The 140,719-nt window shown below is 37.4% G+C and overlaps 5 protein-coding genes and 1 pseudogene across 9 annotated transcripts; 4 read left to right on the top strand and 2 right to left on the bottom strand.

Moving 5' to 3' along the window:
• Positions 1-4,612: 4,612 nt before the first annotated feature.
• LOC145777186 (abl interactor 2-like) lies at positions 4,613-14,808 on the top strand. Of its 3 annotated transcripts, XM_082588503.1 has the most exons (12): positions 4,613-4,769; positions 8,418-8,585; positions 8,933-9,042; positions 9,211-9,360; positions 9,692-9,786; positions 10,435-10,533; positions 11,349-11,387; positions 11,538-11,748; positions 12,321-12,367; positions 12,895-13,017; positions 13,902-14,096; positions 14,613-14,808. In XM_082588503.1, exons 1-12 carry the CDS (start codon positions 4,653-4,655, stop codon positions 14,777-14,779), a joined length of 1,521 nt encoding a protein of 506 aa, XP_082444629.1. In that variant the 5' UTR covers positions 4,613-4,652; the 3' UTR covers positions 14,780-14,808. The 3 variants fall into 3 exon arrangements, with proteins under 3 accessions (XP_082444629.1, XP_082444630.1, XP_082444631.1); XM_082588504.1 differs by lacking the exon at positions 10,435-10,533; XM_082588505.1 differs by lacking the exon at positions 12,895-13,017.
• Positions 14,809-46,624: 31,816 nt separating this feature from the next.
• On the top strand, positions 46,625-48,115 carry LOC145776763 (zinc finger MYM-type protein 1-like). Its single transcript, XM_082587989.1, has one exon. It carries the CDS (start codon positions 46,625-46,627, stop codon positions 48,113-48,115), a length of 1,491 nt encoding a protein of 496 aa, XP_082444115.1.
• A 1,445-nt stretch (positions 48,116-49,560) lies between these two features.
• On the top strand, positions 49,561-58,256 carry LOC145777697 (myosin catalytic light chain, smooth muscle-like). 2 transcript variants are annotated; one of them, XM_082589132.1, is made up of 7 exons: positions 49,561-49,630; positions 50,299-50,326; positions 51,908-52,048; positions 53,354-53,527; positions 53,833-53,910; positions 55,012-55,058; positions 57,693-58,256. In XM_082589132.1, exons 1-6 carry the CDS (start codon positions 49,628-49,630, stop codon positions 55,038-55,040), a joined length of 453 nt encoding a protein of 150 aa, XP_082445258.1. In that variant the 5' UTR covers positions 49,561-49,627; the 3' UTR covers positions 55,041-55,058; positions 57,693-58,256. The 2 variants fall into 2 exon arrangements, with proteins under 2 accessions (XP_082445258.1, XP_082445257.1); XM_082589131.1 differs by lacking the exon at positions 51,908-52,048 and adding an exon at positions 52,549-52,692 and having other exon boundaries at positions 49,612-49,630.
• Positions 58,257-66,072: 7,816 nt separating this feature from the next.
• LOC145777111 (tRNA endonuclease ANKZF1-like) lies at positions 66,073-84,641 on the bottom strand. Of its 2 annotated transcripts, none has more exons than XM_082588404.1 (13): positions 84,341-84,641; positions 73,528-73,704; positions 73,069-73,286; positions 72,263-72,486; positions 71,946-72,081; positions 71,242-71,380; positions 70,907-71,023; positions 70,376-70,566; positions 69,775-70,106; positions 69,181-69,292; positions 68,061-68,240; positions 67,586-67,647; positions 66,073-66,803 (listed from the first exon to the last, which is right to left on the bottom strand). In XM_082588404.1, exons 1-13 carry the CDS (start codon positions 84,471-84,473, stop codon positions 66,692-66,694), a joined length of 2,133 nt encoding a protein of 710 aa, XP_082444530.1. In that variant the 5' UTR covers positions 84,474-84,641; the 3' UTR covers positions 66,073-66,691. The 2 variants fall into 2 exon arrangements, with proteins under 2 accessions (XP_082444530.1, XP_082444531.1); XM_082588405.1 differs by having other exon boundaries at positions 73,528-73,698.
• Positions 79,569-82,061, top strand: LOC145777407 (uncharacterized; annotated as a pseudogene).
• Positions 84,642-88,377: 3,736 nt separating the features above from the next.
• Positions 88,378-137,645, bottom strand: LOC145777599 (uncharacterized). The gene is made up of 5 exons (XM_082589024.1): positions 137,284-137,645; positions 124,912-125,201; positions 104,892-104,990; positions 91,364-91,474; positions 88,378-90,420 (listed from the first exon to the last, which is right to left on the bottom strand). The coding sequence occupies exons 1-5, from the start codon at positions 137,415-137,417 to the stop codon at positions 90,002-90,004; spliced, it is 1,053 nt and encodes a 350-aa protein (XP_082445150.1). The 5' UTR covers positions 137,418-137,645; the 3' UTR covers positions 88,378-90,001.
• Positions 137,646-140,719: the final 3,074 nt, after the last annotated feature.

Here is a 140,719-nt window from a genome sequence, read left to right as displayed (position 1 = left end):
TATTGGTATTGAGCAGGTGTTTTCAAAAACACGGTGCGACGTAGGAAGAGAATGTTTGGTTACAAATGTGCTGATGATTTGAGTCGTATTTCAGCTGAAGAAAAATTCAAATCGCAATTTTCTCTTGTTCTCACTAATCAGGCCATGTCTTCTGTTTCTTTGCGCTTTGACCAACTCGTGGAGTGGTACAAGTTGTTTGAATTTCTGTACAACGCTAGCAGCCTGCGGAAGTGTCTCAGAGAAAATGGTTGGTTGGTTTTGAATCTTTGTCCTCGGACTGACAAAGCCTTGATTGGTTAATGGTTATTCCTGGTAGTTTCGCATACTTGTAGAGACTCTTGACGCAGGGCCGTTTACCGAGATTGGCAGAGTGAAGTTTTCCGATTAATTATTGAAGTGATGTTGCCAGGCAATTATTCCATTCACTAGGTGCCGCTGAATGGAGAGCAGTCCTGAAATGCGTTGCTCAAGCGCACACCTTGAGAGTCGAACTTGCGCCGCGTGGTTTTGAGCGGACACGTAACCACTGAGCTAACAGGGCGACAATGGAACTGGACAATCACTGCAAAAAATTAAAAGAAAAATGGAAGACATTGATGCCAATGAACTAAATAATGGAATTGAATCGTTTTATTTATGTCATCGAGAAAGAGAGAGGACTTGTCACGGCAAGCATTTTTTTAACGTACAAAAACAGCCTTCAGGAGATATATCCAAATCTTTGCATTTGCACCAGAATTCTTCTGACCGACCACACCAGTTAGGCCTACTGTCACCAGTGCTGAAAGGACCATCAGAAGAATGAAACTGATGAAAAATATCATGCGCTTAACCGTGGCAGATGACTGGATTTCTGCTCTTGCAATTACAATCGAAAACAAGATTGCCAAATCCCTGGACAATGACCTATTACAATTTGCGCAGAACAAGGCTCGAAAGAAGAGCTTTGCGTAATTATGGAATGCATGTCCACCAGGGATATCTATCCCTGATGTCCACACTGTCACTGTAGATCTATGTGTAGGCCTACACAGTACACAGTGGTGGGCTCAGCTAATGTAGAAGTTAGCTTTCAACAAAGAAATCAGCGGATTTCCAATAAATTTACTTTCTGCTAAAATTTCTAAATATGAGCGAAAATGCTAATCCGCTAACCAAAGGGTTAGCTTCGCTAATTAGCGGAACTGTGCCCTCTACTGTGTATAGCCTACATAATATGAACCCTGCATGTTGTGTAAAATAAATACCACATTCCAGTTTCTGCGTTGGAAGGGGCCCCGGACTTATGTTCGGAGGGGGCCACGTTCTTCGTTGCTACGGCCCTGAGTAACACCTATTATATCAAGTCATTAAAAAGTATAATCACTACCGTAGCCTACTACGTGTAGCACATACAAAGGTTCAGAATTTGCAGTAGCCTACATATAAACTTTAATAGTTATACAATGGGACCGACACACTCGGTTTATGAGTAACTTTAAACAATCGATAACTCCATTTCAAGCTATTCAGGAAACTCAACAGCCAGCGACAAATGATACATAGCCTACACACTTTCTTCCATTTGGAAACGAGAGGGCTATAATTATATGAGTCAAGTAACATGTTTGTATAGGCCTAGTGATGTTTAAAAGAATTTATAAGCAAGTTTTTTATTGTTTACCGCAGTTAATTTCAGTCCAAATTTTGGTCCCTCGATAAGACAGCAAGTTTTGTGCAAAGGCTTTGTTTACTTGGGGAAGAAAAAACACAGCTTGATCTAACTGGTGTTTTGAGTGTGTACGTTCTGCGTTGGTACAGTTGAGACACTGGAGTGTAAGTAGCCTAATCAAGGTCCACGAGCCAAAACCACTCAGGAAGCAAACATGTTGCCGGATGTAGGCCAAGCCTATAGTAAGGCTTTGGTTTTTAGCCATCGCCACAAATACTCTGAAATGAAGCATATCACTCGTGTAAATTTGTCAAGCCTTTACCGCATCACCATAATTCTGTTTTTGGCTTATTTTAGCTCTATGTATCAAGACCTGCTGTGCTTTGCCATAAAGCAAGGACGCATCTCTAGACGGTTTTTTGATCCGAGGGAAAACCTTTGTCGCTTCTACCTTTTTCTAAACCTCTTCTTTGTTTAACATAGCTATATTGTTTTTCGTTGTGATGGTCAGACATGAAAACAAACTTAACTAAAGTTTTTTTTTTTTTTTTATTATCTTTATCCTGCATTGCGGGAAAGCGGACTTGAGCGCTATGCATCGGTGTACGCCTTCCGACGTACACCTGACCCACGCTGTAGCCGACTGCAATGTCTGTTTCCGGTTGTCTACTCTATTTATGACTTAAATTTGGTACTACCCATTAGCCTACTCGAAATCGATCACTGGGTAGAGGCAATTATCGTAAATTTTCTTGCCCAGAGAAACAACAGCAAGTGCGGGTGGCTGGAGTCGAACACGCAGGCTCTCGACTGCGAACCCAACGCGAGTCACACATTTTTTAAAAATTAAAAAGGGTAACCAGTTTTTGAAGTGGAAAACGAAAGTTGGCGTGATTGATCAGCATCACAGAATTCAATTTATTTTATTTTTTTCTTTGCTGGGGCGAACATTGATTGATTGAATCTTTATCCTCGGACTGGGAAAGCTTCTTGCAGAGCTTAATCCTGGCATATTATTCCATCGGGGAATTATTCCATCCATTAAATGCCGCTGAATGAAGAGCAGTCCTTAACGTACGTTGCTCAAGCGCACACCCCGAGAGTCGAACCAGCGCAGCTTGATCTTGAAGCTTCTTCGTTCCTGAAGTCACGCGCTAACCAACTGAGCTATCTGGGCGGCAAACACGTAGAAAACATCAAAATAAGCACACAAGACACCAACAAAACCAAAAAACGGCAAAACTAAAAAGTTTAATATAGCCTCTGCATAAAACAGCGCTTGAAACTCACTATCTTGAATTTGCACAGAAATCTATAAAAGAGATGGAAAAAATTGAATTGTATTCTGTAATGTTTCCAGAAAACAAAACAAATGTAAAGAAAATCATATTTTTTGAAGTTCATTTGAAAATTAATGAAAAACTACAAAAAAAATAAAGATTTTTTTTTAATGACCCAATTTCATGCGATTGAGAAATTTTTAAAACTGCATTGAAAAAAATGTATTTGGCGGAATCTGGCAACACTAATGATTGATTTTTGCTCACTTTACTGAAATATTTTTTTTGTGGGCGGGCGGCTGGGCGCACCTCCGTCTTGTTGGGTGTGACTGGAAAGCTAAAGCATATCTGATTTTAGGCTATTAGTAGTTCTTTATCGTTTGCTTATAAGGAGAAAAGTTTCTCTCCGTTTTGTGTGTTTTTAAACAAATTATTTGACTGTTTGCTTACCACAAAGGTAAGAATTAAATATATTTATAGAACGATGGTCCACGAGCAAATTATGCCCGTGATGATGATTATACGACAAGCATACGACAGAATTTACTTTGTTGATCAAATCATTCTGAGGCAAATTGAATTTGATAAAATTCTGTAGAATTGTAGATAGTTTCTTCTGTGTCACGTCCAATCCTTTAATCAACCTTACTGCACAAACCGATGCCAGTTGTTTCTGATCTATGTAGTTGCAGAAAAAAAGTTTTTTTTGTCAAAAGCTGTGGTGCTCCTAATAGCCTGCCGTATGAAACCTATGCGGTCATGTAATGCAGTCTAGGCAGAAGCTATGTGTTTTAGGTTGAGCAAGTTAATTTAGTCATCACATAAATGCCCCAGTATAAAAGGCGTTGGCTTGCCAATAATAAAGTTTCGCTTAGAACTTGTTTTCCATTAGCCTATAATGTTAAAACATTGGCAGTGCAAGCGATTGTAGTATATACTGAAAGGTGATTTCATTTGTTTTCAAGGTAGTTTTGACTTTACAAGGTAAGTTGCGTGCTACTTTTTGTTTGAATAGGCCTACCAGTAGTGCATTACATACTTCCCACCAGGGATATCTAAAGAAGGGGATACGAAGGCTTTTATTGCGTCTGACAATAGAAGGGTTTTTGTTTATCGTAAATAATCTGTGATTATCGTAAAATGACAATTGGCACTGATAGTAGTTTAATAAATCTTGTTATGATAACTTGCATTGCGCTATTAGCATCAGGCCTGGATATTCATAGCATGCTCATGGTTAGTTGTTAATTCAACTACCCATATACTTGCTTTACATCTAGCCTACTGCAAAGGCTTTGTTAAAAAAAACAGCTTACTGGTAACTTTTTAGCTGGATTTGTAAACAAGTATTCTTTGAATATGCTCTACGTAACATTTGCTAACTGTTTACTGTAGCTCATTGTACCAGCTGCACTACAAAACTTTCTACGATTTTAAAAAGAACCACATGTTTAAAGCACCACAAACTACCGCCCTGGTAGTGTCACGAGAATAAGGCAATCGCTGCGAGCCTTCATATCCCCTTCTCTAGATATCTCTGCTTCCCACAGACTGGTGGTAGCATTAATGCAACCCTTTGGACATACTGTATCACCAGCGCTCTACTTTTAAAGTAGCAGATGCTCACCTTTGTATAAACAACATTTTATAGAATGTGAATTTTTTGCAGCTTTACTAGCATTGCTAGCTATTTACTTTACCAGTAGTTGCTTCATAATAATATGGCCGAAATGCAAATGTTGCTCAGTGAAGAAATTCCTAATGCTAGGAGAGCATTAATTGACAGTCACAATAACTTGCAAAAGGTTGCATCATATTGTGAGCAAAGATATTTAGATGTAAGTATTTTAAAAAGAAGCTTTGTAACTGTAACAATGTGGAAGTAGAACTAACTTGGCACGTCTTCATTGTGTTAGTTATGTTTGGGTAATGGTTGTTTTAAAGTCTAAATTTAGGCATTTCAGTAAATTTTTCGTTTCCAATTTGAATTATTGTAATGTGTGAACTCTTGTTATTTATTTATTCTTCTATTTTTATTTTTGATATTTTCTAATAAATCAAAACTGCATGGTGCAAACATGTAGACTATTTGAAATGTTAAAATTTGGCAGTGGCTATTTGACCGGCTCCGGTCTTTGAATCTGAAACACTATTTGACCGGTCATGACGTCACTGCATAAGCACTTTTTTCTCTTTCAAAGCAAAAGACGAGAAGCGCCGACATAAGTTCTAAATTCAACACGTATTCTTCAACTCAGTCCGTGGCGCGTAGGGTTCGCATCCGGCTGCCAATCTAGAGTGGATGAGTTCGATACTATCCTGGAGCATTCTATTTATCTTTTTTTTTTTATCTAAATTTTGACCCGAAGCGCATTTATGTGGTCAATTTTTAATTTGAGTAGCCTACAGTCCAAGTTAGTTAATAGTTCTCAAGTATAGTTCTCAAGTTAGTTATATACAATACTACTTCTTTTAAAAGAAATGATAATGGTAAAACCATTTTTTAAAGAAGTATTGTATATACAGGGTGTAAACGCCAAGTGTAGACAAACAAAAATTGTCATAAATAAAAACAAAATTTGTCATAAAAAGAAGGATTCAGTGGTCCCCTGGGTTGATAGGAGTCTAGGAGACAGCGGGGTGACACTACAGCAAGATGGGGCAACCTCTCATACCGCGAAGTTGGTCCAGAGCTTCTGCAAGGACAATTTCAAGGGATTCTGGTCAAAGGAACTCTGGCCTCCATCTTCGCCAGATTTGAATCCTACCGTATGGACTTTGGTGTCTGGTCGCTATTGGAGCAGAAGGCCTGTGTAATCTCCCACAAAAATACTGATGCACTTAAACGAGCTTTGCTCAAATGCTGGGATGAAATAGATGCTAAAACTTTGCGTGCAACATGTGCCCAAGTTCCAAATAGACTCAGACGTTTAATTCATGCCAAAGGTGGATATTTTGAATAAACGGCGATGGATATTAATCAGTGTGTCTTTGTTTTATTATTTAGCCCTCATTTAATGAAATCTATTCGATATTGACTTATTTATGACAATTTTTGTTTGTCTACACTTGGCGTTTACACCCTGTAACTAACTTGAGAGAAAAATGTAGGGTCGTTCGACAACACACGTTCACTTATGACGATCGGAAAATTACCAAGAGAAATTCTCAAATTTCAGCAAATTAAAAAAACTCTAACATTATTACTCACATTTGAAAAGACATAAAAAATGGGCTGTAGGCTACTCAAATTAAAAATTGACCACAAAAATGCGCTTCGGGTCAAACTTTAGATAAAAAAAAATGAAAAAAAGAATGCTTCCCGATAGTATCGAACTCATCCCCTCTAGATTGGCAGCCGGATACGTATCGCACGCGCCACGGTCCGAGTTGACGAATACGTGTTGAAGTTAGAACTTATATCGGCGCTTCTCGTCTGTTGCTTTGAAAGAGAAAAAGAAAAAAGTGCTTATGCAGTGACGTCATGACCGGTCAAATAGTGTTTCAGATTCAAAGACCGGAGCCGGTCAAATAGCCACTGCCAAAAAGAATGCTTCCCGATAGTATCGAACTCATCCCCTCTAGATTGGCAGCCGGATACGTATCGCACGCGCCACGGTCTGAGTTGACGAATACGTGTTGAAGTTAGAACTTATATCGGCGCTTCTCGTCTGTTGCTTTGAAAGAGAAAAAGAAAAAAGCGCTTATGTAGTGATGTCATGACCGGTCAAATAGTGTTTCAGATTCAAAGACCGGAGCCGGTCAAATAGCCACTGCCTTAAAATTTTGTCCAGTTTTGCAATACATTGTCCACTTTTACATAGATGAGAAAGTGTTGAGCTAGTACCACGTGTTTTGTTCTTTATGTTGGGTCTTGTTGTACATTGTACAGGACTCTAAACTTCTTTACTTTTCTGGTGACCAAGCAGGGCATACCATAGCTTCTTCCCGGCCGCCAAGTTTTTGCGCTTGGCTGCCAAAATAAAAAATTTGTTAAAAATTCTTGTTTTAAAAAATTGGTTACCGGTAATTAATATCGTGATTGAGAAGGACCTGAAACATAAATTTTGCAGTCCTTCACTCAGGTAAGAACACAAAAAAGGACCTGAAACATAAATTTTGCAGTTGTATTTAAATACACTACGGTACTTCCCAAGTAGGTGTAGAGCTAGTCTTTGATATTCTACACCTTGACGTTCAGCGTTTTTGTCAAACTTTTATCTGCAATATATCTTGTCGGCATGTAAGAGACTGCCTTGTTTACAAAAAAAGGTTGCAAAGGTGGGTGAAAGGTAAAAAGTTTGACACAAATGTGAATGGCGAAAAAAGTTTCAATGGAGTGGAGGAATGTTGGCTTGTCAAAGCCAGCAACCAAACATGGCCTACCGGCGCAATAGTTTCAGAGGCTGTTTGACAGTTTCCCAGTGGCCATGGCCGCTGGGAGCTTGGATGTCGTTGTATATAGGCTATTGTGTATGGTTTTCTTTGGGTGTCTGTACTTTGGGTCAGCAGTAAGCTGCATGGTCGAGTAGTGAGAACAAAGGTGCAATGCTCGAAAGGAAATTTGTGTGATACCACTCAAGAGCACATGACCATGTCTTGGCCGGAAACTTATGGTAATTGCAAAATAATGGAAGCAGCTTATGACTTTGCTGCATCTTGTTGTCGTGTCGCATTTGTAATTGCAGTGTACTGTAATTAACAGTTGTTGCAATGGGCATAAAATAAATCAAGATATGATTAGCGTTATTGTCTAAAACAGTGTCAAAAACTGTCTTGTTTTAAAGTTACACATTTTGAAAATAGAGTTGAGAATATTGGACTTTTTTGTTGTAAGTGCTGTTCACACTTCTGCTGCTGTATAGAAGTTAAGCCTCTCAAAAAATAGAAAAAAGAGTATATATATAACTTGTATGTACTTGTAATTCATATTGTAGCGCAACTGCAGCAAAATTAATGAAAAAAAATAAATTCACATATTCCCTGCTGTGTTACAAAGTGAATTTCAGTTTGAAACATATCAGTGTGCAGTGTCTGACTGTTGCAAATTAACAAGATATCGTCAATGCCAGCTGAGTAGGCTATGGCTGGCTAATGTTATACAATATAATTTGGTGCTTATAATTAGCAAATAGGCTTTTTTAAATTTGTTTTCAATTTGAAAAACATTTCGAATGCCCCCCTCTCTTGAGAAACCCCTGTATACGCCACTGTCTACAATATTACCATCAAGCACCTAATGAAATAGACATTACATGGAATAGCATCTGAAACGACCAGACACCACAGTGCGACACACCTAAATATCTTGCTTGACGCCACAATGTGCATACCTATTAATATTTGGCAGGCACCTAACTGTCTGCACCTAAAAGACATGCTCCGTTTTTCAGTGTATAGTTGCCTGGTTAATTGGCATTTCAACTTAATGGTGCAAAATTTTGCTCTGTTCATTTTAAAAAGTACGGTAACTTATTTTTCCACAGGAACCTAATAAGAAAGTAGCATTGGAAGAAACAAAGAACTACACCACACAGTCTCTTGCCTCAGTGGCCTACCAGATCAACACGCTGGCAAGTAATATGCTTCAAATGCTTGATATTCAGGCTGCTCAGCTGGCTAACATGGATTCATCTATTAACAACATTGCTCAAGTAAGAATTTATGCAAAACAATCACTCAGTCATGCTAAGATTAACGTAATATGTTTTTTTTTCTGTTTCTATTGAAAGTCATCAACCATTGCTCACATTGTACTTTCATTCCCTATCTGCTTTATTTGGTAGCACACATTAGTTTGCTGAAAAAGGCTTGTTTTCTATTTTAATATTTTTGCATCCATCACAATAAGCGATACTTTTGTGAAATGGACTATATTGACTACCGATGGAGTATAGCACTATAGCAAGCAAAACCATTTTTAGTTTTTCTTCTGCTAAATGCAAGTGGGTTGAATGAAAAAAGGAGCTTACTGTTTTTATATGAAATTTTTTTGTTGCAGACTGTTGATATTCATAAGGAAAAAGTGGCAAGACGTGAAATTGGATTGCTCACAACAAGCAAAGTAGTGGAAAGATCACATCAGATTATTGCACCAACTAATCCAGACAGGTAAGTTGCTTAATGCTTATCTGTGCTGCTTTCATCAAGCTACTTCAGTGGGTTTTACTTTAGTGCTGAATTTTTCACTAGCCTAATGAACATTTGAAAATTAAAACCATAATTAAAACTGAGGATGAAATAAGACATGTGTCACAAATTGTAAACACGTTTTTCAAGATCTGTGAAGTATGTAAGAAAGCCAGTGGATTATACTGAATTGGACGATATTGGCCATGGGGTAAAGGTGAGTGGCCAACCAAACACTGGAACTGCAAGAAGATCTTCTGCTGCCAATGTCAAGAAGTCACCAAACCCCTCGACAGATGGGTATGTTTATCAACGCTTCATTTTTTAACATATGAAATCCAAGCTGACAAAGCTATCCTTTTTTGGTCTGTATATAAATGTTATACTAGTGTGAAAGGCTAGTTTTATGTGCAGGATTTCATTAGCTGAAACCGACGATTTCTTTCAACATCTTCGGTTGTAGTTGCCACTTGACGGTTTGCATATGAGTGGGTGATTTGACCTAAACAGCGCCCGCTATACGAGGCTTTACTTTACTAAAAGAAATGATGACTTGTGGTCGTGTTCTACTAGATGTCTTGTTCATTATCCCTGGGTGTTGCAGTATTGTTTCAATCTTGTTTCTCTGCAGATCTTCAAAACGAGACAGTTTGCAAGGCAACAGCGGTTATGGAACTCTACGTGCAGTCAAAGCACCAACTGTTCCCCAAGACTACACACAGATCAGTATGTAATCAAAGTGTGCATTGCATCTGTGCAATGTGGTGTTAGTGGCGTTTGGTTTTATAATGCAACTGGTGCACTATAATGTGAAGGTGTGCAATAATATAGTGTTAAATTAGATTTTAAAAACTGAATGAGACTATTCGCCAAGCACTTAGTTAAATAACATGATATACGTTGTTCTGATGCAAACTAAGGTGAACAAGATGCATAAGTAACAAAACGTCCGAATAAAAGCAGATTATCACTTTATACATCTTGTGATAGTTCTGCTTAGTTTGCACCAAAAGAACCTATATCATGTTATTTAGATTGGATTTTGTTGTCACTAAAGCAAGCAAATTAAAAATTTAGATTATACTTGTGGATGTTGAATGCATAAACGAGTTGCTTCATAATCGAACTGCTTTCAAACATAAATAAATCAGTTTGACCCTACTGTGATTGTATTGAGATTTTTACAAGTGTGCACGAAACCTTGCGAAATAACAACCCATTTGGTAAATGCTGCTTTTTTTGCATACGATGTGAAAATAAGCAACTTTACTTGCTGGGCGAGCAGCAATTGATTGCAAATGGTGATTCACTAAATTTAATAGGCTACTTTATGATTTGCATGACTTTGCTTTTAGCGTGCAATGTTTGGTTTAGATCGTCGATTGCCCAACATGCACCGTGGCCGTACTAACTCAAATAGTAGCTCTGAGTCAGGCAGCCACTCCTCAAGCTTAGGCTACGGCTATGGAATAGGTAAGCATCAGATTACCTCCCAAAAAAAAGCAATAAATTTGAATCTCCTGCTGATTTGTAGAGAACACTTGTCGAGTCCTTTATTGCCTGTTGGTACGACGCCTTTTTGGGGGTCTGCTACTATTCGGTGAGTCCGTTTCGGTGAGTTCCTAACCTCTAACCCTTAACCTTAAAACGGCAATGATAATTAGGCTACGGTACCCGATAATTTAAAAAAAAAATTAAAAAAATCCCCCTTTAAGGGATCGGACTCACCGAATCCGACTCACCGAATCCGACTCACCGAATCGGACTCACCGAAACGGGCCATTCCGCCTTTTTTGATTGTTTTGAATACTGCTCTTTATCAATCAGTATTATAATCAGTATTCTTGTTTTGTATGACCGCATCTAGTTCATAACACAGTGAGGTTGTGATGCATTAAATTCTTGCTTTATCGACTTCGGACTTTGTACTTGGCTGTTTTTTAACATTTGCAATGATTCTCTTCAGAAAACTAAAGTAATTTTGATATAGATTTTTAAGCTTTTTTTTAACTACAACACGAATTTTTTGTTCAATCTGAGTTGGTGCTATGTGACATCTTTTTTATCAAAAAAAATCTAAATGATTTGCTTAATTCTGAAATCTTAGCACAATTACAACCACACCTCTTAAATTTGCTGTAATTTTGCACGTCGCCTGTCTCTCTGAATCATTGTATCCTGTGCGCTGAACGCTTGATATTTGTGATGACCTTTTGGTTCAATACCTGTGTCGAAGAGCATTCGATTGGTGTTCACTTAAAGTATGACATTTCGACCTTTTGTTACAGGTGGTTTTCCACCAGATCCTGGTATGCCGGCACCATCAAGTAAGAGTTCTTATTGTGGTTAATCAAACATGGCCCTGTAAAATGATGTGTGAATTCTTTTTGTGCATGTAATTATCAAATTATTTACAAGTTTAATATTTTCAAAATTTTTTACTTGCACATCTTCTTTAACCTTTGTTTTATTTCCAGGTGGTTTCCCTCCTTCATCAATACCGACTCCTCCTGTCGGAGCAGAAATGCTTCCTCCTCCTCCAACATTTTCTCCCAAAATGCCAGCTCCTCCACCTCCCATGTTTTCTCCAAAGATGAAAGCACCACCTCCCCCTGTCTTACCGCAAGCTCCGGCATCGTTGGATTCCAGCGGAGGATACAGCACTCCTCGTCTTGGATACGATGGACGGTAAGATGCCAGTGCGGAAATGTAATCTCACAAATTGAGAATACGAATTCCATTTGTTTCAATGTTTTTCAAAACTTTGGTTCTTCAAATTTTCAAGCATAGTGGCACCTGACCTGGCAATTTAGCTCAACCAACAACTTTAAATGGTACACACTTGACAAGAAATGCGAACCCACTCTACTGCATAAACAAGAAACAAACGTTATTTAATCCCATTAATTTGTTCATCTGTCTCTGATATCCCCAGGTTGTTGCTGATTAACGCTCTTGATTGGTTATATTTTTTAAGACTAAGTTTACGAGACCGTGTTATATGATTTCCACATACAGAGCTTGCAATATCTTCAGATGGAGTTTCGCTTTTATCCGAATGATTATTGTTACTTTACCTCATTTATTTATCCTCATCAACTGCCATCTTAGCCCTTCCTGTGGCGACAATGACTTAAAACATATTATAGACAATGCTCTTATCTGACTCCGACTCTGGCGTGACTAGCTATGAAAGAATTTCACAAGTGTAGATACGAAAGATTCAATATCTTTAGTTCTTACACGATGTTCTCTTGCAGACCTCCATCGATGGGTGGATCAGTGGAAACGTATGCCTCCACATCAGGTAAGATTTTATTGGTTGGATGATTTTGTTTGCCTGTGAATGGAATGGGGGTGTTCCATGTATTTTTTATGTGTTCTACGCGGAATGTGTACGGGTATGTTACATATAATATACCACAAATCGTATATATTTTTATCTTATTAAGTTGAGCATGGTGTTGTGAAGTCATGTGTTCGAATCTCAAAGTAATAAACTTCTTTCAAACCATCTGTTGCATTGTGACTGCACATCACCTGAAATCAAGGGAAGCCTGAACGCATGATTTTTATTTTCATGTTTAGAAATCAAGAAGATATAAGCTGTTTTCTATAGTCTCCGTAATATCTACATTATGCTTTAGCAAAAGTAGCAGATATTTGGTCGTTGAATTTCAATTCTGTGATCCGTATGTTAGTCAACCACGCATGTGTTGCACTTTTGACTCATTCATTTTATTTGTATTTGCATCGTTCCCTCCCACTTGTCCTTCTCCTATCATCGCCACTTGTTTTTTTCCAAAACCTCCCAAAATCTGCTTGATCCAACAGTAATGGACCTACCCCCACCTCCTCCATCCAACATCCTATCGTCGTACTCCTCCTCACCAAAGTCATCAGATCATAGGCACTTTGATGATATTGTCAAGACACGGACCTCCGTGCTACTTCATGGTGAGGATTTTACCTTTCGGCTTGATTTTTATTGAAATGCAACTCAGACAGCAAAACCCGTCACATTTATGTTGATTCAACGACTGAAAACGCTTGCTGCATACTTGTGCAAGTGTTTGTCTCTCTCAACCGAGCACGGCACGTTAGAAGACGACTTTTACCAACTTAATTGGAAATTCGGACTCGTTGTAAAAATCGCATGATACTTCAAATGAAGGAATTTTGCAACTAGAGGAAATTTTGCAAAAGAAACACATTGTTTAAACTTCTGCCTTGCTCAGTTGGGCGACTGTTTGAAGGTAAAGACTGTTTTTCACCTTCAAACTAGGTGAAGATTTTTTTTAGTTGTGATTGCAACATCATATGTTTCGTAAAACTTTTTGTTGTTGCATGTTTGTTGTTTTGTTGGGTGGTATTTTAGTTATGCTATTGCCTCATACTTCCTTAAGTTTCTACAGACTGTACGTGGCCAATGGCCATCCTGTGTGTAGTAGTGTCCTTTAGTATTTCTAGTCGCAAACAGGTGAGGTTGCACTTTCACATGTCGATGATGATAGTTATCTCCCTATTTGTGAGACATTGGAGAACAGCATTTCAATCTTCACTTAATTTAATAGTTGGTTTCTGTCCAATGTCGCTATTAAAATTAAAAAAACATTTACAAGAAATGTTTTACTGTTAAACTGAAATCTAATTTCGTTCATGAGAAAGAAAGGCAAATGGTGGATTTTTTGCGAAAAAACAGTCATTTGCAGTGCCATGTCACAATTGGCCAAGCAGTACTTTTCCATGATTTGTAGCCGATGTCTTTCAGCGAAGTGGAAGACTTGCCTGTCAAATGGTTGATCAATCATTCACCTAGACAACCATGTACAATTTTGCAGACGCAAACGCACCGGCTCCTCCGAGCTCTTTTCCCACTGGACTCAATCAGTTCCCTCCTCCTGCTCCAAAAACTCATCCTATGGGACTCAATCTGCTCCCTCCTCCTCCGCCGCCAATGAGCTCCGGAGGAGAGTCCTCCGTGGAGGGATTTTCCATGGAACCGGATTGGGCTCCGAAAACATATTTGGAAAAAAGTATGTAAACTTATCCGGATAAGACTAATCGTAATCATGCTTTCTTGTGCAAGTTTAATATCAGTTTGATGTTAGTTTACATTAAAGGTTAGCCTACTTATCAGCATCTGACTAAGCGGCACCCATAACTCAGTTAGTCGTCACCTCCATATGGACTTTATCGATTTATAAAATGGTTTCGGTTGTTTGAATCCATGCAACTTCATAAATAACAATAGATAGGATTCAGTGCTAGCTGTTGTGGAAGCATAATATCTGAAAACGATTCCGGCAGTTAGTTTACAAACACGGTGATTTTTTATTAGTTTAGCTCTGCTTGCAAATGGTAGTTTTGTTCGTCGTTTAAGAAATTCCCCACCAACATAACCAATAACCATTCTTACATTAGTTTTACGTTTGCTAATCATACTCTCATTCTGAACGAACGGTCAATTTATAGCTCAAACAAATCGGTTTTGATTTGAACAACCGTAGTCGGTTTCAGACCTCAATTCACAAAACTATCATTTTTCACAGTGGTCGTCATATACGACTACTCTGCCGAGAACGCTGACGAGTTGAACCTGAAAGAGGACCAGGTTGTGTACGTGGTAAAGAAGAACGATGATGGATGGTACGAGGGTATGCTTGATGGCGTCACAGGTCTCTTTCCTGGCAACTACGCTGAGCCGATCTCCATTTGAAATGTGAAGTTTCTCTGTCTCTTCGAACTTTGTCTTCATACCCAGACAACCAAATCCGTCAATTTTACATTGATTCAACGTCTGCAGACGTTGAATCAATGTAAGAATGACGAATTTGGTTGTCTGAGCTCTGGGCATAATCACCTTGTTCAACTTATAATATTTTCTGTTTTTTTTTTAGTTAGAGTTTCAGTACATTTTGAAGTCAGAGTGTTGAACGTCGTTGATAGTATTTGTCGTTGTCTTCAAGCAGCTGCTTTATTTGCAACTTTGGTTTGTGTATATACTTTGAATTTTTGCGGAACAACTTTGCGGAAACGTTGAGATTAAAATAAAGAAGCAACTGAAAGTATTGTTTTGCACAAAGAAGCATCTCAGTTGAGTACACTGCACACAGTGAACGTTATCCGCCTCTAGCTGCCATTTGAGTTAAAAAATGTATTTTCAGTTTTTTTGTCATATCTCGTACTTTATAAGTAGTACTCGTACTAATACTGGAACAAATACTGTTTGCGATTGTACTGTCGAATCGAAATTACCTGATTTCTGCCTAACCTGTGTGTTAATTTTTTGACTAACCGAACGAAAAACGACTCTGCAGCAGACATAGCTATATGTTGATGTCACTAACCCCCCCCCCCCCCCCCCCCCATGCCAACATCCTGCTCAAAACTGTTCGGACAGCCATACTTCGGTTTTGTACATGTTGTTATTCTTGAGCGTCAATGATCAACGTTTTTCTTTGTCTTCTATAAAACGAAATCTTGTGACACTTTATTCGCAACGCACCGTAAATATTCGCCATCATTATTGCTGCTTTTACGTTGTACAAGTAACGATCATTTCCGTAGCAAAGGCATATCAATATTAATGCCTTGTGTGAAATATACGATCGCCTCGTGTAAACAATCATCTAAAATTAACGAACTTGTCTTCCTGAAGATAGGGGCCTGTAGTGTACCTTCTCACATTTATAAACTTATAAAATCGTTACCCCATTTGTACATGCCTTCACCCAGGGGTCTGCTACTATTCGGTGAGTCCGATTCGGTGAGTTCCTAACCTCTAACCCTAAAACGGCAATGATAATTAGGCTACGGTACCCAATAATTAAAAAAAAAATTGAAAAAATCCCCCGTTAACGGATCGGACTCACCGAAACGGGCCATGCCTTCACCCAGACAGCAAAATCCGTCATTTTTACATTGATTTAACGTCTGCAGACGTTGAATCAATGTAAAAATGACGGATTTTCCTGTCTGGGAACGTTTATAATCGTGTCTTCTGAACTGATAATATTATTCCCAATGTCTTGTCAATGTAGGCTACAGTAAATATGATGCCATTCTTTGTTATTGTTGCAAAGCCATTACAGATTCGTACATCTTTTTAGTGCGTTGGAGCAGTCGTGATTCTCTTTATTCTCACGTTCGTGCATGTTGTTTTTGCGTTTCATTATGTTATTTCAATCATGAAAACAAACTTTCGAATCTTTTCAGTTGTGTTCGCTTGAATCTGACCTTGATTCAACCGCAGCTGTCGTTATTGTCGGAATTCATTGACATGCAAGTCCAGCCAGGTTATTTTAACTCTGGTAAACTTACTCTTGTCAACACCGGCGTGTGGAATCTAAGGTCGGTTTTGTTTGTCCCTGCCACCAATGAACCAAGTCTGCAAATCAGTCATTCTTAACTTTGATCCAATCTATTTAAAAGACGACTGTGTTGTCAATTGTGAATTTGACCAGTTGTGATTTTTGTAAAAAATGTGATCTACTGAGGCAAGCACAATAGTTCTTTTTTTAATGGTAATCTCGCGACGTTAAAACGATGTTTCGTCATTTGCTAGCAAGGTTGATGGTATAATGCTGCCAATCATTTGAGCCTCTTCATTCGAAAGAATCGTATTGTCTTTGTGTGTGGCTTCAACCTCGTTGCATTCTGTCATCACCCTGTATGTCTTAACAAAAGTGCCGTATTTGCAAAATAAAACACTATTTTTAGACGTACATTGACGCTTCCCGCTCATCTAAAGTATTTTCGGTTAATTGTTTGTGCATTTTGTTGACCATTTTTCAGTGATTAAAAAGTGAATGACTTTATTTTTAAATCGTACAACATCCGAAGAGAAATTGGTTCACCAACTTTTGTCTTTCGTTTCAGTGTTGCCGTGTTTTTTTTATGACATTCAACCTTATGATCACTTGCCGGACAAGAAAGCCAATCTTCGTGGCCACCTTCAAGCGCATCAAGTGTCTTCCAACAACACAATCTCGTCGGTGTCAACCGATGTCCTCTCGAACTTAGCGCGTATGCTGTCACCACTCGTTCGTTGAAACGGTCACACATGAGTAGGCTACTGCGCTTCGTCAGTTGCTTCGCCTGATGGTGATCTGTTGACATACAATCGCATGGTAGAGTCGTTTGGTGTGCACATGTCATATGCAGTATCTTTGGCGCTTCGGCCATTGTTTAATGATATAACCACATGCATGTACTGCTACCTATCCGCCACTGATTTAGGTGCCAGGGCAATCCTTGACCAGGTGATCGACATCCTGAATGCTGGATTTGCATTGTGATCATCCAGTGCTGCTAAAAGTGGTGGCGACCGTCCTCTGAGCATATGATATCAAGAGAAAACAGTCTTAAGTTACCTTCTCATTTTGTTGCACGTTTTGTAATAATTTGAAAGTGAATTTTATTTTTAGAGTCGTCAACGACAAAAGTGGTTTTCAAAATATCATTGTGTTGATTTCAACGTTGTCGTGTGCATCTAACATTTGGTCTTTTGCGTGTAAATAAATCTCGTCGACTGGTCGTACACAGACTGCACTGCGTGACTTTTTTCACTCCTTTATTGGAAATCGTGCGTTGGCATCAATAGACATTGCGTTAGCAACTCGTTCCCTCTCAGCCAAATCTGTTATTTTTACATTGATTTGACGTCTGCATGGGGTTAAATCTGTGGAAATTGGGCAGATTTTGCCGGATGGGACCATGGTCGTGTCCACTGGGCATGCGGTAACCGTAATTTCTTTATTGAAATATGCGACGAAATCAAATAGTTGTAAACAAATCTATAATTGATCATGTTTGGTTGGAATATGGAAGAAAGGTATTCGGGATGATGCATGGAAGATTTTATTTCACTTTGCAACAGTAATCCACCGTTTCAGTTCTGAAAAAAAAGGAGTGAATTTTAAGCAACATGGATAAATCTTTTTAAACTTTCAAAATAATAGATCCAGCTGCTCTGCGGTAGATTTATTACCAGCCACAGCAAGTTCAGTTTATTTTTGTTTCGATGGCGAAAAATAAACAACGGGTTGGCGAAAAAAAGCAAACAACGTGTATCTGCTATAGATGCAGAGCTCCACCTGACTGGGGTAGCCTATTGAAATCACACTTGTATTAGCATATTACCAAAGTAAGTAAAAGAACAAATAAGCTAACACGTTTTAACAACACGGACTTTACGTTTGTAGAAATAGGTGGATGAGCAACTTGCTTTTTCAGTCTTCAGATTTTTCTTCCACAAGGTATTTGCAAAATTCTGCAATAAATAAGTTGCAACAAAAAGTTTTGTAACGCTATCATGGTTTTCTGATGTCTAATTTTCAGCAGCTGTAGGCTAGTGAAGTTACGAAAAAACTATAGCCAAGCACAACCAAAATGTTTCAACCTTTCCAGAAAAACTAAGTTGGTAGATTGGAGGAAATGTTATGTTCTGAAAAAGCGTTTGGACACTAAATCGTGGTTGTTGAGCCACTGGACTTGTCAGTGCGGTTGAGTATGAAGTATCTCTTTGTTGAAAGCCAACTTCCATTTTAAAGTTGGCGCAAAATGGTGAGCTATTTTTGGGGTGGGTTATATACCACCGATGAAGTCACCGCTCTGGTCACTTAGACTGCTTATTTATTACAAAATACTTATTTAAAGGGTCAAGCCAACAACCCCAAGATATACATCGTTTCAAAATTTATAAAGCAGACCTGTAGCCTACCCACCCACGCTATCGCATTGGCTTCGCAGGTTTTAGCCTACTTTTTACGAATATCATAACAAAAAACAAATTCCTTTTTCATTGAAGTTGATTTGCCATTTGAAAACAATTTAAGCTATAGCAATTACAGTATTATAAGAAACACTAAAACTAAATAGGGTTAGCATGACTTACTTTCTATGTTGATGGTACCATTCATGTCTTCCTTTCCATCCATAACGCAATTGATGTCAGAGATTGTCATTTTTTCTCCTACAACAATTTACTTTGTGAAAGATACAAACAGTGGGTAGAGGTAAACGAAGCATTTCCCCCGCTCCCACCCTTTTGGAACACCCCTAGTCAGTTTACGTGCTTAAAGTTTTTATTTTCATTCAGGCTACTCTGCAACAAGAACTTAAAGGCTAAGCTAGTACGACCCTATGCATAGTAGCAGATCCAGAGGAGCCTGTAGCGGACGCGGCAGTTAACACGCGCGCTCATATACAGCCGTCAATGCTGACAAATGCCACCTAAAACCCCCCAAAAAAATCGTTTTTTGTAAAATCTCATGTCCGGGATGCAAACAGCTGAGATGAATAGGCCTACTCATAAAAACCAAGCTGTTTGCTAAAAATTATTTTCGGAGATCCATGTTTTGTAATGTTTCCTAAGACGCCTAATAATTATTATATTAATAATTAAGCCTACTTCTTTTGAAAAATTATAATTTTTCAAAAGAAGCTTTTATTAGTAGTTGTTTACAATACTTTGATTCTTTAAGATCATTTATTAATTGTAAGAATGAATATTAATTAATGTCTTCAGCCTCGAGTTTAACATACCCAAAGTACGAAGGACGTGTCTGACTTCAGCACCCATCACCGTTCCATTGCCTTCCTTATCGAAGACTCTCAATCCCTCCAGAAGATCGTCGTACGTTCCTCCTATGACATCAGTAACCGCTTTGGCATAAAACGGAAGGAATTCGTCGAACTTCATCAATTTAGTTGCCATGTCTGGATGGTAAAGTGCACCCTACGGTTAAATTACAAGACTATTCTCTTCTGGTTATACTGTACTTCAAAGCAAAATTACTTTTTGAAGGGAGATTAAAATCTAACAAACTAGTTGCAACATGTTTTAGTCTGAAATATCTTTTTTCAACATTCAAAATGTTTTCGTTTGCCAAAGCGTAATAGCTACTGTAGGTTGATAACTACATAGCCTACCTTCTTTTGATGGATTTCCTAACAATTTGACCACATCTTCTTCTGCCGGATTGAATTTCAGAGCTCGCAAAATATTTCCAACCTGATCCCAACCGATTTCCAGATCTGCTGTTTTAGCAAAAATCTCAAAAGCCTCTTTAATTTCTGAAAACACATTAGGCTAAAGGTAAGTCATTGAGAACGCAAGATTTTAGTCGTGTCCTACCTCCATGGTTGGACATTTGGCGACACAGCCACCCGTTGATATGGGTAATCGATGTAGGTTTAGGCTACAGTACAATGAGTTATTTAGATTAAAAAGCCATCTCTTATCAGTTATCATTATCACTTTATCATAAAAATCTTAAAGTCTATTATCTCGCATCAACTTCATGTATTTAGAATCGTATTGTTAAGTTAATACAAAAGAAAATTGTATATCTGAATGGCTGAAACTTAAAAAAATTTAAAACTACATTTTCTTACCTTCTTTTTGTTCATCAGCGATGTCTGCCTAAATATAATACAGAATAAAGAAAAGCTGTGTGCAAGTATAGGCTACATTTTTTTATAGGCTACTGTAAGTACTTTACGCCTAGGACAACGTAACTTATTATTAACTACTGTACATAACAACGATTTTTTTTTACTTAGGCCACAGACCACCAACGCTACAACACAGGTTCTTTCAAGCAAACGACTCAATTTCGAAAACCCACTCACCATTTTTCAATTTGTTTTTGCTTATAAAACTGGCTGACTTCTTTGGAGCTAAGCCTCGAGTACAATGGTCGAAAATCGACTGGCTTGTTATATTTCAAAGTCACTTCCACGCCACGTCATCGTGACGTCATCGTCACCTCATCAAAAAGAACTAACTGATGAAATGCAAAGACAGCTGCGAAGATGCCCGCATATACTGTTCAAAGATGCAATTAATTTTACAGTCAATCTGCGATTAAAAAAGTGATCGTCTTTAAAGCTGCAATAATATATGAATAGATTTCGTAAACCTACACAGGATATTTTTCTTGTTTTTTTTTATAGCAGTGTGTCACCTTTTACTTAAACTACGTCTATTTCAAAATATTTACAAGCTACTTTTATCATTGGACTGACAGATTTTTTGTTTTTGCTGTTTAAAATACTCACAGCTCACAGGCTGCCTGATGCAAGATATGCTGTGGAATTAAAAAAGAAACAGAAGTGTAGTGAGGTTTTGGAGTGTGCCAGTTTCATGAATTTCACAAATGCAAGAAGTCTTCCATGCTGCTTACAACTTTTATTGTAGTCGCTGTATTGCCATGTTATAGCTTACTATAATTTGAGACCACTTTTGGTGTACTATTTCAAATGATTTGTATAACCTGTCACGTTATGAATGAGGCATTTTGCCAATGCTGAGAACAGATTATTTCAAATTTAACTTACTGGGCCAATGTTGCAACGCAAGGAGTTGGGCAATTTGCAATACCGCTACGTTTGTTTGTAAAGTTTACAGCAGAAAGTATATGCAAAGCATAGGTTATGGACAAAAGGTGGGAAATCGAAAGAAAAAAAGGCAAAATATAGAATTTGGAAAAATTCCAAAGGATGGAATGTGGAAAACTTACGTTTCATTTCTCTAGTGTTCCATACTTTATGTAATCCAAGAACCGTTGTTAATGCTTCTTCAATTTGGTTTCGATCAATTTGAATTTGTTTTTCCAATATCATTATTTTCCTTTTTAGCGTTTCTTGCCTCCGCATTCTTTTTTTTCTTCTTTTCTCTTCCTTTTTCTTTATTGCTTTATCTTACTATTTGAATAACGCAACATTTATTTTCGTAAGATTACATCTGTTTGAATGAGAGAGTGCAGATTCGACGACCTCCCACGTCTACCCAGGGCTACCGTCTTTCGCACTCTCTCATTGGATGCTCACTGTAGCCTACACTGTCTCATTGGATGCACACTGTTGCCTACACTGTGTCATTGGATGCACACTGTAGCCTACACTGTTTGTTTTGTTTGTTTGTTTGTTTGTTTGTTTATCTTTATCCTGCATTGCGGGAAAGCGGACTTGAGCGCTATGCATCGGTGTACGCCTTCCGACGTACACCTGACCCACGCTGCAGCCGACGGCAATGTCTGTTTCCGGTTGTCTACTTTACTTATGACTTAAATTTGGTACTACCCATTACTCGAAATCGATCACTGGGTAGAGGCAATTCTCGTAAAGTTTCTTGCCCAGAGAAACAACAGCAAGTGCGGGTCTGTAGCCTATACGCACTGTCTCATTCGATGCACACTGTTGCCTACACTGTCTCATTGGGTGCACAGTTGCACACTGCAGCCTATACTGTCTCATTGGGTGCACAGTTGCACACTGCAGCCTACACTGTCTCATTGGGTGCACAGTTGCACACTGCAGCCTATACTGTCTCATTGGATGCACACTGTAGCCTACACCAGTGTTGTACGCGTCATTGAAATAAGTTGACGGCGTCAGCGTCAGCGCGAATTGCCTAAAAACTTTACGGCGTAAAGTACTGCGTAAGCTCTTAAAGAAATTGACGGCGTCAGCGTCAGCGCTAATTTCTAGCGCTATTTTTTGCCAGCGTCTCATAAAACGGAAATATTTCAACCAAGTTTAGGCTAACAATAGCTAAAAATAAAGAGCAGATATTATGTTTTGAGACTGTATTGTAATTAGCTGCTTAGCCTATTAGTTATTTCCTTACAGAAAAAGCAAGCATTTCAAAACGTTTGTCTGACAATTTGCTGCGTTTGGGACGCATAGCCTAGGCTATTGTCCTTTCCAAGTGAAAACATGCGTTCCACAGCAGCGCTGGTTGGTATTGGTGTGTTGTATTTCAAAAATAAATTGAAAACGTTTACTCGGAAAGGTATCATTGTTCCTAACGTGCTGTGATAGTTTAGCATGTATAAATCTTTTAACCAGGTTCACTGCACCAACATCGCTCTTTTCAGAGGCATAAAGCTCTTGAAATAAAGTATCTTCAACGTTCCGCGAAGCCGATCATGGATTTTTCGCTTTCTGTCTCTGATCTCTCGTTCTCAATACATGGGTGATCACTAGGGCCCGCAAAACTCAATAAAGTCAAAAATTTTTAAGGACCTCGTCTATCCACGAATCCAAGAATAAAGTTATTTTTAGCACCTAGGGGACTGTTTCTAAGAAGTTTATAGGTCAAAATAAAGTCAAAATTGACAATAAAGTCAAAATTTGTCAAATTATGGCTTTTGACAAACTTTTTGTGTTTCTTGAAAGTAATTTTTGTCAAAATCCTCGTGGAAACATTGTAAATCAGGAACTGCGACACAATTAAACCATATTAACCCATAAAAGCAGGAAATATGTCACAATGCTGACGGATCAGCAGTACCTTTTATCGCAAATTGCCCATTGTTTATTCATTGTTACGTATTTAAATATTTTTTATAAAAAGCTCCATCTTCACAAGCGTAGTCTTTTCGAAAATCAACAGTTTGGATTTTAGGAATAGCCAAGCTAAATCGTCTTCAGCAAAAGTTAGACAGATTTGTGGAGATTTTCCTATCGCCGAAAAACACGACGCACTTTCTATAATCCATAAAAACCTTGACTTTTCGACAAAATATTACGTTTGGGTCTGAAATCGACAAAACTTTATGTTTGGATAACTAGTATCAATTCAAGGAAGAAATGTGACCTTTACAAATAAGCAATTTCGTTAGGTCAAAATAAAGTCAAAATTTGATAAAAATAAAGTCAAAAAAATTTTTTTTTAGGTCAAAATAAAAATGGCCCTAGACTGATCACCATTTGGCGAACTTCTTCCGCGTGTATTCCAGGGAGCCATTCCAACCAACGCAAAAGCCGGTAATTCGGATGAGTCGCGCTGGCCAGAATACATTGTGAAACCATAGGTGAAACTCTAATTGTGAAACGAGATTTTTCATTTTTTTTCCATAAAAATAAAAAATGACGCATAGCGCTTGACGCTTAAAATCGGCAAAATAGTTGACGGCGCTATCACTTCCGTCAACTGAAAAATAAATTGACGGCGCTAGCCTCAGCGTCAACAAAAAGTTGACGCCGTCAAATGACGCCGTCAAATTGACGGCGTCAACGTACAACACTGGCCTACACTGTCTCATTGAATGCCATGTTTTTGTTTTCTTTATTTACGTCTTATTTTTGTACCCGAGCAGTTCAGTTCAGTTCAATTGTTTTCTATTTCTGACCATCATATCAAAAACAATACACGTCAACATAGCAAAGGTCGAGAAAAAGGTAGAAGCGACAAAACGCGAACGTTTAAAACGTGCTTGTGACCGAAGTAAGTTATTGAGTTGTAAGAAATTTGGCACGGTCGCAACACCGTCAGCAAAAACAAATGGCCGTCTGACTGACAATTCCTTTGCCGGAACCTGCCATCGATGGCCTCAGGTGAATATTTATTTCAAGTGTTCCCCTTATATGAAATATAAATAATATTTTTGACTTGTCATTAAACTGTTTTAGACAAAATTTTCTTTGTTGGCCAGGTTTCCAATTTTCAACAACTTGACCAGAAAGAGATGTTTCAGTTGGTGCTTCTTATTTCATGCTTGAGAAACTGATATTATCAGGCTTTGATAGGCTATATTTTCTTCATAACTTAGAGCTTTTGTTCGATTTACTTGGGGCAAATCTTCTTTACTTGTCTCCCTTGTTTCAAGACTGACAAAAAAACAACAAATAAGCAAGCTGTCAAGAATTGACTTTTGGTATTCGATAAATAAAGAGGTTGTTTATTAACTTGTCCTATTCAAAAAGACTTTTTTCATTGGTTTGGTTTTTGAATCTTTATCCTCGGACTGACAAAGCCTTGATTGGTTATTCCTGGTAGTTTTGCATACTTGTGGAGGCTCTTGACGCAGGGCCGGTTACCGAGATTGGCAGAGTGAAGTTTTACGATTGTTGAAGTATTGATGCCGGGGAATTATTCCATTCACTAGGTGGCGCTGAATGGAGAGCAGTCGTAAAAGTGCGTTGCTCAAGCTCACATCCCGAGAGCCGAACTTGCGCCGCGTGATCTTGAGCCGGGCGCGTAACCACAGAGCTAACGAGGCGGACAACTTTATTAAAGTTGTCTACCTGCCCAAAACTATACTCTGCATTTACGCTACAAAAAACTACCACTTTTACAATCTTGACTATTGCTGCGAAGAACAGCACCACGTTCATTTGTTGTGTCAGGAAATTTGTGTTTACATGTTTCATTACAGTTCGACTACACAGCTCAACAAAAAGAAAAACTTAAATACATCGATGTTTTACACTTTTAAGCAGTGCTGTATTCGAGGGTATACGGCGGTATACGCAGTAGGCTATACTCTCTGCTTTTTTAACTAACTATAGTATTCCCTCTGGTTTTCCAAAGAGAGTGTCTATGTTATCCTTACTAATAAACAATTTTATACTTTTGTCCAATTTTGAGAAGTCATGTTATGGTAGAATAAAGATTAGTATTTGGCAAGTTGTGTATTATTTATCATTTTGGCAAATCTGACAGTATACCCTGCGCTTTTTTTACGAATACAGCGCTGCTTTTAAGGTATAGTAGCCGAATACAAACATTGAAACCTAAGCGACAATAACATTCTCTTTCACTTATGACTGAAAGATCTGTTTAAATATCATATGACACCATTGTTTTTCTGTTCATCAACCCCTTGTAGCCTACTACATTTAATATCTGTCAGAAAACAAAATCATCAATATGTTGCAGCAAATGATGCGGTAGGCCTACGTAGCCTAGCCTATGCCTTAAACCCAGAGAAAATTTTAGTTTAACCTAAAATATTTTTTTGCTTTATTTTTTTTTGAATTTTGACTGTTCAGTGTGGAAAAGATTTTGTTCTGTCATTTACAGTTTCGATGAACACATTTTGGTAAAAACGTTGCAAAAAAAGTAATTTGAACGCGTTCAAAAAATTAACAAATTAATATTAATTATTTTAACTTTACCTTGAAATAATTAATAATAATAATTCCGCGCAGTTCCATAACTTTAAAGTTACTTGCAGTTCTACAACATAGTAGCTCCATTAAAGAATCTCATATTTATGCGCTAAAGTAAAAGTTTTAGACATTTTTGTGACAAGCGCAAATAAAGCGACATGTATCATGTTCAAGTATTGATATTTTTATTGATGTTATACAAGTATTGTCGATACTTCTAAAAACGTCTAAACTTTAAAAACATTCAAATAAAGAAAATAGTGCTTTTGTAACCAAATTTTTATGAGTCAAAATTTTGACTTTATTTTGGCTTATGAAACTTGTTGAAAAGCATTCTGAGCAACCAAAACGGATGTCAGCATACGTTTGGTGACGTCGCACAGTATAAAAAACATTGTTGACTATATTCGCTTTTAAGCAGGCGTTCATAATAATAAATATCTCTTCAAAGGACGTACTAAAAGATGATTTCCTTTCAATTGACGGTACTTTCTGCTTTTTGAGTTTTCCTTCCGGTTTGCTTTAAACTCGCAACGGAACAAAATTGCTTCAATTTCAAAGCGAAACAACGAAAATCTCTTACTGACAAGCATGATTGGGAATAAAACCAAGACAAGAGCTTTCAGCATGCGGCTGTGTCTCTGGCAAGACACTTAAAGGCATGCCTGTAGGTGTACAAGAAGACGGACTTTAATTTCTTGTCTTCCCAAATGTAGGCCTACAGTATTTTGTATTGCTTTTGCTTCCGCGTTGCCCTGTAGAGTGTAGACATCGCCTTCTGTTCTTGTGCTGGTAGATATGGGTTCAATTCCAACTCGGGTCATACCAAATATTGTAAAACCGGTACCGACTGTGTTCTTTCTTGCATAACGCAATGAAGATAAGATGAGTAGGCTAATAATTAATGTGCTGGTAACATAGTAAATCTGACACAAAATTAAAATTGAGTTCTGTCGCTAAGTAAGCCTAGTTTTAAAGCGACAATATAAAAACCATAACATTATCAAAAAAGGTTGTGAGATGGCGCAACGCACAAGGCGTTGACTTTCCAGTTATGCAAACCTAGTTCGACTCCCGGCTTCAGCTGGTTGTTAAAAACACCGCTCACCTCTACCTAGGGTGTAATAAATTGGGTGGGCATAGTTGCTCTGGAGGAAAGGCGGCCGAAAGAAAGGAACTGCTGGCCACCATACTTTCGGTAGTGCCGATGGCTTATTACAATGAGAACCTTATCTTCCTATACCCGACACTTGAATCAAGTATGGGACCACCTTTACCTTTTTATCAAAAAAATATGTCAAATCGAACCTCATCTTCTTCTTTATCATGTGTCACACAGCCGTAGCCCAGAGCATCACGCAAGCTCTTGCTCTATCGTTGAACTTGGCTGAATCGTAGGCAGAGCATCTTGCTTTTAGGACAGGGCATTCGAGTAGATGTTGCATTGTTTGCTCTTGTCCACATTGTTTGCTCCTGTTACAAATCTCCTTAACCACATTAACCTTATTAAACTTCCTTTTAAATTGTCAAAACTTTTAGAAAGAATGAAATTTTTTATGATTTCAGTTTTTCTGCTGAGAGGTGATCTGAAGTCTAAGCCAAACAACAGTCTACGACTCTACGTCATAGTTTTGTATTGTCCATCTGCTGCACCTCGACAGAAATGCATCCCCCTAACTTTGATATTGGAAAGAGAAAAGGAATACTTTAAGATGAACAAACCGTTCATAGTTTGTAGGTTTATGTAATCACAGGTGAATTTTTTTGAAAAACTTAAAATTAGGGCTGTTTTAAAAAAAGTTGTTTTTTTCGAAATGAAATTCTCTAAAAAAAATTAAATTGTAGACAAAACGAAATTGCATCAAAGCAAACAATTTTTACGTCGAATAGAGATATTTTTAGCCCAAATGATGAAATACTTTTTATTTCAAACTGTCCAAATTATTATTTTTTTTCAAAAACACTGATGAATAAAAGACACTATTAAACGTAACATTTTGTAGTTAGTGCTTGACTCTTCTGCCAAACCATTGGTTGTGGTTATTATTTGAAATAAAAGCAATTGCTTCTTCAAATTACCTGAGCTCATACATTGTACTTTAAAAAAAAGAACCTTCTTTGTCAGGTGAAGGGTCAAAGGTCCTTGATCTTTTACCACTTCGAAATGATTTAACACGTTTAGGCTTTAGCCTGCATCAATGGCTTTGCAACTGAATTTAATGTTGAAACCATTATCAAAAGAAAAATGTAGCCTATTTCCAAGAAGTTATTTTTTCATAAAGAAAACTTCAATTAGACTGTATTTTTCAAAAAAAAAAAACATTAATACTTCAAGACAATAATCAATTTTTCATAATTTTTTACCTTCCAGTTGTTCGGCGCCAAATTCCTGAAACATAAAAAGTTCACTCGATTGAGTTTGAAGAATCTGCAATATGAGTTGGCATGGGCTAAAAACGTGATGAGACAAATACATAAAAAGACAGATGAGGTATTTTTGCATAATGTTGTGCTTTATTTGTTTCCTATTAATGCCAAAATATCTAGCGAAAAGAATCATCGAAATTTGAGTTAAATCTAAAACGTTGAACTTTATGGAGTCAAAAACACCACTGTGACATTTCCGGTTATATCCATCTGTCGCCGCAACTGGATTTTTACTTTTACTCAAGCTTCATTAATTTTATGTCTGCTGGCAATTCACCGCAAGGAGCTTAATCAATTAGTGATTGTTCACTTTTTTCCTCGTTGGCACCACCTTGAAAAATGTTGAAATTATCAACCAGTTCTCGCACATCCTCTTAATGGTTTACCTCTCTTAACAGCTAACAACCTCTGGTCTATCTCCTTACCAATCTAAAATATGTTTTTTTTTATGCCCATCGCCGACTCAGCGATTAATCTCCACAATCTTTAGCGCTAAAAAACGTTGGCTACGGAGACATTCATATGCTTCTAGGTATAAAACTATTTTCCGACTGTAGTAAAACTGTCAAACTAATTCAACAATATCTCGAATCAAAACATTTTGCTTCTTTTCCGCATTAACTTTCAGTATTCTCTACAAAGCTACATGTAGGCTAATATGTAAATTGACTTTGTTAGTTAATCAAAATATTTAGGATTAGTGATTGATATTGCCATCATTGGTAAAGCTGACATTAACAGGCAAGCATAAGGTCTCTTTATGTTGTTGCAAATCACTTAAGACCCTAGTTTTCAATTTTGTCCGCTGTAGTTCAAGATGTATTGGGCCTACACCAATTCTATGGTGTGCCTATGTATATGGTTCTCAGACATGCTGGAGGCTGAACGTAAAGGTGCGTCTACACGAGAAAGTGTTCTTGCTTAGAAATTCTTGCTTAAGCTAGTGATTAAGCTCGTTTTGTCTACACTGGCAACCTCGACGAAGATTTTGCTCGCTTGAATCGCGGTCACGTGAGTATCTAATCCCCAATGACGTCACGTTTTAAAAAGTTCGCGCCAAAGCATAGCAGTTCGCGCTAAAGTACAGCAGAGTAGACTAAGCAACTGACTGTTCTTTAACCATTTGAAGTTGTTGCAGTCTTTCAGTCATGGCTTCCCAGAAGTTGTGTAAAAAATGCTGCAAAAAGCGAAGGATGCAAACCCGCAATTTACTGCTTATTGATGCATTCAGACACCTCAGTGAGGTTGAAATGTTGGAAACAGAATTTCGTGTCAGCGTGGGTGACTGGTAACAACCAGCAAGAGCATTCCTCCTCTATTTTTATCACCCAGTGTACAATGGCAATGGTTTTCTGCTGAGATTCTGTTTTGGATTCGAAATTGGAAAATATTGTGCTATCTATGGGCTATTTCGAGTACGGTCACCGCCAGTTCAGCCCGCAACATTAATAAGAACGGGTTGGGATCAAAACTTAACGAAATCCTTTAACGATACCGCCCTGCCCTGTCTGGATACTGAGCTGAGAGGAGACCTGAGATTTTGGCGGGAAAAACATTTCTAAGCAAGAGAACTCACTTAAGCGCCCAGTTTTTCGCTCTGAAGCGTATTTTTTCTCGACGGCTCGCTTACTTGCCCATTTTCTTAAAAGTAAGCGGCACAAACTGCGATTAACTTAAAGAAACAAGAAGTTTGGCTAGCTTAAGCAAGAAAACAGTCGTCGTGTAGACGCACCTTAAGAATTCTGCTTCACGTCGTCTATGTGTTGCACAACCTACCACAACTCTTGTGGAATTATTCACGCTTCATCTCAGGGATGTGACTACGCGAGGGCTTGGGAAGCAATTGATCACCTAAAATTCAATCTTGCTCCGCCAAAACACTGTTGGTTTCAGCATAAAATTTCATTTATTTTTAGAACTTTTCTCCATCTTCGTGACCATGCTACTGAAACTAATTTCCATAATTAGTTTTATTAAAACCCACTTGCCGAAAGGAGTAGATTGTTATTTTTATCGTTTGTGAATCTTTTTCCTGTGTGTATGACGTATTAATTTGCAAATAACTGATGAGGTACCGATGTTCAGGTTTTAGCAAAATGCGTTTGTTAGAGAGTATATAGCATTTTGCATTTTTGCCTAAGTAATTAAAAAAAGTTACCTAAGGCTAAATTTTAATATCTGGTTCACTGTTTGCGCTTTTAGAATGACACCCTCCCCAGTGAAATGAGTCACGCTACGCCACAGGTGTCGAACCCGAGGCCTTTTGAGGAGTCTTCGTTAGGTGTTCTCAGTTCTCTCTGCCTGTCCACGTTGCCCAAAGCAGGCGACAAAAATGGCGTTAAGCCACTCAAAATTACTCAGGCAGACAATAATTCCGTTCAATCAATTTCTCAGAATTCTTGACTCATAAGCCATAACCTAGCCTATTTAGCAGTAGGCTGATAAGAGAAAGCACTCGAAAACCTTTCTAAAGAATTTGGAAGCAATAAAAAGTGCAGTCTAAAATCCAAACACTGAACCAATTTTGTTCATAATTTGAAGTAGGCTACTTTTCCAATTTTTTTTTATTGTTTATCATTGTCTAAAAAAGGAAAGATTCATTGAAAATTTGCTGACAATTCCCAAGCAACCTAAAAAAAATCAATCTTTGGTAAAAAGTAATTTAAAGAAATGTTTCTCCGTTGTGGCTTGATATTTACGCTTTTAAAAACTATAAAATTATGTCCAACAAATAGAGTTTTAAGTGCTGTAAAAATGGATGGCATTTAAAAACAAACTTCCGTTTGCATTTCCGCTTTGCAAAACATTTATTTCTTGTTCTATTTTACGGCTGTCACAATTAAACTTCTTAAAAATACAAAGTCATGCATCAGTTGTCAAGTTGTAAGTCAAAGTTTACAAATTATTTTCATTCATAAAACAAGAAGTTTTAAAACATTAACTCAACCGCAACTCATAATCTAAATTAAGTTATTTTTCGAAATTAAACAGATTTCTTTGATGATCAGTGTAAATTCAAAAACCAAATCAGGTTTGTAAACGACTAATTATTCGCTGATCTTCCGTAATTACAGTGACTTGGCCAAAAAAGAGCAATTTGTCAAATTAAGGTCTATTCGTTTTTTTTTTCCTTTTACCGTGTGTGCACTTAAAAATCATTTGGTTTTTGAAGATTACTTTGGTCTGCAAACGTACATCGCACAGTCAAACTCACCATATTTTAATTTATTGTAGCCATTTGGTCTTAACTGATTGATTCTGTTGTTTCTATTGCATTCGGATGATTCCCTTATAAACGTGTCCATTCCGTATCGTCATTTAGACCTGGCGAGACTCAATTAGCTTTGTAAACAAGCAAGGAAGCAGGCAAGGAAACAGGCAAGAAAATAGGCAAGAAAACAGCCATGAACGCGTTGAAAGAACAAGCCATCCTTGACATGCAGAATCACCAGTGGCATTAATTTATATGTCTTAATCTTCGACTTATGATTTGTGTACATGAGCACTTGCGCAAGTCATGACGCTTTTAGACCCTTTACTCCTTGTCTATCATATGATTAGAATTACACGCCAGACCTCAGGTTGAAGGCAATGGTCATTGGGCAAGTTAGAAGTAGGCCTATTATTTTAATTTTAAAACCCATCTGTTAGAAGCAAACATGTCTAAGACCACTGAACTTAGGATCATATTCGCAAAACACGCATGGACAGTGAATTTCTGCCAGACAATAAAGAAGGCATGCCGTCGATTCCGGAGTGGTGCCCCTTCGACTATAGCGGCATAGCCCCCTGATTTTTCTCATGATCATCAACGGTACGCTGCTCTAGAGTCTATAGAGAAATCTCTACGGCCCTTCTTGGTGCTAGGGTTTACTGAACTGAAAAAGGAACGAGGGCTCACTAACAATTTTAAGCTAACTTTTTTTCTTATTTATGTATTCTTACTATTCTTACTACTGTATTCTTACTACTTATGTATTCTTATGTTTCTTACTATGTTTCTTATGTAACCTACCCAGTTGGCAACACTGACCTTTTGTTAATTTTTTCACGTCGGCCGAAATTAAATCAACTGTAACGGATCGACAAGACACAAGGAAATGACACTAAAATGTGTTGGATAAGTTATATTTTGTGAAAATGTGATGAAAAAATACCTTATATAAAGTAAAATAAATATCGATCAATAAAATTTTATCCCAGCCGGCAAATCAGTTCTTTTTACATTGATTCAACCTCTGCAGACGTTGAATCAATGTAAAGAAGGACTTACCTGGCTGGGTGCAGCATGCGGTTTGACGTTCAATTGCACAAATCATAACGAATGTCAAACATCATTTTCATAATATTTTTTTTGATTATATAAAAAAATTGAAACCAAAATTAAATCTTCATGTTTCTACTATCACAAAATAATTAAAAGGTAATCTCTTTACAAAATGACATGTGCCACATAACATAGAAAATTATTAGCCTACAACATTAACTTTCACAAAAATAAATACACACCAAACAAAACCTTAAAGTTTGCGGAGTTACAATTTTTAAGTAACAACAACAAATACAACATAAAAGATGTTTCGTTTTTTATATTTTTTGTGATTGAAACATGTTGTAGTGTAGTTTTAAAATTACCTTAGATTTTTAATTTTGGGTAATTTTAAATCGTTCCTCTTGAAAATAAATATGAATAAATTGACTCATGCGTAGTTGGGCAGTGAGGTATACGGTTTGAGGCATCTTTCAAAAGTCATTTTAGAAATAAAGCATCTATGTACAATTGCGTGAATTCGTGCAGTTTGTCGCTTTTCAAATGCAGTTTTCCAAGCAGAAACTAGAAACCATTCTCCATCGTCATTGTTCGGTTGAACGCGAAATGATGCAAGTGCATCCAACCGTGACCAGCTCCTTTCGGACTTCAAAACCGCCACTGTGGGTGCGATAGTAGACGTCTATCAATATCGTCAATGGAAGGGATAGTCCTGCAGATGTTTCAGACTTGAGTGTCGAATCAATGCAGTTGCGACACAGGCATGATGACTGATAGATAAATTCAGGAATTCTGAAAAGCAGAAGTATTTACTTATTATTGATAATATGATGATGATGATGATGTTTGCACTTTGTTTCCGAAGATGGCCAACGAGTCTGAATCAAGCTTTGGTGTGTGCTTTGCGTGGATATGTGCGAAGACGGCTGATGAGTCCTATCTGTGGGGTGAAGCTTCTGCTGCAAGACGGACGCCGTTATTAGGCAGGGTCTTGTAAAAATGCTTAGCAGGTAGGGAAGGCATTCCTATCGCATTCAGGAATGTGTGTGACTCAGTTGATGTAGCCTATTCCCTTAGCTATGTCAGCACAAAAATATGATACTATCGATTTACTTAAGACTATTTTTAAAAACTTTCTTAACCGTTGCATCCTTAACCTCAAAGGTTGATACTTTTTTTTTTAATTTTTATCTAACCTGTGTGGATTAGACTCCAGCTTGCTCTCAAATGGTGAGACACTTCTTGAATCTGGATCACGTTTAACAGCGAGGTATTTTTCAGTGAACGTAGGACAGTCAAACGTTGGAGTACTTTTTTCCTCTTCAGAAATCGACCTAAATTGTTCCCTGGAAGAATTCAATTCGTCTTCGTGGGCTTCTTGGACTTGTCGAAAAGATTCAGCAATCATGGGCTGGCTCATCACTCGCTGACACTCGGATCTGTCCAAAAAAGAAGGTATTTTTAGGTGCCAGAATTAATACTTTTAAAAAGCGACCAGTCCATTGGTCCAATCATATTTTAAAATAAAAACATTGCCAAGTTTGACTTTGAAACATGAAAGTAAAATAAGTAAGTATAAAAATTTTAACAAATTTACGCTTTGAGTTCACGGAGTAACCAGCAGCCGGTAGTGGAATTACTTAAAAAATTTAAATGAAGCAAACACTATCGATTAAAATCTCTTGACAAATTCTCACCTGTTTGGCGTTCTTAAGTCTTCGCAGATATATTGCGGTAAAACCTGATCTTTCACTGAAGGTGCGGTAGGAGCCTCGGTGGGAACCTCAGTTGGAGCCCCGTTGGACAAAGTAAAAATAAAAAAAACGGCCATGGTAACAACTAAACACCCTTCGGTTACGTTGAAAGACATTTTGAAGTGATTTTTCTATCTCTCGATCTTTTCCGATATGATTTTCCTTGTCACAGCTTCCTTTATATATAATCTTTTTCACTCCGAGTTTCGCGAGTTCTGAATGCCAACCGGAAACAACAACTAACGTTGCTTCTCGGGAATTTATCGCTTTCCAAAGAAGTCACGCGTCAACGTGGTTGCGATGGCAAAACCTATTATTCAAATTTCAAGCAAAATAATTTTGGTTGTCAAGGCAAATTTTCAAAATTTGTGCACACACAATGAAGCAGCTTTGCAGCTACTTTTAACAGCACATGAACGCAAAGCGCAATCTACACTGCAATTTTAACGTTGTGCGAACAATGTTGTTTATTGGATTTATGTTATAAGTTTGAAAGAAAAATAAATTTAGTTTTCTATAGGCTACTGAAATATAGGATTGAAGTCAAGATACATCTTGCAACAAAATAACTATATTATTCGGACATTGCTTGCTTATCCGGCCCGAAAATCAAGCCTTGTTACATTGGTTTGACGTTTGTATCATCGAAATTCTTGTGAAGGAAACTGATTTGCTGTTGAAGCAAGAAAGTGAAATCCAACGAATTGTATTGTTGTAACTTATACAAATTATGTATGCAGCCATGATGAGGACATGTTGCGAAAGAAATGCAAAATACGATTGCTTTTTAATTTCTGTTAATTTTCAACCAAACTCTGAGAGCAACATCGAAATCAAGTTATATTGGAAAGAGGCAGTCTTGTCGCCAACTGCTTGTTTGGAAGCAGGAATGATAAGAAAATCATGATTTTCGAAACACAGAAACAAGTACAACGGACAATTTTTTTAAAGTGTTTTGTTACGCAAATCTGTTATTTACAAAGCACATCAAAAGTAAGAGTATATTATTAGGCCTAGTAAATGTCTATTCTAAGGTAAGCTGATTTCAAAATATAGCATCGTATTCAGATTTCCCTTTCGTTGATATGATAAAAAAAGACAACTCGGTTTCCAACGCAAGTGGACAGACATTTTTCTGCAGGTGGAATGTAGCTTTAAATAGATTTTGAGAAGCTTATGACAGCACTAATTGTGATCCACCTATGTAAAGTTAGATATTTGCCTTTGACAAATGAGTTTGCCGTTTAAATTCACGTGTGGCTGTGACATCAAGGCCACCTATGGTAACTGCTACAGGACTTCTCCTTGTTAGGGCATACACAATCACAGCAAGAATCAAAAGCATGTTAGCCTTTGCATGCGTATTTGTGCAGCTAAATATAGAATCATATAATTATTTTGGCATGGTTTGCAGTAACATACCTTCTATAGCTGCAAATGAATTTGTGATTTTGTTTTTGCGCCAAAAAAGGTTCACTGCCATTGAACAGTTAGTTATACATGCATCGAAAGTTGATCAACGCTAGTTAGACGTTGTTGTAACTTTCGTCAAGAATCTGATTGCAAAATAAAAGATTATAGTTGAAAATTTTGATGCCTTGATAATTTTAATGACAGTTGATTGTAACAATCAAGACATAAACAATAAGTAAATCTTTAAATTGCTTGTTGATTCACCCATGGTATAGGCCTACTATTTATTGTAGTTACTGCTGGTATAGTAGCTACCATGTAGTTGACTAATCGGTTGACAAACCAAGAAACTCATTTCTTTTGAAATAAAATACGATAGAGATAGAGACCAGCAAAGATTTGCATTAAAGATGAAGTAGGCTACTTCAAATATTCACATTAGTTTTCAACTATGTTTCTTTCCAGCCAGTTTACTTATGCATAAAAAAAACACTAAGCATCTCTGGAATTGACAGTAATTGTCAGATGAAAGTATTAAGCGCAGTGAAAAAAATGAACATCGGGCAGCTCTACCGGTTGTAAATCAAGTAGCTAAATAATACTTTTGATTATTCCATTAACGTTGAAAGCATTTTTAAATTTTCATAACTTTTCTCATCGCATGAAACAAAGTGCTTAAAGAAAATTAATTCAGGAAAACATTTATTGAAGTTATTTCCTGAGTGAATGTGCTAAAAAACCGATATGCTATAATTGCTGAGATTAAACATCCATTTGTTTCTTTACTTTTAATATCAGTCTATAAGAGGCAGGATTTACTAAAGAAAGCCCAATACTTTGTAAACGAAGAAACCGAAAACAATTATTTGATTGGTCTTTAGTCACCGACAAGGCAACGGAAATAAATCAAGTTTGGCGATCATTTGCGTATTTAGTTTGAGAATTTTCTAAAATTGAAGAAATACGAGTTTTCTGAAGAACTTGTATGTTTTTTAATTGTTCAGCGTGGTTCCTTGAAAGATATGGTTGGACCTGGTCCGTATATGTCTTAATCACATTTGTATTTTAAAATATAATAGATTTTTAATGTATATTTATTACGTGTGACTTGACAAACAGAAACCCGTCGAACGTGACAGGTTATGATCGCTAAATGGCCACGCAAGCCAACCCATAACGTCAACGCGTAATCCTTGGCTGCGTCAGATGCTGTGCATGCAAACGTAGCCTATGACGCCATGTGCGTAAATACCTGATTCACAGTCTGAAATAAACAATTTGTTGTGGATATACCAACAAACCTTTAATCAAATCGCATTACCATATCATTTTATTTTCCGCCGGAAATCTGTTCTGGTAGAAAAGTATTGTTTTGTCATGTGGTATTTTTGGCAATTTCAAAGATTGTAGTCGTGGTAATAGGCTTTTTACTATACGATTAAGACCGAAGTTGGTTAACTAACTGTTTTATTGCAATAAATGAAATGGAATGTCATGAGAAATGACACAATTTTGACAAACGTTGATGGGTTTCTATAGAGTGCGGAAAATTGTCACTTTATTGGTCGACAAAGTTGTTATCAAAGGGTTACAGTTTACCCACTTTGGCCCATTTTGCCATTGCGGTAAAATGTGGGGGTTTTGAAGAATGATTTTTATTGTTTGAGGAATCTCAACACATACAAAAATTAAAACAATGTTATAGCAATTTCTTTATTCCCAACTAATGTCAGATCTTCAAATGAAACGCTTTACCAACAACAGGGTAAGAATTCCATGAAGTTTCAGACCAAACAAGTTGGTGTTTTATTCACATCTAAGATGTTGAAACTTGACTTTAATCCGATATTATATTTAAGTGCCAAACGTATCTGCTTTGCAACCTCTGTCTGTACAATATCTTGAAGTAATTAATGACGTTTCATCTGATGATGGACATGGGATGACAATTAGGCTACGATCGTTGTAATAGTCTATTGCTGAGGCATAATGTAAAACCCAAGTTTTTTTGCATGTTCTACTGCCGTTAAAATTGTTATAAATAACTAGAAAATAACAAGAATAAAAGTTAATCATAAAAAGTTTAGATGACACAATGTGGTATTGCAAAATAATCTACGCTTTTAGTGTGGAAAATGAAATTAGATTGGGAAATTTTTGGTCGTGAAATATCAAATGTCGGCCTAGGTGGAGTGCACTACAAAAACGTTATTATAGAGATTGCTACAGTTTTATGTCGACGAAAAAATTGGTTGTGATGGCTCTGTTTTGAAATCAAAGTAGACTAAATCGTTTCACCCTCAGCATAAAACGTAAACGCAACATATAAAACTCTTGAAAGGCGTAGAAAAATTCTAACTACTTGATCTTGCGTAATGTTTTTCCAAAATTTTGTTGCTGTTAAGTTTACGGATGTTGGAAGGAACTATAATTACTGTATTTCGATATGAAACGGAAGTCAGTTTCGTTTCAACGTACAATGTCCTGACGTAATTGCTTCACACATTTTTTGTTGAAGAATTTCGTTTTGTTAAGTGGCAATAAAATTTGTTTCAAATATCCCTAAAAACGCATCAAATTTAGCCTTGGTTCTGACAGAACATTAAAAGAACATGACCTGACCATGATTGATGACACCAGTGGCGTAGCGTAATTATTTTTGAGGGTTCAACTTTGCGGCAAACTTTAAGCATATTGTCTTACTTGTATAGGAAAAAACATAAAAAACAGTTGTTGTTTTGTATGACACTGTAAGTCCAAGCAGCTTTCATTTTGCCAATCTATTACGACGATGTTGCATTGGTGGGCTGTGAGGTATCCTTTTCGAAGCTTGGTTTCCGGGCACTTCAACATGGGATGGTCTGTAAAGTGATTTGGAGCGTTGCATTTTAGGCAGTTTGGTTGAGTTGTCGTCTCCCATCGGTAAAAGTTGTCATTTTTTAGTTTGTCTTGTTATGGAGGTGACTCGGTTGAACTACTCCAAGGGCTTTTTCAATTACAAGTAGACTAAAGCTTGCTGAAAAAAAATAAAAAATAAGCATAAAAAATGATAACGTCAGAGCTCACTAGAAGCACAGAGCATGTTTTGTATTTTTCTAGGTCACGCCACCCACTGGAAGACTCACAAGGTCAATCATGAATTCATGACTTCAGTCCATCGTGTGTGCGCCGACGCCATTTTTGCCGTTTGAAAGATGCAACAAGACATGATTGAAGGTAAGCATAAAAAATAATGGTCTTGTGACTAGGTCGCTTTACTGTCAAATCTTCACTGATGATCAAATGACTGGAAATGTTTTTGGTAAGCAAAACCACCATCTCATTTGTGGTGCAAAAAATAAGTGGGAGATGTTTTTGGGAAAACAGATCTTGCGGAACTTTTTTTGAATCACATGACAGACTGTGAAACAAAACGGTATGAGCTTACTTTTTGTAATCAATAAAATAAACCACATTGTTTTCCAGCGCCTTTTTCCTTATTGCAGGGTATTGTTCATTTTTACACTTAAAGTAGCCTATATCTTTAAAAATGGAGCGAAATAACTTTGCTGAGGTTAAGCTTGTAGCTTACGCAAAGCTAATTCTCCATTCAAACCGTAGCCTATAGCGTGTAAGCTTATCAAACAGAAAAGAAAGAAATATAAAAACTAAGCAATTGAATGAGAATAATTATGTTGCTGAAGTTGTATTATTGCTGCACCTGCTGGAAGAGCCCGGGATGGAGGAACCACGTGGGCCTCGTGGGCCTGGGCCCACCTACTTTATTTTCTGGGTGGGCCTGGCCCACCCACTTTTGAAAGCCAAATATTTTTGAAAAGGTAGCAAAAGATTTGACCAAGATAACCTGCAGTTTTTTGTGATATAGAGAAAGTAATTTTAGCTGCAGCAAGGGTAGAGGATGTAGCAATTTTGTCTCTAAACGAAGGCATTTAAACCAGGCTAGATAGGGATATTGATGTTAATTCTCTCGAAAACGAACTCAAGCTGTTAAAATAGAGAAAACATTTACATAAATCTATTAAAACTGTTACAGTTTTACCTGAAAATCCCTATGTTTAATGCCACTGCAAAAAGGTCTTTTTCGTTCCACAGACTGGTTAAAAATTACTTAAAAAGCAGATTAACCCAAGAGCACTTGAACCATAGAATGAACAATTGAACACATTCACAAAAACTTAATCGATTAGGTTCATCTCATCTCAATTTGCCAATAAATTATTGCTTTCAATGATCGTATTATTAACTTTTTAAGGAAAATTTTCAAGTGTAATACAGTAGCAGTCACCTATATAGTGACAGTAGAAGGAACCTTGTTGTTGTTTGATACCAGTAGCAGTGGCGTAACCAGGATAAAAATTTGGGGAGGGGGCAAATAGAGAACGACAAAGTGTTTGATTTAAGACATCGCCACCTGATGTGCAGTGGCGTATCCTGGTGGCTTGAGCAAAGAGAAGCAATGAAACTGGTGGGGGTTAGAGCGTGCCGATGGCACGCGTATTGTAGGGGGGTCCGGGGGGCATGCTCCCCCGGAAAATTTTTGCAAAATTACACTTAAATAATGGATTAAAGCGCTTTCTGGAAACATTTTTAGGGTAATATTTGTATGAAAATTATTAGCAGATAAACAGCTATTAACTTATTAAAGGTAGCTCTTACACACGAACGGGAAAAATCTGCGGCTAAAATTAGAGAACACCAAAACCTCAGCTACACAAAAACCCAACAGAGTAAGCCATTCTGAAATTGCTTCCACAAATTAGTTAAAAGAAACGTAAATCGTGTAAATTTTGCGCGATTTACGATTTTCAAAAATTTTATGGTATCTTTCTGTGTGTCTAAAACACCAAAAATGGAAACTTTTTGCTTGTTGGTACAAAAGGCAATCATGAAAACTCAATGTATAAATGATATAAAGTATTTAGAATGCAGCAATGCTAAGGGGGTTCTGGGGGGCGAAGCCCCCAAGAAGTTGGATTGACTTTGACTGCTGCGCCTCTGGGCCCACCTACTTTTAAAATGGTTCCTCCATCCCTGGGAAGAGCAGTTCATTTATGCAACAGCCTAATTAAAGGAAACATCTAATATTCTTAACCTTTTGGGAGTTAGTCTCATGCATTAAGCTAACTTTTCAGTTTCTGCGTTTAAGCTTGCAGGTGTCCGATAAGTCATTACATATTTATCATCATCATGCAAAAACAAAGCTATATGTATTATTAGACACTTGTGGTGCGATGCATTAAATATCATGTGAGGGACTTAAAATTCTAAATAACCGGCACGACTTCAATTGGTTCGTGATCATCCTTCATTTTTAGTCAACAATTGAACCATGGTCATTGCGGTTTTATGGGTTCAGAAATTTTCGGTTCACCAAATGCAGGTTTCGAACTTTAGAAAATGCCTATTTCATTTCATCGGCTCCAAGTTCTCACGTGAACCAATAATGAATTAACAAAAATTACCTCGAGATGTGACTTAATGGGATACATTCGCCAGGCTTTTGCAAATTTTGCAATCTGTTGCCAAGAATGTGACAAAAATTTTCTGCAAATGATGTTACTCATCTTTCGCTGGGATTTCAAGTGACGTAACGAGATATAGGATAAATTTAGCATCTTTAAACATTGAAGCACGAATGGTAGGCTATTTTCATAATTTTTGTTTAAATCGTTAGCAATAGTATGCAAATTTGCAAAACCGGGCCATATCTCATGGTACGCATGTTGCGAGCAGTAGCCTACGGAGACCATATTTTGGGTGTTCACATTCCTTAGAAAGTTTCTAACACATGCCTGTTTGCGCGCAGTGACTCTGTATATCATGCCACAGCCCACATCAGCATAGTTCATGTGATCTGAACAACCATTGAGCAAACTGCAAACCTAGCGTGTGTTTAAAGCCTGCTGAAAAAAAATTAATACTCAAAAATGGTCACTGTAGGCTAGCCTACCTCCGTACGCCACTAGTTAAACCCAAAAACTTGCATGTTTAGCAAGCTTATACTTTTGCATTGGCTATAATTTTTGTTATTTTGGAGCTAAAATTTGAAACAGGTTATGTGCAATTAAAAAGTCGTTGGATTGGATGTTGAAATCAGTAGCAGAGCCAGTCCAGAGGGAATGAGAACTTGGCCACGAGCCCCCCCCCCCCCTAAAAAATAAAATACAAAAAAATCTCTGCTTTTGCAATGTTGTCTCGCTCTTTCAATCACATTTCATTGACCTAACCAGCGGCATAGGAGAAACGCGTGTTTTTAGCAGTAAATATTTTGACAAATTTTAAACCAGAGATAAAATAAGCCTTCAATCGTCCGATCCCAAGTTGGGATAATTAAACTAGAACTTGTGATAAAAACGCTTTAAAGTTACGGCAACTGGAGCTTGTGATAAAAAAACTTTGATAACAATGGTATAAAATAGCACCAGCTCAAAGGATTTTTTCAAATTCAAATTGGTCTAAATTAAAACATAAAGTGAAAATGATTTGCCGCTGGAGGTCGCAAAAGAGCAGCAATTTTGTCAATCAATGTCGATCAGTGATTCACTCTTTCATGACATGTGCTTTGAGTTAGACAATGGTCGCTTGGAAAAAATGCTTCGGACCATTATCCCATAAAAATGTTGAATTGAGTTGACTGAAAATGGAACAAACGCCAGTTTTTGATGAATAACCTCAGCAAGCTACAAAGTCTACATTTCGACACAACACAATAGACACATTCGCTTATTTCAATTTAGTTGTTTTTATTTCTGATGACCACAACCAAACACAGTATATATGCCAAACATAGCAGAGATCTAGAAAAAGATAGAAGCGACAAAACTCGAACGTTAGATTACATAGGCGTAGCCAGGGGGGGGCGAAAGGGGCCATGGCCCCCCCCAAATTTTTAAAGTTTGGATCCGAAGTTGAACCCTTTGTTGAAAATATAATAAAATTTGTAGAAATTTATAACTTTTTCCAAGACATCTGGCTATTAACACCCCCAAGGACTTGTTTTAGACACACAGAAAGACACCAATAAATTTTGCAAATCATAAATCGCGCAAAATTTACTCGATTTACGTTTCTTTTAACTAATTTGTGGAAGCAATTTCAGAATGGCTTACTTTGTTGGGTTTTTGTGTAGCTGAGTTTTTGGTGTTCTCTAATTTTAGCCACAGATTTTGCCCGTTCGTGTGTAAGAGCTCCCTTTAAAAAGTTAATAGCTGTTTATCTTCTAATAAATTTCATACAAATATTACCCTAAAAGTGTTCCCAGAAAGCGCTATAATCCATCATTTAAGTGCAATTTTGCAAAAATTTCCGGGGGAGCATGCCCCCGGACCCCCCTAAAATACACGTACCTTCGGCACGCTCTAACCCCCACCAGTTTTATTGCTTCCCTTGCTCAAGCCACCAGGATGCGCCACTGCACATCAGGTGGCGATGTCTTCACTTAAATCAACACACTTTGTCGTTCTCTTCAATTCATCAAATATTTGGCCCCCCCCAAAATTTTTTCCTGGCTACGCCTCTGCGTTAGAACATTATACCGGTACGAAAAACAGGACAATCGTCAATCAGGCACGTTCGCAACACCTTAAAAATTTATTTGATTAACATATTTAGTTAATTTACTTATAGTTTCAAACAAAGCCATCATTTTTTTAATTTCTCCTCAGTTGCCCTCAAAAGACGCTTTTAAAGTAAAATATTGCTCCTTCATTTGTGCACGACTTTTACCACTTGATTTGCTGCCGAGCGAGAGCCTTCTCTCCAGACGCCATGAGAAAAAGGGAAAACTAATTAGTATCAATAACATTTTTGCTTGCATTTTGCCGCTAGTTCCCCAGTGCGCTTTTGTAGTGCAGACTAGAGCGAGAATAGTGAGATGAGACAATAGCTAAGTTTGTTGCCAGCTGTACGAAGTGAAACCAGACCAACCACCGGTATATTTTGCCTGAGAAGTTAAAGCATAAATAAGCTACTGTATAATTTCGTTGAATAGACCAAGTCTGAGGAGGAAACTTTGGCAGAACTATAGTTGTAGTTGCTGCATGTGAAATAACGATTTCACCATTGCTTTTAGATGTTGACACATGTACACTATAGGCTACTACTTATAATGTCGGTACTGTATAGTAGGCTACCTCAAATGTTTGCACAAAAAGCTAGGATATAGCTTATGATGGACAAGTGTGCATTACATTTAATTTGATCATTGAATGCAAAGGCTTGGGAAGACTATTTGATTCCAATGTTGTTGAATATGACATTTATGTAAATTATTTACACTTTGAACTTGTCCACAGCAGAGACCTGTTTTAAAGTGGTAGTGGACAGGATTTTTGGATTGTTGGCTATAGTGGAGTAGTGAGCGTACTGGCGTGAAGTTTAGAAATATGTCTATTCAACATCGTCCAAGAGCACGTCACTGTGTCTTGGCAAGACATTTAGTGTTATCTTAAAATGAGAGAATGTGATTGAATAGACAAGCATTTTAGTGTGTGAACATGTTGTAAATTATTGCTCTGTAATTTGGCAGAGAGGATACTTCGTTGAGCTGCTTGTATGTGAAAGTGGGAGGGGAGCTCTACCGTATACGTTGGCTTCAAAGGACTAATAGTGCAGTTAGAGCTTATGTTTTAAAAGAATGTATATCATCACTATCAATTTGATGCTAATTGGCAGTTGTCATTTTTTTATAAGACAGTTTATTGTGTGTAAAGTTTATGATAGCTGTAAAAATACATTCTAGGTAAAATTGTAAAGCAAAGGAGAAAAAGGACAAGTTTGGTTTGTAACATGATGCTCAATGCTCATGCAAATGATAGAATACATTTATTGCAATCCAGTGATGATCGGTGAGGGAAAGCAAGGAAAGCAGTGCTTACCTGAGCAAAAACTATGCAAAATATAATGAGTGAATTCTAGGTTTATCTTATTATTATTTTTATCACGTCTATTTTAACTTGAAAATTACTGTGTTCGTGACTAGAATTACTCGTAACGCTTGTGAGTAGTCTAAGTCCTCACCAAACCGCATGTCTTGCCTATAAATGCCAACTAACGCAAACGCTCCTGTCAGAAACCACCACTGAGGCTCCAGGGAAATCAACTTTCAAAGTTGCTTTTCCTATACATTCAAAAACGTCAAAAAACGCCTTCGTTTTATCCAATCCTGACTCGTTTTGCAAAACGTCACCAGCTGCTTAGCCAGTCAGATGTGTTATGGTTAGAGTTGCTTTCCCAGTGACGTCAATGCGTACAATCGCTAGACTATCTCGTCATACGTACAGAATGGTCTCTCGTCACGGTACACAGCACAGCATCATAAAGGCGAAAAGATGTCATAGAAATATTTCAGACCGCAGAGAAACTGCATTTCTTGTATAGAATCTCATGTCAGTCTCCGTAACAGTTACCCTGATGGTAGCCGACTGTGTTGCAGTTGGTAATAGAATCAACAGAAAGAATCAGCCTACATAAGCTTATTATTCGTAAGTGCAGATAGTGGCACACCGTTTCGGCCTTCCGGCCTCCTCAGTGCAAAAGGTAGCCTACACTGGATAAAGCTGTAAAGCAGCTGCTTTTAATCATTGCAGTAGAGTTAGCCTAGCCCTAGATAGTAGCTAATAATGTGTTAACCAGTTGGAATTCGGAAATGCAACAGAAGCAATCAGCCTAATTAATATTATGCAAAGAAAGTGCTTATACCATTGAACTAACAGTCGTGGCGTAATTGTTAGTGCGTGGGGTTCGCAGCTGAGAGCTTGAGGGTTCGACTCCAGCCACCGCCTGTTGTTCCTTGGGCAAGAAACTTTACTGTCAAAGGCGAGTAGGCCTAGGCTACTGGGTAGCTCCAAATTTAGTCACATTGTAGCTTATTCGAGTTGGTGGAAAACAGCATAGATTGTACCCTGAAACTTGAATGATTTGGTTGTACTGTAATGGGTTATGCTATGCCTTTGGTTGTTATTGCTACTGAGTGCTATTGCAAATACACAACTATCTAAACTTCAGCGTGAATATAAATTTCACTTGCTTGTAGGCCTACGGAAATTCCAAGTGCGTTTGTATATTTCTGAAGTTAGAAAATATTTTAGGAGATTTGTTAATAACTGATGAGTGCAAGAATTAATTGTTTCAAGAACTGCAAATTTAAAAGTAAAATGAATACTGTGGATCAACTTTTTGATAGGTCATTTTCCTCAAGAACGTTTGAAGAAAAGCGTAACATAGTAGATGCTGGTAGACCTCTGCCTGAACTTACTGAGCTAAGTGAACAAGACAGAAAATGCGTTCGTCGTTTTCACGTCTCGTCTTACCAAAAAATTGATTGGCTTACAGGAAGTGACCAAAAAAATTGTTTATTCTGCTGGACCTGTCTTTTATTCTCTGAAGATCGGTACGGACCTTGGGTAAAAGAAGGTATCCGGAGTCTGCGCAATCTTGTCGTTAAAGCTCACAAGCATAAAAAATCTACGTTACATATCAAGGCTACGCTGAGTGCATCAATCTTCGGAAGCCAGCGTGTTGACATGCAACTAGGAGAGCAGTGCCGGGTGAATATCTCTGCACACAACTGCATGGTGGAGAAAAACAGAGCCATTCTCTGGAAGTTAATCAAATTGTCTGTTGGGTTGGAAAGCAGGAACTCGCATTTCGCGGCAATGACGAAAGTGCCGGGTCTCGAAATGCTGATAATTACCGGGAATTACTAATTTACACTGCCCAATTAGATCCAGATTTACAAGAACACTTGAATTCTTCTAGTGTTTTTAAAGGGATATCTAATCATATTCAAAATGACATGGTACATGCTGTTGCCCACGCCTTAAGGCAAGTAATCAAAGAAGAAATTGCAGAATCACCATTTGTGTCAATTTTAGCTGACGAAACAACAGATATTTCTTGTAAATATCAGTTTTCTTTGGTTTATCGCTACGTGTGTGACGGAAGTCCCGTGGAAAGATTCATTTGTATGAACAACGTGAGTGAAGATAAGTCAGCCAGTGCAGTGTCTTCTCGGATATTAAGTAACATCAAAGATTTTGCAAATTGTGATAATAAACTTGTTTCACAAACTTATGATGGCGCAGCTGTGATGTCATCCTCTCTTAACGGAGTGCAGGCTAAAGTTAAATCTGTTTATCCTACTGCTTTGTTTATTCACTGCTACGCACATGTATTAAATTTAGTATTGTCTCAAAGTGTCCAAGCAATTCCCTCTTGCAAAGTGTTTTTCGCTTCTCTAAATGGTTTGGCTGCCTTCTTTTCGCATTCTGCAAAACGTACCAAGCTTCTTGTCGATATTTTACGCCGTCGTCTTCCACATGTGTCCGTAACACGTTGGAATTATGCATCTCGTCTCGTAAACACTGTGTACGAAAATCTGTCGGAGTTACGTCTTGTTTTTACTACCTTGCTGGATAATGCTGACGATGTGCCTTCTGCTGTGTTGGAGTCAGTTTCTGGTCATCTGGCTAACTTGGAAGACTTTTCGTTTTGTTTCTATTTGTCTGTTTTCAACAGAATTTTTTCTCACACGGACGTTTTATTTTCAGTTCTACAAAAGTCTTCGTTCGACATACTGAGTTGCAGGCAAGAAATCGATGCTACCCTTCAAACAATTCAATCAACTCGCAATTTCTTTGACGAGATTTACGCTGCAACTGTCAATGATGTGGGCCCTCCAAGGAAACGACTGAGAAGCTCAAGTCCCACCAATGATGCTCAATCAAATTTTCGTGCTGCATTCTATGAAATCATAGATAATATTACCCAACATATGCGCACCCGTTTTGCTGACTATTCAAAAATTCGGTTTCTTGATTTGTTGGACAGTTCGAAGTTTAATGATTACTGCGGAGACTTTCCGGCTGAATCTTTTGAAGTTCTTTGGGACAACTACGGTTTTGCTTTTGACAAAGTTTCGTTAAAAAATCAACTAAAAGTGCTTTATTCGACACAGGAGTTTCGAAGAAAATCACCAGCAGAAATGTTAAAGTTTTTGAATGATAGTTTCTCAGCAAAATCTGCTTTGTCTCAATTGTATTTGCTTTGCTGCTTGGTAAACGTTATACCTGCTTCAACATCAAAAGTAGAAAGATCGTTTTCTTCTCTTAAACGAATTAAGTCCTACGCTCGCAATACGATGGGTCAGAGTAGGCCGTCCGATCTGGCTCTTATATCTATAGAATCAGAGCTTCTCACATCAGTAATAGAAAAAAAATCATTCCAGGATTCAGTCATCGCACATTTCGCCAGAGCAGAAAGACGTATGAATTTTACTTTCAGATAAAAATTTTCAATTTGGTGCCCTTCAAGATGTGCGTTTCAAAAAGCAAGTTGATGAGCACTGAGCAGCAGATCTTAATTAAGCAAGGGTAACGTTTATGAGCCAGTAAACTTCTTTAGTCTGAAATATTGCAGAAAATCTGTTTTAAGTGAATGATGTATTGAAACTGTGTTTAAATCGCCGCATTACTGCTTTTTATATCTAACCCGTGCCTATTCATGTGGTGAGAAAGGTAGCTTCACTGTTATATTATGTACTTTTGTTTGTTTAGTTTGTATTTCTTGCTGTTTTTTGATGTCTCCTCGCCATGTACTTTAGCCTACTAGCTTTCATAGTCATGCCTTTGCCCTTTTTACGGCGTTGATATAACGTTACTTCGCCAATGAACGTTCAGGTGCGGATGCAATATTAATTTGTTAAGCTTCTATACGCAGGAGGCAAACTTATTCAGCTTTTTGTACAAATTGCTTGCGGTTGTAATGTTTAGGCCTAAGTGTTAGTTTTTGTGGTGTAGGCCTAACTGAATATCTGAGAATGAACATCCATGACGGATTAAATATTTAGACAACTATTATTCCATGTCTAACACTGAATTTTGGTCTTGCAACGTTAAAATTAAGATTGTTCATGACTTCTAAACATTAAATGGATGTATGATCACGACATAGGCGAAGCACAATTTGACAGATTTTTATTTTTGATTTGTTTTGGAAATGCTCTCAAAGCGCACCAAATTGGAAATGTTTTTCAAAAATTTCTGGGGGAGGCCCCTCAGACCCCCCGCTAAAAGTGTTGCCTTCGGCAACACGCTTTCGGGCTTCGCCCGACGGTTAACCCTTTGTGCCTATTACCTTGCTGCAGCATATTTCCAAGTTGCTTTCCAAACGGTTTAAGCCACCGACCGTCACTGAGAATAACCATAGCTGTAAAACGGTTCTAGGACAATTGCCCCCCGGACAATTCCATCAAAAAATGCAGTAAAGATTTTTCTTAAATAGCGCTAATGGTTTGATTCTTATTTGCGACATAAAGATATATAACACATCGCCACTAGAAATGTAAAAATCAAGTACATTGCGATTTTCATAGTCTTCTACAATACAATGGTCTGCCTGATATTGGCCTTGCAATCCTTCCGCCTCCGCCTGCCTTTCCTTTGTTCGGTGTAACGATGTTGCCACCAAACATTTTCGCGCTATGAATAAACTTCACCAAGTCATGCTTAAAATTTTATTATTCTCTTAGTATTCATTATCCGGGGGCAGTTGTCCGGGGGGCAATTGTCCGGAGGGCAGTTGTCCGGATACCCTGTAAAACAATATGTACTTTTTGTTGGAATGGCAAAGCATATCTTTTATAAAGCGGTAATATCAAAATTAAGTTAGAATTTTGGTGTATCTTCATCTTATCCACCACAGAACATCACTCTTAATGTATAATATATTTTCAGACTTAAAGCCTGCTAGTTAAGTATAGTCATTTTTTGTTAGGAAACATTAAACTTTCACATTAAAAATGGTAAGTCATTTTTATTAAGAGTTCTATCTACAATGCTGGTACATTAAATAATAGAATTTTTATGCTGTGCCCAGTGTACTTTTTTGTTGGCTATTCGATGGCTGTCTGATAAAATTAAGTATCTTTAGAAGTTTCAGTAGAATTCGCAGCTACTACTGTGTATAGTGGGCTGGCAGGGATCCCGACGTGAAGGCTTCTACTATGATCCATTACTATGATTACAAAATTAAAAATGTAACTTTGTTAACCAACAAAAGGTGCGAATAGCCAACAATAGTTCATGTTTGATGAACGTAGTATTTCAAAAACCGCTCTTTATCATGATACCAAATGGATAATAGAGTAGCTTGTAGCGTCCAGCTCGCTGAACGAACAATTTCTCTGTCCAATACTGTTCCAATGGTTTTAAGGCATCTACAATTGCATGAAGCTGTTGCGATTTGAGGCTATTCAACTATCACGTAACGTCATTTTCTTGCTTTTGCGTCATATGACGCCAATTATAAGCTATGTTGCCAACCTTTGTTACACAATACGACAGTTTTGAAAGCCTCATCAAGTGTGTCACATGATATTTGAACCTGTTCTTGAGCATCGGCAGCGGATTGCATACTGCATAGTGAGGATCAGTTTACTCACCCAACATTATTTACAAACCTTTTTTTCAGACTGACTTCTCAGACGATCAACTTTCAGGTAAAAATTTTACATTTTGCATATCATATGGATTATTTCCATGCAAAATGCATCTTATTTTGTTTACTTTTGCAACTTCTGGTTTTACAAGCGTTTGAAGATCGTACTGTATAGTGTTGCCAATCGAAAGCCGTGTGAGGGCCACTTTTATGCTAAAAATTAATCATATCGTAATTGTTTTTCAGTCCGATGAATTCACAAGTAATATTTAATTCGCAGCAAACATCGCTAATCCATAACAGAAAGCTCTGGGTCGAATTGTGATCGTAACTGATTGATTTATTTTATTATGAGTTTAATCAGCACGATTTAGCTTTTATTTCTATCAACACGCTAGATACGAAAGCGATGGATAGTCCAACTGCAAACAAGTCTTGGTCAAGAATTTGTCAGTCTCGTAATTGTTTATCGGCTGGAGGCATATGCCCCACTAACCACCCAGACAAAAAAAATCCTCATTTTTACAATGATTCAACATCTGCAGACGTTGAATCAATGTAAAAATGACGAATTTTGTTCTCTGGGTAAACTTTGATTAAACGTGTTTTGTTAGTCAACTTTTAGTCTAATAGCTCGTTTGTTGAAAAACAGCGATCGCTGCTTCAGTCGTTGGGTCACACAAGGCGTCGTTCGTATTCCGTTATCACTCATGACGCAAAAGGGCTCTTGAGCGCATGTGCGACGAAAAGCTGCTTGACTGCCCTAATATGGTAGCGGTCGCCCTTGAGGTGGCTGGCGAGTTGATTGATTCCTACACAGCCACCCAGTTAGTCGCTACTTCTTCAGAAAACCAGCCCCTTTTTGAATTAACTTAACCTCTACAGACGTTAAATCAATGTACAAAACAATTCATTAGTTAGTGTTGGCTAGATTATATCTGAAAACCGATCTAATGCGTTTCTGTTTTTGTTTCATGAAATTCCACCACATGGGGTTTGTGCACTTTTGATTTGTCTAAAGTTTTTAAAAAAGTTAATCTTCAATTTTTTATATTGAGGAGCGAGCGACACCTTGTGGTCAAAAATTATGCAACGCTGATGAAACCTTTATCACACCTGGTCATTCAAATTATGATGCACCACCGTCTTTTTAACAGACTTTTTTACTTTTTATAATAACAACAATAGGCTACATAACATCATTTAAAATATAACGTAATACTCTTGAGAAAACACTTGTACAGTAACATCAAGTAATTTGTAGAACACTTACTGCAACCGCTTCACCTGACGTGTTTATACCGTAGCCGGGCATTTCCTGTTTTGGATGGGCTGGTTAAATGTTAATATTTGCAAAAGTTATGAAAATACTATTATTAAATCGGGATGCCCTTAAAGCACTACTCTTTTAGTTTTGAAAAAACAATAGCAGCGTGTTTCTCATTGTTTTAGATTTTAATTGAACATCTTCTATATTTTTGGATTCTCTAAAGATACAGAATAGACGTGTTTATTTTTGTAACGATTTACTGTTTCATCATCAACCTGACATTTTTGTTTAATATGTTACTTATTACTTGGATAGTGTATCTAGCATATTAATAATTGCACTAACATGTGTCCCCCGTTACTATTTTACCAGACTACAAGGAGGCTTTTGAGCTATTCGATAGGGGCACCAACAAAATAACTTACAGCCAAGTCGGTAGCCTAATCCGTGCCCTGGGCGAGGACCCGACCAATTTAGATGTTTCCAAAGTGCTGGGAAACCCAAAGAAAGAGGGTAACAAACCCCACGCATGGGACACCCCCTCACGCAATCACACCTGGTTGGCGCCATGTTTATCAACCGGCGCGATGTCATACATTGGCTGTGCAGCGTGTCCATGCCTGTGAGACTAACTACCTGTCCCAACCAGAAAGTCAGACCTTTTTACGTTGATTCAACGTATTCAAACGTTGCATTCATGCAAAAACGGTAGCTTTTCTGGCTGGGGTGTTTACGAAGCATAAGTTGTCTTCATAACCAAATTTGGTTCATTTCTGGGTCTCTGTCTGACGTTTTCTTTGACTCAGGCCTCAGCCATGAGAACCATCTTGAAGTGTGCATGACTTAAATTTGAGCTACATTGCGTCTAATTTCTATTGTTTTCTTCATTTCACCCCAAACTTTATCAATTATTTTCTCAATGTTTCCACTTCAATTGCTTACTTCACCTCAACATCCTTTTGAACTTTTTCACTGCATCTTTCACTTCTGCACATCCACCACAACCCCAATAGAGTACCGAGATTGTTTTTCCTTGTTCGACAAAACCGGGGACGACAAGATCGCTTACTTCGAAGTTGGAGAATGTCTGCGGGCATTTGGCCAAAATCCCACTAATGCTGACGTTGCAAAGGTTTTAAATAACCCAAGTCAAGAAGGTGAAGTATGTGACGAAATCAAGGTATTTTACGTCATCATGGAATAGTTTATCTTTTCGGTCGTGAACCTGATCTCTTTTATTCAAAATTGACGAATTCACGAAAAACTGATTTTAAGCTTTTGTTTGGTGTAATTGGTTACAGATTCGTTCTCTGAAATAGCCTCTGCTGTTCATTGTATCTTTGGCCCTGTCAGTTCATGTTCGCTTGTTCATCCTACTTGCATTGTTTCGATGTCACGAACTGTGGTTCACGCATGCGCACTGTTTTTCAAAAGCTTGATCGTATCAACTGCCACTGTAGTGATCTTATTATTAGTTTCTTTATCGTTAAAACAAAACGACAAGTAATAAATTAGCGTGTTGAAGACAGAATAAATATTTAACTGAACAGTGTTTTAACCACGACTTTTGGCCATCATATGTAATTGAACGATTGTAGCACTCAGTTGGTCATCACATGTGATAAATTTAAATGCATGCCTCAATTTTATGACTTACTAATAAAATGGAATTTTAACGCCGAGAAAAAAGAAGCAATAAATCCGATTCGATACTTGAGTCCTTTGGTCAATGTTTTTCCTTAATCTTTTTGGCTTGTAACCTGTCTTGCTTCATTGTTCTAGATTTGACTAATCTTTTTGTTTAATGCTTCAACTCAGAGTTGAACACGAAACAAGTGACCTTCGAGGAATTCCTTCCCATGTTGGCTCAGATAAAAAGGCAGGCTGTGCCTTGCAACATCGAGGACTTTATTGAAGGTCTCCGGGTGTTTGATAAGGAAAATAATGGCACAGTGATGGGTGCCGAATTGAGACACGTCCTTGTGTCCCTCGGTAAGGCTCGTTATAAACTCTAAATTAAAAGAATTCACGTATTTGTAGTGTGGATTTTAGCTCATGGATTTTAATGGAATGACTTTTCCTGCTGTGATTAGATTAAACCAGCTACCAGACAAACACGTAAAATGAAATACCCCTTCGCAGTTGTTTTACTTTGATATAAAAGAGCAAGATAAAGCAGTGTTTGAAAATTAGGAAACGTTGTTTAACAACAGAGGTAAACATTGTTTGGCTGAAGCATGGAAAGAAAAATTTTTGTCACAAGAAAATTTTTATTTGTATGATGGTTTTTGTATCAGGTGAGAAACTAACAGAGGAGGAAGTAGAACAACTCATGGTGGGTCAAGAAGATACCAACGGTTGTGTCAATTATGAAGGTTTGTACTGACCCTACTGCAGTAGTCTTTAATTTAAGTTTCTTTGCAGTCTTTTTCTACTGAAGCAATGTTTATTTAAGCTTCAACATTTACATGTATATAGCATTTGCATTTCAATTTGAAGTAAAATCTTTACTAAATATCAAAACTTTTCCTGTAAGTTTCTTTGTTATATAAGATATGTTGCTCTTATCGCTTTACAGGCAGACAATTTCAGCACAATTAATGAATTACGCTGTATCCATTCCAAGCTGAGTGCTAGAGCGAGATACGAGTACAAGTACAAGAGCGAGATTCAGCACGATTTTAATAAGGTCTTTGGTGTAACCCGACACAAATCTACCGACTCAGAGTAGATCACCTTTAATCACTAATCGAGCCGGCTGGCTAGTGGAGTTGCAGCTGACACCGACAAAGACTGAAGGATACATTCTTCTATCTAACTGCATTGCCGTTGAAATAAATCTAATTCCTTGTTTTAGCTTTTATTAAGACAATAATGGATGACAAGTAAAACAACAGGGCAAATGGTAAACGTTAAACTAAGCTACAGCACGATGCTTTGAAGGGCTGCGGTGTTTTTCTCTTTGAAATTTTCTGCAATTAATTTTCTGTTCTCTTTGTTGGTCTCTGATTGTGATAGCCGATCTTACATTTGATGAAACGAAGGCATGTCTGATCATGCATTGCAAAACTTCTTTGATGCTCGAGAAAACTCGGAGCCAAGGCCAATTTATGGATTTCGTTTCAAAACAAATGTTTGGCAATATTTTATACAGCTGTTTTTGTTAAGCGTAAAACTAGCTTTGGTTTCACCGACTGGAACTAATTTCATACTAGCAACAAACAACTCTACGAACAACCTTGCAATATTGTTTAGACTTTTAGTGGCGATTGCATTCTTGCCACCACTTCATTGATTTTCAGCCGGTAACCTCGCTTTAATTGAATTTACTTTTTTCAATTTAACTTTTAAATCTTGGTTCCCTCAAGGTTCCCGATCATCTTCTTATCTGTTTGACTGCTTAGCCTATTTGTAAACAAACTTTTTTATTTACTGTACTTCTCCATTTAATTGCTTTCGTTTTTGTTTCTTAATAGAATTCAGCAAGTATCTTATGGAAGGATAATCTATTTTTTGCAACCTGGTAAAACTTCACTCTTGACTTGCTCATTCCACTTTTGTATCTTCATAGCATTTGCTTGTGGAGACTTTTCTCCATTCGTCATCTTCTGTTTGAGCTTCAAAAACGCTGTTTTCTCAATCTGCAATGTTTGCATGTCTCACTGGTGACCTGGCCTGTTTTCAAACACTGAACCGCAGTGCTTGACCGGCCCTCAGGTGGCCTTATTCACAGCATTAGTGAGGCCATGGCATGTTGGAAGCGTCACGTTTCTTTAGCTTTGTAGTATCTTTGTGGAGTGAATTAAATTCAAGCAACTGTGCGCCATTCTTCTGTTTCAAAGCTGCTTACTTCCATCATCGCACGTATATTTTATCAACGTTCATCTGCTAACTTAAATTGCGCCCATCACTACCTAGACAGGAAATAAGACCCTTTTTGCATTGATTTAACACTCACAGACGATGCATCAATGTAAAAAAGACTGATTTCTTGGCTGGGGATTGCAGCGAACAGGGGCGCCGGAATTTTTCTGCAGATGGAGGGGCAGGGAGGGCAATGGTGCCTTTTTAAAGTCACGTAAGCTACTGCACATTTTGCAACATAACAATTTCTGCTATTCGCTTTTAGTCTAATTATAATCTTTCATTTTTGCCTCAAAATAATACTTACCGCACAAAATTTTGCAACACAGTACAGGCCTTAAAACTCGTTTCTTTTTCGGCAGCCATCGTGGCCTACCGGGAACTCCTCCTCGGCGGCCAAATCTGTGCGCTTGGAGGCCAAAATACAAAATAAAAATAACGATAGCACAAGTAAATAGAATTAAACTTGCAACAATGCTAAAATGATCACTTCGCGTTGTTGAAGTCTGGGCCTGGGCGACGTCCTACAATAGAATCGTTGCACCACGCAATAACTGCTTTATCGGGATTGCAATCCAGTACTGCGGGACCATCTAACGACACTCGCACGAGTGTCTCCAATGTGGCTGATTTTAAAGAAGTTCGCCACTCCCTTAGAATTCTTTTTAGCAACGAAAACCAACGTTCGACATGTGTTGACGATGATGGCAAGGTAATAAAATAAGTATTTCAATGATGTGAAGGACATTACCGGTACTAAAAGAAGCATAATTTTTGCAAAATATAATCAAAAAATGTTTTTCCCTCGGATTTCAACTAACCTAGTTCTCCTTTTTAACAACGATTCAATGTCCGACAACATCGAATCGACATAAAAACGACAATATTGCCAGCCAATGTAAATTAGCACTTGGATAAAGACTGTGTTAAAATAAACGTCGGGAATTACAAACAAGACTTACAGCGCTGGTGATCGCAGATGGATATATTCCATCAATAACAAATATTCCCGCACAATGCAACAGTGGCGATTATGACGCGCTGACCTAATTTTGCGTCACTCATTGATACTACATATTTTCGACAGTTAATCCACGATCATTCTATTGCGAAATTAAATAATTGGCTAGAAGAGACCGGCGGCCAAACTTGGCCGATTGAGGAGGTAGCACCGGCGGTCATTCAAGCACTACTTAGCGGCCATGGCCGCCGGCTGCTTTAAGGCTTGACAGTAGGTTACATCATTATAACATAGCATGATGCTCTTCTTTGTATACCGAACACTTGTAGGCTATCATTACTCAGTAAAAATTGAGCTGATAGATTAGCATTATCGCTATATCTTATAACTTGAAAAAAAATTGGCCTTTTAGTAAACAAAAGTGCCCTTTTTTGTAATCTTGCCCCCCCCAGTCAAAAATCGTTCCGGCGCCCCTGGCAGTGAACCACTCTTCTAATAAAAGCAGCAGTTTTGCTTTACATTTTTATTGCATGATTTAGCTTTCGCCAGAATGGTGTGTGACGGCTGAAGAACGAGCAAGCTAGCAGTCGCATTGTAAATATGCATGTGGTGGCTGTAGAAACGATGTTGTGACGATTTGAACGCTTGGTCGTTTGATTTTGCAATCTGTGACTTAATCCACTGTTCTACTTTTAGAGAAAATTGTTTTTGTGTGATTTGAAGTAACGAAACTGAATTTTGCAAAGCAGTAGTTGCGCGATATCTAAATACTTAGCAATCGAATAATGATTTCAATTACGTTAAAAAAAATAATCGTTAAGTTTGGAATACCAAGCAGTTTTAATGAAGAAATATATACTTGTATTTTATCGGGAAAGGGGTATTGATTTTGTTTTACTGTAAAACGTAAACATATTTCTTTGGTATGATCAGATAAGATGGTCAGAACAACCCAGACAGCCAATAGTTTTTACATCCATGTAAAAACGGTTCCATGTCCTGTGTCCGACGAGCATAGAGCTTCATCACTGCTGGACAACGCCATAAATCACTGGGTTATTTATCCAACTAGTTTTGAGTGCAATGTCTAGGTTTCCATAGGATTGATGTTGGGCAAAATATTCTTCACTAGCAAGTTAATTTTTTGTACATATTTTTTGTCTGCATGCTGAGTGTTTTCATTTGTGTGCTGCATGGGCTTTGTTTGACCCGTTTTGATTTTTATTGTTTTATTGTACACCGTAGTTTTAAGGAACAATTGTATTTGGTAGATTTGTTCTCAATAGTTGTTCTTTTTTGCATTGATATGTAACAACTTCGTTTTCTTTTCAGCATTTATCCAAGTCATTCTCAGTGGATAAACGGTCCAACTTCTACCAATCAAAAAGGGACATTTGCTCACTTAAAACTTTCATATTGTACTTTGCGGGCTGCGGTTTTGTCAATACAATATGTTTAACTTTACGGATGCTCTCACATTAAAACACCCCTTTTATGTTTGAGTGTATAGTAAAATATTTGTGTTGATAAATTTGCAACATAGTTTGCACGAAAATTGAATTATTTTTATCTGACTCTTGTAAATAATGTAGACATTTAGCAACCTCTATCTTTGTTGTATAATGTAGATGACTTCGAATGTCGGATATATCAATTTCTATGTGTTCTTTATGTTAACAAATCACGTCAATGATAGTCTATGATTTTGTTCCACTGTATCATGGTCTGTGGCGATGGAACTGCGCTGTAAACAACTGCACATACAGCAGCAGATGGCCAATCGTGCTTTGTCCACTGAGGTTATTGTTAAACATAACGCAAGAAGTATTACTGTATTTTCCAAGATTGTTGAACGCGACAGAATTGTTATCAATACACTCTGAAGGTATCTTCCAACTACTTTGTGAAAAATAGTTTTGCAGCCAACAAACCGGTTCGTTTTACATCGATTCAACGTAAAAAAACGGAAAATTAAATTTATGTAAAAAAGACCGATTTGCTGGCTGGTTTTAGCAAGAAGTTACAAATGGCAAACAGACTATCCAGGTTATTTAATCACGCGAAGTTAGAGTATGCCTTGATTAATGAGACAAACTACAACTCTACTCTTGCCTGTGCAAGCTTTGCATCACCAGCCCAAGTTTGGTCACTGAAGTTTACGGTTTGAAATCTTCTTTGTTGAAGTGGTGTTCTCAGTGAGTTACTACGGTACCAGCGTTTAGCCTATATTTCTTCAAGTGCGTTGCTAGACCATAGCGCCTGGTATTAGCCGTTATTTTTTTTATGAGAAGTGCGAGTTAAATGTCAGTGAAGGCTACACCGTCAGCTCGTTTTGGCGTGGACGTCGCTATAAAAGCATCTGGATTCTTTAGCCAAACGCTAGGCCTCATCTTGCACGGCAAACAGGATTGCCATATTGGAGGTATTAACGCCAAGTTTTAGAAATTTGAGCCTTTTTAATACGTTTGGCAGGCTACTTTGAATTTGGTAGTTTGCTATATTTTTAGCGTTTTTTTTTCAGCTCTGCAAATAGTTTAAAAAACTCTGTTTTATCAATGCGTACCGTAGTAGCCTATTTACAAAACATCAGGGTTGAATGGGCAATTTTTCCCGAATCCTGATGATGCTTTTTATAACGTTGCATTTTGGGCTGATTTTGTCAACAACATGATTACTACCATAGCCTAAAAGGTGTTGCGACCGTGCCACATTTTGATTTGAAAGTGTAGCCTATTAAAAAAACGTTAAGTTTCTAAAAGTTGACGCTGAAATCGTCAATAAGGCAATCCTGTTTGCCGTGCAAGATGAGACGGTAACGACTAGAACATCACACAACTAAGGCGAAAGAGCCATGTCCATTGAGTCCTGTCTTTGTCATGAGTTACCAAGAGGAGTGGGGGGGGACTTATATACCAGTCCCAGGTATACAAGTCCCACCCCACTCCCCTTGGTAACTCATGACAAAAACAGGACTCAAGCTGCGTGACTCTTTCACCTTAGTTGTGTGATGTTCTAGTCGTTACCAGATGAGACCTAGCGTAGTAGCGTTTGGCTTTCAGTCGAGATGCTATAGCGACGTCCACGGTTTAGGCTACATGTTTTTGAAGCACGCTGTAGCCTACTCCACTTAGGGTATGTGTGCTAAATTTGGGATCTGCGCTTGTTAGAGAAATCCCATGAGGAAAAAGTCTTGCGACGGTAAACTATGGAAATATTTTCTTGTCAGCTGTATCAAAAGTCAGAAGCACCGAAATACAACTTTCCCAGCCAGGAAATTATTTTCCTTTTTCACACTGATTAAATATCAGCAAAAAGCTAATTTGCCAGTTGTTTTTCTCCAGAAGGAAACAGCGTTGCAATAATGATAAACGATAATAAAATTAATTTGCGTTCTTCTGGTGACTATTTACTAGGTTACCTCGTGATGTTAAAGATGATAACTAGCTTTTGTATTTCCGACGTTTCGTCAGTCAGCACGACTGACTTTATCAAGGTGGCTAAAACAGGTACCTTGTTGCGTGTTTTAATTCTGATTCTTGCTGCTTTACTCTATTCATTTTATCAGTATGTTTTTGTGTTGTGCCATCGTTGCTGAACAGGTTGTGTTAACCTGTTTTAGCCACCTTGATAAAGTCAGTCGTGCTGACTGACGAAACGTCGGAAATACAAAAGCTAGTTATCATCTTTAACATCACGAGGTAACCTAGTAAATAGTCACCAGAAGAACGCAAATTAATTTTATTACCAAATGTCTGGTGAACAGTCTCTCTCTGTTTTTAATGATAAACGATATTATCAAATATAAATACTGTGAGTGTTGGTTTAGATCACAAAGAATCATATTTTGGACACGACCATAAGCTACAACGCATAGCAATTCAACAAACGTTGTAGAGGGGCTGCGGATACGTCTCAGCCTAATAAGGTTCAATAAATAGCCAATAATAAAGAAATACGACTGAAGGGAGGCCCACACATTGTAATGTAGGCTACACGGTCGGTAATGGTCATTTTGCATGAGGCCTACATCGCTTGACAAATATTGAGCTATTCAGTGTCATGTGAAAGAGGTGAAAAAATGTGGCCTACAAGATAGGCTATTGAGTTTTCCCATATGATGAAATCCGTCGCTTGCAGAAGTTGAATCAATGTAAAAATGACAAATTTTGCTGTCTGGTTTATCACCCATGTGCTGGTTTAGTTAGGAGCAACTAGGACTGCTCGAAATAAATAATTCGATGGAATTGTTTTGAGCTGGAAATTATCCTTTTGTCTTTGTTTGATTTCAAGTGGGCTGCAGAGTATCTAGTAGCCTTCCACTGTAATCAGAGAACATCTGGGATGATAAAAGGATAGACCCTCGGCCCAGAGGCTCACACGACGAAAAGAAAGATTTTGAATTAATGTTTTGGTGAACGATTTCGCTTTGTTAAGCATAAATTCTCGACTCGAAACAAACAAGAATCCAGAAAAGCAATATGTAGGCACTGCAATTTAAGCTTTGAGATATACTGTTGCAAATGTTTGGACTGACCAGTAAATTTTCGAATGTTCAAAATCAAAATATTAAAAAAAATGCCACTCAAAGTTTATTTGTCTTGGTTTCATCTCAATTCATGGATCTTCTGAGTAATCGCTTTTCATAGAAGAAAATTGTGGTTTGTTTCTAATAAAAAAAAAACTCGCTTCAAACAATCAGTAGCGTTGACAAGAGGGGGTAGGCTACTTTTGTACGAGGGCCAGTTTTAGATACATTTAGACTATTGTGTATTTTATAAAAATAAAACGAGATCCAGATCCGATCAGGATTCATTGAAAAGCAGTGAAATTCAGATTCTGTACACCTCTACTAGCGAGCTTATTTAGTTAGGCTACGTTTGTCTCCTTGGCACAAGCCTTACGTCACTAATGGTCACCTTACGTCACTAATGACAGCATTGCGAAAACAGCTCATTAAGTTGTAAAAAATGGGAAACCGGTTTCTTTTATGCTTCTTCTTTTATGGTCCTTTTCTTTTATTTTCTTGTATTTCTACATTTTTTGTCACCAAATAGTGGCCCATGGCTCTGTTCACCTGATGGTTGCTGTAACAACCTAAGTGGAGAAGTTCGAAACAAGCACCAATAGTTTCTTTTCATCGTCTCATTTTCCACATATTTTTGTCATCAAACGTAGGCTATTGATCCTTTTGACCTCCGTCACTATCTTCGAAGCAGGCTACGAATGTGCCGCAGCCCGCAACTATGCTAGTGCGCTGAATAGTATTTCAGGATATGAGCAACGTCTTCCCGATCAGCAAAATTTGTCTTTGTTAGCTACGTCGTTTCAATGTCGCCAAACGTTGAAACCATGTGAAAGAAGAAACCTTTGCTAGATGGATTTAGTTTGGGCTTGTCAAACATTTCTTGATTAGACGTTTTATTAATGCAAATTTTGTCACGATTTAAAAAAAAAGCTACTACTCCGAGTTACAAAATAAGGCTGTTAAAAACAAAACTTTCGAATTTTAAAATTATTCTGGCTGATTTCGATTGTTTTTGTTGCGCTTCGACAAGATTTTTCTTTAAAAAAAATTTTGATAAATAATAGCTCACATTTGTTTTGTTTTGAAATTCGAGCAGTTTCGTTGTGAAACGAAACACATTAAAATATTACAATGCAAAAAGCACAGCAATGTAGGGGAGAGTGGGGTTAGTTGGAAGGCGGGGTTAGTTGAAAAATGGTCATTTTTTTAACTCTTGATAACTTTTTTAAATATTTGTTGCCAACATGTGAAGTAGTTTATAAAAACACATAATCCATGTTAGTTTCGATTTGTTGAGTCAAGGTATACCTGTTTGGCTGACAATTTTCTATTTTCTTACTTTCGAAGTAAAATTTTTGGCGTATTGAAAAACATCTTATGCGTCGATATCGTTAAAGATAGGCAGAAGTTTTTTAGTGTGTGTCAGCTGTAGGTGTTCTACAACACTAAGAAATAAACAAATTTTAGTCCAACGCACCATGCTTCAATATTTTAAGAAAATAGTTTGTCATATGTTAATGGGGCTAGTTGGAAAATAGTGGGTGGGGTTAGTTGGAAAACGTTTTGATAACGGTATGACTATGTAGTATGATACGAGTATATCGTCGTGGTATGATAATAAGTAGTATAAGCTCCAATGTACTTGTTTTAAGCAGATATACATTGTAAAATTTTAATTTGAATAACTTGGAAAGTGCTACATATGCGGCATCACAAGTTTTAACAATGCGTTTATTAAAAAATGTTTTTACGATGATTTGATGTAGAATTCATTGCATTTTGATTTTAAAGCAAGTTAACATATTTGCTTACAACCCCATGTTAATGTTTGTTGGTTGAAAAAATAGTATCCAGTTCATTAGTGGGCATCAAACTGACGTTTTTCAACTAACCCCAGACATGGGGTTAGTTGAAAAATCCATTGTATGTTTGTTTATTTTAAATTTTTATTAAAAGCTTAATTGACTCAATACTTATTTTTGGTTGTATGATAGAGGACACCATAGGTGATAATTTAAGCCGCTTCAAGTTGTCAGGTTATGCACGAATTGTTTTAAATTTCACTTTAAAAAAAAATCTTTCCGACTAGCCCCACTCTCCCCTAAATCGCATGACTTCGTTTTAGGACCGTTTCAAACAAAAATATTTTACTTCCGTTTATACAAATTCTTTGAATCAATTCAATTCGTTTTCTGTTTAAAGATCTTTGTGAGAAGTCGTGTTTCCACAAAGATATGCCTCGGTCCAAGATAGCAGCTTGTGCCTTTGTTCAAAACCGGAGTAAAAGATTATTCTCCGTAAGATCCATTTTTTCTTCTGATGTCATAAACGCCGGGGCCATAAATGTCTGTTTAAGGATGTCATGAAGCGGTAATGATGACGTAGAACTCCACAGAGATATGTCTATCTATTTTAGAATGACATGTGCACGTTTGAGATAAAGCAGCTGCAACAGGCGCTCTTTAACTGATAGCTGCTATCTCGAAGCCATTTCACTACCCCTTGAGTAATACACGCATTGCTGATAGCGAATGAGCAATAGAAACACAAGAGATTTCGCAATTGGACTGCGCATACAAGGATTGCCATTTTTATTTTCAAACTGTCATTTATTAAATTACGAAGTTTATATTTTACGAGCCTGCTTGGATGAGTTGGCTTGTCAACAAAAGTTGCCGTTTGACATTGTTTTAAAAGCTGGTGATGTTAAAACTAGGTAAAAACGCAATTTTTATTGGCAGAGGGAGGGCAGAGCAGAACATTGTAAAAAGTAACTTGACTTGATTTATCTGTTAAGGAGATAATGACAATATGCATTTGATTGGCAATCCATTAACATTTTCTACTCTGATGGGCCAAAAACTCGTAAGAAACCCTGCAACTTTATTAAAACTCCTGCACTTGCTTTTATAAGGCACGAGGACTGAGTAGGACCTTACGTTACATTTGTACATTTTAAATTTTACTTCTAACTCATGCGAACATACAGTATAGTAGTACCAGCTAAAAAAGGTCTTAACAATAGTAAAACTCTGTGCTAATGCAGCTTGCATGTCTCAGAACCGACAAGAAGCCACACGTTACTGTAACATTTTACATTACTGTATGTCTATTGTTGCTGTTATTTATTATTGTCGTCTTTACTTTAGCGCCATTTAGTCGTCTTAGTTGCTAACCAAACAGCGTTCATTGCTCACTTTGTTATTTACTAGGAACGTATTAATCATAAGGTTTTAGAATTCCGGCAAAGCGATGATGTTCACCAGCATAATCCTTAAGCACTGCAGTTCCTGTTTGTTTTGCTCTACAGCAGCATCTTGTGGCTGAAATCTCAGCTCCTTTGAATTCTTGTTAACAAATTGTGGATTGATTGATTGAATGTTTATCCTCGAACTGGGAAAGCTTCTTGCAGAGCTTAATCCTGGCAGTTTCGCATACTTGTAGAGGCCTTGAATCACTGACGCAGGCCCGGCAACTTTCCAAAAGGTACCATTAAAAAATCCCCTTTGAGCAACAACAAAAAAACAAATCATAGCTAAATTAAGTCATTTGTTTTCCATAGGCTGACAGAGGGTTAGGGCGGTGATAGGCTAGTCATTTCATTGACGTGGATTTGATTCCCACCACTATTGCTCTTTTTTCTTCTGTAATTACCAAACAAACTTCAAAGGGGATATTTTAATGGTACCTTTTGGAAAGTTGCGGCCCGGTCACCAAGATTGACAGAGTGAAGTTTCCGATTGTTGAAGTCTTGTTGCCGAAGAACTATTGCATCCATTAGATGCCGCTGAATGGAGAGCAGTCCTTAACGTGCGTTGCTCAAGCACACACCCCGAGAGTCGAACCAGCGCCGCTTGATCTTGAAGCTTCTTCGTTCCAGAAGTGACGCGCTAACCAAGTGAGCTGTCGAGGCGGACGAGAACGATATCACCGAAACGAGTCTTTTTGAAAGCACATCAGCGCCGAGGTAGACGACTTATAGTTTGAGAATGTAATTTTTCTGCTTGTAGAAAATCCCTAAAACTATTGTGCTGATGGACTTCAAGTTTTTCCATATTTTCGTTATAAAACGGTTGACTAATCATGCACGACGTTGCGATAAAACCGGATGGATCAACCGTTACCCGGCTCAACTAACCAAACCTTCCCCTACTGTAGCCTAAGTTGTGTAAGGCCTACCATTGAACTATTTTATTCTGTTAGTTTGCCTTCCCTTGAAATAGTTACTCAATTGCATACGGTACAACGAAAGCAGAACTTATCACTGTAAGTCTAGTATAATTTTCTAGAAAGCTGTAAAATTAGTTGAAAAATATCCGATTTCCAATCTTTTAAATATTAGTTTCATAGACCACAATTTGAAACAATTAAAATACTTTCATACTTGGACAGATCCAGTTACTAAGGCCACCGATTTAAATCTTTACGGAGAGCTTTGTATGTGGCCGAATATCAAAAAGCTGGCCAAGAACACTTGAAAAGATGACAAAGATGAACAACCAGAAGACCGTTTTTTTACACCGCTTCAACATTTCAAAACGTTGTTCTTGCTTCGTAGCGCCACCTAACCACTCGAATAATTACAGATCTTGTATCTACCGCGCAATAGGCTAATGACGACTTGGCTCTACAGTCAACAGGGAAGAAGTATCCCTACCAGATCAGGTCTTTGGATATGGTTGTCGGACCACTCGGCGTGCAGCAACACTGACACAGCAAGTACATTTCAGCTAGTATCGGACTTGCTTGATGAACTGAAATTGCTGACTTGTGACATGCCAAGTTTCGGTTTACCCAGTGTCATATTTGCCAACTTCAGCCAGTTGCCGAAATGTTGCTAGCTCAGTTCAGAGCTGCTTACTTGCAGGAGGTTCTTTGGATATTGATTCAACATGTGCAGAAATAAGATGAATTTACATAAACATCCTTATTAGCAAACTGGGATATATATGGCGCTGGTTCGACTGTGCGCTTGAGTAACGCATTCTAAGGGCAGCTCTCCACTCAGCGGCACCCAGAAGATGGAATAATTCAAACAAAACAGCTCTTTAGCAAGTGGAAAACTGCACTCTCGTCAGTTTCGGTGACTTGCGACGTTGGTTCAAAGCCTCTACAAGTGTGTGAAACTGCCCGGATTACCTCTTAAAGCAGATTTCTCAGTCCGAGGACGAAGATTCCAACAATCAATTGAACATTTTTGCAATTTAATAACAAATCAAGTTGATAAGCGTACCAACATAAGTACGCTGACACACCGCTACAGCAAATAAATAAAATTGCAACCCTAGTTGAAGACACAAACAATACCCCGTTGACCCTACCTAACCCACAGTATCACCTTTATTATCGTTATTATCATGGACCACCACGCAACTGTGCGTTAATTATATAAAAAATTTCACTAGGCTGCGACTTCTCCAGTTATTTGTTTAACCCTCAGTCAAATTGAAACGTAGAAAAGAATCGCTCGGTTGAAAACAATGGAAGTAATCTCAACAACACTAAACAACAATACGCAGGATTTTCATGTAAATCCCAAAGTAGGTCCTCAGGCTAGGTACTAAAGTTTTGTATAGGAAATCAGCGCATACAAAACTCGGAAACCATTAAATATTGCATAGGGATGACTGGGCAGACATATTCTGGCACTGCTGACAATGAAAAACATTATTTATTGACATTTCGTAATAATCTGTTGCTGTGAGGTAAAAGTAATTCTCAACCAAGTATTCCAAAATTATACGATCTCACTGATTTATTTATTCCGACAAAAATTTCTTTATGCCAGACGCAAAGCTTTGGTCGGTCATTGCTTTTTACTTTTATGTTCTTTTAAACATTTTATGGAACAAAAGTGATACTGAAGATATTCGAAAGGAACTTTGGCGAAAAGGGATTCAGCGCAAGTGCAGCATCTCCTGTGAAAAAAGAAACATTTCCAATGAACACGTGTTCCTAAAGCAGGCAGGCAATAAGTGTAAACAAGCCTGAGTTATTTCACCATCACTCAACACCGGTTTTGAAATCGTCACCAACACGATCATGCGACGAGAAAGATTTCTTTCCTTGAAGCTATTGAGAAATTCCTGGCAGCACTGGGGGGTTTAACATTATGTTTGTCCGTTACTAGATTTTGCAGAAAAAAGTTTGCGTTCAAGAAACGCTGGTTCGACCTCGCATTGTGCAGTTAAACAACGCACTTCAAGGACAGCTCTTCACTCAACGGAATCTAATGGACGGAATAACTTACAGCCAGGCAACTACAAAAGGAAACTTCTAATTTAACAACCTCGGTGAACACCGGCCTTTGTCAGTGGCTTAAAACGTCTTCAAGTATGCGAAACAGGTTTTTATAATAATAATCATGTCTTTTGTGCTCCAACAACATACTAATTGCAATGCAACACAACAAACAAATCAGCAAAGGGGACATAGCATCGAATCAGCTGCTGTCATTATCATAGCATGCCATAGCCGAGACACAGCTGTGTGGTTTAAAGCAGCATCGAACCGACACTCTTTCGACGAATGTTCTCATCACTCGATCACACAGCAGACAACACTAAGCTTGATGACTTTTCAATCCAGATTCCCACAATTAATAAGAACCCATACATACGTTTTTAGCACAACAAAGCATACTCGCTACCAAAGCATCATCTATGTTACAGATAATTTTGCAACCGACATATGCACTCACCGGGCATTTGATGACGCGGCGTGTGGTTGGTTCAACATCCTCCGTTCAACAGCAATCAATCTCTGCAAAACAGTCAATCAACAGAATGACATCACAATGCAACAATACACCGGTTTGCATTCAGAAATTAACAACGGTTGCACCACATGGCGGCTTACAACAACAAATTACAAGTTTTTGGATGACAAAAATAACTACACAAATAACACCGAAGATGAAAGCAGCTATTTTCGAAACGTTCGCTGAACAAAGTGAACATGAATGCCAAATGAACATTTTGGGCCTTTTAATTTTTGATTAAAATTAAGTAATTTTATCAAAAATGGAATTTCCCCGTTTACTGTGCATCAAGCAATTCTAAGCAGTTGGCTGTTGGGTAAAATTTGTCTTCCCGTTTGTAGATGAAGAAAAGTATATCAATAAGTACAGAGTCTGCAGAAAAGCCTTCACACATGTAAAATCGATTGGGGATTACCTTCTCTCTGTCAGAGAGCGCAAGAAAACGCTCCTTCTCTGATTGTTCTTCTTTTTTCTTGTCTTCCTCCTCTTTGAGTCGTTTATCTTTCTCCTTTTTAGCAAGTCTTTGAGCTTTCTTCTTTTCCGCTTGCTTTTTCTTGATCATCTCTTCTTTTTCTTCCGTAAGTGCAGAGGGAACCTACAAAATAAAGACTGATGGGTCAGCGGCCTTGTTACTGCATCCGGTAGAGCTGGATGCGATCCCAGGTCGGATCATACTAAATCACTGAGGCAGAAAGAAGAAGCTGATAAAACCAAGGGTTTCATTTCAGGCTTATGTCAACCTGGGTTGAAAATTTAGATGAATTGAACAGGAAGGCAAGAAAGCCAATCCTCCCCCTCCAATCTTCGAGTCCGCCCTTAAGCACGTCAGTAAGTATTTTGTCGAGACACAGCCGCGTGATTCTGACGGTATCGAACCGACGTCCTTTGGTACGTCGAACAGGTGTTCTCACCATTCAGAATGCAGCCGGGGCAATAACGAATGCACATCGCGGGTGCAGGGACAAAAAAAAAGATAGAAAAGTATAACATTTGACAATAGACTGAGGTATTGTAGAAGAGGCAGATGCATCCTAGGGTTCGCGAACAGCAAGATGTCATAGAAGTCAGATCGTCGTCCACAAACCAAGGTAAATTATGTTCATTTCGGTGCTCCGTTTTTAGCTGACGAAAGAGAGCCCGATTGCGCTATTCGTGGAATACTGGGTTATTTTTATCTTCTGCTAGGTACCGCAAGCAATCCGACACAAAACTGGCCCGCAAGTGGTTAGGGTTTTTGCGAAGTGGCCGGTAAGTTAGAAGAAGTTAGACTGCGCAGATTTAACTGTTCACTGTTAGGAATGTATTCAACAGAAAATTTACAAAACGCTCGACTGAGTTGTTTTTGCCATTCAATTAACGCAACAGAAAGTTTTCGACATTCTAGCTCGTGACGACCAGTCATTAAGTTGTAGCTTGATGGTCGCAAATGCATTTTGGAACATTCTAGAGAGCATCTTACAGTGTCTTTGAAAACTTCCAACACATTAAATCATATTTGCTAGTAAATATAGCGAAAATTTTGTCCACAAACCAACCTGAGCCTTCTTGTAATCATACATGTCTGGTTGCTTGGCCCTGAACCTTCGGTATTCATTTCTAGCTTCCTTACTCGAACATGAAGAATAAGGCAAGAGTGAAGCAAAGTTTCTAAACAAACGCATGTTCAAGTTGGTAAGCAACAAAGTAAACCAAAATTCTTAAACAACCTGGAAAGTCAGGATACAAAACTTTGGAGTTCACTGGAATTGGGTAAGCACCTTCCCAACCAGCAATAGACTCCTCTTTTATACGTCGTTTCTAACGTCTCTGGACGTTGAAACGATGTAAAAAAACAGAAGCTTTTGCTGATTGGGTAGGTGCTGAAAACTTGGACTCAGAAACATTCTGGAACGGCCAATTTGGAGCAAGACAATTGACAGCGGTTCTGTTTTACCCATTGAGCATATAACCAGCGACAAGTCAAACGGAGTCCCCCGGAAATCAAGGGCGAACATTATCATCATTAAAAGCAATTATAACTGATTTCTCAGTAAGAAAAAGATCTAGAATTACGCTTAAGTTAGATTGCTCAGGCAGATGACATTCCACCAAGTATTCAGAATCAGTTAAATTCACCTTCTATAACTTACGCAATGCACGGGTTTGCCCCTGCTTCCAGCAGCCTGAAAATAAGGTCTTTCTTTCCTGCTTTTGACGCAACGTGGAGCAGAGTATTGCCGCAATCGTCAATGTGCATAGATAGAAGTTGCGCTACTACTGCGTTGGCGGACTCTGCGGGTGTTCCTGTTCCATCGCTAACGTCTCGAGTTAAAGCATTACTTTGCTGCCTTGTTAGCTCAAGTAGCATGTCATTAAGGGAACTGATGTTTGAAGTCTTACAGGCAGTGTACAACCGATGCATTATTTCTCTCTCATCGGAAGACAATTGACTCAAGGGACCGCAAGTCTTATCATCATCTTTCTGAAAGCAAAATAAAAATAAGCGTTTTTTCAAACAAACAAGCATTAACTTCCAAGCAAAGAAGTTATAAGACTTAATCACACTGAGATAGTAATTCTCAAGCAAGAAGTTTCAACAAAGTGGAAAATAAATTTATCGCTCAACGTTTGTGTCACCAGGAAAGCCAAAATTGCAGAAAAAAATAAGTCTACCGTTTAAACACGAAAAAAAAACATAGTAGTCAAGTTTGTTAGGCCAGTTCACCAATGAAGTTATCCGTCCCATTTTACCTTGTCGTTAGGTGGTGTATTAACGTCTTCTTCAGATTCCGCTTGAAAAGCGGATAACTTGTCGGCGGCAGCTTTTTGCCTTTTCCGCTGCTTTTTCCGCTTCAGATTCGACAAACACTGAAAGGTTTCCAGCTCCGCAGTGCTGATAGTCTCCTCCGTCGTGATCAGATCAATTTCACGAGGAGAAAGATCTTCAAAAAAAAATTTGGTGCTGGTTGTTATTATAAAAACACATATAATGCGTTCTTAAGAAAGTTTTCAGACATTGCTAAGGCATTCGGAAGCACAAAATTCAACGAGTTTCTACATTAAAAAATAAAGGCAGTCCCATGCTTGATTCAAGTGTAGGGTATAAGATATGGTTTTCATTGTACTATGCCTATTGTACATTGCGAAGCTGAATTTTTTTCACATAACTTGTCAGCAAATACATTTAAATTATAGTGACACGAAAGAGGCTTTCAAAAGCTTATCGTTGGCAATATATAATGTTAATGATAACACATTGCTTAATGCTTACGTGTAGACTACCTGCATCTTGAGGCAATTGCGGAGAAGATCGCTCTTCCGTTTTGACATCTTTTTTTCTTTGTACTTTTGGAGATCCATCCTTCTTTGGTGACAGGATATCAGTCAAAGATACTTTGCCTGTAAAACACACATCGGAAGTGTCAAGCATTCAATCACAGATACAAACAAAAAAACAGCTACAAAAGTTTCTGACAGGCGAGAAAAAGTTAAAGTGCAAGTCTTTTGAAAAGGTGACATAATAAAGAACTTGATGTCAGAAAATAGACTCTTGATGATATTAGTTACGTATCCCGTTGTGACTAGCCCATAATAATCATCTGCACTTTGCTACTTACCATGTATGGTGACAGAATACAATTCCTGATGGATTCTTTTCACTTCATTGAAGGTTGGGCGTCTGGTGATGAATGGCACTGAACGAATTCTTACGTCTTTCTGCTCTAGCAATGGCTCCTTCCCTCCGTAGAAAAGCGACTACGTGTTGAGAATCATTGTTAAAAGATACGCTAAAGTTACAACTGTGTAGCTTGATGGGTATAGCGCTAAATGAAATACGCACAAGTGACATCATACCAAAAATATTTGGTTGAAGTACAATAAATATGATCCGGAAATCAAGAACATGGTGATGCTTTAAAGAAAACGCTTAAAGAAAATATTGTGCAAATATGTAGCGGCGACAGCGGCACTTGGAGGTGGATCCGACACCCTCGGTAACGGGGACATCACCGGATTAAAATTGGCTGCAACCACTACTACATGTTAGGCTTCGTCTGTAGTATTACAAAACTTCATGACGTTGTGCGTTTATTCTTGTAACTACAAATACAATAGAACCGAATTTTTTTGTCATACAAAGGCTCATGCCCTGTGATTGAAGTAGACAGGCAAGCAAGGAAGCCAATGTTTGTGTACAATGTCCGGCATGTCATTAAAGGTCTTGCCAAAACACAACCGTGCGCCCTCGACAGGTGTCAAATCGATGTCCTTTCAAACGCCATGCAGCCAAAAACATAAAAATTTACACCACGAGACTTACTTTTCTATACTGTGGTACTCTTAGAAAAATGTGAGAGCACTTGTCAATGTATTCTTCTTTCCACGATCTAAGTAAGGACTTAATATTCTCCTCCAGAGCTGCCTCGTTGTGTCTTCTCAAGCTGGCACCAGCGGATCTAATCAAGTATACGTCAAGTATACGTTGTACAATGTAACTTTAACATAATAGAACTCATTCTTTTAAAAATCAATTGGTTTACATTGTAAAATTCCTAACTTAATATTTTTCTACATGTAAACTTATTGGAAATAGGAATCAAACTGTCCAGTACTTGATCCCACAAACACCATGCTCACTTGGCTGAGTTTCCTTTAGTTGTGTCATTGACGCTTTGAACTGTGCCACGCTTAGCTCGTACGATGTAGCGATGGAACGTTTTGTGTACAACAACTTTTGAACCATCGAACACCGCGGTGGCAAAGTGGCCAGCGCTTAACAAAAGAACCAACCAAAGTTGCTCGTGCGCTGCTTTCAAGGTTTGCAAAGCGAGATCAGTAATGGAAGCATCAACATCAGAACTCTATATACAAAAGTAAATTATCTATTAACAATCGATTGTTTACTGGTATTGTTTTTATGCATTCTTACAAAAGATAACGCTACAGTACATATCAAAGTTGTAATAAAAAGTTACTTTCTTGACTTATCTTGACTTTCAGGGTGGTCATGAGCATATAAAAGAAATCAGTTTTTTATAGACAGTTCAAATTTAATAAATTTTTACCAGAACAATAATATGCATACTGGTAATATTTAAAATACTACTCACTGAGTAGTGGCTTGTGCCAAAAAGTAAATGTAGATAAAACAAGTCCATTAGTCAAAGCTCAGTCCGAAGTTAGCGACAAAAGAGCACAGTTTATTAAATATGCTTACCAGGGGCACTTCATCGACATGGCTACCAGTAGGCTACTTGAAACTTTGTCCACACCTTAGTAAGTTTTTTTGCTTTTCTTTCAAATAAACATCATACGGTATATATATGTGATGAATAGAAAATCTGCACGCACAATATTATTACTAACAAAAACAGCATGTGAAAAATTTCACTCGCAAACGAAAGTTTTAGTGAGATGAACTTCACATAGTTTCATAACATTACCTGTCGACTGTAAAGAACTTTCTTGTACATAGAAACAGTGTCATCACTGCTATTTTTGAAGTATAACTTTGGCATTCTGTTATCGAACTGGGCATCATGTTGACTAATTTCATCAGATAAATCCAATTTCAAAATTGAGGTTGATGGAGTTTTGTTTTCTTCTATAGTCAAGTAGTTTGTATCTTCCTCACTTTCAGATCCAGATATACTCATAGCATCTAAGAATAAAATTTAAAAACTGTTATTTAAAGCAAAACTGTTCAAATTGTCAAATTTAAATGTCAAATCCTGTCATATGCATAGTTGTACAGTGGACACATCAGGAAACATCTGAGGACCAGATTAAAACAAAACCATAGACTTTTTTAAAGCATGAAGTTTGAACCAAAACATAAACTTCAAAATTACATTGTGCAGCATGAGCACAGTAGCCAACTTTACTTTGTCATAAGCTGATACCTTCAGTGTTGCCAAATTCTTCTTCTGTGATCAAAGGTTTGCCACTTAAACGAAGTTTGATGTTGTACCTGTGCCAGTCGCTTTTGTAATGATTTATTTGATCATCTCTCTCTGGCAGTCCACATTTGCATGTTAAGCACTGTGTTTCTAGTGTAGGTGTTGGTTCCGATTCTAAATCTAGAAGCAATGTTTCATGGTTTAAACTGATAAATATACATTTTTATACATCGAAACGCCATGGTAATACAGTAGAATTCGCCTATAACGGCTTCGTTTATAACGTCAATTCGCCTATTACGTCACATTTCGCTCGGTCCCGGCAGAATTCCTATCTTTTACGTACATTGTAGTTCGGCTACAACAGCATCGCCTATAACAGTGGTTCCCAAACTTTTTTGAGCGCGACCCAAATATGAGTTTGGTGAACATCTCGCGACCCAAGACGCAGAAAATCTGTATAAACAATTTCAGCAGTCTATACTGTTTTTGCAATGTTTGCCTGCTTCTTCTTCTTCTCTCGTTTGACTTGTAGTAGCTTAGATTGGCAATGCCTCATCGTGTAGCCATGATACGGTAGTTGGGTCCGGTTGTCAAATACGGTACCGATGTTTCCACTTGGAGGCCGTAAGATGGGACATTCGTGGAATATGTGTAGCATTGTTTGTTCTACCGCTCCGCAGACACATATCGGCGTATTGTGCAACCCCCACCTAAACAGATTAGCTCCAGTGCAGCCAACGTCACATCTGATCCTGTTCGATGTGACCCATGCCTTTCTTGAGAGGTCTGCTCCAGGAGGGATGGAGAGTGCTGGTATAACTGAAAACTGGGGAGGGATATGTGGCAGCTCGTTCCATTCCTGGGCCCATGTCTCCATGCAGCTGAAGTTCTTATCCACAAGCGGTGTAGCATATCGATGAAATGGTTGATGACAGGCGTTGAAGCCTGACTGGTCCATATCTTTGGGAGTGACTGTGGAGAAGGTGTTGAGGATCGAGTCTTGCATGCAAAGCCAGTTTGTGAGAGGCTTCTTCCCTACGGACATGAGCAGGAGCAATGCCAGCCAAAGTTGGTAGATAAGCAGTAGGTGTGGGGCGGAGACAGCCAGTGATGATGCGCAAGGTGTCGTTAATGCATACATCCATCTTTTTTGTGTTTCTGCTACGGTTCCACACAGCTGTGGCATATTTGGCTGAGCTGTAGACCAAGGCTAGTGCACTTGTACGCAAGGTTGATGCTCGGGCTCCCCATCCTGTTCCTGCAAGGCTTCTCAAGAAGTTATTTCTCGAGGTAACCTTGGCACGGAGTGACTCCATGTGGGGTCTGTAGGTCAACTGCCGGTCAAGTTTTACTCCAAGGTAAGTTGGGTTTGCAGTATAATATGGTAAAGGAATTCCGTTTAGCGAGACAGACATTTGACGCTGGGATTCCCGATTATTTAAATGCCTGCTATAAACAAGACACAGACAACCAGTTGTACAGTGGTGTAGCCTACTGTAGCTCGTCTTGCTCAGAGAGTAAGTAAAAGTGCTGGATTCGTTGTAGAGTCAAACCGGTTTGGCTTCAGTGCCTCTTCTTGGTGCTTAAAAATAGCCTACGCACATTTTTTTGCACATGTCGGATGTCTCTTCTTGTTCTTCTTTGTATTCGTTTGACAACATTTTATAACACAGCCTACGTAGCGGCTTCCCTGCAACCAGGGTCGCAGATAAAAATTAACTTCAAATTAAAAAAATAGTTCAGAAATCTTAAATTGTCAAAGTTCTCAGAGAGTAATCTACGTTTAACGTGATTTGTTGAAGGAAGTGACTTGAATGCCGGTAAAACTGTTGGCCATAATTGATTGATAGAAGAGAAGCCAAATAAAAGTGTAGGATGCAATGATACTGTCGATGTTGGCATTAAAACAACTCAATAGAAGAAAAAAAAGTTTCTTTATAAATTAATTTACAACAGTCCTATTTTGGCAGATTTAGATCGTCTCTGCACGACCCATTTTCTGACCCTTCGCGACCCATGTTTGGGTCGCGACCCATACTTTGGGAACCACTGGCCTATAACGTCAATTCGCATGTAACAGCACCCTTTATTGGTCCCCAGACGTCTTTTGTTCGTTTATAACGTCACTTTAAGCCATCACCCATCACCACGAACGGTCAGTCTTTTAATCCTGTTAGCGCTGCTGCTTGCAAAATGTCTTCCCTTTGTTTTACTACGTCGTTCGCAGCAGGGACTTTAATTAACTGAATTAACTTTTTTCCCGCGTGAAAAACTATCACGTGTAAAAAGCAGCTCTACAGCTGACCTTTAACCAACTCAAAGCAACAGTTGTACGTGCAGTAATGTATAAACTAATGAACTGAATTAACTTTTTTTTCCCGCGTGAAAAACTATTTCTCAAAGCAACAGTTGTACGAATGTACGTGCAGTACTGTATAAACTAGAAGCCGCAGTGTTACACAGTAGCCTACAGTTGTCGAAAGAGATCTCTGAAGCAAAATGCCAAACAAACGAAGACATTTCCCTCTTTGGAAAAAATATGAAATTGTTAGCCGATTCAACAGCGGTAAGGCTACAAGCGTATCAGAGCTTGCAAAAGAATATGAAATTCCGAGGTCATCATTGCAAACAATCTCTTTCTTCAACACCTCTTTCTTTAATCAAAAGACAGTTTTGGAAATAGTTTGCAGTAGTTCGTCTATAACGTCAATTCGGCTATAACGTCAGTTTTTGCAAATCCCCTAGAGGTGCCGTTATAGGCGAATTCTACTGTATTACTTTGAGAATTGAGTCTTGCAAAGCAAACATAATTATAACTTTGTAGTATAACCATGAATAAATCAACTTTTCAGACCAATCACCTATAAGAGGCCACCATCTATTAGCATGTTATAGCAAGTACTTTGCCAGCCAGTGGATCAATGACTGACAAAACAGTAGGTGAGCAGAACAAACGATGCAGAACTTCTAAAATTTACAGGGAATTTGTCAGAAATGGCTTGTTTAAAAGGCTGCGGTAGCAAAATGAAAACAGCCATATGTGGCAGATAAGATGGTGGCAAACAAAATGAGAAAAACATAAAAAGTAAAAAAAAATGCCGCATCATAATGGCTTGTTAAGACATCATGGATAATTGGATATTGACTTTAAACTCTGGCTGTCAATTACATTTATGCATCCAATGTAATACTGAGCTTGCAAGAACACTACTGTAAAATGTAGAGCTACGATACTCAAGAGCTACGATACCGGTAGGTACTGTAACTTAAAACCTATGTAAGCCCCATTTTCTTTTAAAAAATAATATTGATACTTCACGATGAGTTGTTGTTCCTATTCATTATTAGCCTACATTGTAAATTATGATTTAAAACATTTATTCAATTTTCTTCTAAGTTTTTTAGTATAATTTTTATAAATACATAGGCTAACACTTTGGCTGCGCTGCGTAGCCGAGTGGTGAGAACGTCTGCGCGACGCTCGAAAGGGCGTGGGTTTGACACCGCTCCAGAGCACGCGGCAGTGTCTCGGCGAAAGACACTTAATGGCAAGCCAAAATAAGGGGAGCAGTTGACTCGAAGACTATATGTCACTTCGCTGCTTCCTGTCGTCTGTTGTATCGCATCTGTGATCGTAGTGTACTGTATGTTATCGCAATGGGCGCAAATAAAAACACGATTATTATTATAGTCAAGTGGGGTTATTGGGGTAAAAAAAAACACTTACCATCTCACATCTAAAATGAGTAGATATTCACTCAACTTTTTTATTGTCTGTTTAAGTGTTCTTTGGAGATTACTTGGAGGGGTAGACCGGTAGAGGAAAAAGATTGGATTTGACAAAGAAGAGCTATGTTAAATAGAGTAAATATGGCCAGCAAAGGGTGCAAAAAAAGGTTTGGAGGAGTTTATTAAAGGTTTTTGCTAAATTTTAGTGATAGGTAGTATGAATGTTTTAATGTTATATTGTGAGTACTATGTTGTGAGGCTACTAGATGCAACAAAGACTGGGGCCTCCAAATGTTTGTGTAAATTATTAATGAGGTGTTTTTTTTTATCCCCAATAAAATTCGTTGATTTGGGGTAAAAAAAAACAGTGCATTTTATGGAATGTTTTGGCTTTGTATTGGTGTTATGTCAACTGCCAAGCAGTATATCACCAAAAAATACAAAACCAAACTTCTGGATGCATCAGTGCCAATGTATGCACGTGTATTGCACAATCAATTAGTGTTTTCTGGAGTTGGGGGTCCGAGGTTAAGGTTAGTGTTGCGGGTTAGTCGATCAATAGCGCAGATTGAGAGTACAGAGTGATCCATTGATTGATAGTGCACAACACATACAATCATATATACACAAACTGTTGTTTTATTTCCTGTCTGTTGTTTTTAGTTGTATGTTCATTCACAAACTGCTGGTTGATTTTTTAGGATTCACAATCCGCAAAATTTTATCGCCCACTTGCATGTTCAAACCAGAGCTGCAGATAAAATTCAGGATGGCGTGCATAAGTATACTAGACACAATTTTTTGTCTTGCTGCTGTTTTTATTACAGTAATGAGACTTTGCGATTTCACAATGTGTATTTTAATAAAAAGTGCATACAAAAATTGTGGGCAAAATCGTTTACATCATCATCATGACCCATCCGGTCAGTTTCGAGTATGGGTTCATCATCTCTCACAGTCCTTGATATATGAGTTACACAAAGCTTCTTTCCTCTGGTGGAGAATCATTTACATTGCATCATCATAATCCATCGTCGGCTTGTTCCCCACTAGTGGGGGTGGCCGATTGTTTCCGCGCAGCAATTGTTTTAATCCCTTTTCTCCATTTCACCCTGTCCCTTGCATCTTCCTCCTTCAGTCCAACTTTTTTAAATTCATTCTTCACTTGTTGTTTCCACGTTCTTCTTGGACGACCGCGTTTCCTCTTCCCATCCACCTTTAGATCTAGTGCCTTTCTAAGAAAACTTCCTTCCTCCCTCCTTATCACATGTCCATACCATCTTACTCCATTTGCCCTTGCCAGTTGGTCTATGGTCTCTCTCATCTCTAGCATATCCAACAATTCTTCAGTCCTTTTTTCCCTTCTCGTTTTCACCCCACACATTGCTCTCACCATTGACCTTTCCGTTCTTCTCAGGATTGCCAGTTCACTCTCTCTCAATATCTATGTCTCGCTACCATATAGCATTGCAGGCCGCACACAGCTCCGATATACTTTCCCTTTCATCCTTAGTGAGAATTTTCTGCCATACAACATTTCCCCACATTCCCTGAACTTTGCCCAGCCCAATCTTGCCCTTGTTGCCACCGCTGCTTCACATCCGGGTCATTCTCTGTCAAGTGATCCAGGCCATTTAACCCAATCTCTCAGATGTTCCTGAAATTTTGTGTGCTTGTAGAGTAAACAACGCTGATTCCAACACAATTTTTTTTTTGAAATTAGTCAAGAAATGACGAAGTTACGGACTTTCAAAATTTAGTGGTTTTGTAACTACTGAAGCGGAACGTACATTATTTTTTATGAACATTAATGCAAAATATGGAATATCTTTCTTGTATTAAGTGGTGTTGTCATGAAACTTGGCATAATAATGCTCCAAGTTATGTTTAAGAGGTTTTCAGCCGTTTTGACACTTTTAATCTTCGAATGGGTTAATTACGGGGGTCTCAGTCCAGGGGTGAGAGTGTGTGCATTCATGCGTAACACTAACTTTGAAAGCATATAGCATCCAGTGCATAGCAGCTAGAAAGTTGAGTAATGGCTCAAATGAAAGGTCTTGTTACGGAGTTGCTTTGTTTTAAATGTTGCCATGACTTATTTCTTTGTTTTCAAGCTATGATGAATTGAAATAAAAAAATATTTTTGCAGATTTTTCTTAAAAAGTGTATGTAACCTATTGATTGTAAGAGTACTCTAGCTGTAAAATAACTTAAACTACACACTGAAGATGGAGACTTGTAGTGTTGGTGCCCTACTAAACACAGAATGTCACAAGAAGTCATATGCTACACAAAAGCAGGGTGTATTAGCTATGGACGATTTGCCTATCGATGAGAGAGAGCTACTGAATATTCGTGTTGCAGCAGAAACAGGATCGGAATGTTTTCTGCGTTGTATTTGTATTTTCCACAAGTACAGCTATCTTGACCGTTATTCAGCTCTAAAAACAAAATGTTGTGATCCATTTCACATTCACAGAAAACCTATCAAGAATAAAAGTTTGCGTCCTATATCTTTGGAATTTTATTATGCCATCAAATCTCGACTCAGTCATTTGAATGTTGCTCCAGGAAATAAAATATGCATCAATTGCAAAGCAAAGATTCTAGAAGCCATAGAGCAAACTGCCGAGAACACATTCAATGAAGTTTCCAGTTCCACTGATAGCGAAATCGATGAAATCAAATGCAGCGTAAATTCTAATGAATCATTTAACAATATCAATGAAACTTTGCAACAAATTGGAGAGTCACCAATCAAATTACACAGTATTCCTTCAGCTAGTAAAGTAAAATATGGCAAGAGAAAACTAGACCTAATTAATCATTCATTTCGTGCAAAAATATCTAATGCGCTAAATTTTGATGATGCAAAACTGCAGGAGGAATGTGACAGCACCAAGAACAACGATAATGAAAACAAAAATAAATCATTTGAAGATATGATTTTTAAAATGAAACAAAAAATTAACAGTGATTGCACTAGAGCTCAAAAAATTCAAGTTCTAACAATGGCACCTAGTAACTGGTCTAGAAAGAAGATTGCAGAAGAGTTTTCTGTTAGCGAACGAATGGTTAGGATAGCTTGTTCGCTTGAAAAATCCAGCGGTATTTGTTCATTGCCATTGCCTCGCAAAGGAAAATCTCTTTCAGAAGATATTGTTGAAAAAGTAAAGCAGTTTTATCAGAATAATGAAAATACCAGAGTGATGCCTGGGATGAAGGATCGCATTAGCATAAGAAAGAACCAATACGAACAAAAGAGGTTACTACTGTGCACGTTAAAAGAGCTTTATGTAGCATTTAAAGACCAAAACCCAGAAACGAATATTGGATTTTCAACATTTTGTACTCTGAGGCCAAAATGGTGTGTCGGTGCTGGAGCATCAGGGACACATTCTGTCTGTGTATGTACTATACACCAGAACGTTGCCCTTTTGTTGCATTCTGCTCAAATCGAAGAAACATACAAAGAGCTAATTGGACTTGCAGTTTGTAACGTGAACAATAAAGAATGTATGCTACAACGATGTGACCAATGCCCTGGTGTGGAAGTAATTCGACAACTTGTCAGCAACAAATTTGAAGGCACACATGAAGAAATTTCTTTTAAACAATGGACTACTGTCGATCGAACTGAACTAACATCACAACAGTTACCAGTTACAGAATTTATTGAATTACTTATTTCTAAAATTTTGAAACTAATACCACACCACTTCATTTGTCATGCACAGTCTTCCTATTTAAAACAGAAAAAAGAATTACTTGATAGAAGCACAGCTATTGTTTTAATGGACTTCGCTGAAAACTATGCATTTCATGTCCAAGATGAAGCCCAGGGTTTCCACTGGACTCATCAAACATGCACTGTACACCCTGTCGTATGTTACTACAAAACTGATGATAATGAATGGAAACATACGAGTATCTGCTTTCTTTCTGAAGAATTACAACATGATGTTGTGATGGTTTACCTAATTCAGAAGAAAACGATTGAATTTCTGAGAATAAAGATCCAAAATCTCCAAAGTGTAGAATACTTTACTGATGGGTGTGCAGCACAATATAAAAACAAAAAATCTTTTTCTAACCTCTGCCAACATGAAAATGATTTTGGTGTTAAAGCAGCTTGGTCTTTTTTTGCCACCAGCCATGGTAAATCACCTTGTGATGGCATTGGTGGCACCGTTAAACGTAGTACTGCAATGGAGAGTCTTAGAAGACCATTAAGCGATCAGATCACTAATATTACTGCTATGATCACACATTGCACAGAAAAATTGCCAAATATCTCATTTTTTCAACTTTCTAAACAAGAATTAGATAATTTTAAAATACAACTTAATGATCGATTTATTCACGCTACGACCATCAAAGGAACTCGTGGATTCCACTACTTCAAGCCACTCAACTCTGGGAGATTAGGGATGAAAAGAGTAAGCAGTGATGCACAATTTGCTTTGGTGACAACATCACAATCAGATTCAACTATATCTTCACCACTGCAAATAGCGGAAGGTCAATTTGTTTGCATTGTGTATGACCAAAAATGGTACATTGGTGTTGTGAAAAAAGTTGATGGAATAAACGATGACACCTAAGTTGAGTGCATGCACCCAAATGGTCCTTCTCGATCATTTCATTGGCCACAACATGAAGATGTTTGCTGGGTTCCCTTCCAGCATGTTCTGTGCATGATTGATGTTCCCACGCTTGCTACCACTCGAGGGCAATATCACCTTTCAGCTGGATGCAAAGAAAAATTACACACAAAATGGTTGTCTTTCCAAAATAAATCATGATGTCAAGGCTTAATTAACATTACTTTTCTGTAAGTACAAATGACAATGTAGCTGTGTAGTCTATATAAAGCACAATTTGAAACAGTGCTGAGTGTGAGCAGAAACTCTTTTTCCTTTGATGAAAGTGTACAATTTTGTGTGCTTGCTGTATTTACGCTGACTGTTTAGTGCTGGGTAGGATATACGGATGCATGTTGAATTATTAGATAACATTCTTCCTTTTTAAAGATCTTCGGGGATTATACTGTCACATCAAATGTACAGAAATATGAATTTTTTGCACGGTTGATAAAAGGAGTGAGATATTGAGTCTGTAAAACACTTTTGTTATGTAATGGACATTTCGGAGCTGGTATACAAGTCCCCCCCCCCCCCCTTGGCAACTCATGACAAAGAGGAATTGACCAAAACATGTGGATTGAAGTGTGTGAACAGTAAAGCAAAGGTATGAAAGTAGTTTCACCCTATATGTTTGGTGGAGTCATGTCTTTGTCATGAGTTTCCAAGGGGGGGGGGGGGGGGGGGACTTGTACACCAGCTCCGACATTTCACCCATTTTTTTGAATAAGGAAAAATAAGTCATGGAGATATTTTAACATTGTATTCTTCTCATCAAGGCGAATCAAATGAGGTATCATGTGACAAGATAGCTGCTATGCACCAGAATATACAGGGGTTTGAATTTTGCGTTACGCATGACTGATCACAAAAATTGGTTTTAACTAACCCCTTTGAAATTGTGAAAAGCAAAAAGTAAGATCAGTTTTATATGATAATATTATGACACATCATCATCATCATCCGTTCAGTCGTTTACGACTCTCGGTCACTCTATACGTTATCTTTCTCCACATCTCTCGATCCCACGCAGCCTCCTTCAATTCATGTACTCCCATGCCACTGTCATTTACAATCGTGTCAAGCCATCTTGTTTTCGGGCACCCCCTTCCTCTTCCTCCACTATACTATACTAAATCACTTTTAGAAAGAAAAATGCTTCTCTAACTACTATAATGGTAATATATTTTTCAAAGTTATATTCATAATGATTTTTATGTGTTTTTTGTTGCCAATTACCTGCAAAAAGTGGGAAATTTCAACGACCCGTAACTTCGTACTCCATAGACCAATTTTCAAAAAAATTACATTTTTGGAATCAGCATAAAAAGTTCTACAACTGTACCAAATTTCAGGAAAATCTGAGAGGTTGGGTTAACTTTTGCCATTTTCCTGGTACAGTACACTAAGAATGCCCCATCCACCACTTCCATTTATCCGATCACCCAGATAACAGAAGTCTGTCACTGTTTCGATGCCATGGCAGAACTCATCATCATGGCCTTCCACTTCATTCCTTCCTTTACTGCATTTCCCACAAACAAAACACTTCGCCAATCTTGTTGCGGCTCTCTTGACATTAGCACATCTTGCATGTACCCACTTTCCACATTCCTTGCATTGCATTGAATTTCTCATCACTCTCTTGTCACATATTCCACAGGGATCTACTTTGCTCCACTCACCATCACTTTTGTTTTTTCAAGATTTATATGCATATGCGTATGAAATCAATAGCAAAACGTATGTACAATATTATAATAATAAAGAAAAAAAAGCTGCTATACTAACAGGTGTTTTTTTTTACCCCATGAAAAATTTTTTTTACCACAAAGCTGGGGTAAAATAAATTCAGGTATTTTGGGCATAATTTCCAAACCAGTTAATGGATTTAAAAAATTTCATTGTGGGATGGTAGACATACATGGTCTGCATATTGTAACCAACTTTAGTGGTCATACTTGATAAGCTAAAAAATCTAGGAAAACCTTTCTGAAAAAAATTTTTTTTTACCCCACTTGACTACCGTATACTTTGTATAACTTCTAATAAAGTAAAAGCTGACTTTGTGACTTAACAAGAAATTTTTCTTTTTTTCCGCCACTATAACTTAGTTGGTTAAGCATCTGATGTTTCGAACAAAGAAACTACAACATCGAATACATACGATAGGCTACACAGACAGTACCGGTAACACTTCAACAATAGAAAACTTTACTCTGTCAAACTCAGTGACTGGGCCTGTGTCCGAGGTTCAAATCCTTTACAAGTATGCAAAACAACAAGAGTTAAGTTCTCAAGAAAGCTTTTTCAGTCCAAGGATGAAGAAGAAATCAATCAAGTAAAATGTTGACAGTGAAACTTGAAAAAAAAGATCATTAATTAATTTGGATTGTAATGGCCAAGTTCATGGACATAGTAACACTAGATGTTAATCTTACCTTTAGGTTCATTTACTGGTGACAAAGATAGAGCGTGCTCTTCACTTTTTTTAGCAAGCTTAAAACCAGCCAGTATTTTTGATAGGCGTTCAATTTCATGAAGAGACACTTTTTCAGCATGAACGATAGACATGGTTGATGGATAAAAATTGAAAAGTATCTTCAGTCAAAATGGAACTAAAAATTTAACTATTCTTCTTAAACTTTTATTGCTGAGCTTTTGAAGTTTAACCATTGAATTGAATTTGCATTTCAAACATATATAGCCTATTGCACAATTAGAAACAACAAAACTCTATTTGTCATTTTGTCTTGACTGGCTCCAGTGTTGCCAGATTATTTTACCAGTTGTTAATAAAATACATTAAATTTTTATTTCTTACAAATAAAGTTATAAAAAGGAAAAAGGGGGCATTTTGTTAATGATGCATTAAGCATACCATACCACTTCTAAAAAATAGCAAAAATGTGTTGAAGAAACACAAATTTTTGTTACCGAAGTAAAACCATTGTTATAGAACACCGCTAGATTCAACAATTTTATCTCCTTATAGTATCCCTGAGTGTTAGATCTCCTATGCCGGTGTTTTGAATTTTTCATGCTCGAAATTTAGACCTCCTGACTAAGGCCATGTTTGGGATGTTTTATGTGTGGATGCTGGATCACTAAATCTCATGTTAATCACAGATATCTTGAATCTTTTATGCCCAGGTGTCAATATCTTCTTTGTCGTGTTTTGGATTTAATGCCTGGGTGTTAAATCCATTCTAAGTCTTTGTTTTGAATCTCAATTCCTGAGTCCATATTTTATATCGTTCATGCCCGGGTGTTACATTTGAAATGTCCATGTTTGGATCTCTTATGGCCAAATGTTAGATCTCTTAAGCCCATCGTTTGGATCTCCTATCCAAGAGTTAAATATTTTATGCCCATGTTTCGGGTCTCTTATGCCCGGGTCAGGGATATCTAAACAATTTATATCTAAATAAATCTGTTATTCTCATCGTTTGGATTTCACCCAAGTTTTGGATCTTTTAGGTCGAGGAGTTAGATCTTCTATGCCCATGTTTTGGATGTCTTGTGAGTTTAACCTTATATGGTCATATTTTAAATCTCTTATGCTTGGGTGCATGGTCATGTGTTCACCATCTCGGGCCAAGTGAGGTATAGCCTTTCAGCAGTGTAAAACTTCAAAAATCTATCTAAGGTGTCCTGACCTTCGTTTAACCGGTAGCATGTTCACGGCACATTTAACTTCATAGGCTAACCTATCTCGAATTCTCGATTAGCCTAATAATGAAATTTGTCAACTTAGGCTAATTGTTAATTTACTAGGCTATTTTTGTTGTTGATTTTGTACTAGGTTGATTTCGTAAGCCAAGGTTATGGATGTTTTTTGCCTGGATGTTACATTTCATCAGCACATGTTTTAGATCACTGGTCACAACGGTAAACCATAAATCTCTTCGTGGGAAATTTGTAACATAAATTTCTTGGATCCGTTTGTCTGCATGCAATGACCGAAAGAAACACTCTTCTGAAAACGTCTATTCAAGAATTGTATTTCAGTAAAAATAGCCTCAAGGCTGTCAGGTCAAAGAATGGGGGAAACACCGTACCCACTAAAACTTGTCACAACAATACAAATTACTCAGATAAAGACGGAAATTTTTTCTAGTTGGTAAGCACAAGCAAAACCGTTTTAATATGCGACCAACTTTTCAAGCAACAATTTTAAGAATGAGAGAATCGATTACGATATTTCAAACGCACGTAACCATCTTCTGTGATGTAATAATGATAAGCATTATGAAGCTATTCAAGCACCTGTTAAAGTTGGCTTACACTGTATCTCGTAATTCAAGATTTAACGATTATGTAATGTTTCACAGGTGTGACAAAGGTGATGCAATCTTTGCTTATTTCTAGCAACAGTCCATGACGTAAGACGTCAGGTTCAGTAGACAACGGTTCATATGTGACGTTTGATTTGAAGATTGTCCGTAACAATCACTTATGCCTGGGACTGGGTGTTAGATCTCCTATGCCCATGCATTGGATTGTTATATGGCCTACCCTTTGTAGCCTAGGCTATTAGATAACTTACTTCCATGATTTACATGTCTTATGCCGGGTATTAGATCTCTTAAACCCATCTGTTGAATCTCTCATGCACTTGTGTTAGATATTCCATGCCCATGATTTAGATCTTTTTTAGCCGGATGTTAGATCTCCGGATTAGCCCAAATTTTGGATCTTCTAAGCTCATGTATTGCATATGTTATGCCCAGATGTTAAATCTTCTATGCCCATTTTTTAGACCTGTTATAGGCTACCTTGTTTTAGAACACCTAAGTGCATGTTTTGGATATCTTATGCCAGGGTGTTAGACTTTTTATGTCCAGATCTCCTCTGTCTATGTTTTGGATCTCTAATGCCCGGGTGTTATAACTTATCTCTTAATCTTATGCCTAGGCTATAGGCTATGTTGGATCTCTTATTTTTCAGTTTTAGATCTCCTAAACCCCTGTTTTGGATCTCTCATGCCTGGATGTTAGATCTCTTAAGCTAATATTTTCGACTTCTTATTTCCGAGTGTTAGATCTCCAAGCCCACGTTTTGGATCTTTTGTGCCCTAGTATTAGAACTTTCAAGCCCATGTTTGTTTTGAATCTTATGCCCAGGCCGTTGAGAGGATAATCTGGTCCCGGTACCAATGTGATCTTTTGAGTCCTAAATCAAGATACTTCTAAGAAAACGCGCTGTATCCAAAGAACACGCGTTGGTTTCTTCAGACTTCTAGGCCCTTGGAAAGGTAACGGGTCCCTAAATTCATCTCGGGCCCCGGTCCAAAAGTACCCCCTAAACCCCCCGCTACGGCTTATATCCGGGTTGTGCATTTTCTATGCCCATGTTTTGCATCTCTTACGTCCGGGTGTGTTAGATCTCCTCCTAACCATGTTTTGAATTTCCTATGTGTTGGATCTTTTATGCCCACGTTTTGCATCTCCTGTTTCGGCGGATCGACTACGTTCCCTTGGGTTTGGAATTTGTGTCAACGTTACTCGTTACCTCGCGTTGTTTTTTTATGACGTAGCTTACCTGCTGATCATAAGTATTTTCAGTGTATAATCGCTTCTGCTGCCTGTCAAAGGCCAATTGTGTTGAGACCATGTACCTTTTCATGTTGGAAAACCAGTACCGGTAGTTTATGTTAACAAGCAAGAGAATGACAGGATGCCTTCCTAGACATTTGTGATATTAGTTTGATTTATAACTCGAAGTGTCAGTAGAGCGAGCGAAAAAGGGATTGAAGGGGAAGGCATCAAGCCCCTACTCTACTGATAAGAGCCGATGTTTTGGATCTTTTATGCCCGAAAGTTAGATCTCCTATGGCCGAGACGATCCATTAAATATTTTTATCACAAGAAATACCTGAACTTGTTTTGTTTATTGGCTAAATTATTAACATCCACTGTATTCACTTTCCTCACCGAGTGAGTGTTGGTTGTGTTATGTCATAAAAAGACAGTTTGTTTACTTGATTTCACGTTTTCGGTCAAAGTAAAGATCTTGTGTTTCGTTTTCGCAAAATGATAATAATGAATAAATAATGAAATCCATTAACGATTGCTCTTACAAATTAACGACAAATTATTGATTTCGTTTTATGAGCCATTGATGGAGCCTACTGTACAGTAGCGGTGTAGCCTCAGCGACGATGGAAAATTTGTTTGATCAAAATTGTGAATTTTTCAGAGTTTTTGAATGTTGGACGTTCTGAAAACATATAATAAACTGTAAAACAAATGTTCCTAATCCTGATTGGTCTTATCCTGGGAACTCACAGGCAAGCTTCGTCGCAATCATAAAAACGCTTTTTTTCCCTTCAGCTTTTTTCGTGTACCTGGTGTTTTAAAAATAAAAGTTGCTTTCTCATATCTTTAATCTACTCGTAGCAACCAGCCACAGTAAGAATACAGTGATATCCAAAGCCTCTGCCAAATAATTGATAACCGAGAGCCATTCATTTTGGTGATTGGAAGTTTGTATTGAAACAAATGTAATAAAATTATTCATAGCATAAAAACCAAGTAAATACCAAAATCATTTATTATGTTGCCAAACATAAAGTTCCACTCACGCAACAAAAAGCTGATTTTGTAAAGACAAAATCAAACTAATCCCAATGTACCAATTCTTACTCAGTTTCAGTCACGTAATAAACATTTGATTTTGTTAAAGAATAGAAAAAACATCGCAGAAAATTGAAATAAAAGAATAAAGATTGAAACAGAAGCAATTCTAAAGAAAAAAAAAAAAACTTTAACAAAACTCTTATAAACTGGTTCAACAACAATGTGTCATGAAGATTGATTTTTAAACTGGTTACATATTATTTCAAGAACCTTTAAGCTGGAAGTCATAAACAATATCCCTGTGCTGCTATGACGTTAGAATTGACTTTCACTGATAAACCATTTTTTATCTGAATCGTTTCAAGGTTATGTCAGATGGATGTTTAATTGTCTAAACATAATAATTACACTGCGACAAACACACAACACTTAGACTGCACTAAAAGTCTTATTGGTAGCAATGCATTAAAGAACAACACAAGCATATCGAAGACATTGATTTATATTGTTTGAATACACCAATAGGCAGCTACACTAGTAGGCTACGCTTCTGACATTATAAAGACTAAACAGGAACAAAATTATTTGCTTTTTGTAACATTGAAACTGCTTCTTGCGACATAAAACACTATCAACATTTCATCGACGAGTTTCAGGATAGCTCTGTCAGACTAATGTTTAAAATAACGAGCAAATTTTCATTTGTTGGAAACCCTACTGACAAATGCGGTGGCCAATTAACCTACATTAGACGATAAAAAAAATTACGAACTATGTTTGATTTGTGGGAAGATCTTTACAAATAAAAACGGGAAAAAAACGGAAAAATATTTAAGCATCTGCTTCACTAGCAAGCTCACAATACTTTAACTGCATATGCGAAACACAATAAAGCGATTTGACAGAACTGATCAAATACACAAAAAACCAACACTAAGTTTAACAAATTGATTTGAGAGAAGCGTATGGCATTATTTATAGACAGAGAATGCCATGGCATCTCAGAGTCTGCAGACGTTGAATCAATGCAAAAAGATAATTTTACAGCAGGGATTTATAATTGAAAAATATAGCATGATTTATCCAGTCGTGTTTACTGCAAAAACAAACGAGCCCGTTCTTGGTGCTGAAATGTAACAAAAAGCTAAAATAAAATAAAAACTTGACCCAATAAGTAAAGCATAGGTGAAGTTAAAACAACGATCGTGGATTTGTAAGTTGCGATTTTAAACAATAAAATATGGATCATTTCATAAAACGACTCCATAATTTGGCAGCAAGTAAAAAAAGACTAGGTCGAATGCATTCCCTCATGACGTATTTTTGTGAGGGAAAAATGACATCACGACAGAAAGTGCACTGAAGCGGAACTGCAGCTAACTGGAAAACTTCACAGTTATCACAAGTGTTCGCGATTGCCGAAGCCTTGTCTTCTGCTTCCTCCTTGCGCTCATGGCGCCTTGCAATCAATGGCGCAAATCGCCAATTAAAGGTGATGCATAGTTACGCTCCCAGATGGGATCATACGGCTACAACAGGTCCTCCGTTGTCTAGGAACGACTCGTTGTACGAAGGAGGTGGTCGCAAGTCATTGTGAGAGGATATTGTAGCTGAACGATTTCGTTCGTGGTCAGAGTGCAACCTTCCATGGTGGTGGTGGTGAGCATGGTGTGATGTAGGAGAAATTGGAAGAAGAGTTACTTGCTGCAAGGGAGTGGTGCCTCTAGTAGGGGTCATTGGAGGTGACTGGTACTTTTTGTGATGCTGGCGCCGTCTGTAGATTCTGTAGCCAACAAAACCAAGGAAAACAAATAGAAGGACTGCCAAAGCTCCAACTACAATCCCAATAATCATGCCACTTCCACTAAAATGGCTGTCCGTGTCTGTTTTTGTGGAATCGTCATCAGTGTTGCCCATAGGATTTTTAGGATTATTTCCCTCTGCAAAAAAATAACAGCAAATAAAAGCAATTATTAGTGGAACAATCAATAGATAGTTGCATTCAACATATCTTCATGAAAAATAAACTAGTTCGTAAGGCTGATGCAATATGAAACTGCATAATAGCTTTGACCTTGGTTGTCAGCCCTTCATAACGCATACAATGATAGCAACAGACAACAGTCGATTATCTGCTTGATTGTCGGACGACAATTTCTAAACTGAGTTAAAGTTTACTAACAAAAACCACAAGTTAAGTTTACAGTTACAGAGTCACGGCCATCGGCGTTTAACTTTGACCACTAAGCACATTCTCCCACATTAATTCAATAGGCGCAAGTGGTTGAGCCGATTTTAAAAGTTAGTAGACTTTCGGTACATAGGCCCACTGTCCTTCAGTTCTTAAACTGACGATGAAAACAGAACAATTTTTGCCTTGTTTGTTGAACTACAAGTTCAGCTTCTGCATTTTAGTCTTTGTTCTGTTTAATTTATCAAACCAAATCACAATTTTTGTCCATGCAAGACATAGCTCAATTTTGGGTGAATCAAAAAAGACAAAAATAGCTTGAAATTCAGTAGGCTACATTCTGGTTTAAGGTTAATACAAATCACATTCTAGACTTGTAGGTGCTTTCTTTGAATCATGTTGTGATGTCTATTAATTACATTAAGCGAAGATAAGCTGTGAAGTATCAAAGTAACCTGTCATTTTTGTAACCACAAGAAGGTATTACAAGACTTCTTTTCTTGTTATATTTTACTTTGGTTAGCAAAACCTGTAAACAATTATGATCAAGAAAAGTTATGATCTTACTTGATTTTAATGCCTTTCCGCGCTTTTAAAAATTGGTCAAAATAAGGAATATTATTTAATACCGTGCAACATCATTAAGTTTTTAACTAGAAACGACCAAAAAGCGCTGTTCTCGTTCTACTTACCATTAAGTTTTGGGATTTTAGGTTCGTTGTTAACCGTTGGGTGTTCTGGTATGACCGGATCATCGTTTTTCGGGGGCAGAAGGGGCTTCCTAAATACTGGAGGACGAACATCTGGAACAGAACAACATCCCATTCAAATGATAAGCAAGCTCTCAAAAACATTGTAGCCTTCTTATGTGAATCAACTTGACTGATGTATGATAAAGAAAAAAAAAAACTTGTTGGATCCAAACTGCCCAAACTTAACTTGAATAAAAAAGTAAATTATTTATCAGAGTGGTTGCATTTGCAACACATGTAAAAATAGCATTTGATCATGCTTGCAACAAATGATATCAACAGATTGTCAAAAGAATATTGCCTGAAAGAATAATAACTATTGGACATATCGTTTAACTCTGCTATGTCATTGTTTCTGCTGATGGGGCAACCTTGAAAAAATACTATGTTCTTGATGGGAAATCACGCGTTTCCACGACATAGCACTCTCTTCGACATGGCATCAATACAGTTTGAAACAGGCAATACGAAAATTTCAACTACTTTTCTGGTATTTGAAGCACATTGTCAATCCTATTATGCCTTACCAACCGCAAGCAAGCTATGAAGTCTTAAGTACAGGTGCACTTGAGTACAGGATCAACCAGTACTGGTGCCACTAAACATGCATCAAAAGCAAGAAACAGGTGTTTCGAATACCTCAAAAGAAAATTTGCTGAAAAAAGATAAGAGTCTGTCCTTAGATCAAAATAGGATTGTGACCCAATGGTTGACCAAACAGCAAATTGTCGAGTGGTTATCTCACTACGTCAAAAACATAGGAATAGCCTCCTGCACCCTCTATCTGCATCAAATGGAAAATTGAGATCGCTTCACTGCTCGCAAGTTAAGTTCGACTCAACCTTTGCCCACTCAGAATCAATGACATTCTACCTGATTTTGACGTTAAATTAATGTAATTTTCAATCATTGTCTGACATCGAAAGTGTCTGCCACAAGAGAAAATGAATGATGACACACTAACAAGCCGTGGGCCACCCATTTGATAGCCTTTCAACATGACTTAGTACGCCAAATCTAAACATCATACAACAGCTTAATTGTATCAGAAGCAGATGTATTTATTTACTAGTTCAAGCGAAAAAAATTAGACCTTAATACAAGAGTGATTGATGACAAATCTAATTGTCGCTTTGGACTGAAAAATAACCGTCGATTAAGACAGTCAAGGTCAGGAAAATCTGTTAATTTTGTTAGGAACAGTAAAAAATGATGTCATTAATAAATTGAATGTGCCAAAGAAAATTATGATTTTCTGTGACGTAAAGTTATAAATCGGTTTAACGGTGTTACGAGTTGCGTGACAATGTGACATCCATGATCCCTGGAATATTACGTTTATGATGACAACTTGTTGTACACGAGTTTTCTCGCTCCAGTTGAGAACGAATGTTGTATTTTCACTTGAGAACGAATGTCGGGATTAAATATGTTATTCAAGTAGCCAAAAATAACCATCACAGAAATATCATGGAAAGACGTATCCTCCCATAAATGACGTCACCACACACACCAATTTTAATCTTTCATGTTTATCTGTGCTGTGTAAAATGCTGCCTCACAAAGAAAAAGTATAATCCAAACAAAAACTCTAAAAATCAAATTCTTCACAAACCAGAAAAATGTAAGACCACGTTTATTAGACAAACAGGAGTAACTCAAACGAATTTCAAATAGACATAGGTGAGACTTGCTTTCGTCAACCTATTATGGTTAGACTTGCCAGTTGCCACCTTCAGCGAGGGAAAAATCTACACATATAGAAATATTTTTTTGAATTTTTGTAATAAATCCAATTAAAAAGAGATTTTGACAACTTAAACCGATTCGGTTAAGTCATGTCGTATTACAACATTAAAGAAAGCAACTCGTAACATTCTTCTACAAGGATCAAACAAGATTAAAATCAAGCTTTTATATACAATTCACCTTACACTAAGACAAAGTTGGTGATTACACAGCTTGTATTTACAAGAATAATACTTGTTTTCAGTGATTCAAATTCATAGACTGAAATTTCATGGAAAACGTACAGTTTGGTTTGCCCGTGGCATTGCGTTTCAACTGGTACATTTGTTAAACAAATGCGATCGTATTTGCCTGCTCAGTTGTGATTGAATACAGTTCTTTGTGGGATTAATAAATTACCCTTGCAGAACAATAGAAATAACAGGATTTTTTCTAACGATGTTTGCATAAGGTCACGCGTAAGAAATCCTTTGTCGAAACAGTGACCCAGGCAATTGAAAACGATGCGAGGGGGGCCGTTGGTAAATAGAGTCCCATTTCCGACCAAGTGAGCCAGGGCAGCGCCTATCTACCTACGCATTTGCAATGAGTGACTTCGGGTTAATGAGGCGCAAACCAGTTGCTATGCCAACTTCAAAACTTTCTGTTTTAACTTCAATAAACGTTTAAAGATGTTGGGCAATGGCAATAATTGAAGTCTCTGTTGCGTCTTTTTCTTTGTGCTTGAACAAAGTGAACGAAGTGACAATTTCATTACCTTACCCACCAAGTCCTTATTACGTCTGCAGACGTTGAATCAATGCAAAAAAGGATTTGTTGGCTAGGATTACCATAAGAAATCTCTATATTTGACTTCATCAAAAACTTTACCACAATATGAAATCTGTTTCCTGCACAAAAGCATGACTGAAAACCAAGAAATCAAATACAAACCAAAAAATATTTGAGGCCTAAATGAAAACGCCCTTATCACAGACGAAGAATTTCTCTGCCAAGGAAGCTGCATGAGAACACCTGAAAATGCGATAGCGGTGCGATTAGCTATGTAGCCTATGCAAAGGTCTTTAGTCCCACCTGAACTCTATTGACTTCATAGTCTTTTATGATTGGTTTTAAATCAACAAAGTGTTGTGTCCAGATTTTGAATCATAGTTTGTTCTGGTGTGACGTCTTCAAGCTCATCAATCAAGTACATGTCAAGGCTACTTCACCCCACCCAGTTGGCAATTGCTTTTATCTGGGTGGTTTCTTCACTGCACTTGTAAAACTTCACTTCTGACGATATAAGCTACTTGTAAATAAATTTGATATCTCTTCGCGAAATATTCACTTCCAAGTATCAACAAGGACACTTCTAGTGGTCAAGGAAAAAATGAGGTTTTTGAAGTTTTACAACAAATGCTGTCAAAGCCTTTCGTTTTGAGGGAAAGCTGGAGTTGCAAAAATTGTTGTAACAGCGACGGTAGTGAACTGAGTTGAAAACATACTTTACAATTTCAAAACTTGACCAGCATGGCCATATTCAACGTCTGCAGACTGCGGGAATCGTATAATCTAATGTGGGTGAAAATTCTGGAGATTTGACATCAAAACTTTTAAAACGTTCACAATGCTACGCATCGATTTTCCGTTCCTTATTAGGTGTACGTTCAACATGCTACAGTGTCAAATATTTACAATTGAGAGAAGTCTAAAAACGAAAACCCGCGGTAGAAACAACGATTTCCAAGTACACAATGACATCATTTTTATCACTTTCATGCTTTGAATGCCATTTTCCGCAAAAACTAAACATTGATTTATTATAAGAACATTGCTGTAAACAAAAAAGTCACACTTGAAAACAAACTCCCGGCAGAAATTAATTCGACACAGTTCATAAATGTAATACACTGACGTCTGGGGCTTGGTTTCCAGCAAAAACGTTTATTGGCGGCGATTTTGTCAATCACTGCTGGGCTATGCACTTCAACGGTTGTCACTGCAGCCAGGCTTTCTCAGCTCAAATAGAACTAACAATACACAAGTTTTCTTTCAACAAATTAATTAAAAAAAATCTTCTAAATAACTGCTTAAGAAGAATCACCATCTGCAGTAAATTGAAGATTGAGTTTCGCTTTTAGCAAGATGACCGTTATTTATTTCGCAATGTAGCCTAGATATTAACAACCTGTTTTAGCCTGATGCTGTGGGTTCCGTAGCACGCCGGTTCCGGGTTCCAAACCCGCAGCATTAGGCTAAAACAGATCGATTGTACCTGCACTTGTGAAATATACACCATATTGTTTGGTGTGAATATGTGTTTGAGAAAATGAAGCGCTCAATTAATTGCTCACCAAAATCCTGCGTTACACATAACCCAGCTGAAGTAAACACCAAAGACCATGAAGTTCGCGTCCGGAGAAACCAGATCTTTTAAACTAAACCTTATTAATGATCGCCATGGCTAACACCCGTAGCAAATGCAGAACATAGGAAAGCGACCAAATTTTTAAACCTTTAAAAATCCTACTGATGTTTCAGAAATGAACTTGATGCTGCTATTTTTAGCAAGACTTGATATTTTAGCCCCACGCCGTCGTCTCAATTATTTCAGCTACTTACTCGCAATTTGTTGTCTAAGGGTTTTGATTGATCACTGACGAGGTTGAAAGCCCATTGTGAGCTCATATTAACCACTGAGACATCAGCTTATCCTTATCATACGTTACTTTAATGTAATTGGGTTTTCACTTGCACTCATCACACTTGGCAGGAAAAAATCCGACATTCAACAAGCCATCCAAGCAGAAAGTGATGTAATCTTTCTGGTGAAGATCAGAGTTATTTCTAAAATAAGAAGCCAAAGACTGCTTAAAAAAATCCAAGAAACTCATTGAGTATGTAAAAATAGCCGTAACCATGAGTATCGAGAAGGCGTCCCCGTCGGAAAGCGAACACGGAGAGGAAAAATATAGCTGCCCGAAACCGACCCAAAATTATTTCCAAGATAGATTGTTCTTGCTGGAATACGTAACAACTTGCATGCTGGCATTATCACAAATTAACAAACTTTTACTTTTTTGGAATTTTATGTTTTAATTTTTTTTTTTTATTGAATAAACTCAAGAAAGTTGCTTTTCCTAGTTTTGTAGGTCACTAAAATTGCTCTAACGCAACTTAATGTTTAGGAAGCAAACAGAATATACAGATAGAAATGATCCAGCTATCCAGTAAGCAATGTGACTGTATCAATTTCCAAAATGGGAGTCAAGAGTAAAATACATAATACACAAAGCTTATTGTATATACCGACATTCTCTGCAATTCCAAGAGGCGTGGGAATATTCAAGAGGTAACAGCAGTTGTGTTTTAAGTTCAATTTCTTTTATTGTTGCTCATCCAGCAGAGCCATTTCCAATAGGCTACAAAATGGCAAATTTTGTCGTTCATGTTTTAAGGTCGTCTAATGGCAGCCAACTCTATTAAAGTTTTAAAATTTAATCTACATAAAATGTTAAAAATCTAACAAATCTTTACAGGAATGCAAAACGGAAATGCTTTGTTTGTAAAACTGGAAATTTTACCTTTTCGTGTGCAAATACGGATTTCTTATCTAGCTTAAGCGTAATACAAGCAGTTAAGTTTGAAAGTACAAATCACAGTTGAACTTGCAAACACTGGCAAAAACGTATCACGTTGTATTTCATCTGGAAATTAAAGCTGCCTTAGTAAGGAGAACCTAAGATAGAAATCAAACCAGTTAATGATAACGCAATGCAATTACAGTAAAGTGACAAGTTGTGAATTCCAACGTTATGCCTGCATTGTTTCTTCCACTCGCATTCGTGTTGTTCAAGATTGGACAATCGCCAAAATGGATAAGCAAAACAAACAATGAACAAAATAATCACTGATAAAGAAAAATGACAAGCTCTATTAACTGGGCAGTTTTGTATCAATCTTCTTCAATTGCTAGCGAGCCAGTGGCTCCAGCTAAATCATATCTTGCGTTTTATCAGAAAACTTTGATACGAAAATTGCATGCCAACGTCGCTATCAAGTCAAAACACGCTAGAATGTTCGACCTCTAACTTACAAGTGGAATATTACTGGTGAACGGAAAGAAATTCAAGCAGAAGCCGCAGACAATGCTGAAAAATTATTGCCAGTTAATCCTCAATCGTGCCTGAATTTCCCAATCAAAAGGATAAACTGTTAAAACAGTCAACAACAACCTTTGACTTTTGGGAAAATCTTTACTAGGCAGTTAATGCACCAAGGACAGATAAGCTAAAATATTTTGCACTCAGAGAAATGGCGATAAAATGAGCAAGTCTTTCTTGTTGGAAAAACTCGGTTGGCTGACAAAGTGCGCACTATTTGATTGATCGTACACTGCTACAGCGTTATAAAAAGGTTAAATTTCAAACAAACTCCATGTTTAGTCATACTCATAGCCCGGCTTCGTTTTCATCATAAGTTAAATTCGTTTCGGATAATTTTCTATTGAAAATGTTTAATACAAACAGTAACAATATGGCGGGTTATTTATGAATAGTAACGGCATGATGGAACAAAACTTACATGGATGTTAAAAGGACAAAATTTAACAATGACACACAGAGTCTAGTCACTAGACTCTAGTGTTTAGTTATAGCCTACAACGTTACTTACAGGTTACAGGATATTTTTGTGCAAATCAATGTTACTTTTGGCCTTTGTCATTACATATCAGACCAATATTAGAAATAGATTTGTTTGATAAGCAGAAACAAATGCAAGACTGACACTAAATCTCAAAAAAGATCAAAAAGTGGGTATTCTTGACTCTGTCACTGAATCTGAATCTGTGGTGCTGATCAATTTGCTTCAAAAATACACGATACGCTTGAATAATTCTCATCAGACCGTGTCTATGCATGCAGGTGTCATGATGAAAGTGTAAACTAGCAAAATACATAGAAGATTCGTTGAATACTGAAAAGTTTGGTTGGTTATCAGTTGCCAGATGTTGAAGTTTGATTACACTGTTTTCAGCAACAAGACTTTTACATTGGATAAAATTAGACCAATAAAATTTGTGTGAAATTGTAATAAAAACTTTAATTTTACTTTGCGACCTCAAAAATACAATTCAACACCAGATATAGACAAAGTGTAGCGATTCGATTTCAAAGACTAATTAAACATTTTCAGTGCAAATCTTCCAAGATTTCCAATTCTCGTGAAGCTGATTACTCTTTGAATTGGCAAAAATTAACTTCTGCTTATAAATAAAGCTAGGCATTGAAGTACGATTTTCTTTAGCTCTTAAGAACGATAAAACAAAAACGCTAAGGAAACCGAGTGGTATGAGCGTGTCTGATAACTGGCTGCTATTTAAAAAAAAAATGCGCTAATACCTTGAGTTATCAGAAGAGTGGTTATCTCGCCAAAAAGGTGTGAAATTGGAAATATTAAAAAAGCCTTTTAGTGAATTCAATTTTGAGACCGATGTAATACAATAAGTGAAGCATGTTTGTTCTTGCCCAAATACGCACACAAAAGATTACAATATTTCTTTTTCAAAACCAAACCAAGTTCCTGAAGCGAAAAATGCTTAAAAACAAACTGTGAGCGATAAAAGAAAGCCAACATTTGATAAAAATCGATCTGCTGTATCTGCTGTAGAGTTGTGACGTCAAATGACGGCACGTGACAAGTGCAGTATAGCTGCATGAGAATTTTTATCGTTTGCACAAATAATGGTCCAATGTAGAAGAATCACCATATTTAAGGCACAGCAAATAGACAGCCCCGAACTTACAATTTATTTCATAGCAAAACTTTGCCACATTCGACTTTAACCGTCTTGTAACATCGAAAAAGCAAAACAATGCAAAAAGTATTTCGTAAAACGAAGAGTAAACCTGCAACTAATAACCGCATTCAACTCATCGCAATGAGGGAACCTAGATTATCTTTAACCGAAAGCAAAGCGGAAATAGAGGATTAACAAACACCATTAGCCTTCCTGTCTTCACACACTCCAGGTGCCGGTCTAGATTTTCGTGTATTTTCTAACATCGACAGTGTTTGTACTGACGAGAAAATACGATAAAATGTTCAAGTCATGCTTGTTAGCAACTGTTTAATTAATGGTGATGTCACAATATTTCAGTGTTGGAATTTGTGTGCTTCGGAATTCACAGCATGGTGTCACAAATTTATTTATGTAAACTGCAATGATGAAACGATGACGCATGTTTACAACTGAAATATCTCATTGAGCAAATATCTGAATAATTTGCCTGATGAGAATATTGAGATAAAAATGGCCACATGGTGACCCTTTCTCTGTGGCAAGTCGATGACCGAACGAGTCAATTCGGGTCAAAAATTGAAACCGATGCCAAGAATTTCAAAACTAAGTTTCAAGCACCAGAAAAACTACTGCTATTTTGCATTCATCAAATGCTGGCATTTGCACAACTATGTGTATGAGTAATTGATGATGGCGTATGAGCGATCTTTCCAGGCTAGATTGGAGGGCAGGAAATCTTCAGCCACTCAGCAGTCTCGTCGTCCAGGATTCTCAGACCATGCGCACCGTGTGGAGGCCGGTGGATTAGGCAGTGGTGGATGACATGGTCTGCAGTCTGTTCCGTGGCACCACACTCGCATTCTGGTGAAGGAGCCATGTAGTAATTGAGAAGCCTGTATATTACAACAAGGACTCAAACAAAATTGCCAAGTTTTTACAGTTTCGGACCGCCTGGAAAGATTCCCAGCCCTTAAAATCATCCCAGGCTGGGGTCCAAAATACAAAGTTCTTTGTCAACGCTACTGTTACTACCAAACTCCAGGTGAAAAAGCAACCCAGCGAAAGGTAGTAGGAGTGGAGCTGTTGAAGCGATAAATGCAACACAAGGTGTGTTAAAAATTTCAAACTTCGATTGTTATGCATTTCTTAAATGAACCAAAAGAAAGGACCACACGAAAGTCAACAGTGGAAATCCTATACTTTAATCCAGCCTCCAAAGTTCACCATGATTTATACATTAGAGAATCTAAAAAAAAATGTTATGTTTTATATTGTAGGGTTAGACTATAACATTTGCTAACCTTGTAGACATTCATCAGCGCAACCCAAAAGCAAGCATGCGTAAACGTCCAGGTGCAGGCTTAGAAAACTTGGGGATGCAGTTTACCTAACCCCGATGGCAAGACTTCCTAATTTTGTTGGCTGTTTTCTAACAGCAAGTGCCAAAGATAACTTCATTAAGCAATTACAAAAATTGAAAAAAAAACAAGTAAACTTGAGAAAAAGTTTTTTAACGACATTTTTTGCATTTTACAATTTATGCATGATTGCCCTTCTGCCTTGTATAGTGATGATGAAGCATGATTTGTCTAACACGTAAAATGCGGAGTTCACATGTGAAGCACATAGTCTTCATTTTTCATATCTGTCTTTTGAGTTTCTTTTTAGTCACACAAAATGCTCATATTTATCACGTGATGACAGACTGATAAAAAGAGCAGTTTGAAAGCACGTACGCCCAAATACAATGGATATTTAACCTCTCAACAAAAATGAAAAAAGTCATTTTGTTGAATTGATTTATTGGTTTGAAGACAGTAGACAATGAATATTCACTAATCTTCAGTTTGTGGATGTTTGTTTGTAAAGTTTACCTAGTCCGAATGAAGGATTTGACCTGAAACCGTTATTTTAATAAAGCCCACAATTAGATGACCTTGTTGCATGTGATATATAGCCTAACGTCGGCAAACCACACAAGAGCCAAAGCAAACTTCTTTTACCGCGACCGCTGATTAAACATAATTTCAAATTAAAATACAGTTACACCAAAAAATATAAAGTGATTTAACATTATTGGAATACTAAATCAATGATAACTCTGCAACAAGGCGGTTCCATCTTGGGAGAATAAGAATGACATCGGAAGGGTATTGCATATTTCCAGTTTACTCCGTTATTTTGTTTGTGCTGCTGTCATTGTAGAAAGCCCCATTCACACAAATAGAGTGTTTGGGAGTGGTAAAAGTGTCTTGTGCTGTAATAGCGATCTCAGGCCATTTCCGGAAAAAGGAAAACAAAAAGTAGTTGAACTCAGATGGTGGATTAACAAGAAAATTCTAAAAAAAAAAATTGGGAATGAAACTATGAAACTATGACATTAAAAAAAGAGGTCGGAAATCAAAAATCTTTCTCCACCAATTAAAGCAGGACTCTGGAGTGCAAAAACACGAACTATCGAATTTGATGAGAAATAGAAATGTTAAAAAAACTATGTTAATAGGCTAAATATTTTTAACACCCCGGTATAAATATTTCCACAAGCCGGTACCGGTACCCGGCATGAAGGTTAAGGACCACTGGTTATAGCAAAAGAATTAAAAATGGTCTGAAATTTTTCACCTACAAAATGGACCATCTGATTGATGATCATCGATGACGAGTGCTGCTGTAAGCAAACGGACTATATGTGTGTCTTCAACTAATTTTGGCCCATTATTGTAACACTACGGATAAAACAGAGAGGTTTTCGCCCACTGAGCTCAAGGAATGTTCTATAATCAAGCAATCCAAATATTCGATAAATGCAAAAATTGCACTCTTTGCGAAAGACGATTGTTGGCACAATTCATCAAAGGCTTTTCAGGTTTACTTAAAACGCCCCTGGTGTGATTGACAAAAAACCAAGAAGAACTATGAAGTTGATGGATAGTTTATCGCCATAAACTTTAGCAGTTATTTTCGTTCAAGCATTAATTGGCTTTCAAGAGTTTTGTCAGAACCTTGATGGAATTTTCTTAACGGTAGAGAGAAAGGGGGAAGGAGGCTATACATGGCAGGGTCATTTTTTTTGTCAAACAACAACGGAAGTTATTTGTTCACCATTGCCAGCCAACCGTCGTGGTGAGGGCAGACATAGACATATTAGTAAAGTTAGAAGCAATGGGCAATAGAATCCACTAAGCTGTATATCGTTTAACGACCCCGAAAACAACAAGAAAACAGCTCAAACTGAATCCAAAACCCAGTGATCTCAAGTAAATCTACACGGCAAGACCCTTGATTTTTGTCTGGCAAGCGAAGCTGGTTTAATGGTAAAAAATCAGCGTAGAATAAACAAAGCCACTTAAGCCTGACCTAGGTAGTCAGCAGCTCTCTTAATACAATCGTTTATCTATCAGACTCATCTTGGCCCATCTTAGGTTCAGAGGTAAAGTTATAACAGGAATTGAACCACATCTTTTGTGAGCCAACTATCCTGATGATATTTTGCTTTTACGTCAATTTAGCGTATAATAACCACAAACAAATGAAAATAATTGAAAATTTTTGTTAATTCAACCTCATAGGTTTTTCGCTGTGATGACGATTGCATGCACTAATTGCTGGAAACAAAGCCATTTTGTGCATAAGATAACTTGTCGTTTAGCCAAAATTACATTTGTTTTATTTCTTAAACAAATAACTTTTAAGAGACGAAAGGAAAACGGTCAATACGACCCATGACATTGATACTATTTACGAATGGCGTAAGTCGTAACTCATACATTTGGTCTTTGACCAATAACAAATATTAGCAAAGAGGTATTTGATATCTTGTAAATTTCAGGGGAAAGATGTGTGACTCCATTCAAAGCGGTTTGCGAATGTAAGATGTCAGGCAACGTTACTATGACGTGAACTTCAACATATTTTTATTTCAAAACCACAAGTCGTCGTGAAGAAATAAAATATTGCCATGTAAAATATATGTTTGCTAAATATTAACTTAACAAACATGCTCGCTCTTGACATGGAACAAAGTAGTTTATCAATTTAAAATAAATAACTTAAAGCAGAGTTTTAATCATGGCGAGTTGAGACCGAAACAACTTGTCATGCCTTTAAATATATATATATACAGTACAAGTATAATTGTTTGCTATTGTCGACTAGAAATTTGCCAGCGATAATTGCTTTCATTATAAAGTTATCAAAATTATCAGATAAGTAATCGTCAAGAGAGTGAACTCCTATAAAAACTTTGCATTCGCAGCTGATACAAAATGGCGACGCCAATTAATTGTTTCCAATTCACCATTGGTGAAACACAATGAAAATGCCAGCTGGCAAAAAATAAATAAAAAATGCGCATTTAAGAAAGTTATCAAATTTTAATGTCTAACTCTCTGCAAATTAAAAACAACCTCATATGAAACTGATTGAGCACATATGCAGTCTGCAGATGTTCAATCAATGTAAAAACGACAATTTTGCTGTCTGGGGCAAAGCCAAGCCTACGAATTTCACAACTGCACCAAATAGCTTGAAGTTGTTGACAAATTTATATTTCAATTCGTTTCGGGGAGTGACCTTAGGTTGAAAATGAAAAATAACGTCGATAAAGAATACTTTTGCAAAAAATACTAAACCTGGCTGCTAAGCCTATTCGTACCGGCAGACAAACGAAGCTTCGACAATGACGTCGCAATCAACCCAAGTAGACCATCCTTGTTCTTTGAAAGCCATTGATATACAATATCTCTTGCCCATCCCAGATGAATATCTTATCAGTTTTCATCAATCTAACTCGAACAAATGTTTGGTTTTATGTAAAAAAACGTCATAATTCTTTGGAACTGAAGTTGGTAGTTCCCTGGGAGGTCTAAGCAAAGATTTGACCTATCAGAAGCAAAAGAGTTCAGAAAATTGCTGAATGAAGTTCAGTTGAACAATGGTGAAGAAGTTTAGCTCACAACAAAAAGATATTCAGCTAATGCAGGGAACAATTCAACAGGAGTGTTTTGTAACTACCAGGATCATTGAGACAATATCAAACAAGAACGCTTTAAACATAGTGAGTAAAAATAGCAGAGTCTGCCTATTTTTGATGTGACAAACGATTACAAGATCTCGTCTGGAGTTGTTGTCGCATTTAGCAAGTAGTCGCTCTTTAAAAGCTTCCTGAACAATATGGAACTTAGCCAAGTGGAAAATAAGGGTCTTGCAAAAGATACTGAAAACATTGAGTCGCTATGTGAAGATAAAAGGGTTTGTATATCACCATTGCAAATTTGTAGACCGCAAGGGAACACATTGACACTGGTGCGAATGCGACAATGTGCAAAGCAACACCACTGAGCAAACAATTGAATTAAATTTCTGTTACCTATATATTTGCAGCTACAATAACATTTAACAATGTAAATGATCTTCATGAACGGAAATTGCTGAAATGGCAAATCGTTGTAAGACTAAAACAGCCTCTAATTTGGTGGACAAGGCCACGGTTTGATTTTACCGAAGTTGTTCAACTCATGATAGAGTTGAGTAACTAGAAATTCCACAAATTTTAGGCCAACAAGAAAGTCAATTCATCCTGCACCGGCTTTCTTCCTACAATTTGAATAAAAAAAATCCGAGAAACTGCAACATATCTTCTTTCAATTTGCCAGGGTACTCACAACTTGTTACGAATGCTGGTGCTAATATTTGCAAAAGTGATAATAGAGTTGCGATCTGTGATCATGGTGTGTTTAAGGCTTCTTGACCTTGCTCGTCTCCATAATCCTATTGCCTGAGTAAATAACCTGCGGTATGAGTGGCAAGATAAAACCAAAAAAGATAGGCTGTCTCGCCTGACGATAAGAGTACTTGGGGTTTTGTTACGTGGCGCTTCTTGCTTCATATTACTTCAAACTAGATACACATAGTTTGCATATAAGATATGTTTACCTTCCGCTGCGTGAATTTTCAACTCGATTTTCATGTTGAATCTTGTACATACACCCCCTTTTGAACCTTCAATTCCAGAATTAGTTCCATCAGAAGTGGCTGCAAAAATAATAAAACAAAAAGATATATTTCATAGAGCTGTCACAAATAGCTTGAACATATTTCATTCCACATATTTCAGATATAAAGCATATAGGTTATTTTTTATCTAAACTTCCGTGTGGCAACAGCAAACATTGGTTAATCAAGTAATCTGGCCTTTCACAAAAAGTGCGTAAAGTACCGAATGTTTTTAAAGTTGTAACCATTTTTGATAGGACAATTAAATTACAATGTTCTCCAAAGGAAAACTCTTATACGACTAGTAAGTGGCTGAAGAACAGTAGTCGACGTATGGTCTAACACCAGAGCCAAAAGATCGATACGGTTCAACTGTGCCGAGAACATTTTGGCGACCACCAGAATAATTATGCAAGCGTTCCCATGAATCACCGACGTCCTTAGTTTGGTTACCTTTGCGGTCATAAAAATTACGTCAGGTCAGTACAGCTAATGATTTATTTGTGTAATTACGCAGCTGATTCAGTTGGGTCCATTTAGGCTGAAGGCTTCCCAGCCAGTAAATCAGTTCTTTTTTACACTGATTCATTGTCTGCAGATGTGGAATCAATGTAAAAATGGACGAACTTGCTAATTATATTGACATTGATAAAAAACAAAACAAAAACAAAAAACGGAATTTCTTCTCTTTCCAGTTAGTCTCGGCAGCAATATTTGTTCTCCGCAGCTGGCCACGGATTAGTTAAGTGCAGTCATGGTGCAGCTCTGAATGTGTTAGTTGGTGTATCTGAGACACGCTAAGTGAAGTTGCAAGCAGTTCGGAATGCAAAAAAATTAGTCTCCTCACTCCATACATCAAAACAACTCCTGTAGTACAAGATATGTTTATTAACCAACAAATTCGTCTTTCTACATTGATTCAACGCCTGCAGATGTCAAAGCAGGGTAAAAAAGACTACATTGCTACCTGGGATCACAGCGTGAAGATATTGACCATCCAAAAATTTTAGGACAACTTGGCGATTTAATCAAACTTCCACACCTTCTAAACAAGGTAATCAAACTGGAGATTAAACTGAGTTCAATATTGTTTAACTCTACTGTATTGCCAATGATCAGCAATTGTGGTAAATCGATCAATGAGTTGAAATAGGATTTCTTTTTGTGACTTATCACGTTACCAAAGGTGTGTTAGGGGAACAATCAGCTATTGTAAGGGTCATGTTCATAAGAAAATGAAAAGGCTAAAAGTAATTTTCCACAAGTGTCAATATTTGAATACACTGGAGAAAAACATCAGATTTATGGGCTTGACTATTCAAATGCAAGGCCAAGCATTCGTATTTTATGTTGACACAGACATGCGCTAACCAAAGCCAAAACAGATATTACCTTGGCAATAAATTTTTTTGTAAACCATGTAACATCAAACACGATGCGAAAAACATTCCTTGTTTGACGTATAGTTTATTATGAACTGTCATGTGTGGTCAGAATCAAAGTAATATGAATAGTCTTGGTTTTTATACTTGCAGCACGCTCACGGAATCATGATGATGCAGGTGGTGACAATAAATCAGTTTTATACCTATAGAGATGCAACTTTCCAATCTAGCAAACTATTTTTAAAATTGCAGAAGCCAAACGTTTTTTAATGTAGTTTGAAAACGATTTTCCTTTTTATTTTCTTTGTTTGCGTTCTAACATTGCACTCCCTGCCACGACGTTCATAGTGCAACCTGTACTGCAAGGGAGTCCAAACTGTGGGTCAAAAGTGACCCATATATGTTCTTAAAGGTCTCCCCACAGCTATCAGTTCTTTTATGCTAGAAATAGCATGAAACAGCCATGGTTACTTTTAGAGAGAGGATTTTAAGTTGCGAAGTTTCAGATTTGCAATGTACGCTATTTGTGGTCCGCATAGTCAAATCTATATGAACTACCCAGACAGCAAAATCTGTCATTTTTACGACGTTGAAAACAATGTAAAAATGACAGATTTTGCTGTTTGAGTAGGCCTAATGAGTTTTTTTGATAAAAAAAAGGGTCGGATGCTTCCGACGTGGATGTCAACATCAGGTGATTATGACAAAACACTGAGGCAGATCTTTTGTACTATTTAAAATTCACGTTTCACAGGTTCTTGGGGTAAAGGTGGGAAACTTTTATCTGATTGCAGATGTAGTTTGATAAGATATAAAGCATGATGCACAGCTGGTCGAGTTTAAATTGATTTTCGTTGTTTTAACATCGGTTGAATTTGAACAACACAAACTCAAAACAACAAAATGTGTTAAAAATTATTCCTTGAAGTGTTTGTTGACATTTTTAACGCATTTCCTTCAAACTTCAATTTGCAAAAAAACAAACTTGATGAAAAACATCCCATTTAGCACCCCTCAATCGAAAAAGCGTTGAAAACGAAATATTAGGTTGAGAAATATCAACTACCTTGACAGCTTGTACCCATAAATTACAAGATGTCTGACCGTTTGCACCAACAAATAAAACCTTGTGGCTTTATTTTTAGAACATGTTTTTGCATTGCATATTTTTCACACTAAAAGGTGTGATGAAGTGCTAAAAGTGAACTTGTTGTTTTAGCAGAAACACTTTGAACGCAGCATTTTCCTGCAAAAGATGAATGGAGCATTATTACTCTCACGCGAAAAGCCCGGTTTAGACATGTCATTCAACTTGTTCCTAACGCTGCATATTTCTTCACATAGATTTAAACAAATTGAAGCATAATATGTAAAAATATTTCCACAGCAATGTCAACTTGGTTTCGATTTCTGTTTACACAACAAAAATTGCAACCATGCAACCGAAGTGTATTCATAAATACTAATTCAAATCGTTTGGAATGTTTTTTGGCAACGCAAGAAACAGCCTTGCAAGGTTTTCTCATTCACACAAAAGACAGTAAAAAGATACTGTTTCGGTGGGCCAAGGACAAATCCTTTGTAGTAAACAAAATCTTAGTTTCTTTCGACTTGACGTTTTGCAACGTTTTGTCAACACAAAAAATCGTCATTGAATTTGAACCTTTGATGCAAACTTGACTTTTGAGAAGTCGTGAAATTTGACCAAGAAAGCAAGAAGGGTGGGAATGGTGACAGTGAAGAAGTCGCATTAACCCACTCGCAAAATTCAGTCTTTTGCGTTTAAGCAACCTAGCCCGATGTTGCAACAATGTGAGAATGCAATGCATTGCCAGCTGGGAATTTTAAGCTGTTTACTAAAACAAGACATGCCAGCAAAGCAAAGTTACCATAAAAAGTTCATTTTCCGCAGTAGATGTTGGAACGTGGCAAAAATTGCATCATTTTACAAAAACATTACAAAAAACTTCAATGCAAAGAGCTTCAAACCAAACTGCTGGTCATGGCTGTCAACGTGGTGGTCTATTGACAAGGATACTGATTTGGTAACAGTAACAGATCCAGAGCTAATGCATTTGTTGTGCAACAAGAATCAAAGTTCCTAGCCAACAAAAGTTGTCTTACGTACATCGTTTCAACCTCTATTGCAGTAAAAACGATAAAAAAGAGTCAACGTTGTTGGATAATTCAACATCACATTGATGCAAAGCAAACTACAGTAAGGTATATAATGAGAAGATTATAACTAAACACCAGTGGCGTATATTCAGGGTGTGCAAGGTGTGCACTGCACACCCCAAGAAATCCAGAAAAAAAGAAAATTTCCATCGGTTGTCGATGTTCTTTACTTTTCTGATATTCTAACATCTTGCTGCATGCTGATTGCTTTCTTTTCAATTGCAAAACTCGTCCCCTTCTAATTTTAATACTCCAACGTTTGAGGTCATTGCCTTTAATTTTTTTCGGTCATTACCTTTAAGCTGGGTGTGCACTGACACCTTGGCGAGTGCTATTTAAAATAAACAATTAAGAAAAATGACGTCACAAGGCAGCTAAAACAGCAATGGTTTTAGTTCAGCTAGGGTGTGCACTCGCTGATTTGCACACCTTGGCGCGTCATTGGGGGAATCCCAGGCAATAGCAAGTTTTAGCTTGTTGGATTAGAGTTTGAGCTATGGTTTGAGGTGATCAGAGTTGGAAACAAGATAAGATAAAATGTTTTTTATGCACCAAGTGCCAGTAAATTAGGACTAGCTTGTCTGAATCTGCAACAAAGCTTATGGCAACAGCCAATATCATTGATGCACCATTCTAAAACAACATATCTAATCGTTTTGTAATTGGAGTGTTTGTATGTTACTGGTATTGTACCGTACCTTATTGCTGAAACACCTTAATTATGTAGCAGGTGCCAGCTGACTCAAAGTCGCTTTCTGTGTCTCCTGGTTTGTCTCACATTAATTATTGCCTATGTTTGTTTCGTCTTAGGTGTACCACCGGTACGGTATATAATATATATATTAAAATGTGAAGCCAATGAACAAAATGATACCGGTAGGCTACTGATAATAAAAAAATTGGCTAGTGGCTAAAGCTGCGTTTAGACTACATGCGTTTTTACTGCGACAAATCGCATCGCTCGATACATTCCACGCGAGTGTATTGGAGCGCTTAGACTGCGTGCGTCTTGTCTGCGGTGACGTGCGGTTTGTCGCAGACATTTGGATGGGCTTTGACGTACCGTAACGCAATGCATCCTAGTATACGTCAGTTTAAGGTAGCCTATGTTTGTGAAAAGACGTCAAAGTAAGCTACTTTGATGTGAGGTAATGGCAGAAAAATAGCTTTCTACTGCAAAAGTAAGTTATTAGGCAGATTTTAGCCAGAAATAAAGGCCTTTTGCAAATGTTTTATTGTATTTTTAGTCAAAGTGGATGCCTCCTAGAATTCAAGGCAATTTTGTTTGCCAAACTTAACTCTTGTTTCATTCATCTAGCTCTACGCCATAGTTTGAACTGCATTTTTTTAAATGCATTGTTAGCTTTCAAGCCAGTGATGATTTTGCAGCAATCTTGGTCACCATCTTTACTGTGGCAAGCCTAGGAAATTTACCGGTACCAGTAGGTATGTACAAAATGAAAATCAATCAATCATTGGTTTATTTTTTGGTATTACAGTATATGTACTGAACTGAGAGAGGAAGGAAGCAAAAGATCTTATATGAGGTCAGCTTCCATCCTGTTAATATGTTACAGGAGATGTTACGAATAAAAATTAGTTTAAAAAAAAAGAAGTTTGATGCATACCGGTACTGTTTAATACATAGGTAGCCTACCGTACTTGAATATCAAGTGAGTACTTGAATATCGATTTACTAGTTAATGTATTTTCAAATTGTGAGGAAAATGATCATCTGAAATGCACCAACTACCAGACCTATCATACTGTTAAGTTTGTAAAAAAAATATTCTCTTATATTATTCTTATATAAAAACATACATACGTACTAGTCAGAGAACATTGCATAGATATAGACAACAACATACAGCTGCTGTATTCACTATCTGCAAATGGACATAAACATCATAATGGCATACTTAGATAGGAAATTGTACTTTGTGGACAAAAAAATAATTTCTTTTTAAAGTGCCCCTGACAGGTTGGACCCAAGTATAGTAAATTTTCTAAGCATTTTCTAGCGCAAAACTATGCTTAGCGAACTTTTTAATCTTAACCTCGAAGCTCGACTGGTTAGGGCGAAATTTATACAAAACGACAGTTTCGCAGCGCCACCACAGGCGAAACTCCATATTTCACTGCTCTGGGACGACTTTGGTGGTATTACGTCATCGTGGGTGAGCGTTGTTAGCGACGGATGAAACAAATGCTTTCTAGATGTAATTGGTGGATCACAGTTTGGTCGGAGTTGGTACAATCGGTTGCTTTTTTCAAAGATTTATTGTTTTTTGCAGTTTAATAAAACTGTACTGGATACGTTCCTACAAAATCTAAAATATACTTGAAGTGAAAAATGAAGAAATCGTACGAATCATCATTCATATTTAATTCATCATTATTCATCACTATTCATGAATAAATAAAAGTTCTCTCTCTCTCCCTCATAGTGTGCCTTCAGTTGGCCATTGAAATCCGGTGTAACGGTCATCTGGACTTGAAAATTGTTTCGGATTCGCCAAACAATGCATGACGGCAGCGCAATCCGATTGTTGCTTCCGAGAGCACCACCTTGTAGTATCCACTCCAATGCATGCCTGTAAGCGACTAATTACCGATACTGCCTGCACGGAAATAAAATCACTTCGTTTAGTGTGCATTCTTTAGCGTTTAGAGTATTTTTAGCCTAATGTAGCATCCTTACTCTTTTGATAGGTCTCCGTTTTCTCCTTTCGGTTTATTGTTTTTTTTCTCCAGTTCTTCTTGCTCCTCATAAAAAAAGTCCTCAGAACTGCGGGATGTAAGTGTGCCTCAAAATCGGTCCAATTGGTAACACAGCTAGATGCGTCTTTCTTCAAAAGTTCTTTCGTCTATGACACTTCATGGCAACATACACATTCATTGGGCTGGGACATAGACTCGCACTTGTGACAAACGCACCACCTACAGTTCCCAGCACGCCACTCATTGCTGAGAAGATCCAAATCGGGTTGGTGGTGTTAACAAAATCATCTCCAGTGAGGTGAAGAAAACATATAGCCTACGACTAGTTTTGTATGGTCCATCCCACTTTCGAATACTTGAAGAAAACTTTGACTATTTTCTTCTCAGCACCTTGTTTTGTTTGAAAGCATGAAAATATAGCACACGTCTTTGTCACTGACTCTGTCACATAAACAGCAATTTCCAGGTATTAGGCCTACCTCAACCATAAATTAAGTGTAGCCTACTGTCTGTGAGATACTGCTGTTACACTGCAAATGGCTATAGCCAGATTAGGACAAATAAAAAATTATCCAAATTGTAGTCCTACAAGAGTTTAGAAAAACTGCAATTTCAATTGAATTGAGATGCTGTTTGATAAAAATAAACTCAATCTATTTGATCTAAACCTGATAGTAATAATAAGTTGACTTTTTCCTTTCGGTAATTCTCATTTTGCACATGCTTTAGACCAATAGAGCCCCACACATTGACGTTTTGGAGTAGTCGTACCATATCTTACCAACTCACCACAGAGAAAGAATGTATCCTTCCCACCCACGGTGACGTCACAGCGAGGTTGCCGTTTTTATTTTTGCAATTGAATGAGTGCCAGATTCGCCGAAAGTGAACGAAAGTTTGCAAGGGTGTAACTTATTAGCCTGTTGATATTTTTTACTATTTGCTGGTCAGGGAAGTTTGTTAGTGTCATCTCTTTGGTATCTTAGGTAAATTTAGCAAATTTATTTTCCTGTCAGAGGCACTTTAAAGTTGCCCATATTACTATGAACATAAGAACTATATTTATGTGAATCCCTGTTGATGACAAATTGATGTTTTTTCAGATAGAGCTGCTGTGGAGATGCATTGACTCGTATAAACTTTAAATCCTTGACTTCCAAGATCATCGGTGCAAAGTGCTGTACCAGGATAAAGAATTTGAACTAGTCATATCGTTTGTACACTCTACAAGTATAGTAATTTCAATAATATTAATAAATTCATAAACAGTTCAATATGGCAATTTCTATATCATCATTGTTGGAAAAATCATTTTCATCACGATCATTTGATGAAAAGCTTACCATTGTAGAGAAAGGAAAACCAAAACCCGTCATGCCAAATTTAAAAACAAACAAGTGCAAACAAGGAACAAAAACAACAGTGCGCACATTTTCTACATCCAGATTTGAAGAAATATCTTGGCTGACTGGTTGCAATATAAAGAACAAGTTGTTTTGTTGGCCTTGTATTCTGTTTTGTACTGAGTCTTCAATTTGGAATAAATTGGGTTACTTTGATCTCAATCATTTGACTGCCGCTGTGCGAAAACACGAGACCTCAAAAAGACACCTTGAAGCTTTCTTCGCTTTAAGTACTTTTGGACGACAATGAATAGATACTGCTTTAAGTAATCAGAGGTTAGAAGAAGTGTCTCGTCATAATGAGAATGTAAGAGCAAACAGAGAAGTTTTGAGAACTCTGATCAATGCAACTTGCTTCTTAGCAAAGCAAGAGCTACCTTTTAGAGGACATGATGAGTCTGAAACATCCAACAATCGAGGAAATTACATTGAGCTTCTTGACTACACAAGAGGGTATGATGCAGTGCTGAATGGCCATCTTCAAGCAGCCACAGTGTTTAAAGGAACTTCTCCAGCTGTTCAAAATAGTTTAATTAAAGCCATTGCTGATGTTATGCTTGACACGATCAAAGAACAAATCGATGAAGCAAACTTTGTTTCTATCATTCTTGATGAAACATCAGATATTTCGACGAAGTCACAACTTTCGACAGTAGTTCGGTATGTACACAAAGGAAAAGTTTATGAAAGATATTTGGGTTTCACTGACGTAAGTGCAGATCGTACTGCAGTTGGATTGATGGAGCATGTTGAGAAAGTTGTGAAAGATTTCACACTGGAAGAAAAATTGGTTGGACAAACCTACGATGGAGCAAGTGTAATGAGTGGACAGCTGAGTGGATTGCAAAAGCGAGTTTTAGATAAGTACCCAAAGGCCTTGTTTGTTCATTGTCCTGCTCATGTTTTGAATTTAGTTCTTCAACAAGGCCTTCAAAGTATTCGACAGTGCCGCATATTTTTAAAAACTCTTTCTGGCTTAGCTGCTTTTTTTAGTAAATCTTCAAAACGTACCCATGCTTTAAAGGAATTTGTGCAGCGTAGATTGCCAACAGTTGCTCCAACAAGATGGAATTTCACCTCACGTTTATCTAGCACTGTCAAAGAATACAGATCTCAACTTAGTTTATTTTTTAATAGCATTGTGGAATCTGAGAATTGGGACAATGATGATGTGGTGAAAGCAAGAGGATTTTTGAATTTTTTGGAAGAACCTCAAACAGTTTTTTTGTTGCATGTGTTTGCTCAAATTTTTGGACTGACTGATGTTTTGTATGATATTCTACAATGCAAATCTTTTGATGTCATGTATTGTAAAGATAAAATTGATGAAATCCGTGTCAAGCTCCTTGAGGAAAGAAATACTGGTTTCAACTGTATTTGGGATTCAGCTACTTCAGGTCAGAAAACTGTTATATATATACAAGATTTAGACTAAACTTCGATTACCGTACTGATAATGTATATTATACATTTTAAAACTGACTACCTCTCCTTATATTATTACTAGGTAGGCTGTAAGTAAACTAGGTACTTACCCTGTATGTTTAGTTTGAGACAACATGCTTTTGTTTAGATTGACACAGTCACCCCAGTAAGATTTTCCATTTTTATTTCAGACTCAAGTGATGATGGTCCATCCAGGCGTCCAAGACGTAATCAAGATTTTGATAATGAAACTAATAAAGTCATTTATTCATTGCTCTATCAGGATATAATCGACAGTGTTTGTTGTCAGATCGATCAAAGATTTACTGCTGTCACAAAATTCGAGTTTTTTCAACTGCTGTGCTGTGACAAGTTTCCTGAATTCAAAAAAGAATTCCCTGACCATTTAATGACAAAATTACAAGATATATATGGAGGAATTTTCGATTATTCTCGGCTTAAATCTGAACTTCAAGATGTGTACTCGCTGCCAGAATTTTCGCAACAAACTGTTCAAAACATGTATGAGTATGTTCATCAAAACTCTTTAAGTTCTGGCTTCAACGAATTGTTTAACTTAACGCAGCTCGTACTTAGTATTCCCAGCACTACGACATCGGCAGAACGAAGCTTCTCGGCTCTAAAGAGAATACATACCTGCTTGCGTTCCACACAAGGACAAGAAAGACTGAGCTCGCTCAGCTTGCTTTCAATAGAGAAGGAACTTTTGCTAGAACTGAAGCAAAAGCAAGCTTTCTACGACGATGTAATTCAAAAATTTATTGCACAAACAAGAAGAATCGAATTATGCTATAGATGAATTTTCCTTCTGTAGTCGAGGTGTTAAACATTTTCGTTTTTACTAAGTAGTACGGCGGATAAAAGTACAGCCGACCAACATAGCAATCGACTTTCTTGTTTATTACACTGGTCAACACAACTTTTCTTGCTTGGAGTTTTTTAATGGATTTAGGGTAACTTTGAGGTGCCGAATCTGACCTCAGTTTTTCCTGTCACGTCAGGTTCGTGAGATATGATGACAGCAAATTGTTACTTTTGTTAAAAGTGGAAAATTTGACGTTGCGTTTATTGCACATACACATTGTGCTATATCCAGAAATCCAGGTCATGTAGTACATAAGTAGCTGAAATACACCCACTGACCCACCCACTATAATTTTGATACCAATTTGTTTTCTAAGCAACATTATTAACCATCCAGTAGTAACAAGTCAAAAGGGAGGCTAAAAGTATAACTGACCCCACCCCCGTCAATGTTTTGCATGAAATCACAAAGATTTAAACAGGCTTATGGCAATGCTTGTTCAGTAACCTTATTTAAGCTGTTTTGGCCTATCTAACACTAACCTTTCGTTATAGCACTGCATATGTTGGTGGTAAACGCAACGCCAAATCTTCCACTTTTGACAAAAGTAGCAATTTGCTGTTATCATATCTCACAAACCTGACGTGATGGGATAAATCTGAGGTCAGATTCGGATTCAGCACCCCAAAGTTACCTTAAATCAGTTCTCAAAGCCTATGCAAAAAAAATGTTTTTTTTGTTGACCAGTGTTATCGAGTTGCTTTGCTATTGTTTTTTATTTTAACTTTCACCTGTTTGTTTTTAATTCGCTTGTACATTTCTCAAGGTGTTGCAACTGAACTGAAGTATGTGACTTTAGAAATGCAACTTAATGTTTGATATTAAGTCTCATTCAATAGGCGCTGTCAAATACATATCTATTTTGTATTTTTTTCCATTCCGACAACATTAGTTTTGTCAATTCTGTTCATGTTCAGAATTTGTGCTGAAAATGCTCTCAGAACGCACCAAATTCAATGTTAAATTTAAAAATTTTCTGGGGGAGGCCCCCCAGACCCCCCGCTGTTGCTTTGCCGTCACTGAACACCCTGTCAAAGTGGTCACGGTACGCCACTGCTAAACACTGGCAAAACATTCTATATAAAAGACCAGTGTTGGCGACAAAGATGAGATGCTTGGCAGTGACATTGCAGGCTGCTCTAAACTGGCTTTGCATGAGGCAGTGTTTACTTTACACAAGTTCTTTATAGGCGATAAACTTGCAAAAAAAACACCCTCTTTTAGCCAACCTCACAAAAAGTTATCACAATTTAACACTTGTCAGACAAGCGTAAGCACAAAAGCACTTTCGTGAAATATTTTATAGTTATGTATGAGACAAGTTCAACCACGCTTGACTTCTCTCAAAGTCTGTTGCACTTAAAATTCTTTGACTTATCTTATCATTGGATTTCATCGACGATTTGCGGGGAGAAGATATATTATAGCTGTTCCTTTGATCAAAATATGCCTGCAACAAATAAGGAACATCTTCTTTCGTCATCATATTTATTTCATCCAGATTCACTTAGGTCATTGAAGTGATATTGGTCCCACTGAATGTGAGACCATGTCTACAGTAGAACTTCCACTTCAAAAGGTTATGAGCAAGGATTAGTACCTAGTGAATGATGACACCTCTAATTCCACCCTGTGGGATGGATAGGGACACTTCCGTTCGCCTTCTCCTGTTGGGTTGGTACCCTTCATTGAGGCTATTCTTGAGTTGATCACAGATGACATCAATACAGTGTGACAAAACTAGGAGTTTCAAAATTGTTTTGATTTCTTCAACCCACGATGCTTTTGCAAGGATTAATTACAAAAATGATACCTGATAAATGCTTGTGCTTGCTTGCTTTTACAAACTTTTCTATTTTTCAAGTATACAAGACGATTGCTTACCACAATCGCATTTGGTTTTTGCTTTCAGCTCTTATCAATTGAATAAACAAGGAGACTGTGTAGTGATTGTTTTCAGTAACTCAGACAGCAAAACGTCTCAGACGTTCAATAAATGTAAAACTGACGGATTTTGCTGTCTGGAACTGGCCTACGCATTCACAGCAACAAAAAGTGGCTTCTTCAATCTTCATTCTACACATTCGTTTTAACAGCATCCAAAAGGGAAATCGTATTTTCGTTTTAAATAATTTTCAATCTTCAGCTTAAGATACAATGATTAGATATTCAAAAGGATAAGGCCTCCAGGCAAAGACAGAGCAAGAGATAAACTTTGTTCTGTTAGAAAGAGTGTTCGTTGTTTTTACTGATTAACTTTGCATTTGAAGACATATAAAATATATATTTCATTCCTTAATTCCCAAAGATGCCGTTTGAAGTTAGAAACGACAAAAACACAACTTCCACAGCCCATTCTGTGCATTCAAAAGTTGGTCCGTTTGAATTTAATTTCCTTTGGCGAAGTGAAAGTAAAGGGAATGCAAAGACACTTACATTGATACCAAAATGAAATCAAAACAATATAAAAGTTTTTCGTTGAAGTAAATTGAGAGATGCTTTTGTTTCGAAAACTAGTAAACTGAAGCAATTAGAGTAAACCTTCCAAAGAGAAAGATTCAAGGTCACGAACTTTGCGAAGCTTGCTGCATTCTGAGATGTTGGTCTGTTTTTCATTCGTTTCGACTTCAAAAAAAAAAAAAACTTGCTAGAATTTTGGGAAGAAACAATTTTTTTTACAAAACGTAACCAAGAGCAAAAAAATCTTGCACGAAATTTAAAAAGGTTTTCAAAATATTTTTGTTTAAAACAGTCCTAAAGCGATGTAGTCAAGATTCAATATAAAATTTGTACAAAGTAACAACTCGATCAGTTGGTGCGTAACATCAACGAATGGATATGTACAAGACCTTTACAAAAATGAAATTATTATGATAGTTTATCTAATTTCCCATTCGGTCCTTTCTCGTCATCATCATCAAAATTCGGATTAATGGGGGAGGCCGATTCTTTTCTTGCAGCAAACCGTCCACCCACTAGTGGGGACAAAATCGAATTTGGATGATGAGAAAGAACCGATGGGGAAATTAAATAAACTATCACGATAATTCCATTTTCGTAAACGATTCTGCTTTCATGAAAAGTAGCTTAGTATTTTGATTGCCACAGTTGTATCAAGAATAGTCGAAGATGAAAAAAAAGCTAAATCTCTCTTGTGTTTTCTTCAAAAACATTGAAATTGGCGATTTTGCAGCTTGTGATTGCCAACAAGTAAAGGTACTAAAATAGTTTGAGGAATTAGCAAAACCTGTCCATTTATATTTTATCAACACTTGGTTTAAAGTGCAATCTTTCACCAAAAAATAAAAAATGCTCGTTTTAAAACTACAGTTTTTATCACAACAGGTGGTTGTAATTTTGACTAGAACAAATTACGCATTGTTTTCAATACATTGAAGTTTTGATTGTTTGAAGAAAAATCTGGCGTAATGTTTTTCTCAACAATCTTTAAACTGAAGTCTTCCGACAAGATATTTTGAAAGATGAGGCACCAGTGTTTTCGTCTATTTTATGTTATTGATTATTTTTTATCAAAAACAGGAAAAAACAAATAAGGAAACCAGTTCCAGTGAAAATTAAAAAAATACCAGTACATAAAAAATTAGGATGGCATATGAATAAAAAGATGAATATCTTCCTACTTCAGCTAACGAATGCAACACAAAAATAGTACTTTTTATATTTGTGAGCAATAAAAAAACTTCGCGTTAATGTTACAAATACAAAATGCTGGCGGTTCCTTATAGGTAAATTTGTGAAAGATTGCGATGGTTTTGATTGCATGGGTGTAGATTTAATGGTGCACAAATTTATAATAAAGGTTCGAGCTACGTTTCAAGGACAAACATTCCAAAGAATTGACGCGTCCTCTTAAAACGCTACTATGGTCGCATGGATGGCTAACTTTACCCCATGCTAGACAAGCAACTCGGACATGGAAAAAGATACGGGTCTTGCTTTTGCAGCAAAAACCTTAAGTGGAAGGATCGAAAACAAAACAAGGAAAAATGTACTAAACCAACAACGAAGTCACTGAAATCTCAAAATACGGACAAGGTTTCCTTTTTGACATTTCAAGTTACTGATACAAGTCTTTCTCAGGACCCTAAATTTTACAGCTTAAAGTGGACATCACACCAAAAAGCTTGCCGATTATTTTTTTGCGTTAAACTGATGCTTGTAGTCAGTTTAATAGCGTATATAAGATGAGAAAAATATCAGTCGACGCCATGGCACTCTTGACAGTGGCACTGAGTGAATAGGTACATACAAGAAAAAATGAAGTGCATTACTTAACCTTTCACTGGGAGCATCTATAACTGACTTTGGCATGGTTTACTAAAATTTGAAATGCCTATGTGCAAAATATTTTCAAAGCAGGCATGTCAGCAGGTATACATGATGGACGAGCTTCCAACCGCACTTGTGTTGCATTGTGTGTTTAGTCTACATTATTTCAGCAATGTCTGAAGTGAATGCACAAAGTAAAAATGCAAAGACATCAGTGAGAGAAATTTTTTTCTTGCTGTCGTAAATATTACGCAACTCTTTCAGTTGTTCTTCATCGCAACGCTGCCGAAAATTTGCGTTCATTTTGAAGCAATCAAAACACGGACGATCTATCGAAAATTAGCAGCGAAGGACGATGAACCAAAGCACATAAGAATCAAAAGCATTCCTTTGGTTGAGAAAATTTTGCATCAAGAAAAAATTATGGTCTTTTTGCAAAAGTGTTGGCTAAAGACAGAAAGTAATTTCATTTACCCATTTAATTGTCACGGTTCGGTGCCCACTGTGGTAGCATGTTTCACATCTGCCTGGCTTATTGGTACAAAACGTCACTTTGAAACAAGGAAAATTGTGGCTGGATTCCAGCATATACATTCTTGCAAGGTTGTTCGCACTAATTAGTTTATAAAGCATTGATAAATTATATCGAATGACAAATATAGACATTTAGAAAAATTACTATAAAATGTAGCCGACTCAAGCTACCATGAATTTCAGAAGCTCCCTTCAATTTTCCTAAATAATAACGTTAAATCCAGCGGTCACGCACCTTCTATTTTCCGAACTCTCTTATAATGTCGAAAAGATTTTGTCATATGGAACGTCATAAAATAATGCAGTTTTCATTCGCATGACATATTGAAACCCAAGCAAAAATCAGCATCAAATGACTTCTTTCAGCTATACGAACGATGGAAATTGCGAAGGGAAATATGCCTGATTTGCTTCGAAAGGTCGTCGCACTAAGCATGAAAGTAAAAACGCCGACAGTTTCCTAATGATCTGGAAATTGTTTACAGACCATTTTTGCAAGACAACAGCCATTCTATCGCCATAAACAGATGTTTGTCCACTGGATCCCTGCGATGACCTCACGGTGACCATTTTTTGACCGCACGTTATGACGAGAAGCAGGCATCCCTCTGATACATATCGTCACATTTCGCTTGACTGAAAGCCAGTTAAGTAATAATCGACGGCTAAAAGAAAAATGAAGAAACATGAAAGATATTGCAATCTATGTTTGATCTGGTGGCAAGGCGACGCCGGTCTAAAAAGGGGCTGGGGCCAGTTCCTCTCTTTGCAGTGGCCGTGTCGGAAAGTGGAATTATTTCAAAGCAAAGCAACATCATGTTGCACAGTTACTTGACCATAGCAGAGCTCAGACGCATCTCATCTGTGACTGAAAGCAGAACCTGATCGAGAGAGAGAACAAATTAACTGACGTCTATGCGACGTTAAACTGTGTGCAACCAACGTAGAATGACGGTGTTTCTTATCTGGAGATTGATGAAACAATGCACCTAACCCAGTGAAGTGGGGAATCTAGTAGTGCTCCGGTGTTTGAGTACCAACACCTGCAGGGTCATGGGTAAATTTTAAGACAAAATAAACAATGGGCTCGGGCTGTTTCGAGAGAACTAATTGGTAATCAATATAGGCAAGGCCTGCTGTGACTAAAATAAAATGACGTTTACATTCTCATTTTTAAAAATCAAAGTTTTTTAATTTGTTGTCTAACTTTTAGACAGCAAAAATACTATCAAAAAAAAACAATACAAAAAAAGTTCACAAAAGAGAAGTGCTGAATATGCCATATCAAAAAAAATCAAAAAACATCTTTACACAAACTTAAACAAACGCTGGCAAATTCATAGAAGTAGAAAAGCAACTGCAATATAACTTGAAACAGAGAAATATCGATTCACTCCACAGTTATATGTTAAGATGCCTGATTGCACCATTAATGGTTTTTACGACAAATTACGTGTTTTAGGCATATATACTGTGCGTTTTGAATTTTCTGTGTCAAGTCGCAAAAAACTAATCTGATTTCAAAGTGTCGGTGGAATGTTTCAAAAAACAGAGGTGAAAGTCTATGAATCCACTGTGTATTCACCAAACAATTTACAGGTCGCTCGTAAAAGGAGAGTAAGAATTTCGTATATTTAGATGATGCTCAAGAGAGGACACGGGACTGCAATGCATTAGAGAAGGTACGCCACCTGCAGCAGACAATTTCGTTTCGAGTTACATCTCGCGGTTGGTGTTATGTTCCAAGGTCTGACGCTGTTGTAAAGCTAATTGCTTTAGCAAAGTTGCTTCCAGAATCATTTTGCAACGTCACTTAACAACATCAGAATAACAAAACCGAAGAAAGAACTAACAACAAAACCCGGGGTGAATGAAGCGCTGTATAAAAAACTGCGCTTTTTCGCGCTTGTTTGTTACTGAGAAGCGAACCGAATTTTTTTTTATGAGAAGTCATCGAGGGACAAACTACAGTATATAAATGTTGATGATTCCATAGTATACACTCTGCTACATAGTATCCCAAGTTAGCCTACTTTAGAAATTAGCACGTAGAAAAAAATCATTGTTTCAATTTGCCAATTTCGTTTACAAAATGGTAAGGATTGATAAGAGTGATACAACAACCGGAAAAAAACCACCACGGTGACGAACCGGAGGGTAGGTAAAAGCAGGTAATTGCCTTATGCAGCGACCCGTAATTTAAGTTCTGAGACAAACTATAAAAACAATGCACAAAATCCCACGCTTTGGTGACAAGAAGTCCCTTGCAAAAACACAAGTGATAAGGTTTCGCTAAAGCTTAACCTTACGTGGTGGAGGATTTGGCCTCCTCAAGTAGTTTCTTGCCATGACGCAACAAGTGTTGTTTTTTTATTTAGATAAAAGCCACTAAAACCAATTACGTCACGGGCAGAGCAGATTAAACGCAAAACACTGGTTACTGCGTAGCGTTTTGGATCTCGTGTGTGTTTAGATGAGCGATAAATCATTCACCGATGCATTAAGCAAAATCGATCACCATTATTTGTAGCAAACATTTGACACTTCTTGTGTTTACACCAAAACAGAAGAACGCAGTTTATAAAAGTTTCACTTTTTACGTCGCTTTAACGTCAGGAGACATTGAAACATTGCCAAAAGGACATATTTTTTTCGCTAGGGCAGTTGCTTGATGTTTGTACCACCCAATCTCTTTCGAATGCAGACATTCTGTTATTTTCTGGTCGAATTATCAAAATAATGTCATTTAAATGTCAATTTCAGGTGTGCTCCCAACTTAATCTAGGCAAGGTTTTGAAAGTCTTCATTTTACTCTTGATTATTTATGGTCGAATAAAGCTCACGTGATCTCAGTTATCACCCTGAACAACGCAACACAAAATTTAAAGAACTCGCAAGGGAATTGACAGACGACAAATTGTACTTTACGATACGCATTTTCAATTGCCTTACTTAGAGACACTTTATTTAATGAATGTTTGAATTTTAATCAATAACTTACAGCAAGTAACATCTCAGAAATAAAATAGAATGCTTTTAATATGAACTAGAATGAATTTACCACAAATTTCAGAGTTCAGTTTCCCAGGTGCAATGCCAGAAATACTAAACGCCTCAATCTGGGGAAACTGTTTGCATGATATATAATAGTGCTGTAAATTTCACCTGATCAATTGCCTTAGCTTTTAAAATTCTAATTTCGTCTTAAGAATCATTTCAATAAGTTTAAAAGTGAAATTGATCCAAGGCAAAGTCGAGGAACCCTTTTCCAAATTTGTTGAAAATTTATTTGCGGCACACGTCCGGTTTACAAAGGCATATTCACTCACCGTGACTAAAAACACTGCAAGCGGTTATTTACTCATTATTGTTCCTGTGTTCTTGTTAAAAAGCACTTCAAACGTTAATAGAATGTGACAGAAATTTCATTTGTCTACCGTAAGACATTTTTTCACTTTCGGGCTTTGAAATGTTTGAAATTTCACATCAATTTTGTGCAAAATAATATTGCAACAAGCAAAAAACTGCTTCAACATGCTTGGTGAAATTTCGTAAGGTTCTCAAAATGCTGAATAAATATACAAAAACTTCACTCCATTGTTGTTGCATTGTCAGCTTACAGAAGACTGTCCTAGAAAAACTGCAAATTGTTGCAGCAGAGCAGCTGATGTTGTCTGATGAATTTCATTGATGGGTACCTTGAAATTATTCCGTTATCTTAGTAAACAACCAATCGCAAGTTAAATTGATTAATTTCGAGGTGGTAGGTCTTCTGTGGTTTACAAAGTGTCATAAAACCACTTGAAAAATGAAAGCGCCCTTTAAACGTGATCAAGCTTTAATTACTGTCATACTGCTATTAAGTTACTTTCTCTGTGTAAGAATTACTTTCTCTCCACATTAAAACTTGTTTTAAAAGGAGACTTGTAATTGATTTAGCCAAGTTTGCTTTTATGATATTTTTGCCTTACATAAAACGCTTTTCTAACAACCATGGCCACCTGGAGATGTGGCCTGATTTGTCACATTTTGCAGATTTTGATTACAGCTACTGCTAGTGCTTGACTGACATTTTTTGAGATGTTTTTACTTTTTGCGGTTTCCTAATGACATAAAACTTTTTTGTTGCCTTGGGGAAGCAGTAGCAAATGAGAAAAAGTAAGTTAAAAAACACAAAATCAGACTGTTATTGAAAATTAACAGTCTGACTAAAATCTTCGAAATCAAATTTTCTTTGTTTTTCAACATGTGAGGATGTTAAAACCTATTGTGTCATCTGGGGAAAAGAATAAAGAAAGCGTAAAAATCTAAATTTTAGAAAAATTTATTTAAACGTTCGCCCAAAGTTAGAAAAACCTGGAAATTTCTGCAAAATGTGACAAATCAGGCCGTATCTTTAGGTGGCCATGTAACAACTAAAGTGTATATCAAACGTTATGCTCAATTTGTGTATAGATCCATGCAATGTACAATCAACAATCAAAGGTCTCGTTCAACATTTGTATTGGGTTGATTTATGATGGTGGATTACTGGATCTCTGACTCGGTAAAGCAGCTGGGAAGCCACACGTCCCGTAAAACCTTTGGGTACTACCCAACCTCCGCGTGACCTTACCGTCAATGGAGATCAAAAAGGAATAGATTAGAAACGTGAAGGAAACGCTGCCCTTTGGGAAATGAATCTTTTGTCAACAAAAAACGTGCAGGGAGACAACAATCAAATTTAGAAGTAATCGAATTTACAATGATGCTCCAGTGACGAAAATGAATGGTTTCTTTATTGCGGCCATTATTAAATGGACAGGTCGTTGATACTCGATAAGTACCAACTGGGGAGCGAAAATCAACGTGCCAAATGCCAATCAATGTGTCTATAGGCGCTTCTTGTGGAAACATTTTTTTGCACTGTTTTGTATGCATCTTTAGGCTAGACCCATTTTAAAAATCGGTTTTTAAGAGTAGTGGCGTCGTCTTTTTGATAGTGTTAGCATCGAATTGTATAAATTTTATACTTTCTACTTGACTGCGAATAGCTTAATCACCATAATGAAGTAACTTATTGTAATCTATCCAATTAGCCATGGATTTTAACAACTGAAATACAGTTTCTGAAATAACCAACAAACAAGTCAACTCACAAATGACATAGTAAGACTTCTCTGGATCAAACTCAAGGCCCCAGGGCGATGGAGAGATTTCTTGAAAATAAAAAGTGTATTTCTTTTCTTGGTTTGGCACGTTGCACGTGATGAGCCTCTTCCCACCAGTGGTGTTGCACTTTCGAAAGTTTTCTTCGTTGACAAGATACAACTTGAAGTAGAACAATTCTTCTCCGTCATCGCGCCCTTTCCTGGGGCAAATAATGTCCAACTTGTCATTTATTGCTGCGTCTATCCCGAGATGGTTTTTTCTGATGTGCATTTTGAAGCTGAAAAATAAAAGGTTCATTTTTTATTGCCGTGTTGTATTGGTGTGACAGGGTGTTGGTATATGGCACACGAAGGTGTTACCAAGAAGATATGCTATGCTAATTCAACATACAGTAATCTATTTGAACGTCTTACAATTGATTTACCTATTTTAACATAAACCGAAGATTTAAGTAAGGTTGTTAAAATCACATTGCAAGAAAATTATTTAGCAAACTTCCATGTTTTTTTGTACTGTTGAACACAAAAGGAAAGCGTTTTATACCCCGCGAAGTTGCAAACTTTTAGGTTGTTCACAGGTGCCAATGGTATGAATGCAAACAACGATATAGCGGGCTGTCTGTAAATGCCATAAATTGCCAAATAAACATGTCTTCGATTGGTAAGTGTACATATCAAGTACGAAGATGGGAATGTGATGGGCTGTGGATGGGCAAGCGGTATTACAAAGATTACATAATTTACTGGATGTGTCTCTGTTTTTCTTCTTATTTATATGGCATTTGGCAAGTCGGCAGCCAATTATAAAAAGTTTGCTTGGCACCAAATAGCACACACACCAAACGTCTACCGTAAAATTATCCACACGGCCAGAAGCAGTATTCGGTTTAAAAAAAAAGCGAAAACATAAATCTGTAGGTTGAGCATTACCAACACTTCAAGTAAAGCAAAATTGTTTTGAGACTTGAGGTCGCAATATTTCCAGTCGATTGTCGCTGGTGTTAATTTGAGGAGGAAAAAGCGTACAATCTGGGAAATCCAACTTTTTCGCTTAAACAGAGCTGATAACAAGTAGGCATTGATAAACTACTAGCTACTCATACCTTTCTTGCTTTGTAAGAACTGCTACAATTTTTTTGTGGCAACCATATAGTTGACAAAGCTCGTTTCCAACCGAACTAACAAAAATTGCCATTTTTACTACGCCACAATGTTTAATGACGTTAAAGTAAATGTAAAAACAACAATATCTTTAAACAGGGAAACCACGATGATCTCAATACACAGCATTCAAATACGTTTACTGCGCATGCTCGAAAACGTAATTTCGTCAAACAAAACGTCTGTGTACAGTATTCAATAATAACATAGTCTCTAATTGTAAGTGCCTGCGAGGGACGTCGTGTCGATTGAAAACGTTGTCACTTGACGGTATAAGTACGTTAGTTTATTGAAACGCTTAAGACGCCTTCCATCATCATCAATCAATGTGAGTATTGCACACTAATGACAATTTGTTTGCTCGTGGCAACCCTGATGAGTTGTTTATGTTACTTTGCATTAAACGACTAAATAAATAACTGTTAAATGCATTAGAAATTAGAAAAAACCACTTAAAAGCTTTGTAGAACACGGGATTATTGTTAAAGTGGAAATAACATCGAATATGTTCTTGGTCACATATGTAACGCACTGAAGTTCTGTACTTTGTAAAAAAAACTGTGTTTCCTATAAGCGTGATACCACAGTTGACTTCCTTTTTTCTAAGATTTTTATGACTAGCAGCTGCACTTGTCACAGCTTTTTTAATGCTGTTTATTTACAATCGTTAACGTGAGGTTAAAAAACAGTTTTTTTATGATAATTTGGGCACACCAATAGTCCTGTTGAGCGCGATGTTTCGCCTTAATTAGGGTTTCGGTCATCGATTGTATGTTGCATGTAAATTATCATGTAATTATATATCTATATTATGTAAAATCGATCAAGAATTTGCGATGGAACTTGTAGCATGAAGTCACCTACAAACCGCACGATCATGGAATATCACGGCTGAAAATGTCAACAGCTTGACCCATTAGGAAGATTAAAGGAAATTTGTCGCATTAATAAACTTTGCAACCGCAATTCAAGTTGACACAACAGTGCCAAAAGTTGATTAAACTCAACAGCAAATCTTTAATGCCTGGTACGACACTGTTGCTGACAGAACTAACATCCGGTAATGACAAAAACCATGTAAATGTTACTTTTAGGAAATATAACTGAATATCACACAAAAATGCAAATACAAACGCAAGTGTAAACACTAATAAAGAAAATTATGAAATAAAACGGGAGAAGCAAAATTGCAATCGCTTTCAGGCTTTGTCTTTTTGGGTAGACTGCCCCCCACCCCACCCAGAAAACCATTTAAATCTGACCGGGCTTGGTAGAAACTCATGGAGAAGATTTTGAGTATTGAATCAAACTATTTTGGTATAAATTTGATTACAAAATCCTGCAGGCGTCTAGAGGTCTCGCCTACGGAACAGGTATCTGTTTTCCTTCATTTTCTGGCTGTGATATTACACTTCTCATCAAGCCGGTGTTAAAATGGGGCCTGTCATCGCGCCAGCATGGAGACAAGTCGGCATTTCCCATCTAAGATTTTTATGAATGAAAAAGACCAGTAGTGCCATCACAACGATCTTCGGCCATCTTGTAACCCAGGCAGTAAAATCCGTCTTTTCTACATTGATTCAACGTCTGCAAACGTTGAATCAATGTACAAATGACGGATTTTTGCTGTCTGGTAACTCACTATGGCTAAAATCGGTTGAGGGATATATCTTGCTAGTTGTGAAGACCAGACTAGGGGATGTGATTGTTGATTCAACTGACTTCAATCAGTAAATGACTTCACCAAACAATATAACGTCGTTTGATGTTGAATCAACGTTGAAATGATTATACTGGTTTCTGATCTTGGCGTTGATAGGTCCCTTTGCTTTCTAATCAAGTTGACTCAAGCCGAGTGCCCACAAATCTATTAAACTTGTCATGACGTGGGATTAGGTGACACAGAACAGGTTAGACGACTCTATACTTATCCATACGCTTGATAAGGATGTCTCCAATAAATGTCAAACTTCATTATATGGAATTCTAAGAAGATTACAATGGTATGCAACCGGGTCTGGACTGTAAAATATACCCATCAAGGGGAATTAGGAAATTCGGTTCGGTTTATAACGCAGTGAGATTTAAGTATTTGAAATTATATCCAATGCAATGTCCACCAAATTCAGTTGAAAGAAATCTTTTTTGACAAGAAACAGACTGAACTATAGCATAGTCTCAAGAGTTAAGACATGCAGGATTTCGACTTCATACTTTTGTTCACCGCTGCAGAACATGATGCAAAAGTGAAGCAAAAATTTATTTCTACATCACGAGATTCCAAGCTTGGGATCTGTAACAAACCATTTAAGTTTTGATTTGTGCAATTTTTTTGAATTTGATTTATGCAATTTTTTTGAATTTTTTATTATATATTTGATGCAATTGAAAATCAAATCAATGCGAAGACCTTTATATCAAACACCTGAAAAGCATAAATATGATTTTTAGTTGCGCTTTTTAAATCGGCATAGGCTACAACTATAGCTTTCATGAGCTGTGGGGGTAAAAATAATTAGCTTTTGTTGGCTCAAAAATTTTTGCTCTGTTTTCGTCACATGACGTGGATATATAAACTTACTTTGTTTAACCTATAACCCCGACACGTCATGTCTTGACAGGCTGAGAGTCTGCATGTCGCAAATCACGAGACAAAAATGTTCGACAGACAGCCCCCCACACAGACAGAAGCAGTCATATTTTTATGGTAACTAAACGTAAACGAACGTTAACCTAAAAAAACAGGAGAACAAGTTTTTAACAGAAAATCTAGCGGCAATTTCATATCGTAAAACCCACCAAAGTAAACTGCACCTTTTGTCAAACATTTGTTATTTTGCTTCTGCGCAGTTGTTTTGAATGTGAAATTATCGCAAATATAACGCTATAATTTTTTACTTTAGTTGTTTTACAAGTTTGAGAAAAAAAACTCAAGTCGTAATAAACCGATTAAAGGGGCGTTCGAGATCAGGCGGCAATTATAAACTTTTTACTGGTGTCGTTAAAACTCGTCGCAAAAGAAAATTTTTCTTGCGTTTTGACTTTTTATTGCAATGTTGTCTTCAACGAAGAAAACACATAAATCATTGAACAAGTCATGATTTGCTTTATAAAACAGTCATATAACCGAGTGTTTGAGTCCAAAAACAAATTACTAAAAATCAATTTCGTAAAGAAAATAAAAAGGAATAAAAACACCAAGTCATGCTATCTCTATGTTGTTCAAGTAGCTTTGGCTGTATTTGTTACAATAGTACGGCAATTTGAAAAGACCTACACCAACTAATAAATCGTTTAAAACTTGCATAATGCAAGAGATATCATCAAACAATTTAGAAAAGCCTTGAAGAAGACTACTGCACAATATGTTTAGAAATATACTGGACCTATGTTTACAAAAAAAACGCGCACATTGTAGTTGTCCAAGAGAGAGAGAGAGAGAGAGATGTTTGTTTATTTGCCTTTCTAATACGAGTCGAGAAAAAGAAACACAATTACATACAAATCAAAATATAGCAATAGAAAGGTCTGGCAGCACCGAACAACCTTACGATTAACCAGTCAAGGCGCTGCCAAGGTCCAACAACATGCAAGGTTTATGGTACAAACGTTTTTGATTTCTATCATGAGCATAATACAGAGCAGGCTTTAAACATGAACTCTGGTTCACTTCACATAGTGCTCATTCTGCGACCCTAGGAACAACACCACAAAATGTTCATTTTCTCTATGTGGAAGGACTATATTGCTGATTCGACATCACTCATAATTTTCTAACCATGACCACACAAGAACACAAGCAATCGAGTTGAAATGAAACAGCAATTGCATCTCTAAAATAGTCCAGTCAACAATCAAAGACAACATTTTCACTAACATCCCAAAATCTCAACGTTTAGTTTTATCGTTTTCAAAATTTGAAGTATTTTGCTTGTTCTAAGTTATCATATTTCTCGAGAAAAGGACAAAATAAATCCCGTGTTTGCTTGAATGAGCTCTAATGTGCTACAATGTGGGGAAGTTATAGAAATTTTATCAACAAAAGAAAACAAAGTTGTCAGTTGCCACCTACTTAGGCCCATACCTACTCGTTGAGCCTTGCGATTTCTTCAGATATCTTTTGTCGAAAGATTACTTCAGGGTGTAAATTATATCATAACAGCAGGTTACCTAGCATCTCTTGTTGTTGAAACATAATTATAGTTAAAAATTGTTATTTAACAGCTATCACAATTAAACTTTGCGTTTATGTGGCAAACAATTGCTACCACAAGCATAAGAGCTTTTCAAAAGTCACAGCTTAGACTGCTTTATGATGACATATTGTTTTTTCGATGAGTAATGTTTTTTAGAAAACTTCCGATCAATATTGACATTGGACTTTGATAAAGTCTTGCCCTAGCCACTATACATTATGAAATAATCGCAGAAGTAATAAAATTGATCGACAAATGTTGTTCTTTGATAAGATAGGGTCAAGTACATCCACACGATAGAAGCAAAGATAAGGTCTTGAGTGTGTTGACTCTACGTGTCAAAGAGTCCGAAAAACAACCGTGTGCGCACTCACACGTGTAGTTTATATAAAAATGTCGTTGGATAATGTTTTACTTTAATAAAAAATGTCCGTTGTCACTTTGAGACATCATGGCAGCATGCGTAAGCAACGACAAAAAACTTTTCGAACATACAAACATGCCAATAAATTTGCTGAACACAAGGGTAGAGTTTGTTGAATAGACAATTAAAAAGCGAACGTAGACCACCCAAGAGTGCAAGTCCTCTGTACTTTCACAGGCACAACAAGCCATGTTGGCTGAACGAAGAATTTCACAAACATATATCTGATCGGCACACCACTCAAAAATGGCATTAAAACAAGAACAAAATCGACCTTAACTTTATCGTGGAAGTTGCCATTTTCTGACTAAACAACTTGGAGTAAATGCAGTTTGGATACTGCCTACGCTTTTCCAGAGATATCCTAGAATTTCGCACAAAAAGGCGTTGTGGAAAGTTGCAACCCAAAATCGGGCAGTTGCTGCTTTTCACAAATACAAAGAAAAGATTGACAACAAAAAACGCTTATTGTATATTTAAGTTCAGTGTGGTTTGACCAGTGCAGTTGAACGTACAAACACAAATATCAATGACTTAAAACAAACGAAAAAAAACTCCAATATCCTCAGTTACAAGCAATGAAAGTTGCCAAGAACGTTGGCGAAGAAAGTTGCCATCACTAAATTGCCACCATTTAGCAGTATCAGATGTGATTTGACATGTGAGCTTAGAGGAAACATCGCGAGATATTTCTGGAGGTATTGCGTGCTATATTACTCAGCAAACAGTGCTGTCTCTCTTCATCTGTCATTCAAATTCTTGCAGTGCAGTGCGGAGTAGTGATGCAAGCCGCGCCGCGTACGCGGCCGCTTTTGACTTTTTCGCCGCGTGCCGCGCCGCGCCGCGTGGAAGGTTGAAATGACAAAGCCGCGCCGCGCCGCTTGCCGCGTAAACTTTCAAGAAATTAATTTTTCGTAAACGTAAACTTTCAAGAAATTAAACTTTCGTAAACGTAAACTTTCAACTTTTCAAGAATCAGCTATGAAACTTCAAATTTAAATTGGAAACACGGATCAGTTATTTTTCCCTTCGGAAACCCTAAGATGGAAAGCTATGCAAATGCAAATTGCAAATGGCTTGCAGTTGACAGGGTTTTAGGGCTTGCTTGTCAGGGAAGCTGTACGAATGTTTTTGGTTAGTAGCCTAGCTGATAAGCTCAGTTACCAGGCTATAGGCCTAGCGCAACTACCGCATTATTTACTATATCAGTTAGCCCAGTGAGTTCAGGCTATAAGTTTTACTCTTGTGTGTGTAGTTCATATAGCCACTGGCATTATAATTGCATTATTGCTTACAAAAAGTGTTCAAAAGTCCTGATACTGGATCCAGGAACATTCTATTTGTCTTAGTTTGTATTATGTCTTAGAACTTAGATGCATTGCTGATAAGAGAATATGATCTGGTTAGCCTGGCCAATTAGTGCACAACTGTATTGGTACTAGGTTACCAGTTATATGCCATGGATGCTTTTTCCTACAATTGACTTTCTAAACAATAACTCGTTAAAATATTTTTTTTTAATTTTGTAATTTGCGGTGTGCGGTGCGGTGCAGTGTCAAAGTTCCAGATAAATTGCGGTGTGCGGTGCGGTGCGCGGATAGATGAGTCAGTTGCGGTGCGGTGTGCGGATAAAAATTTTGGGTTCGCTGCATCTCTAGTGCGGAGTGTAGATTGCAAGATTAAAACTACCGAGAAAGTACAGTATATTCTTTGTTTCGTGAACATATCTTGTGGTTTTGCAGATTCTAAACAAACTTGTGGTTGTTTCAATTTAAATTTTGATCTCGGTAAACATAATATTCAACCATCACAAGACCATAAGGTGTTGAAAGCAACTTAAAACCGAGGTATAGAAAGTTTAGATGCGCAGTGACACACGGCTGAGCAAATATCGATCCTTGGTACAATTTTAATTAAACTTAAGCAGCAAATCGATGGTTATTGACCACTTAGAGCAACTAAAAAATTAAAAGTCTAAAATAGTCTTTTTCGTTTCATCACTTAATTAAAAATAAAACACTGATATTGCTTAAGTCATGGGCGTGTTATTTAATATTCCAGGTTGTTATTGAAAGCCATTATGCTGAAAAAATAATTTTCCTAGTCATTTTCCCATCTTCAATTCATCTTTATGCATTGCTACTTTAGGAGAGCTACAAAAACTGCTTTAAAACGTGATATAGGTTCAAGACTTTTACACCGTTTCAACTTTTGAAGACATTGATATGATGTAAAAAGGGATAGGTTTTTGAAGTTAAACTTTAAATGAGAAATCTCAAGCCGTCAAGAAATGTTCTAGACAAGAAAATGGGCAGGGAGAGAAAAATTAAAACATATTCACAGACTTCAGCAAGGCTTGTAATTGCACCTTTCTATTTGTATTCTTTCGCACAAACTGCACGTGCTTATTATCAAACCGCCTTCTCAGGTGGTCATCAATATCTACTAAGAACAAGATTGTTGGTGTTTTAAATAAGGTACCGACCATTGTGAGTTGTGACTGACCGAAACAAACCATCATCAAACATTGTATAGAGAAAAATAAACACGGTGCAGCAATGGAGCAATCGTCATTAAAAAAGTGATAGCCTACACGAACAAAATACTTTCATATGTTTTAAAATGACAAATACAACACAACAGTTATAACGGCCAATTGCTTTTGAGCGAACTCTGAAAGGTGTGTTGTGTTGGTTTAGGTAAGTATTTTGCTTTTGTTGTCTGGTTGGAATAAAAAGATAAGTAGGAAGTAGTTTTATTGGCATGAACAATACAAGGTCATTGTAGGTCTGCAAAAGTATTCGATTCAGTTAGATAACGTGGAGATATAAAATATTTCTTGCTGTACAAGAAGAAAATGCTATGTCTGACTTAACATGGTACAGCAATGCTAAACCATAGTTCGTATAAAACCGATTGAAGGCCTTTAATCTGTTTGTGCACAGCATGGCAAATTTGAGGTATTTCAATTTTCGCCATAGGCCTGAAAATTTTCTGATTTAGTTAAACTGAAAAGTATCAGTGTTTCCAAGTTTGTTATTCCTACACTTTGTTGAAGACATACTTTCATGACGATCCGTTCATTTTTAAATTCAGGTCTATCCAAAAAGAATATAATACAATTTATTATTTTTACATGCCGAAGTCCCCAGCAGAACGAAGGAGAAACAGTTGAGAAATACGTTATGACAAATGATATTGTAAAGATAATGCATTGGTTCAAAAGCAAGCATTTCTATTGACCATTTGCAAAAAGTTAACGTTGCTCATTCAGTACGTAACACCCGCCGTGCAACAGCAACAATTTCATAAACGTTGGAAAGTTCATCGGATTAACAAAGTTCAAATTGCTTTTTAGAGTGCTTTAAGCCCCTAAAGCTGACTTGGCTACATAAACTTGTGCTGTGAGAACAGAGTTTGCCTGCATTGTTTCTAAAACAGACATTTTATTCACAATATTTCAACAACCGTAACATTTTGAAACGTAATATAAAAGTGGATTAACTAAGTTCGTCTAAAGACGTTGGTCTCAGCCATGACCAAACGCTGCCCGGTATTGGGTTGTTAATTTGAAAACAGTTTAGAGACCAAAATATAAAGTTGGAAGTATACCTAGAGACCCACTTTAAGTTTTGATGGCACAGATTTGACTTTTGATGATGCAAATCTTTAAGCAAGATGAAAAGTAAACTATTGCGAAATCTAATCAAATTAAATGTTTACAAGGTTAAGATAAATTTTGAAAACTGCTGCAAGATTGTGCGCTGTGTTACTGTCAAGGTTCAAAATATACACTCACAAACGGCGCAAGAAAATACACACTTGTCTTTCAGAGACAACGCTTACTCATCATACACAGTTATTGCATGCCATTAGTAATGAGTGCTTTTTGTTTTTGCGTCAGATTTCTATGGAAGTTGTAATATTATTGACTACGTGAAAGCATGTTGCGTCTTGATGCACGTCATTAAAAATGCAGTCATGCGCAACGCCTAAGAAAACAGGTCTGAACTCACCCGAGGTGAATCATTGAAGACTGATTTGGAAACTAACACAAAACAATAAAAAAAAACTAAATGCTCAAAGCAAAAAAATGTTTTTGCTTGACATGACCTTAACCGTCAGAAATACCTTTGTTACTATTCACAAGCAAGCAGAGTTTCGTGTAAATACGAAATATTTTTCACACTTTTGAGGGCATTTCTATGAAAAAGTACGTATTGTGAATAACTCTCGAAAATATCAACTCATTTGACATCGCAAGCTTCATAACAATCTGCCTTCTTTTACAACTTTAGCCTCGGTACAAGACACAAAAGTGAAAATGGGATTTCCAACTAATTGGCAAATAACTAGAGTTGAGTCTCAAATCAATGTGCTTGCCTATTCTAACATAGATTATGCCAATGACAGTGTAACATCAAAGCAAAACACAACATTAAGTTACATTCTCTTAAATTAAACAAAAGCGATGATTTTTTCTCTATATTGAAGATGGAAGAATAAGGCGGAAGCTATCAACAACTTGGCGTCATGTAGTCTATTCTGTAATGTGAACTTGTCACTGAGATGCGTGCTCATCTGTTGTATATAAACAAGTCATCAAAATCTAGCAGTTGAAACGACAGACATACTCTCAAAGGACCGCTACGCAGAAGGACTGTAGAAACAGGAGGATTTCTTTTTATGATTTGATTAATTAAGTTTTTAATGGAAGGCCGGTTTAGTCTTGTGTGTGGCACCACACGAAAAAACACGTACGGTCATGATTCAATGGGAAATCGGTTCACGAAGTATTGATTCGTCATGCTAGAAAAACAATGATTGTCATTTGGAAGATTTAAGCGATAATTTGTTTGTTCTTTCCAAAAACATCATCTTATTTGAAATCGGCAATAAACTCATGAAAAAACAATTAACATTAAAAAACACTTTGCAATGTAGTGGAGCGGTGCTTTCATTTTTGTGTGCTCCTTTAGCAACAATACACCCGCTTACAACTTTTTATCATTATTAAATGTCTGGTGATGTTAAAAGCGATGAAAATAACAACGTTGCTTTCTAGCAGCAATATTGAATTAAAAACGCTGCGGGTGTTGACAGACTGTTACGATTTGCTTATTACATCAATGTCAATCTTGAGTGCAAGAGCATATGGCCCAGCAATGGTTTATTCGCCTAATTAGCCACAATTGCGTGTGTGAAATTTTATTTCTTTGTTCTCAACGTGTTTTCGACAAAAATTAACATTCAATTGATGTTGAAACATCCAAATTGAGATGTTAGCAAATGCGACTGTTTTACCAGACCGATCTGATTTACAGCATTCCAGAAAAGGCGTAGAGAAAAGTTCATGGCATTTTCTTGATTCAGGTCAACGATTGTTTCAATTGATGTGTCGGTGTACTTCCACACTGTTTGTGTGGATTGCTTGTCAATGTGTTCACTTGTGACAAAAAGACTTTGATCTTTCGTTAAATCATTGCGTTTACTGGGAACACAAACACAGGAAAGTAAGTTTTGTGGTAGGTGCAGCAAGGCGCTGTTATTTTGTTTGTTTTTATCGAAGTATGGAAGATAATCGCATCGACTTAAAATGTCTCAAATTCTGCAAAAGAATTCTGCGGCTTTCTGTAACAACTTTTCGTGGCAGAACTTGACTTAAAACCAACGCATCCACCAAACAATAAATTGCTTATATATTACTCACCTACTAAGAAAAGTAAACTTTTAAACATATCTACGCCGTTTTAACGCAATGGCTTTAAACCGTTTTAAACATAGTAGGCTACTTAAAGTAGTAGCCTATGCTAACGAAATATTCTCACAAATCGAACAAGATAAAACAATTCAAAGGATAAACCAACCAAAACAACATTTTTTCGCACAAGAATATTAACTGTTGGGATATATATGCCTCACAAATACGGCAACTAAGGTCGAGAGATGTGATAAGTTTTTTGAGCATGGGATATCTGTCTCCAATACCTGTGCACGTAGACCGTGACATCCTACTTGCTTCAAGTGTTAAATATCGTTAAAACAACACTTTTAACCATCAAAGCAACGCAAAATTGCGAAAACTGGCAAACCTTGGTGTAACCTCCCTGGTCATGCACCAAAGCATATGAACGGAAAAAAACTTACAACATAATTCACCTAAAACGGCTTTGAAACTTAAAAGCATTCTCTTGTGTTTTGTTGCCTGTCATCAGATGATGGATTACCTCAGTTGTTTTTAAAGGATGCTATTCGAAATTTCATACAGGGTACAAACAAAAAGTCTCATTCAAAAGTGTGTTTGTAGTTGGCTTTTAGATGTGATTTGATTGTCCGCATTCAGCAGTAGCCTACTGTATGCGATATTAAGCATTGTCACCTGAAACTGAAAGAAAACTATAAACTACCATCCACCTAGTATTTTTACGAAGAATTTCTAGCATATTGTACAATAGAAATGATAATTTCTAGAGCTAATGTTGTTGGTCAAATAATAAATGCGTCGAACTTTTTCTCTGTTTTCGTGTACGAGTAGGCCACGTCATAAAAAAGAATGAAATCACGTTCAAAAATACTTACAGCGGATTTGAAGAATTCCAGTAAATTGGGTCCAGAGTTTTCCCTTCAACAACTGCGCATTCGAGAAAGTACACAACGAGGCTAAGTACGATGAAAGCTATCGTTAAATTCTCCATTTTCAGTCTCCACATCATAGAAAAAGCACAAAATTGTACTACTGCGGGAGCGGCCTAATTGACTTCTGGACTTTTATCTGATTTTGATACTTGAAGCTGTCCAACTGATATATCTCTTGACAACCAGCAAACGTCTCTCTTCAAACTTTGAAACAAACTGATAAGAGTAATCCACAATATGCGCAGCAACAGCTGCGTAAAAATATCTTTATATTAACTTTTTACCTTATAACAAAGATACAGACTAAACCTGAATAGAGCATATTATTATTTACATTGTTATTTCATAGGTTGAGTCAATTTAAATCAGATGTACAGTGTCTTTCGATCCAGATCGGTTTTATGGAACACCGTTTACCTGTCTTTTACGTCTTTGATTTTCATGCTGCTGCTGACATTTTTTTTCTTCTCTAACTTCGGAAAACATGTCTGTGATTGTGAACGTGTGAAGCAATGCTATTTTATATAAATTTAACGTTTTTTGCTTGCACACTCAACATGCACGAATTCATCAAACAACATAAAACTAATAACTTAGTTTACCAAACATTGATCCATGTATCGACAGCAAATTACTATTTGACTCTTGCTGGTCGATCGATCGAAGATTTCGATGATGTTTTAGTTCACGCACTTTGCTTTACTTCTTTCTGACACAATCGCAAAACAATATTTTTCCCTGTAGACATAGCGAAAATGAAAACTGTCAGAATAAAACAACTCCTTTCGCATCAAAACATTTAATCACTGCCATCTCTTCAGCAAACCTCGGTCTTGACCCAGGCCTTCATTTCCAGAGTGTTTGCTGCGAGCAACTCTGATTGTAAAAACGTCAGATTATATGGCAACAAATTTTTTAAATTTGAAACGCAACAAATTTTTGAAATAGCATTGTTAGTTTTTCGTTCACAATTGAATGACTCAGAAACTGCTAAAATTTTCGCGTTTCTAATCTTAACCTATTTGATTTTATGCGCTTCACTTAAAATTCTCGAAATTGTCTCTCTGAAGGTTCTCTCAGTAACTTAAGAGCCAGCAAACCTAATTCCGCTTCCATATCAAAAACTAAACTAAAACTAACGTTGCTCTCAACACTGCAAATATGCACATGTGTTTGCAAAAGAGAAAGTTCACACGACCTCATAATTACCAACGATAATATAGAACAAGCAAACAAACCAACCTGACTTTCACCTGCCTCTGTACAACGTGAGATCGCTCAGACGAGTCTCAAGAATGGAGACGAATGCTGTGTCGTAGATTGCCCTTCGGCAAATACGTCGCCTTTTTCTTTCGCTTTTGGTGATATTCAGTGAAAATATTCAGTGCCTAAAAAGCGGTGGCTATACAAGCAAGAATAAAGCGATAAAGACGGTGTGGTTTGGATGTGTTTTTAGACATGTGTGAACAAGCCTTGAGTTCATTTGAAAAGAATTTTAACGAAAACGTGACATCTTGTGGAAATGGAACGCTGTTTTAATGTTGTCGTTTGTGAGAGTTTGTTAAAAAAAAATGTCGTATCATATCACAAGGGAAAAAATATGGCAGAAAATTATTTCTGACACTCTTTTCAGAGAGAAATATGTGTTGAAATGGCTTGTGGAAATTTATTGTTTTTAAACCGAATTGTTTGTTTCATGTTCAAAATCTTATTTCCAATTGGTTGCAACTGCAGATATGCAGCAATTTGTTTCAAAATACTCGACGCGATGTAGATGGAAGACGATGAGGTGTTGGGTTAGCAATCCACCTTGGAGATCAAAGGTGCAAGCATACAATTTGAACATTTTTGTGGTCACAAATCCTTTTAAACTTCAAAGAGTTATCAAAACATTATAAAAATATTACAGAAACAACAACACAACGATGTCTTGCAAATAAGTTATCTATTCACGAGTACAGAACCGTTTTAAATCAAAAACACATCATAAAAAACAATTTATCAAACAAGCAACAACTGTAGATAAAATACTGTGAAAGCGCCACGAGCGAGATTAGCGGTGCACAATCTTATAAATTATTTAACCTGGTTGTTGTGTCAGGTTTAAAAAGCACATTTGCCCTTACGCCTCACACCCAGGCCCGGATTTAGGGGGGGCAGAGGGGCAGTTGCCCCGGGGCCCCCGACTTTTGAAGAGCCCCCCTATGTGGAAAAAAATGTGATTTTGTGTTATTTTTTTCCTTTTGGCCTTTAAAGTTTCTGCAAAATGCTGTGCAGTACTGGACTGATGCTACTGTAGACGTAGAGATGGTTTTTCGCGCCTTGGCGCGAAAAATTTTTTTGCACGGGGGCTCCCCGATCTAAAAGTGCCCCGGGCCCCCCATCAGCTAAATCCGGCCCTGCTCACACCTAGTTCAATTAAGTTGAAAAACAACATCATTCAAGGTTTGATGTACGGTAAGTAAATTTGAGAATAGTAGGTTACTTCTGTGGTATCCACCGTCGAAGATTTCGGTTAAGTGGACATAAAGGCGATGCAGCCAATCTTCGTGTCCACCTTCAGGCATGCCTTTAAGAGTCCTGCTACAGACACAGCCGCATGCTCTTGAGCGGTGTCGAACCGGCGCTTTTTCGAGCGCCGAACCAGGGTTTTAACCACACGTTATGCAGCTGACACTGACTGCTACTGTAATTTACGAACAAAAACGGTCTACTCTACAACTTTTATATGAAGAGCCTGACCACCAAATAATAAGACTCTTTTGCAGTTCATACATTTTTTTGAAAACAAACACGGTGTTTATGTTCTTTAAAAGGGAAAATTTAAAACAAGAAAAAACAGCTTTTGAGAGAGAAAGAGAGATAGAAGTTTAAGGTTTTGAGAAGGTGCTACGAGTCACATGGCCTATTGAACGATGTTTCATGTGGTGACTAGCATAACAAGTTAGTAAGATTTTTACACAATAATTATCATTCGCTATCTCCGCTTGCAGCAGATTGCGCAACAACATGGGTTAGGCCACTTGACAGGGTTCCATGTGATTTTATGAGCCGTACTGCTTTGATGCTGGCTCAAGGCAGATTGGAAGAGGGTGATATGTCACCAGATTTTTTACACAAACTGTATTAAAAAATCATGTTATAACCATTCATTTTAGCATATTTTCAGTACAAATGCAAAATCCAAAAAATATTTGACTAAGATTTCTTCAATACGGAGGTCTTCTTTTCAGGTTTCTACAACACTTACACGAAAGTAAAGCAAGAAGTCTACTTCGAGTTGTATGAAGTGGAACTCATACTTCAGAGATGAGATTAACGTGCTGCAATGTATTCCAATGCGTTATTTGCCTCTGACCATACCGGTTTTTTTTTCTGT

Source organism: Aplidium turbinatum, chromosome 9 (assembly GCF_918807975.1).
Source record: "Aplidium turbinatum chromosome 9, kaAplTurb1.1, whole genome shotgun sequence".
NCBI classification, from domain to species: Eukaryota; Metazoa; Chordata; class Ascidiacea; order Aplousobranchia; family Polyclinidae; genus Aplidium; species Aplidium turbinatum.
The sequence above is the reverse complement of the archived record's forward strand: the minus strand, read 5'-3'. Positions and strand labels throughout refer to the sequence as shown.

Coding starts and splice junctions, on each gene's coding strand:
- LOC145777186 (XM_082588503.1), top strand. CDS start 4,653: ATGGCCGAAATGCAAATGTTGCTCAGTGAAGAAATTCCTAATGCTAGG. Junction 9,787..10,434: donor CCAAGACTACACACAGATCA/GTATGTAATCAA, acceptor TGTTTGGTTTAG/ATCGTCGATTGCCCAACATG. Junction 10,534..11,348: donor AGGCTACGGCTATGGAATAG/GTAAGCATCAGA, acceptor CTTTTGTTACAG/GTGGTTTTCCACCAGATCCT.
- LOC145776763 (XM_082587989.1), top strand. CDS start 46,625: ATGGTACATGCTGTTGCCCACGCCTTAAGGCAAGTAATCAAAGAAGAA.
- LOC145777697 (XM_082589131.1), top strand. Junction 50,327..52,548: donor CTCAGACGATCAACTTTCAG/GTAAAAATTTTA, acceptor CAACCCCAATAG/AGTACCGAGATTGTTTTTCC. Junction 52,693..53,353: donor AAATAACCCAAGTCAAGAAG/GTGAAGTATGTG, acceptor GCTTCAACTCAG/AGTTGAACACGAAACAAGTG.
- LOC145777111 (XM_082588404.1), bottom strand. CDS start 84,473: ATGTCTATCGTTCATGCTGAAAAAGTGTCTCTTCATGAAATTGAACGC. Junction 71,024..71,241: donor GTATTCTGTCACCATACATG/GTAAGTAGCAAA, acceptor TGTGTTTTACAG/GCAAAGTATCTTTGACTGAT. Junction 68,241..69,180: donor ATGATTACAAGAAGGCTCAG/GTTGGTTTGTGG, acceptor TTTATTTTGTAG/GTTCCCTCTGCACTTACGGA.
- LOC145777599 (XM_082589024.1), bottom strand. CDS start 137,417: ATGATGTGGAGACTGAAAATGGAGAATTTAACGATAGCTTTCATCGTA. Junction 125,202..137,283: donor TGGAATTCTTCAAATCCGCT/GTAAGTATTTTT, acceptor TTTATTTTTCAG/CTTCAAAATGCACATCAGAA. Junction 104,991..124,911: donor GAAGTCTTACTATGTCATTT/GTGAGTTGACTT, acceptor TTATTTTTGCAG/CCACTTCTGATGGAACTAAT.